General features: G+C 43.7%; 1 protein-coding gene across 1 annotated transcript; it reads left to right on the forward strand.

Annotated features, from left to right (window-relative positions):
• The first annotated feature begins 16,675 nt into the window (after positions 1-16,675).
• On the forward strand, positions 16,676-50,847 carry LOC112221015 (ankyrin repeat domain-containing protein 50). Its single transcript, XM_024383057.2, has 5 exons — positions 16,676-16,910; positions 17,871-18,918; positions 31,262-31,497; positions 45,932-49,473; positions 49,977-50,847. Exons 2-4 carry the CDS (start codon positions 18,416-18,418, stop codon positions 49,468-49,470), a joined length of 4,278 nt encoding a protein of 1,425 aa, XP_024238825.2. The 5' UTR covers positions 16,676-16,910; positions 17,871-18,415; the 3' UTR covers positions 49,471-49,473; positions 49,977-50,847.
• The last annotated feature ends 93,332 nt before the right edge of the window (positions 50,848-144,179 follow it).

The raw sequence follows: 144,179 nt of genomic DNA on the forward strand, positions 1-144,179 counted from the left end.
GGAGCCAAATACAGGACCATTCTGGAAGAAAACCTGATGGAGTCTGCAAAAGACCTGAGACTGGGATGGAGATTTGTCTTCCAACAAGACAATGATCCAAAACACAAAGCAAAATCTACAATGGAATGGTTCAAAAATAAACATATCCAGGTGTTAGAATGGCCAAGTCAAAGTCCAGACCTGAATCCAATCGAGAATCTGTGGAAAGAACTGAAAACTGCTGTTCACAAATGCTCTCCATCCAACCTCACTGAGCTCGAGCTGTTTTGCAAGGAGGAATGGGAAAAAATTTCAGTCTCTCGATGTGCAAAACTGATAGAGACATACCCCAAGCGACTTACAGCTGTAATCGCAGCAAAAGGTGGCGCTACAAAGTATTAACTTAAGGGGGCTGAATAATTTTGTTAAAAAAGTTTGAAATATCCAATAAATGTCGTTCCACTTCATGATTGTGTCCCACTTGTTGTTGATTCTTCACAAAAAAATACAGTTTTATATCTTTATGTTCGAAGCCTGAAATGGTCAAAAGGTCGCAAAGTTCAAGGGGGCCGAATACTTTCGCAAGGCACTGTAAATATATGAGTTTTGAAGTGGGACACAGATAACATTAATGCAAACCTTTTTAGAAAACAAAATCTTCATATGAGAATTATGGTGGCTCGATACTCTCGGCACGCTTGCAACACAGGGGACAGTCTCAGGTGCAGTCTGGCCTATTGTACTACCAGCGGGCGAGTGTGTTTACATAAAGACAACTGATTTCAGTGATGCCTCCAAGACACCTCGGGGTCACTCACTGCTTTGTTTGTTGTGACAGCAGTAGCCTGTGCGCAGTGTGTGTGAGTGTGTGTGTGTGTGTGTGTGTGTGTGTGTGTGTGTGTGTGTGTGTGTGTGTGTGTGTGTGTGTGTGTGTGTGTGTGTGTGTGTGTGTGTGTGTGTGTGTGTGTGTGCACGTGTTAAATTATATGTCTGTTATCTGCAGACGTGAGGCTTTTTAATGTATCTATTTTTTCCAAACTTTCTCTTAAATTTGCCAAAGAGCAAGTCCTCTCACTGGTCAATGGAACATGTCTCAGAATGACTTATCTGTCAATCAGTCTACTCTCCCACCCCAAATGCCTAACATTCTCAGACAAACTCACTTCTGCTAATGTTCAAATGGTCTCATAATCCACCATGGGTAGCCTGACTAATGGCTGCCTGTGGTGAATAAACATCAGCATGTCATCTGGACTTTATAAATAACGCATTTTCTCAAAACATGGATTGGTAAAAAAAAATTATAACCATAACATTGATGAGGTAGAGTGCTAGATATGCTTCTTATCATCCAGGGTGTTTTCTCATATCAGTAGGCGTACTGTAAAGTAAACAAAAAGTGGCAACAGACAAAATAAATGTGAAGGAAAAAGATTTCTAACCTCGACGGGAGCACCCAGGCAACCCTGAGGCTACTATCAACGCTTTGCTACGGAGTTGCAAAGAAAAAGCCATATCTCAGACTGGCCAATAAAAATAAAAGATTAAGATGGGCAAAAGAACACAGACACTGGACAGAGGAACTCTGCCTAGAAGGCCAGCATCCCAGAGTCACGTTGAGACTGGTGTTTTGCGAGTATTATTTCATGAAGCTGCCAGTTGAGGACTTGTGATGTGTCTGTTTCTCAAACTAGACCTTCTAATGTACTTGTCCTCTTGCTCAGTTGTTCTCCGGGGCCTCCCACTCCTCTTTCTATTCTGGTTAGAGACAGTTTGCGCTGTTCTGGGAAGGGAGTAGGACACAGCATTGTACGAGATTTTCAGTTTCTTGGCCATTTCTCGCATGGAATAGCCTTCATTTCTCAGAACAAGAATAGACTGACGAGTTTCAGAAGAAATGTCTTTGTTTCTGGCCATTTTGAGCCTGTAATCGAACCCACAAGTGTTGATGCTCCAGATACTCAACTAGTCTAAAGAAGGCCAGTTTTAGTGCTTCCTGTATCAGCACAACAGTTTTCAGCTGTGCTAACATAATTGCAAAAGGGTTTTCTAATGATCAATTAGCCTTTTAAAATGCTAAACTTGGATTAGCTAAAACAGCGTGCCATTGGAACACAGGAGTGATGGTTGCTGATAATGGTTCTCTGTACATCTATGTAGATATTCCATTAAAAATCATCAATTTCCAGCTACAATATGAATTTACAACATTAACTATGTCTACACTATATTTCTGATAAATTTGATGCTATTTGAATGGACAAAAAAGTACCTTTTCTTTCAAAATCAAGGACATGTTTAAGTGACCCCAAACTTTTGAATGGTACTGTATACAGTGCCTTGCGAAAGTATTCGGCCCCCTTGAACTTTGCGACCTTTTGCCACATTTCAGGCTTCAAACATAAAGATATAAAACTGTATTTTTTTGTGAAGAATCAACAACAAGTGGGACACAATCATGAAGTTGAACGACATTTATTGGATATTTCAATTTTTTTAACAAATCAAAAACTGAAAAATTGGGCGTGCAAAATTATTCATCCCCTTTACTTTCAGTGCAGCAAACTCTCTCCAGAAGTTCAGTGAGGATCTCTGAATGATCCAATGTTGACCTAAATGACAAATGATGATAAATACAATCCACCTGTGTGTAATCAAGTCTCCGTATAAATGCACCTGCACTGTGATAGTCTCAGAGGTCCGTTAAAAGCGCAGAGAGCATCATGAAGAACAAGGAACACACCAGGCAGGTCCGTGATACTTTTGTGAAGAAGTTTAAAGCCGGATTTGGATACAAAAAGATTTCCCAAGCTTTAAACATCCCAAGGAGCACTGTGCAAGCGATAATATTGAAATGGAAGGAGTATCAGACCACTGCAAATCTACCAAGACCTGGCCGTCCCTCTAAAATTTCAGCTCATACAAGGAGAAGACTGATCAGAGATGCAGCCAAGAGGCCCATGATCACTCTGGATGAACTGCAGAGATCTACAGCTGAGGTGGGAGACTCTGTCCATAGGACAACAATCAGTCGTATATTGCACAAATCTGGCCTTTATGGAAGAGTGGCAAGAAGAAAGACATTTCTTAAAGATATCCATAAAAAGTGTTGTTTAAAGTTTGCCACAAGCCACCTGGGAGACACACCAAACATGTGGAAGAAGGTGCTCTGGTCAGATGAAACCAAAATTGAACTTTTTGGCAACAATGCAAAACGTTATGTTTGGCGTAAAAGGAACACAGCTTATCACCCTGAACACACCATCCCCACTGTCAAACATGGTGGTGGCAGCATCATGGTTTGGGCCTGCTTTTCTTCAGCAGGGACAGGGAAGATGGTTAAAATTGATGGGAAGATGGATGGAGCCAAATACAGGACCATTCTGGAAGAAAACCTGATGGAGTCTGCAAAAGACCTGAGACTGGGACGGAGATTTGTCTTCCAACAAGACAATGATCCAAAACATAAAGCAAAATCTACAATGGAATGGTTCAAAAATAAACATATCCAGGTGTTAGAATGGCCAAGTCAAAGTCCAGACCTGAATCCAATCGAGAATCTGTGGAAAGAACTGAAAACTGCTGTTCACAAATGCTCTCCATCCAACCTCACTGAGCTCGAGCTGTTTTGCAAGGAGGAATGGGAAAAAATTTCAGTCTCTCGATGTGCAAAACTGACAGAGACATACCCCAAGCGACTTACAGCTGTAATCGCAGCAAAAGGTGGCGCTACAAAGTATTAACTTAAGGGGCTGAATAATTTTGCATGCCCAATTTTTCAGTTTTTGATTTGTTAAAAAGTTTGAAATATCCAATAAATGTCGTTCCACTTCATGATTGTGTCCCACTTGTTGTTGATTCTTCACAAAAAAAATACAGTTTTATATCTTTATGTTTGAAGCCTGAAATGTGGCAAAAGGTCGCAAAGTTCAAGGGGGCCGAATACTTTCGCAAGGCACTGTACATATTATGTATGTATGTATGTATGTATGTATGTATGTATGTATGTATGTATGTATGTATGTATGTATGTATGTATGTATGTATGTATGTATGTATGTATGTATATATAAATATATATATTACCAGGACTTGTACTCTGAGCATGCGCTGACCAACTGGCAAGTGTCTTCAATGACATTTTCAACCTCTCCCTGTCTGAGTCTGTAATACCTACATGTTTCAAGCAGACCACCATAGTCCCTGAGCCCAAGAACACTAAGGTAACCTGCCTTATTGACCACCGACCGGTAGCACTCACATCTGTAGCCATGAAATCCTTTGAAAGGCTGGTCATGGCTCACATCAACACCATTATCCCAGAAACTCTAGACCCACTCCAATTTGCATACCGCACCAACAGATCCACTGTCACACCCTGACCATAGTTTGATTTGTATGTTTTGTATGTTTCGTTTGGTCAGGGTGTGATCTGAGTGGGCATTCTATGTTGTGTGTCTAGTTTGTCTGTTTCTGTGTTTGGCCTGATATGATTCTCAACCAGAGGCAGGTGTTAGTCATTGTCTCTGATTGGGAACCATATTTAGGTAGCCTGTTTGGTGTTGGGGTTTGTGGGTGATTGTTCCTGTCTTTGTGTTTGTTACACCAGATAGGGCTGTTTTTGTTTTTTTCACATTTTCTTGTTTTTTTGTATATTGTTCTATTTTCATCTTTATTAAAGATGTATCACAATAACCACGCTGTGTTTTGGTCCGCCTCTCCTTCAACAGAAGAAGCCCGTTACAGAATCACCCACCACAACAGGACCAAGAGGCGTGGTGACAGGCAGCGGCTGCAGGAGCAGCGCGAAGAGTACTGGACATGGGAGGATGAGTTGGATGGTAAAGGACCCTGGGCACAGCCTGGAGAATATCGCCGCTCCAAAGAAGAGCTGGAGGCGGGGAAGGCGGAGAGGCGCTGGTATGAGGAGGCAGCGCGGCGGCGTGGATGGAAGCCCGAGAGTCAGCCCCAAAAATGTCTTGGAGGGGGGCACACAGGAAGTGTGGCGAAGCCAGGTAGGAGACCTGCGCCAACTTCCTGTGCTTACCGGGGGGCTAGAGAGACCGGGCAGGCACCGTGTTATGCTGTGAAGCGCACGGTGTCCCCAGTGCGGGTGCATAGCCCGGTGCGGTACATACCAGCTCCGCGTATCGGCCGGGCTAGAGTGGGCATCGAGCCAAGTGCCATGAAGCCAGCTTACATGGCACCAGCCTTGCACATGGTGTCCCCGGTTCGCCTGCATAGCCCAGTGCGGGCTATTCCACCTCGCCGCACTGGCAGGGCGACCGGGAGCATTCAACCAGGTAAGGTTGGGCAGGCTCGGTGCTCAAGAGCTCCAATGCGCCTGCATGATCCGGTCTATCCAGTACCACCTCCACGCACCAGCCCTCCGGTGGCAGCCCCCCGCACCAGGCTGTCTCTCCGTATCATCCCTACAGGTGCTTCCGCCTGTCCAGTGCTGCCGGAGCCTTCCTCCTCTCCAGCGCTGCCGGAGTCTCCCGCCTGTCCAGCGCTGCCGGAGCCTCCCTCCTCGCCAGCGCTGCCGGAGTCTCCCGCCTGTCCAGCGCTGCCAGAGCTGCCAGTCTGCAAGGAGCTGCCAGTCTGCATGGAGCAGCCAGAGCTGCCAGTCTGCATGGAGCGGCCAGAGCTGCCAGTCTGCATGGAGCAGCCAGAGCTGCCAGTCTGCATGGAGCGGCCAGAGCCGCCAGTCAGCATGGAGCGGCCAGAGCCGCCAGTCAGCATGGAGCGGCCAGAGCCGCCAGTCAGCATGGAGCGGCCAGAGCCGCCAGTCAGCATGGAGTGGCCAGAGCCGCCAGTCAGCATGGAGCGGCCAGAGCCGCCAGTCAGCATGGAGCGGCCAGAGCCGCCAGTCAGCATGGAGCGGCCAGAGCCGCCAGTCAGCATGGAGCGGCCAGAGCCGCCAGTCAGCATGGAGAGGCCAGAGCCGGCAGTCAGCATGGAGCGGCCAGAGCCGCCAGTCAGCATGGAGCGGCCAGAGCCGCCAGTCAGCATGGAGAGGCCAGAGCCGCCAGTCAGCATGGAGTAGCCAGAGCCGCCAGTCAGCCAGGATCTGCCAGAGTCGTCAGCCAGTACGGAGCTACCCCTCTGTCCCGAGCTGCCCCTCTGTCCCGAGCTGCCCCTCTGTCCCGAGCTGCCCCTCAGTCCAGTGGGGTCATTTAGAAGGGTCGCCGTGGTTAGGAGGCCACGGAAGCGGACAATGTGGTGGACTAAGACTATGGTGAAGTGGGGGCCACGTCCAGCACCAGAGCCGCCACCGCAGACAGATGCCCACCCAGACCCTCCCCAATAGGTTCAGGTTTTGCGGCCGGAGTCCGCACCTTGGGGGGGGGGGCATTCTATGTTGTGTGTCTTGTTTGTCTGTTTCTGTGTTTGGCCTGATATGGTTCTCAATCAGAGGCAGGTGTTAGTCATTGTCTCTGATTGGGAACCATATTTAGGTAGCCTGTTTGGTGTTGGGGTTTGTGGGTGAATGTTCCTGTCTTTGTGTTTGTTACACCAGATAGGGCTGTTTTTGCTTTTTTCACGTTGTCTTGTTTTTTGTATATTGTTCTATTTTCATCTTTATTAAAGATGTATTACAATAACCATGCTGCGTTTTGGTCCGCCTCTCCTTCAACAGAAGAATCCCGTTACATCCACAGATTACACAATCTCTATTGCACTCCACATTGCCCTTTCACAACTGGACAAAAGGAAATCCTATGTGAGAATGCTATTCATTTACTACAGCTCAGCATTCAACACCATAATGCCCTCGAAGCTCATCACTAAGCTAAGGACCGTGGACTAACACCTCCCTCTGCAACTGGATCCTGGACTTCCTGAAGTGCCATCCCCAGGTGGCAAGAGTAGGTACCAACACATCCGCCACGATGATCCTCAACACGGTACCCCTCAGGGGTGTGTGCTCAGTCCCCTCCTGTACTCCTTGTTCACTCATGACTGCATGGCCAGGCACGACTCCAACACCATTATTAAGTTAGCTGATGACACAACAGTGGTAGGTCTAATCACGACAACGATGAGACAGCCTGTAGGGGGGAGGTCAGAGATCTGACCATGTGGTGCAAGGACAACAACCTCTCCCTCAACGTGATCAAGACAAAGGAGATGATTGTGGACTACAGGAAAAGGAGGACCGAGCACACCCCCATTCTCATTGACGGGGCTGTAGTGGAGCAGGTTGAGAGCTTCAAGATCCTTGGCATCCACATCACCAACAATCAAACATGGTCCTATTCCCCCTCAGGAAACTAAAAAGATTTGGCATGGGTCCTCAGATCCTCAAAAGGTTTTACAGATGCACTATCGACAGCATCCTGACAGGTTGCATCACTGCCTGGTATGGCAACTGCTCTGCCTCCGACCGCAAGGCACTACAGAGGGTAGTGCGTACGGCCCAGTACATCACTGCGGCCAAGATTCCTGCCATCCAGGACCTCTATATACCAGCCGGTGTCAGAGGAAGGCCCTAAAATTGTCAAAGACTCCAGCCGCCCTAGTTATAGACTGTTCTCTCTGCTACCGCACGGCAAGCGGTACCGGAGCGCCAAGTCTAGGTCCAAGAGGCTTCTAAACAGCTTGTACCCTCAAGCCATAAGACTCCTGAACAGCTAATCAAATGGCTACCCAGAGTATTTTTATTGCCCCAATTACTTCGACACCGGTGCCCCCGCACATTGACTCTGTACCGGTACCCACTGTATATAGCCCCGCTATTATTATTTACTGCTGTCCTCTATATTTGGTATTTTTATCTCATACTTTTTTTTTTGGGGGGTATTTTCTTAAAACTGCATTGTTGGTTAAGGGCTTGTAATTAAGCATTTCACTGTAAGGTGTTGTATTTGACACATGTGACAAACACCATTTGATTTGATTTGATTTTGATAAACACTACCGTTCAAAAGTTTGGGGCCACTTAGATATTTGATCCTGGAGGAAATTATATTATCTTGACTATATTTCCTATTCATTTTTGCAACTCATTTCAGGTATGTTTTCATGGAAAACAATGACATTTCTAAATGAAAGGGTAGCAAGAATATACATATCCTTGCTTCAGATCCTGAGCTACAGGCAGTTCCATTTCGGTATGTCGTTTTAGGCAACAACAAAAAAATTTAAAAAAGGGTCAGATCCTTAAGAGGTCACCCTCTTTTCACCCTGTTTTCCCTTTTAACGAGCAGGAGAAAATGTTTGAATAGTCTTGCAAGCCTGGCATCACATCCCTCATAGACCCCCATTGGTGAGATTTACAAGCCATATGTTCTCTTTCTTCCACCTATGCAGCACAGCCATACGACTGGCTTCCATATATTTCCGGACAGCCTCTTCAGATGGCCCAGAGAACAACATATATCTAGGATCTCACTTCCTCTGACAATACCAAGCCTGCCTTCCATTTAGTCATGTTATGTTCCATTGCTTTGAGACCTCCCTAGTCCTTGTCCTCCTCCCCCACTCAAAATGGACTGTTCGTATAACTGAGGAGGATCAGTTCTGCATTAAGTCTAAAATAAATAATATTAACACATAACAGAAGCGTGTTTTACATGGTGAATATTGTTTCGTTCAAGTACATAAAATCCAAATGTACATTATTCCGGTGCAAGAAAAACGTCTGAATCCACACGTTCACTCTAACAAATGGAGACGGTTTAACAACATGACATGGCTATCTGGACGTGAAGCGAGCAAACGTGCTCTCGTCCATTTGTCAACAGACTGTTCTTGACTCCAGTGTACAGAGTAGAGTGGTATTGTGCCAGGGACAGATGGGTAGCCTACATTGTGAATGCAGTTCGCATCTGCTGAGATACAGTATATTGTCATGAATGCGTGCCATTGTATGTTCGGGGTAAGTGTAGAAAGAAAATAAATGAATGGCCTAAGCTCTATGCCAACAACTACTGTTTATATGCAACAGTGCATTCAGAATATTCAAGATTGCCAGCTGTGTTTCTTTAGCTTTATCGATGACAGAGAACCATAAAAGGCCTGTGAGGGAGATGATAATGTTGGTATTCCCTGAACAGATGGCATTCTTGCCAAACACACAATTTCCAGCCGCACCTGGTAAGACTTCAGACAGAGCCCAGTTTAGGCAGTAATTGCATAGTGGGTAAGGGAAAGGAAATGCCACCCTGTGAATGGCTACCTTAAGAGAGTCTGACAGTGTACTCTCCTCAGCAATACTGAAACCACAGTGAAGTTATGCTGAAACATGGTTAACGAGAGAGAGAAGTATTAGGCATTGTGTATTTCTGAAAACACCGACAACACTAGCGCAGAGTCTTGGAATCGTAGATGGTAGAATTATGCTATTCATTAAGGTAGTGCTTCACAATATAAATAAACATGTTAAAAACCGTTAGTGTACTGTAAGTAATATAAGACAAATCTAGAATAAGTATTTTTGTAGTTGAAGTGCCATAATCACAACATTGAAAATGTGAATCTAAACATTTCCCATATTGTCCACAGTATGAGTTTAATGACTTCATTTGCTATGCTCAACTGACCAAGTGCTGAAGTTTGACTCCAAATGGAAGGCAATGGTTGTTAAACTATCAGATTAGTCATAGATTCTGGAAAACATATTAATACTTCTGGAATTGAGGCAACCTTTGACCCTTTGGCCTGCACACACTTGGTATCTCTCAAGTCACCATGGCACAGATATCCCTGATGGTATCTCTCAAGTCACCATGGCACAGATATCCCTGATGGCATCTCCCCAGTCACCATGGCACAGATATCCCTGATGGTATCTCTCAAGTCACCATGGCACAGATATCCCTGATGGCATCTCCCCAGTCACCATGGCACAGATATCCCTGATGGCATCTCTCCAATCACCATGATACAGATATCCCTGAAGGCATCTCTCCAATCACCATGATACAGATATCCCCGACAGCATCTCTCCAATCACCATGATACAGATATCCCTGATGGCATCTCTCCAATCACCATGAAACAGATATCCCTGATGGCATCTCTCTAATCACCATGATACAGATATGCCTGATGGCATCTCTCCAATCACCATGATACAGATATCCCTGATGGCATCTCTCCAATCACCATGATACGGCATCTCTCCAATCACCATGATACAGATATCCCTGATGGCATCTCTCCAATCACCATGATACAGATATCCCTGATGGCATCTCTCCAATCACCATGATACAGATATGCCTGATGGCATCTCTCCAATCACCATGATACAGATATCCCTGATGGCATCTCTCCAATCACCATGATACGGCATCTCTCCAATCACCATGATACAGATATCCCCGACGGCATCTCTCTAATCACCATGATACAGATATCCCTGATGGCATCTCTCCAATCACCATGATACAGATATGCCTGATGGCATCTCTCCAATCACCATGATACAGATATCCCCGACGGCATCTCTCCAATCACCATGATACAGATATCCCCGACGGCATCTCTCCAATCACCATGATACAGATATCCCTGATGGCATCTCTCCAATCACCATGATACAGATATCCCAGACGGCATCTCTCCAATCACCATGATACAGATATCCCTGATGGCATCTCTCCAATCACCATGATACAGATATCCCTGATGGCATCTCTCCAGTCACCATGGCACAGATATCCCTGATGGCATCTCTCCAGTCACCATGATACAGATATCCCTGATGGCATCTCTCCAATCACCATGATACAGATATCCCTGATGGCATCTCTCCAATCACCATGATACAGATATCCCTGACGGCATCTCTCCAATCACCATGATACAGATATCCCCGACGGCATCTCTCCAATCACCATGATACAGATATCCCTGATGGCATCTCTCCAATCACCATGATACAGATATCCCTGACGGCATCTCTCCAATCACCATGATACAGATTTCCCTGATGGCATCTCTCCAATCACCATGATACAGATATCCCTGATGGCATCTCTCCAATCACCATGATACAGATATCCCTGACGGCATCTCTCCAATCACCATGATACAGATATCCCTGATGGCATCTCTCCAATCACCATGATACAGATATCCCTGATGGCATCATCTCCAATCACCATGATACAGATATCCCTGATGGCATCTCTCCAATCACCATGATACAGATATCCCCGACGGCATCTCTCCAATCACCATGATACAGATATCCCCGACGGCATCTCTCCAATCACCATGATACAGATATCCCTGATGGCATCTCTCCAATCACCATGATACAGATATCCCTGATGGCATCTCTCCAGTCATCACTGACCTTGAAAGTCACTCAAGCTAATTAGACAAATGCAATAGACTTTAAAACTAATGTCGCCTGTCTTCACACATTTACTAATTTTCTTTCTTATAATGAAGGTCCTTTACAGTGTCCTTGTCCTTTTTAAAAGGCATTGAAAACTAGGAAATAGGAAAACTAAGAATTAGGCAGCAAAGAAAGAGGCACCTAAAGATAGAAAAACTAAGAAATAGGAAAGTAAAAAAACAGGCAGCGAAGAAATAGGCAGTTACAAATAGGCAGCTAGAAATAGGAATGCTAAAAAATAGGAAAACGAATAAATAGGCAGATAAAAAAATAGGCAGCAAAGAAATAGGCAGCTAAAAGATAAGAAAGCTAAAATATAGGCAGTTAAGAAATAGGCAGTTAAGAAATAGGAAAGCAAAACAATAGGCAGCTAAGAAATAGGCAGCTAAGAAATAGGGCAGATAAAAAAAATAGGCAACTAAGAAATAGGCAGTTAAGAAATAGGCAGCTATGAAATAGGCAGCTAAATAGGCAGTTTTGCAGTGTAGCAAAACAACAGACAGCCATGTCACCTCCAGGCCAGTTGGAGGTCACTGCAAGGGGAAGGAAGTGGGACTGTCCGGACGGAAGAGCAGCTAAGGTATCAATGCACCAATCTACCTCTTATCGTCAAATAACTTCTGCAGTTCTAAGAGTTGTACTAAAATTACGTATTATATCTGGGTATGTCTGGGGTACCGATACCCAAATACTTGCCTCAATGTCCTCAGTACTGCTGGTTTTAATTTCTCCTATATCATGAATGGGACAGAAAGTCTACTCTCAATCCCTGAGTAGTGGGAAAGGATGCAAACCAGCAGCGCTGCAGACAGTGTGGCCCAAATGATTGTTACATAAATTAACATAATGCATTTCTAATTACTAGTAATACATTATTACTTACTGGTTAGTTTTTTGGCCAACATAGGTCTCCACCCGCACCTTTTTGGCCTCTATTCAGATCCATTTTACAACTAGACTGTTTTACATATTCTCACCACTACTTAAACGACTTCCAGTCCTTTGGGAAATATGAGGAACCAGACTGGTGTCACATACCATGCAAACAATGGTAACATGGTGTGGTGGAGGACCAAGAGTTTATGCTCTTGGTATGAGGTCATCACTCCGCACCCAGAATGCACAAGGTCATCACTCCACACCGACACGCCGTGCTCTTTACTTGTGAACATACTTTGTCTCAAGTGACTCGCTAGCAAAGACAGTGGATAAACGAAGAGTTCACTCAGGACGTTTTCCTTTTTTTATGGTCAGTTCTGGTCTACGTAAGTGGGTGTCTCCCATAGATACCAATGCAATAGCAGCTGGGTCTAGTCTACTTAGATTATTGACTTTCATTGAACCAGAAAAAAACAGTGAGTGTGGCGTCTCGCTTCCTCTTCCTTCTCTGTCAGTAGTGCGCCATGATGAGTCATTGCACAACATATTTCTCCTCCACGGGCGCTCGTATCTCATCGTTTTGATAAGAGGGAAAGTAGGAAATAAAGAGAAGAGTGAAACTTGTAGCCTTGGATGAGCCAGTTACGTAAGCGAAACGCTGAGAGACAAAGCTGTTCTTTTTTCAAAGGAGTCCTTCAGAGACACATAGACACAGACATCTAATACTCTCATGAGTATCCACCGCAGTCTGGGGGCTTATCACAAGTTCTTTGATTCCACCAAGACTTCATCAATTATTTAAGTCTGTATTGTTTTACAATGTTCACGATTCAATGTCCATGTCCTAGATTTCTGAAGACTACATGTTATTGTTTCATGTTTTATATTGTTATTTTAGAATTAATAATTCAGTACTCAAGAGGTTATGAATTTACAATGAGAATTTGGGTATGGAATTTGGGAACAGTGCTGCAATAGAATCTCAATAAAAAGTGGTTTTGCTTGTTATGAGGGTGCCTTCCCATGTTGACTCATACAACACCAGCTCTAAACTCAATGATATAGCCTGTGTGAATACCATAACTTATGTCTCATAGGGAAATAGTAAGAATGATGGCAGACTGCATAAACTTGTAACAGTCCTTTTAAAACCACATTTCATTAAAAGCATCCATTAAAAGTGTTACCTCAGAGAATGAATCTACTATACATTGTCCACTCTGGGATGCATTACATTTAATGCCCCCCTTAAATACTTTAAAATGTATCCTTTGTTGAAGTGCTCACTGATCTGTATGTGGATGGTTAGTGTAGTTTCCATTCTCTTTCTTCAACCAATCAAATCAGATCAGTAATTACTCCAAGTAAGGGACAAAGAGTGGATGCATTTTGTATATAGTAAACATGGCCTTTGCATGACAAATATAGCAATGTTGGGAATTCACAGGATCTTTAGCATTGATAGTGGGAGATGTAGCCTGAAGGCACAGGGAGAGAGAGAGAGAGAGAGAGAGAGAGAGAGAGAGAGAGAGAAAGAGAGAAGACTTCCCCCTTTAGTAATGCATCAATGTTGTGCCAGTTTTCCATCGACAGCCAACACACACTCTCACTCCAGGGATATTAATATTTCAGAGAGTAGTTGTTGTTAGTTCCAGTCTGCTGGACAACATTGTACAAAGAGTGTCAACTTGGCCCCAGAGCTGTGTGAATCTGTCTTATAAAGTGATTGACAGCATTATTCTCCAATCAACAACTTCTTTGGAGTAGGTGGTAGTTATTTATTTTCGGAGGCCAAAAAACTGCAAGGAACAAAAGCTTATTTTCCATGAGAAAACTAAACCCACTCCAGGTAGACAGATGACATATGACATTTACACTATTAGGTGTTGTTATTAATTGCCTGGCTCGGCCATGGTGTGATTTCCGACATCCCGTCAAACCAATTCACGTCATTTGAGATGAATTCACGCAGTAGAAAAACCCAGCAGCAAAACCAAAAGTAGGTCTATTGTATTGCATTTCTCTGTCCTGAAGGCAGCAGACTCATTATGGTCCTCAAAACCCAATGATACGTCTTAACCTCAAACATAGTGGAGCTCAATGGCCTTGAAATTGCCAACTGCCCTCATTGTTTGAGGGGTCTTAGTACTCTGTTGAACCATGACACTTGAGTTTCTCTCAACTTGTTTCTGTGGCCCTGAAGACATTGTGCTATGAAGGATTTTTCTAACTGACAGTGAGAGGAAAGCGTGACATATGAAACATGTTTAGCTCCAATAATGGTCCAACAGCAAGGGAGTATTGTGTCTAACAACAACATTTCAAGCCTTAAGAAGATAAAATATTCGTCAACATACATGCTCGTATCGAAGTATTTTCCATATCTACAATTAGAGAAGATGTTGGGAGGGAGAAGGTCATGTCAGTGTCACCCCAAATGTCAATAGTCTCTAAATATGTCACTTTAATGGGATATTGATATTTAGACTATATGATTGCTAATCTATTACAGAAGGTGATTCATGCTTTGAGTCCAAGATGCAGCAAGCCAAACAATTACTGCTATGCACATTAGTCATGCCCCTAAATTACTTCAATAACTATGCTGTGCCTATACACACACACCTTAAAATAGGTATTTGTTCTTGGAGCATGCTCAAATCAAGGAGCCGCATTGAGTATTATTCACCTGCTGACCTGCTGCTGGGATTTGTGAAGTACACTAAGTGCTATTGCATGTGAAGAAGAAAAAAATAATATGATGCCTCTTATTGTTCATCAATGTTACATTGGCTTCACTGTGGAATATATTGATTTGCATGTATGCTTTTATGAAATACATGTTTGTTTTGGAAAGCGTGCTGTAATGTTTGAGTGGAATAAGCTTGAAGTGGATACACTCAAAATGTTGGATGCACATTGCAGTCCTCTGGGTTTTGTTTGCTGTCTGTAGTGTTGAAATAAATTATACATATTACACATATTTTTTACCCCAGATTGCCATTTTAAAGGTCCCATTCTTTATCCTTAAGTTGCAAGGCAAGAAGGCGCAATATGAAGAGCCAGCAGTAACCCATTAACCTACATTCTCAGGCCCTGAAGAGCTGTGTTTTAGATACCTATATACCAACAACCTTTTTACAGGGCAGTAGAGCATCTGCCAACATTTCAGCAAGAGTACAAAATGGCAAAGACATGGATACTCTCTCTACACTATTTTCCCCAAATAAATAACATGCTGCCAACCTAATACACCAAATGTGTTAAACTGTTGATGTCAAATTGAGGCAGAATATACTGGACATATTTACAAATGAGAATCATTGTTACGGCACACAATGACCCCCCTAACCTGTGTCTTGTTCTGAAATTAACCAGTTGGTATTTAACTGGCACAGAGAGGGAAAATTACAGATTGGCTTGAATGCATTGTTGGATACACCTACTGAGCAGTTTATGCGTGGTATAAACAGCAACATGCAGCTTTACCACAGCTTAAGGGAATGAGCTCGTAACACATCAACTCCAGCTGACATTAGAATCGGGTGCAGTGCACATTAACAACCATTCTCTTCTCACAAGAGTGCCATGCAAATGTTGCCTGTATGAAGTGAGTAGTACGTTGGAGGTGATTGTGTTTTGTTATTTTCGTGTGAACTGCCAGATGAAACATAGATTCATACTTCTCTGTGGGTGGAGACCCTGCATGGCATACTGTATTAGTGAGAGGTAAATGTAGGAGGAGACAGAGAGAGGAGATGAGTGTGTATGTGTGTGTGATTACAGGAGAAAGGCTGGGTTCAATATATAGATTTGCTTATCTCTCTCTGTCGTGTCCACTGGGGGCAGCTCTATAAGCATACCTTCCCCAGAGGGTAAGGGTCAGACAACACTTTTACAAGAAGGAAAGGTGTTTACTTTGAAATTAAAACACTAATTTACTCGGTGTGAACTGCAGGCACAAGCAACACTGTTTTTAATTACAACGTGTTACAACTGCAACACCATTCTTGTCATTCTTTAATCAAATAATCAGTGATCTTAGGCAGTTAGCCTGGTAATTCCTGTATTCTGTTCTGAAAACACCCAAATGATCAACCAGTTGGAAAACAATGTTTTACACCATAGTGCCTTGAATGATTAATGGTACCTCAAAGGTCCATCAGTGATTATAAATCGTCTGGAACATTTTTTACTGTCACTTTTTCCTCTATGCAAAATTGTCGTAATAACATTAGGCCTATATTAGCATTGTTATACATCTATGTAAAGAAAGAAAACGGCTGGTTTTAACGCGAACACTTTTTAAAATTTTTACTAATTATTGTTGTTCTTTAAAATGCAGAAAATGTGCGTTTATTTGGCCGTTATAATGGCGGCTTGGGGAGCCAAAACCCCAATTCCCATCAGACTTTGCGTCCATCCTGCGTGTGTGCTCTGTATGCAAGGAGGGATGGAATTTTGGAGAGCGTTTGGAGGAAGAGAATGGTTTACTGGTTACAGTGCTGTGTTGGATAGCAGGAACCGCCGCTGCTGAAATATAGAATAATGCAAAGACGCGGATGGACGAAGTGGAAGATGGGGCTTGGAAATCTATTAAGCAAATCAAATATTGCTTTTAAAGCATAGCATTTGGTTAGACGATAGATGGTTTTACCACGGACACAGAAACCAAAAGAAAAGGGAGATTCAGCAAGAGGTGAGAAGCCGCAGGCTATACGAGACATTTGAAACTGTAACATTGAAAAACGTTATACACATTTGCTTAAAGTTTAAAAAATAGTTGCATTGTATTTTACAAGATTACGGGCAGCATTCAGTTAATTGACCTATTTGCTCTTAATGGGCATGGCATTATCTTTACATTGTGTATGTTTTTAGATTGACTAAAGGTGTTCGATTGTATTATATTTTAGAAATGGGTGAGGTTTTTTGTCATACAAAAGACGGTGTAGCCTAACCAGTCTTTGGTCCACGTTTCATCGACACCTATGACAGTTTACCCCTAATAGCGGTTGTGTCTACCTATTCGTAGGTTGTTTTTTTTTGCCGTTGCATTTCGGTAATGAGTTTTTTTTAACTACCTCTTGTCATTTCTTTCTAAAATGAGAGCGCTGTAGCAGGCTATAATGGTTACGCGATAAAATGTGTGCCTAGAAAACTGGAGAAAGGTGAATAATAACATTTACCGGACATAATACATGTGTTTTAAAGTGATATACCTATTACTGTTATGCAGAATAGCGCCCACCTGTATGACAGATCTGAATAGAATCCGACACTTTAAGGGGATTGCTTTTAGCCATTATAGGGGATAGGGATAGGGAACATCGATGTAGTAGGAAGAGAAAGGGGGTCCTCTCATTTGGAGTTTTTCCCCGTTCAGGACGGATGTGAATTTTTTGCGACACAGCCACATAGGAAGGAAGAAGGATCAGTGAGTAGGCTAGAGAAACTGAACGAAACCATACCCAGAGTCCAAGTGTGAGGACCATCAGCAATGTCTTGTTAGTTACTGTGTTATAAACAAACTCCCCATTCAGCAAATGCTATGCATTTTCGAAATGGGAGTGAACTGTGTAGTTGTATTGCTAGATAGAAGTTGAACCTCTAATCTGATTTTAAAACATTTTTTTTTACACCAAACTGTTTATTCCAGGAAAGTGACCAGGCGCTCAATGTTTATGGACAGACCAACGCATCTCTGGCAAATGTAATGGAAACAATATCTCTGCCCCAGTTTCTCTTTGAAATGTATCAAGGGAAACAGATAACTGACTTTCAGGGCTAATCAAGCAGTGGTTGAGTTTGAAAGTGGATGCACTCAAAGCACTGTGCCCTGTCATGCACAACACCATGTTAAAGCAACAAACCTGGAATAACACTGGGCATTCAGTCCAGCCAATGAGAAAGCCATGGAAAAAGTTAGTGGAAAATGTACAGTATAAGCCTCAATTGTGACTCTTTTCTTGCCCCATATATTAAGCGACGTCTCAAAAACTGGTTTTCTTGTCCACAACCATTCTGTGTTTTCTCAGAAGGGAGCCTCAGTTTCACTTTGGCTTTATGACAACGCTAAGGACAGCTGCAATCAACTTGGAAAAGCAAAATGGATATTCGAATTTACAGCTGGCCCACTCTGGGTTGAAAATGTGAGGGCAAGGAAAGCCCTATGAGGAATAGTCGGAATAGCAGTATCTCAAAATGGCCCAAACCAGTTTGCTGCAGGGGAAGCGTTTTTACTGCAGGGACTGGGTCTTCCACAAGATCCAGCACTGCATCCGGGAAAAAACGAATGGCCTGAGTGGTGTGATCACCACTCCCAGCAAGCAGTCCTCTGCCTCCGGTACTGGCGCACCCAACCCCAGCGGCAGTTCCGCAGCAGGCTCTGCGAAGGCCACCACCTGGGGGGTGTTGCTGGTGGGGGGGCCTGGGAGTGGGAAGACGGCCCTATGCACAGAGCTTCTGTGGCCCACCTCAGCCCAGGGGGCTCATCGGGGGCTGCAGCAGCAGAATCTGGCCTTCCATTTTTGCCGTGCGGACGACTCGGACACACTCTGCCTTGGCGGCTTCATCCGAGGCCTGGTGGCCCAGATCTGCCAGAGCGGCCTGGTGCCGGATTACAAGGAGAAGGTGCATGAACCAGCGGTGCAGAGCGCCCTGCAGCCCGGGGAGTGTGAGAGAAACCCCACTGAGGCTTTCAAGAGGTAAGTGAAACCTGCTACCCCACCCCCTTCCCTCCTCTCCCTTCCTTGCCTTACCCCACCCCTCCCCTTTTCACTGCTCAAACACTTTCCTTAACCCCAACCTCCTCTCTCCCCCTACCCATTGATGAAGTGTTTGTGTTGTTGTTTTCCCCTTGTGTGGCATGCTGTGGGACTGTCCCCACTAGCCCTTGGTTGAGGAAAGGTCAGTTATTTTAAGTGGCACCAAAGCTCAGGTGGCCAAAGGGAAGAACATATATCTAATACAAGTACAATTGGACATACAGGATAACAAAAACTGTTAGACTGGGGCTAACTGCTATGTGTGTATGTTACTTGTATGACTTATCTACACAACGTGTTAGCCAGTCTATACTATTACACACATGGGATGGGTTAGCCAGTCTATACTATTACACACATGGGATGGGTTAGCCAGTCTATACTATTACACACATGGGATGGGTTATCAGTCTATACTATTACATAGATGGGATGGGTTAGCCAGTCTGTACTATTACACACATGGGATGGGTTAGCCAGTCTATACTATTACATACATGGGATGAATTAGCCAGTCTATACTATTCCATACATGGGATGGGTTAGCCAGTCTATACTATTACACACATGGGATGAATTAGCCAGTCTATACTATTACACACATGGGATGAATTAGCCAGTCTATACTATTACATACATGGGATGAATTAGCCAGTCTATACTATTACACACATGGGATGAATTAGCCAGTCTATACTATTACATAGATGGGATGGGTTAACCAGTCTATACTATTACACACATGGGATGAATTAGCCAGTCTATACTATTACATACATGGGATGGGTTAGCCAGTCTACACTATTCCATAGATGGAATGGGTTAGCCAGTCTATACTATTACATAGATGGGATGGGTTAGCCAGTCTATACTATTACATAGATGGGATGGGTTAGCCAGTATGTACTATTACATAGATGGGATGGGTTAGCCAGTCTATACTATTACATACATGGGATGAATTAGCCAGTCTGTACTATTACACACATGGGATGGGTCAGCCAGTCTATACTATTACACACATGGGATGGAATGCAGTGTTGAACACACATGCCTCATGCCTGGCCATCTGGTGATGCTTATTGCACCATCTCTACATCACACACTGGGAAAGTAGGTCAAACGTTCAGTGAGGTAAATCATTTTTAAATAGTCAACAGACTCATTGATTTCCCTTGGGTTATACACCTTTCCCAACGGAAGTCGAGGAAGTAGCCCTGTGTTAGTTAGTATAGTAATAAGGCACTATTGATGCCTGGGACTTGACTGTGAACTTTGAGATTGAAGACAGGTTAACATGGGGACATGGACAACCTGTGGAAATACAGAGGTCCATTTCTGGTCAGAGTGCTTCTCACAGACCGCATCACCAACTAATCCTGGCCTAAACAAGGGTATTTCTGCACCGCTTGAGGTTTGGTTCAGACTCGGTGGACAACATACAGAATTCTTATCCAATGAAGATCACAGCCTTTTGTTTGGGGAGTAAATATGAACTCTGAAGAATTTCTTATCACCATCTCAGGTGTAAAAGTGTCGTGGATACTGTTGTACACAAATAATCTCACGGCCCCTTGGCAATCTACTAGATGTTGTCAGGTTGCAGAACGTTGGAATGTGGAAGATCTGTAGCCAAGCCAAGATCCTCCGCTTTATTTTTGCGTACTGGCATTTACAATAGGCAAAGCAAGTAATGGAGGAATATGGAAAAAGTTTATTATTCTTCCAAAATGATGGTTACCCTAATTGACTTTAGGGATATCATTTCACAGTGGGTGGAAAACTCATCTCAGGTGAACGTGTTCCAATAACTAGGCTATATTCTCGATCAATAAATTAAAAAGAGTGAGTTCATTTTTTACATTTTTGTCATTTAACTGATGCTCTTATCCAGAGTGACTTACAGGAGCAATTAGGGTTAAGTGTCTTGCTCAAGGGCACGTCGACAGATTTTTCCACCAGTCTTGTTTAGCATTTGGCCCCCACTCAGTTTTTAAACCTTACCAGCATGTGAATACCAGAGAGTTTAACCAAATTCCTCGTCAAAGCCAAACAAGTGTGTATGTTGATCGTAATCATCGGTTGTGTGTCAATGCAATAAACCTGGTTCAGACGTTGGTTGACATCTCCATCCTATGCACTGCCATCCTCTCCATTCACCATTGTGTGCTTTTCTAGTCACCAGAGTAAGCTATATCTTGAATAGGATATCTTGGATAGGAACAACGGCAACATGAAAACCTGGGAGAGAGGGGATCTAACTACAATATGCTTTCCCTCTATTAATGGCCTCTACCATGTTTTGACTAGAGCACTAGCAGTGTAATTAAATGTGGCCTTGTTTGAAACTATCCAACAACAGTCTCTCTCCCCAACATGTCTTTTTTCCCTCGGGACAAAAGAGCACACATAAATAGGTGGAATTAACTCAGTCATGTGGGCACTCTAAAAGCTGAAGGCACTGGGAAATGTGCTGAGAGGGGAGATTACTTTTTTGTTTAGGTGAGAGCTTTTGGGGTTTGTTTGTAAGTCTAATTTTCAAATGGGCGTGCAGTTGTTTGAATAACTGCCAGGCAAATCTGTACGTGGTAGCAAAGGGAGCTTGTAGTAGAGTGTTCATGGCTTGAATCTGAAAACCAGGTTTGAGTTTCTTGTCAGAATTCTGTCTGCGTTCTTGCCTTTATGACCCTTTTGCTTTGAAAGTTGATTGTGGTTTTTCCAAATGTTCTATATGTGCTCCATATAAAAACATTGTTAAATACATAGGCCTACAGCTAGCATAACAAGCTAATGTTCTAAAGCTTTTTACATGCAAGGACTGAAGGCGATGACAAGTTTGTTGCTAGCCTTTACAAATCACATTGACAGCAATATGCTGCTTTTCGTCTACTGTAGTTGGAGCTTCGGATGTTATCAATAACATCAACATTCATAAACTCCATAAATGATGGATAGCGATCTGGATGTATTGAAACTCTGCTGACACTTATGTTCATGGTATATGATTGTCCTAACTTCACAATCCTGTGTCATGATCGTCTGATGCAATTCACCATAACATCGCTGGTATCCTGAAAATGCATCTCAACTCTGAGCTTATTTGCATGCCACAAACAGGTGCAACTATGTATCTGCCTACCATCGAAATACATCATTATGAAGGCACAGTTCTTGTAAAGTTGGATCAGTACCTGTACTCTGTTTTTGTACTTATTGTACTTTGCAGTACTTATTGTACTGTTGCCTAGAAGGTTGGGGACTGCAGAGGGGCAGTCGGGGGGAAAGAAGAGGATGCTAATCGAAGATGAAAGTGCCGCGCGCCCTTCATGTGGTGCACGGCTGCGGAAGACTCACTGCAGATTAGCCACGTTTTAAAGGATGCCACTGTGGCGCGTCAGGCTCAGCCCCAGACAGCCAGAGAGACGGTCTCAGTGGCTGCAGCTATGACTCAGCATTCTGGAGCCAGTCCCTCTGTCCACGTCGCTTTAACTTGGCATACAGGGGCGGTGGGTATGGGAGTGGGTGTTATGACAACAAATAGCCCAAACACGTTCATCGGATCCCCTTTGCATGTTTGCATGACGAACATATTAAATGTTAACTGAGCTGCTGGCTGCACACACATTCGGAAACGGGGAGGGTCGCTAAGTGATGTGAAATGAAAGCCCCGGCAGATTTTTTTTGTGCTATCAGAGGATGTCAATTCGGCAATGCCGTGTGGGATATGCCTACTTCTGTCTCGCGTGACTGGAGTAAATGGGAGGGAAGGAAGTTGCATATGCTTTGTGGCACATGATGTTTTCTTGTGTGTCCTCATCAGGATGAAATACAGGAGACCCTCTCATTGCCCCCACAGGCTGCTTCGTCAGACATTTACCATGCTGTGTGCGTACTGTGTAGCATGTCCCAGAGTCCAATTTTAACAGAAGTATATACATACGGGTAGGAGGTTAAGAAACTAAGATTTAAAGTGGGCTTTTTTGAACAGAAACCGATCTGGTCTCTCTCTCGTCAGCAGGAAGCAGATTGTGCAGTCAACCTTTCCACCTGTTGTTGGTTATGGTGATACTATTTATCAAAGTGAATCTGCCTCTACTATTAAAGCCCTGGATGCCGTTTTATCACTGGAGACAGTTTCATCACTCATCACTGTATTCTTTACCAAAAGATTGTCTGGACCGCTTTGAAGTCACGTAGATCACATCATTACACTCTTTTTATTTACGAAGGCCTGCTCCACAAACTTCCGACTCACCTAACATCACTGTTAAGATTTAAAATGAAAAGTGATCAAACCCGTTCACAGGGTTGATTCACTCTGGAGACTCCTTTGACGTCTAGGGAGTTAGGTAGATCCGTTGCATGTGGAATGATATACAATGCACTTTAAAATGGAAGGAATTGGTGCCTCTAGGGCATTTCAGACGGATCTTAGGGACGTTTTTTACTGAAGAATGTGTCTGTTTTTTTATGATTTTGTTTAGCTTTTTGTGTGTTGTTCTGTATAATAACGTCTAGTTTAGTGTGTATATGAATGTGTAGTTTCACGTGTTTATTGTATTTTGATGTGTATTGTGGTGCTATACAGGGATCATCTGGAAAAGAGACATTGGGTGTCAGCATTGACTCCCTGTCAAAATAAAGGTTTAATCAAATTTTAAAAGACAATTGGTCTGGGAGTTGGCAGGAGGAAATTTCAGATCCCACTGGCATTGTTGAATCACTGGCAGCCTGGCCGGGAATGCACACCTTACCACTTAGAAACGTATATAATTTCAGGGGTTAGTGTAGGGAATAAACCTGTTTGTGATCAATCAACTATCTTAAATAACTTAAAAGCACCACATTTACATACATTTTCTGGTTATGCCAAATTGGACTCATGTTTAGTTTTTTTTGCTTCGTTTTGAAATAGATGAATTCCAAAGCACAAAGTATGTCGTTTTTGTGTAGGTTATTGAATTGTATAGGCTAACCACTCCTGTCTTTACCTTGTATTGCATGAACTGTCTCTAGAGCACTGTTTACGACAGCTCTAGACCTCTCCCTTTCCTAGGATGTCTGCAGAAAATAGATTTTGCAACATCCATCAACTCATTACCAGATTCTCGCTTTTGTCTGTCTGTAAGCCAACTAATTTGCTGTTTTCACCTTGACTCAAGTTACTGCTAACTTGTAGCCACCTAGTTTGCCATTTTCACCTTGAGTCAAGTTACTGCTAAGTTGTAGTAGCCATTTATACATACATTTAGTCTTCCTTCTAGAGAAAAACACTTTGTCTAAAAGCCCACATTCAGTAAACCCAGTCAACCAATCCATGACTCCTTGCTACTGCAGGGAGGAGGGGGGAATCCCATGGAGATATGAATTGTGGGCAGAATAGCTTTATGCCAAAAAAAAAAGATCTTGATAAACTGTGCAGTTTATCAGAAAATGTCAGAAATGGTTTTGTACTTGCAGAGACTTGTGGGTTGTGGAGATGCAGTTGTTTGAGCGTTAGAAATGTTTGGACTTTGTTCTGCAGCACCAGTAGACATGTCTGAGATCCCCATTACTTTATACTCTAAATGCGTTGCTGTACTTTCTTGACTCCTCTTTGACAAAATGCTAGTATTGTTCATTCCAGCATAGTTACCAATTCACCTCTGTATACATACAAGGTGAAAAGTCCTTCATTTGTTTATGAAGCATTCAGCTGAAGTCTCCTAGAGAGCAATAGTAATGGTGTCTTTTTGTAGGCACTAACGGAGGCTAACTCCGCCATGGCTCGTTGGCCAAAGCCTATGGGGGAAATAAAACATTTTTGGAGGGGTAAACGTAGAAACTAAGGTCTGCGGTAAACACAGGCTTAGTAGATCTTATACGTGTTGTTCTATGAGATCATCTTCATTAGCTAATTTTGAAGCATTTATGTAACCAAAACAAGGATCATTCATAAAGCTCATGGTAACTGACTGATATTAACTCATAGAACAACATGTATAAGATCTCCCAAGCCTGTATTTACCAGAGACATTATTTTCTGCATTTAAGTATTTGCTTAATAGATTCCTGTTGGTTTTGTTTTGTAGTCTTTAACCAATGACAAGCTGAGAAAACAAGTACAGTACCAGTCAAAGTTTGGACACACCTATTCATTCAAGGGTTATTCTTTATTTTTTACTATTTTCTACATTGTAAAATTACAGTAAAGACATCAAAACTATGTTATTTAAAAATATATACAGTGGGGCAAAAAATAATTTAGTCAGCCACCAATTGTGCAAGTTCTCCCACTTAAAAAGATGAGAGAGGCCTGTAATTTTCATCATAGGCACACTTCAACTATGACAGACAAAATTAGAAAAAATAAATCCAGATAATCACATTGTAGGAAATTATGGTGGAAAATAAGTATTTGGTCACCTACAAACAAGCAAGATTTCTGGCTCTCACAGACCTGTAACTTCTTATTTAAGAGGCTCCTCTGTCCTCCACTCGTTACCTGTATTAATGGCACCTGTTTGAACTGGTTATCAGTATAAAAGACACCTGTCCACAACCTCAAACAGTCACACTCCAAACTCCATATGGCCAAGACCAAAGAGCTGTCAAAGGACACCAGAAACAAAATTGTAGACCTGCACCAGGCTGGGAAGACTGAATCTGCAATAGGTAAGCAACTTGGTTTGAAGAAATCAACTTTGGGAGCAATTATTAGGAAATGGAAGACATACAAGACCACTGATAATCTCCCTCGATCTGGGGCTCCACGCAAGATCTCACCCCGCGGGGTCAAAATGATCACAAGAACGGTGAGCAAAAATCCCAGAATCACACGGGGGGACCTAGTGAATGACCTGCAGAGAGCTGGGACCAAAGTAACAAAGCCTACCATCAGTAACACACTACGCCGCCAGGGACTCAAATCCTGCAGTGCCAGACGTGTCCCCCTGCTTAAGCCAGTACATGTCCAGGCCCGTCTGAAGTTTGCTAGAGAGCATTTGGATGATCCAGAAGAAGATTGGGAGAATGTCATATGGTCAGATGAAACCAAAATATAACTTTTTGGTAAAAACTCAACTCGTCGTGTTTGGGGGACAAAGAATGCTGAGTTGCATCCAAAGAGCACCATACCTACTGTGAAGCACGGGGGTGGAAACATCATGCTTTGGGGCTGTTTTTCTGCAAAGGGACCAGGACGACTGATCTGTGTAAAGGAAAGAATGAATGGGGCCATGTATCGTGAGATTTTGAGTGAAAACCTCCTTCCATCAGCAAGGGCATTGAAGATGAAACGTGGCTGGGTCTTTCAGCATGACAATGATCCCAAACACTCCGCTCGGGCAACGAATGAGTGGCTTCGTAAGAAGCATTTCAAGGTCCTGGAGTGGCCTAGCCAGTCTCCAGATCTCAACCCCATAGAAAATCTCTGGAGGGAGTTGAAAGTCCGTGTTGCCCAGCAACAGCTCCAAAACATCATTGCTCTAGAGGAGATCTGCATGGAGGAATGGGCCAAAATACCAGCAACAGTGTGTGAAAACCTTGTGAAGACTTACAGAAAATGTTTGACCTCTGTCATTGCCAAAAAAGGGTATATAACAAAGTATTGAGATAAACTTTTGTTATTGACCAAATACTTATTTTCCACCATAATTTGCAAATAAATTCATTAAAAATCCTACAATGTGATTTTCTGGATTTTTTTTCTTCTAATTTTGTCTGTCATAGTTGAAGTGTACCTATGATGAAAATTACAGGCCTCTCATCTTTTTAAGTGGGAGAACTTGCACAAATGGTGGCTGACGAAATACTTTTTTGCCCCACTGTATATGAACTAATCGGTCCAGAGAATGGTCTTCCAGAAACCTTCAGGTTTCTCCAGGTGGTCTCTGACAAAGTTAAAATGGGCCGTTTGGTTATTTTTTGACAGCAGAGGCTTTTTCCTAGAAACCCTCCCATGAATAGCATTTCGGGTTCAGTGTTCTTATTGTTGAAGCACAGTTACCGGAGATGCAGCAAGGGAGGTCTGCAAATCTCTAGATGTTATGTTTGGGTTGGCTTTTACCTGATTTACTATTGTTCTTGAGGCTCTTGGGGATATTTTGGAAGGGTGTCCACTTCTAGCCTGAGTTGCTGTCATTGTAAATGCTCTCCATTTTCCATTTGTAAAAAGTTGCTGAAATCTTTTTGAGATGATTTTATAGCCTTCCCTGGACTGATGTGACCTCAAAACCCAGCCACTCGTCCAACAACATGACATCCCCCAGCAGCTAACAGTATCTAGCTGAAGTTAGACGCAGTGTTTTTAGCTCGCTAATTAAATAGTTACATCAGTGGATAACGTGGCAAATAGGCTAGTTTATGACTGACTTGGGATCATTGCCCTTGCTAGTTGAATTGTAATCACATTAGTTGGTCTTCTTTCCAAAATATTGAGTCATTGAAACGAAATCCCGGATGGCTGGAGGCAGCATACAATGTTCCAGGCCAGCTGTGATTTACAACCTGATAGCAATATTTGTTGAACTACCAAAAAAATGTATTGTGGTGAATTATGAGTCATGCATTGTACTGCATCCATCTATTCTGCAAACAATGCCCAACTCTACGCCATGGAATGCTGAGTCAAATAGAACCTCATTTTAAAACCTCATAAAGTTAGTTTTGTAGCATAAACTGGGAATTGTATATTTTGGGCTGATATGATTGTCTGTTTGTTTCATATCTTCAAAGTAGTTCAAATGCTGTCAGTTCCACTTTATGGTATAAATTAATAATATGCATTTTCCAAATTCGGGGCTGGTTGCTTTTTCTCTGTCTACCCCCCTGATGGGGCATGAGTCAACTGTTGTCATACAGTCTTTTTCTGCTAAGCTCTCCTGACTCTGCAAAGAAGCTGAGCAGGCTAAATGGACTCTCTAAAGGAAGAAATCCAGGTGCTCCCGTTCAAATGGATTCTCCTAATGAAGAGTCGTTTGTTTTCCACTGTGGAATTCTAGTAGCTATTGCTTTTCAATGGGGTCTCTGCAGTGAGTCGTTGACTCACCTGCAGCTCTACTCCATTAATAGAATGGTGTCATGGCCGGACATGTATATTGGACTTGAGCCAGTCTCCCTGCGCCATTGCATGACGGGGGAAATTTCAGGCTCAGCGCTCACTCCATAAAAGCGACTCAGTAAATTTGTAAGACGCGGGCACGGTGCCCAGTGCTGACTGTTGGCCCAGACATCTTCACTAAACATCACAGTGAAATCCACTTTGCACAATGTGGCCGGGCCGTGGAAGATGGGGACCGCAGCGTAACAGATGGCGGGTGCATTAGGCTCGTTTCACGTTCTCTTTCTTTCCAAAATGATAATGGGCTTCAGCTATTGGCATATTTTGAGGATGGAATACAAAAGCCCCAAATAGTTGGTGTTAAGGTCTGAGGGACAGGATGCTTCACAAATACACTCATCATAGGCTGAGGTACTTAGGAAGGTAGTCTGGCACCCATCCCATTGTTGTGTTCATTTCAGGCCCCTGTCCCCTTCCTGCAGGAAAGTCAGTTGTCAACAGTTCTGAAAGCAGTTGATTTTTAGAGAAAGAATGGCTCTTTGTCTCGTAACAAGGCCTGCATTGCTGTCGCTGTGAATTTGTTCGTCTCTGCAGTAGTTTGGAGCACACAAACTCTGCAGATGGACATTCCTCTTGGCTTGTTTCCCTGCCTGTACTGCAGATTCGATGTGGGGCTGCAGTCGTCAGAAAGAGCGATCAGCCATTTTTCTCTGAGATGGTGCGATGTAATGATGGAGCTTGAAGGTTGATGACTGCGCATTACCCTCCCTTTCTTGCACTTGAGAAAATGAGCTGCTGGAAAATAGAGGATTGGAGGGCAGGTTTGGCTGAGAAAGTGTTTGCTGAGCCGTTGGAATTGCATTCTGACTTAAAGTAACATTTAAAACACTCTAATTTGGGGATCAGCAAGGGCATGCATAACTAAGGGCTGTTTTAGCGGTGGTGGGAATTTACAACAGCAAAATAACAATTTGAACACAGGAATCAGGTTGGGGTAGCAGCTCTGTACACAGGCACTAAAGTCTTGCCAGCACAAACATGTGGTTGGAACATAACGGGAACAAATACAGGGCTGACATCATGGCATTTATGCACGCAGTCATACTAGGCATTATCATTCCAGCAAATGGGATCTTCACTTTTCCCTTTGGCTTGCACGCTTATGTTATGTCGATACAGCATTTAAACCCTTTGGGTTTGTGAGTATAGCTGAGTGTTGGTTGTTTTTTGCTGTACATTATTCACAGTGCATCCAGGCTGTTTTAATGGGTGTGTGTGTGTGTGTATAGGCTCAAACACTGACAGGGATTTTTAACGACTCTCAAATAATTTCCCTGACTATTTAAGACAGTTGTCGTCCATGTAAGCATGGCTTGTCTTCATTTGATTCATGTGGACCTGCTCGGTCTGTTTTCAATTGAAATTCAGTTATTTTCTCTCACATTTTCTCTCAGCAGACGGCTAATAAACAATCTAGAGGATTGAGTCTATATGCAGTGTTATACAGCCTATATGCAGTGTTATACAGTCTATATGCAGTGTTATACAGTCTATATGCATTGTAATACAGTCTATATGCAGTGTTATACAGTCTATATGCATTGTAATACAGTCTATATGCAGTGTTATACAGTCTATATACAGTGTTATACAGTCTATATGCAGTGTTGTACAGTCTATATGCATTGTAATACAGTCTATATGCAGTGTTATACAGTCTATATGCATTGTAATACAGTCTATATGCAGTGTTATACAGTTTATATGCAGTGTTATACAGTCTATATGCAGTGTTATACAGTCTATATGCATTGTAATACAGTCTATATGCAGTGTTATACAGTCTATATGCATTGTAATACAGTCTATATGCAGTGTTATACAGTCTATATGCAGTGTTATACAGTCTATATGCAGTGTTGTACAGTCTATATGCATTGTAATACAGTCTATATGCAGTGTTATACCGTCTATATGCAGTGTTATACAGTCTATATGCAGTGTTGTGCAGTCTATATGCATTGTAATACAGTCTATATGCAGTGTTGTACAGTCTATATGCAGTGTTATACAGTCTATATACATTGTAATACAGTCTATATGCAGTGTTATACAGTCTATATGCATTGTAATACAGTCTATATGCAGTGTTATACAGTCTATATGCATTGTAATACAGTCTATATGCAGTGTTATACAGTCTATATGCAGTGTTATACAGTCTATATGCAGTGTTGTACAGTCTATATGCATTGTAATACAGTCTATATGCATTGTTATACAGTCTATATGCATTGTAATACAGTCTATATGCAGTGTTATACAGTCTATATGCAGTGTTATACAGTCTATATGCATTGTAATACAGTCTATATGCAGTGTTATACAGTCTATATGCATTGTAATACAGTCTATATGCAGTGTTATACAGTCTATATGCAGTGTTATGCAGTCTATATGCAGTGTTGTACAGTCTATATGCATTGTAATACAGTCTATATGCAGTGTTATACAGTCTATATGCATTGTAATACAGTCTATATGCAGTGTTATACAGTCTATATGCAGTGTTATACAGTCTATATGCAGTGTTATACAGTCTATATGCAGTGTTAAACAGTCTATATGCAGTGTTATACAGTTTATATGCAGTGTTATACAGTCTATGCAGTCTATATGTGTTATACAGTCTATATGCAGTGTTATACAGTCTATATGCATTGTCTATATGCAGTGTTATACAGTCTATATGCAGTGTTATACAGTCTATATGCAGTGTTATACAGTCTATATGCAGTGTTATACAGTCTATATGCAGTGTTATACAGTCTATATGCAGTGTTGTACAGTCTATATGCATTGTAATACAGTCTATATGCAGTGTTATACAGTCTATATGCAGTGTTATACAGTCTATATGCAGTGTTATACAGTCTATATGCAGTGTTATACCGTCTATATGCAGTGATGTCTGTACTGCAGATTTCAATTCCCTAAAGGGGTTTCAGTTTTAGAGATTGCGTTTGCACTGTGAAGGCAGGTCAAGGGCCTGAAAGTTAAACTGTTGATTGAGAGAAAGTTTCTAAGATACAATCAAACGTTTGATACTGACTGACATTAAATCAATTTTTGATGTAGGTGGACTTTCATCCTCACCTCTCCTCAACAGTATCAACTTGCTGTGGGAAGCGTTAGGTGCACAGAGAGATTTCTAAATATTTCCTCTTCTATTTTGCCCTACAGGTGTGTTCTCCTCCCACTCTTGAGCGCCAAGCCGCCTCAGCAGGCCCTCTTCCTCCTGGTAGACTCTATTGACGAAGGCTGTCAGCTGGGTGAGGGGGAACAGAGGTCTTCAGGTTCAGGCACCCCCAGAACCATCGCTGAGCTTCTGGCCAGCCACCATGAGTTCTTCCCACCCTGGCTCCTCCTCATCTGCTCAGCACGCCGACAGAACAGGGCCATCACCAAACTGTTCACAGGTCTGAGTAAATCTGTTTGGGTACCTTTCGGGTCGGGTTCTCACCAGGTTTTGAAAGACTTTGTTTTTAATTTCTTTTGGGATCCATATGGTGAGGCTTATATACAGCAATTGGTATATGTTGTTTCGTATATTCACGTAATGAGTCATTTTCCACCAAATGCAAAAATGTATCGCAGAACACATTTTAGTTCCCTTTAGACAACACACATGGCCACACAAACAAACAATTAACGGGAATGTGGCATCTTGTACTGACACTAGTCTGCCACTTGTGGCTCCTTGAAGAATAAAACTTCCTCTTAACTGCTTTTGTTTGCATACATTAAGCATATGTTTCTCAGGAGATATATGGATTTCCTTTGGGTTTTCTGTAAGGTAATCATAGTAAAAGCCTTTTCAGTTATATTTAAACTCTTACTGAGCAGGTTATGTTCTTCTGGAGTACAGATTATTCTACTCCGTGTCGTGATAAATGTCAGCCTTTTCGGCAACTATTAAACAAAGCACATGTCATGCTGTGCTTCCAGCCACGTCGGCTCAGCGAATGCTAATTCCGTATAGATTTTAACATCGTGAAATGCTAAAAAGATTAGGTCCTGCCACAGAACGCTTAAATATCACGGTGTCTTGCGAAAACGACTACTGCTCTCTGTGCCATGACAAGCCGAACTAGCGGCCATTATGGAGCTGTCAGAATAACAGCCCACTATTGGGTGATGAGCAGAGAGGCTGGCGTAACATTAATCGAACCAGTAAGAGAGTGTGGGTGTAATACCCGCCGCAGAGCCTGCACTGTTGTGTCCCCTTCAGCTCTCCAAACACAATATGTGGGAGATTCGGATGCCCTCCTGTTGCTGCTTGAAACATCATGTAAAACCCCATTTAAAACAGCCCTGTCTATTCTGTGCTCTATTCAGAAAGTGGTTGCCAAATGCAATTAAGGTTTCTTGCTGAATATAATTCCTATGCTATGCTAGTTTAGGTATTACTGGCTGTGGGCAGAGTTAACGCAGGGAAGCTGGCAGTTTTGAACAAGATGATGTACTGATTCATATTCTGCCACATAACTGCAAATGTTAGTTAATAAGATGGGCAAACAACTCAAGAAATGTCTAGAGAGATTCAATCATATTTACATGCGCTGTATGAAAACACATGTTTGTTTATGAGCACAGTCAAGGACTTTTGGAATCGTGAAAGGATAGGGTTCTGGAAGCCTGCCCCGAGCTCTTCTATGGCACTGTTTTGTTTTCTACGTCCATAACATGAGCAGGAATTTGAGAGAGGATTCTTAAATCAATATTTTGACCCTTGTGTGGACCAGCCATGCCAATTCCGATGGACATAAAATAGATATGAAATTGAAATGTAAGCGTTGCATCGAGATAATCAAACGTAATAGTTGCTGGAAGGTCTGCAGAGGCATTCAGTTCCCATTACACCAGTGACCTGGACCCCCTGCCTAACAGTATTGATCTAACCGAACACAGCGGCCAATGAATCATAGCTCTGTCATGTCTCCTGTTCCGTACTGTCCTTAGCCCACAGGACACACAGATGCATTGCACACATTGATGAGTGGAAGGCTTTGTCGGATTTGCATACTATTTTAAACGTTTCCGTTATTCCATTCATCATGAGTGGATAGGTATCAGACATTTGTGATTGCCCCCAACCGTAGATCCGAATTTGTGGATTTCATGAGACATCAATTGTTGGGGATGGAATTACTGCTGGTATATGCCACCAATGTAAATCCCTGATGATGATCCTCATCAGGAAGTTGCTTCCTGATAATTAATAGTGATATTAATGATTACTGGTATTTTTACTTACAGTTGTTTTGATATGGTTTTATTGAGAGGAAGATTCACCATGGAGCAATCCGATAAACAGCAGTTATCTCTTGTGTTTTCTGTTTGACTCCCGTCCTCTCGATCCCTTTAGTTGTCACTATGATAAGGGCCAAGCCCATGTCATAGCCTACTGTCACTTTAAACACCCGACGGAATAATGAAAACAGCGAGATACGTTTTACCTGTCTGTTGCAGATGGAAAATGAACATGTCAAACATGTGTTTTGAAATGCTGCTAGCTGTTGTAACAGTCACAGGATCAAAAGTCTACACACCCGATAAAGTAGCTTGTGCTTCTGAGTAATAGGTTTAGCATTCACAGAAAGCAAAACTCGAAGAGTTTCTTGACGTGGTCAAGCAATTCATTTTGGTTTAGTCTGTGTTCATTGTTCTGTGTTTTCCACACCATCAGCAACCGTTCAGCTCTGCAGTCTCCCACACACATGCACGCTTACTTGATCGTCCATTAGACACACCCACTTATTTTAACCGCTGTGCGAATACTCACAATTCCCGTAGAGCTTGATGAAAATAGACCACAAGACTTAGAGTATCAAATTGAGTCGAAGCGTACACTAAAAATAGTCCTCTGTATTGTTTACGAGGCCAGTGTGTGTTGGCAGAGTTCTGCCAGAGTGCAGCGTCACGCTCTCTGTAAAGCGACCGCATGCGCCTATTGAAAATAGCACTTCTGTCCTGAGCGGAGGAGGTGTTTGTAGCCCAATACACGCTGTTTTGTGGTTGTGGGAACTTTGTGGTCACATGAATATAGTGAAGATTGAGTTTGGAGAAAGACTTCTGACCAAAAGGTCATTGGGTAGGCCACCATTCAGCTCAAATGGTCCTGGAGAATATTTTGGATGGTATCCCTAAAAATGTTGCCATGGAAATTGACTCATTGTATCTCAAAATATATATTTCTCTCTCTCTCTCTCTCTCTCTCTCTCTCTCACTCTCTCTCTCTCTCTCTCTCTCTCTCTCTCTCTCTCTCTCTCTCTCTCAGATTTGTCTTGAAGGTTAACATGATCAGGATTTAAGCTGAAAGAGCTTCTTCCCGGACTGTCTGATTACCTTACTATGTTTGCCGTGCACTCTTTGTAAACAGCGGACAGTGAAACATTGCAGTCTTGACTGAAAATGACTGACTAATCATGTGAAAACTCATTCGGAATGCATGATGAAGCCCTGTCTTGTTTCCCTGTCAGAGTACAGTAGAACTGTAGTGATTGATACCATCTGTCCAATAAAGTTTTCAGTGGAGTATTGGCTGACACACACAGTATGGTGTTCTCTTTTAGGCCATGTATAGCAACAGGATTTTAAGACGGGCATATTTCAGTTTTTCACCCAGGAATGGTGGCTGGAAGCCTAAACCATTCCAGGGGACATTCTTCTGCCCTCCATAGGGAAATAATGGTTCACTTGTTCATTACTTTATCGAGACAACATTTATCCATTGGGCTATTGAGCACAAATCACTCCCATAACTAATGTCTACCACATACATACCTGTTACTCCCCCCATGCTTGTGTGTCACCATTTATGCTGCGTCCGTTCTCTGAAACGGTGGTTTTATCAGCAGCTTTTGTTTCCTTCTCACGTCTCTTCAGAGAGAGACTGTAGTCCACCCTAGTGAGGAGCTGTAGTCCACCCTAGTGAGGAGCTGTAGTCCACCCTAGTGAGGAGCTGTAGTCCACCCTAGCGAGGAGCTGTAGTCCACCCTAGCGAGGAGCTGTAGTCCACCCTAGCGAGGAGCTGTAGTCCACCCTAGCGAGGAGCTGTAGTCCACCCTAGTGAGGAGCTGTAGTCCACCCTAGTGAGGAGCTGTAGTCCACCCTAGTGAGGAGCTGTTGTCCACCCTAGTGAGGAGCTGTAGTCCACCCTAGTGAGGATCTGTAGTCCACCCTAGTGAGGAACTGTAGTCCACCCTAGTGAGGAGCTGTAGTCCACCCTAGTGAGGAGCTGTTGTCCACCCTAGTGAGGAGCTGTAGTCCACCCTAGTGAGGAGCTGTAGTCCACCCTAGTGAGGAGCTGTAGTCCACCCTAGTGAGGAGCTGTAGTCCACCCTAGTGAGGAGCTGTAGTCTACCCTAGTGAGGAGCTGTAGTCCACCCTAGTGAGGAGCTGTAGTCCACCCTAGTGAGGAGCTGTAGTCCACCCTAGTGAGGAGCTGTAGTCCACCCTAGTGAGGAGCTGTAGTCCACCCTAGTGAGGAGCTGTAGTCTACCCTAGTGAGGAGCTGTAGTCCACCCTAGTGAGGAGCTGTAGTCCACCCTAGTGAGGAGCTGTAGTCCACCCTAGTGAGGAGCTGTAGTCCACCCTAGTGAGGAGCTGTAGTCCACCCTAGTGAGGAGCTGTAGTCCACCCTAGTGAGGAGCTGTAGTCCACCCTAGTGAGGAGCTGTTGTCCACCCTAGTGAGGAGCTGTAGTCCACCCTAGTGAGGAGCTGTTGTCCACCCTAGTGAGGAGCTGTAGTCCACCCTAGTGAGGAGCTGTAGTCCACCCTAGTGAGGAGCTGTAGTCCACCCTAGTGAGGAGCTGTAGTCCACCCTAGTGAGGAGCTGTAGTCCACCCTAGTGAGGAGCTGTAGTCCACCCTAGTGAGGAGCTGTTGTCCACCCTAGTGAGGAGCTGTAGTCCACCCTAGTGAGGAGCTGTTGTCCACCCTAGTGAGGAGCTGTAGTCCACCCTAGTGAGGAGCTGTAGTCCACCCTAGTGAGGAGCTGTAGTCCACCCTAGTGAGGAACTGTAGTCCACCCTAGTGAGGAGCTGTAGTCCACCCTAGTGAGGAGCTGTTGTCCACCCTAGTGAGGAGCTGTAGTCCACCCTAGTGAGGAGCTGTAGTCCACCCTAGTGAGGAGCTGTAGTCCACCCTAGTGAGGAGCTGTAGTCCACCCTTAGTGAGGAGCTGTTGTCCACCCTAGTGAGGAGCTGTTGTCCACCCTAGTGAGGAGCTGTAGTCCACCCTAGTGAGGATCTGTAGTCCACCCTAGTGAGGAGCTGTAGTCCACCCTAGTGAGGAGCTGTAGTCCACCCTAGTGAGGAGCTGTAGTCCACCCTAGTGAGGAGCTGTTGTCCACGCTAGTGAGGAGCTGTAGTCCACCCTAGTGAGGAGCTGTAGTCCACCCTAGTGAGGAGCTGGAGTCCACCCTAGTGAGGAGCTGTTGTCCACCCTAGTGAGGAGCTGTTGTCCACCCTAGTGAGGAGCTGTTGTCCACCCTAGTGAGGAGCTGTAGTCCATCCTAGTGAGGAGCTGTAGTCCACCCTAGTGAGGAGCTGTAGTCCACCCTAGCGAGGAGCTGTAGTCCACCCTAGTGAGGAGCTGTAGTCCACCCTAGTGAGGAGCTGTAGTCCACCCTAGTGAGGAGCTGTAGTCTACCCTAGTGAGGAGCTGTAGTCCACCCTAGTGAGGAGCTGTTGTCCACCCTAGTGAGGAGCTGTAGTCCACCCTAGTGAGGAGCTGTTGTCCACCCTAGTGAGGAGCTGTAGTCTACCCTAGTGAGGAGCTGTTGTCCACCCTAGTGAGGAGCTGTTGTCCACCCTAGTGAGGAGCTGTTGTCCACCCTAGTGAGGAGCTGTAGTCTACCCTAGTGAGGAGCTGTAGTCTACCCTAGTGAGGAGCTGTTGTCCACCCTAGTGAGGAGCTGTAGTCTACCCTAGTGAGGAGCTGTTGTCCACCCTAGTGAGGAGCTGTTGTCCACCCTAGTGAGGAGCTGTTGTCCACCCTAGTGAGGAGCTGTAGTCTACCCTAGTGAGGAGCTGTAGTCCACCCTAGTGAGGAGCTGTAGTCCACCCTAGTGAGGAGCTGTAGTCCACCCTAGTGAGGAGCTGTAGTCCACCCTAGTGAGGAGCTGTAGTCCACCCTAGTGAGGAGCTGTTGTCCACCCTAGCGAGGAGCTGTAGTCCACCCTAGTGTGGAGCTGTAGTCCACCCTAGTGAGGAGCTGTAGTCCATCCTAGTGAGGAGCTGTAGTCCACCCTAGTGAGGAGCTGTAGTCCACCCTAGTGAGGAGCTGTTGTCCACCCTAGTGAGGAGCTGTAGTCCACCCTAGTGAGGAGCTGTTGTCCACCCTAGTGAGGAGCTGTAGTCCACCCTAGTGAGGAGCTGTAGTCCACCCTAGTGAGGAGCTGTAGTCCACCCTAGTGAGGAGCTGTAGTCCACCCTAGTGAGGAGCTGTAGTCCACCCTAGTGAGGAGCTGTAGTCCACCCTAGTGAGGAGCTGTTGTCCACCCTAGTGAGGAGCTGTAGTCCACCCTAGTGAGGAGCTGTTGTCCACCCTAGTGAGGAGCTGTAGTCCACCCTAGTGAGGAGCTGTAGTCCACCCTAGTGAGGAGCTTAGTCCACCCTAGTGAGGAACTGTAGTCCACCCTAGTGAGGAGCTGTAGTCCACCCTAGTGAGGAGCTGTTGTCCACCCTAGTGAGGAGCTGTAGTCCACCCTAGTGAGGAGCTGTAGTCCACCCTAGTGAGGAGCTGTAGTCCACCCTAGTGAGGAACTGTAGTCCACCCTTAGTGAGGAGCTGTTGTCCACCCTAGTGAGGAGCTGTTGTCCACCCTAGTGAGGAGCTGTAGTCCACCCTAGTGAGGATCTGTAGTCCACCCTAGTGAGGAGCTGTAGTCCACCCTAGTGAGGAGCTGTAGTCCACCCTAGTGAGGAGCTGTAGTCCACCCTAGTGAGGAGCTGTTGTCCACGCTAGTGAGGAGCTGTAGTCCACCCTAGTGAGGAGCTGTAGTCCACCCTAGTGAGGAGCTGGAGTCCACCCTAGTGAGGAGCTGTTGTCCACCCTAGTGAGGAGCTGTTGTCCACCCTAGTGAGGAGCTGTTGTCCACCCTAGTGAGGAGCTGTAGTCCATCCTAGTGAGGAGCTGTAGTCCACCCTAGTGAGGAGCTGTAGTCCACCCTAGCGAGGAGCTGTAGTCCACCCTAGTGAGGAGCTGTAGTCCACCCTAGTGAGGAGCTGTAGTCCACCCTAGTGAGGAGCTGTAGTCTACCCTAGTGAGGAGCTGTAGTCCACCCTAGTGAGGAGCTGTTGTCCACCCTAGTGAGGAGCTGTAGTCCACCCTAGTGAGGAGCTGTTGTCCACCCTAGTGAGGAGCTGTAGTCTACCCTAGTGAAGAGCTGTTGTCCACCCTAGTGAGGAGCTGTTGTCCACCCTAGTGAGGAGCTGTTGTCCACCCTAGTGAGGAGCTGTAGTCTACCCTAGTGAGGAGCTGTAGTCTACCCTAGTGAGGAGCTGTTGTCCACCCTAGTGAGGAGCTGTAGTCACCCTAGTGAGGAGCTGTTGTCCACCCTAGTGAGGAGCTGTTGTCCACCCTAGTGAGGAGCTGTTGTCCACCCTAGTGAGGAGCTGTAGTCCACCCTAGTGAGGAGCTGTAGTCCACCCTAGTGAGGAGCTGTAGTCCACCCTAGTGAGGAGCTGTAGTCCACCCTAGTGAGGAGCTGTAGTCCACCCTAGTGAGGAGCTGTAGTCCACCCTAGTGAGGAGCTGTTGTCCACCCTAGTGAGGAGCTGTAGTCCACCCTAGTGAGGAGCTGTAGTCCACCCTAGTGAGGAGCTGTAGTCCACCCTAGTGAGGAGCTGTAGTCCACCCTAGTGAGGAGCTGTAGTCCACCCTAGTGAGGAGCTGTTGTCCACCCTAGTGAGGAGCTGTTGTCCACCCTAGTGAGGAGCTGTAGTCCACCCTAGTGAGGAGCTGTGCCTTCTCTGCTCCGGCTCTGAATGGACCATTCTTTGCACCAAAGCCAGGTGACAGGCCTGATTTACCACCACTGACCAGAAATGAAATAGCAGGCCTCTCCTGCCCCCACCATAGCTCTCAGACCAGCCCTTGTCTGCAGACCCAAGCTTGGTTACGAGGGGCCGCAGAGCATAGGGCCCCTCCGAAAGAAAGTCAAAGCACTCAAATGTCTCCATCCTGGGAGTTGTTTTCTTCTTTTTGGTGCAAATGGAGAGGCCTCACTATATTCTGGCCAGCTGACAACACAAATATCGCTGTAAAGCATTGAGGACTGTTTATTTATTCTACACCAGGAGTGGAATGCTCCCCAAAGAGGGATGAAGATGGTGTTTGGATGACCTATCATTGACCAGCAGGCTCCACTGTCATGACATATTGTCATAGATGTAGGAAGCGTGGACGTAGTACGGGTGACGTAAAATCATTAGAAATGGGAGGGATGTCAGTGGAAGTGACCATTCAAATAACTTTGTGCTAGATATGTGGACCACTTATTTGTCAGGAAGGTATTGCTTACAGAATGCATAACCTCAACGGACTAAAATATCCTTAAAATGATAGTATTTGGTTGTTCTATGGTTATCGTCATAGTTGCCGTTAACTTCATAGTTGCTGAGTTGGTGTTTACAGATTGTGCATCAGGTTTGTAGTCCTGTATGCTGGTTAGTCTCTGGGTCTGCATGTTGAGCGCTACTTGGCTGTGCTGAAGACAACCCTAATCCCCCGAATGCTGTATTTACCACGAGCAGTCTGACAGCCAAGTAAATTACAGGTCTTCTGTGTCTGTGTATCTATGAGACCTTTGGTGCTGCACCGCAGAAACATGACTCAAGACATGGTTGAAGAACTCTGTCTCTTTGCCTTCTAGGTGATGGCCTTTTTGGAATGCAGCATGGCCCTGCCAACAATCCCCGGTTTCATAGAACAAGATTAGTATTCTCTTTAGGTTTCTGTATAGGCATGTCGGTTCTCGTTTCGATACAGGGATCTTTAATTAGGTCTTAATTTGATTTGAGGAAAATAAATGCCCTATAATTTCTGGCAAGCCAACGGTTCGCCTTGCAACGGGGGGTAAAGCGTGCTAAAGACAGGGTGGTATGCCAGACTGACTCCGACTCTCATGCCAAGAATAACTTTGCAAGTACCTGGGTTTTACAGCGAGCTCTGTGAACATTCCATGGGCTGAGCGTTAAATCTGGTGCGTGGACATGCTGAACAATATGGTTCCAGACTCCAAGCTGCACACCGATAGCAGATAGAGGTTGATTTGAAGTGACGACAAATAAAACACGATTGGCATCCAAGACTGGACACGTTACTCTGTGCCGCAAATCTGTGCCGAAAATCATAAAGAGTGGGTCAAAAAGGGCGGAAGATAGCCCGGCGGTTAAGAGGATTGGGCCAGTAACCGACAGGTCGCTGGTGCGAATCCCCGAGCCGACTGGGTGAAAAATCTGTTTATATGTGCCCTTGAGCAAGGCACTTAACCCTAAATTGCTCCTGTAAGTCACTCTAGGCAAGAGAGTCTGCGCTAATGACAATAAATTTACAAAATATTTATTAATTAGGTCATTAAGACTTGAACCATGGTAAGATGCAACCAAAACAATACTGTTCTTTTTAGTAACTATTTTTTACTGGTTTAGGTCATGTGGTCAGGATAAATGGCTAGCCCTAGTTGTGAAACATAGTATCACCATCAGTTTAATGCAGGCTTTCAAAATGTCATCTGGAGGAAAAGGCTAGTCATTGGTGCAGCTGTATGCAAAAAAGGAGGCTTCATGTCAATCCAGCTGTAGATATAGTGACCCGTTGTGGGTCAAAGACTGAGCTGAGCATAGCCACCCAGGTGTGCTGCCTTATGAATTCATCTCATACCACTATCCTGTAGTATCTCTGGAATACAACACAGCGTTTCATTGGCTGGATATTTCCCCTAATCAGTCTGCAGGCTCTGCAGTGTTTCACATAAATCATCTTTGATAGATGTATTCCTGCAGCGTGTGATGCGTTTTCATGCAGGTGGCTTGATGGGACCATTAGATTGTAGACTGTAATACTAGGCTGTACTAAATGGCCCGAAGTGTATACCTTTCAGTGTTCCCCAGTCCACTCAGTTACCACAACAGGTCTAACTGGAAGGTCTCCTCTCCTTGTTTTGAAATTCAGGAGAGGACACGTTCGGACAAGACCCATTCAAGCTTCTGCCGCCAGGATTACTCTCTGCAAATGAATTGTTTGAATGTTTATGTAGTTGTTTCCAGTGGCACGTTTAATTCTGCTTCTCATGTCAGGATGCCGCGTAAGGATATAAATGGCACAGAAATCATTGACATAGTTATGTTTCTCCCAACAAATAAACTCGAGTACAGTTACAGTTTTCATTTCTTGCTTATTTTAAATGAATACCAACTTCCATCTATATTTCATTTCTCAATAACAAATAGACTATGGCATCTTTTCCGCAGTTCACTAACATTTATCTAATGTAATCAGTGTTCGAGCGTGCAGCAAACATGTTTCAAAATGAAAAGGCAACTGAAGCTTTTAAGACTTATTTTTCTACAGACGGTTTGAGCAGAGTCTCGTCCCACATACTTGTGTATGGGAGGCTGCCGTTTTCGGTGTTGGAGCCAAGACATCTGCAGCTGTTGGACAGGCGTTTGTCGAGTTGGGGGGGGTTACGGCAGGCTAGAGCAGAGGAGCTAGGGTTTCTGTTTACCTTTTGGATCTTATGACTTAATATGGTGGTTTGCGAAGAATGTGACAAATTTGAGACGCTGGCGGTCAGAACCAGGTCCATGGGTCAGAACCTGTAACCACCCCCCACTCCATACACACACACCCTACCTCATTTGTCATCTGACAACGGTTCCTCATTTTGTATTGGACTGTGTCTCTCGTGGCTACTATCCAGGTCCGTAACGAGCAGCAGCTGGCTCAGAGGCCTGTACTCGGCGCTGCATCCCTGGCCTGATGAATGCGTCAGTTGTTGGTTGGTTAGCTGTCCCTCTCTGTTCAGACCCCTGCCATCCATGCTCGTACTGTTGCAGCCCCCCAGTTACAATTGACTGTGGTCCAGTTGACCTGGAAAAGTTTCAAGGTCTTGGCATCATGTCCTTGCCTGCAGTTAAAAGAAAACACGCTTCTTGAAAGGCCTGTGCAACATGAGTCATGCAGACCTCTGATAGCAGTTAATTGTGTAGCTAGTGACTACATCTGCTACTGCGATGAGCCGAAGTTGTTGCCTCAACTTTCTCTTGTGTTCATCTGTGCCACACGAGGAGAACAATGATATTGTCACGACTGCACAGCAGATTTTCAGGCCATATGAAGTGATGTCTGTGATGACTCAAGTGGGAATTGTAGGTCAGATTCCTCCATTTATAGTCATTTAATGAAAAGACCTCTGGTGTGTTCAGACAGGGGGCCCATGCTTGTTCATTTCTTTCTTTTCCTTTCTCTGGGCCTCTGGAAATGTTTTCAGGGATAATGCTCTATTTCAAGATGGCTGTGGTTAACTTGCTCTCTCTCTTTTCCTCCTCTTGACTTTTCCACATCATCAGTGTTCATAATGTACATATGAACAACCGTGTAGCAACTGGGGGAGGACAGTAGTCTCAGAATTGTAGGAGAGAAGGAGTGCATTCGTTGTTCATCATTGCCTCGAGAGATAAATAACTGCTACAAGTTGCTATGCAGTGTCGTCTGATTCACTGATCCTCTGATGGCGGGTTACATGTGTCTAAATCAAACACCGAGATAACCTTTTAAAAGACAACATGCTGAGGCAAAAGCTCCCGGCTGGCTAAAATGGACTTTTAGGTCATCTGTCGTAGAAATCGTTCAGTCCCCCCTCTTAATGGCCTCTTCCTCCTCTCGGGCGGTGGGTTTCCTGTCTCGGCTGGAGGGATCCCGAATGCTTAGCGGAGAATGAGACTGAGGTGGAGCAGGAGGCCACAGGGCCTGGAAGAGGCAGTGGAAAATACTCTGTTGCTAAAAACATTGACTGACACACAGAGGCTTTGGGTCATTGGGTTCTAAGTAATATTATGGTGATCCTACTGTACTCTGTTATTAGTGACTACATTATGTCGGACAGATTAGCTGCATTGTTTTTTGTCGTTTCTGTTATAGCATGGAATGGTATTATACCACAGATAGCCGTTTGTAATTATTTGGAATGGCATTTTATAATGTAGAACCTAATTAACCCTGACTTGCATGAAACGTTTTATATTCCTCAAGGATCGGTTTATCGCACATGTATGAGTACTGCCAGGTTCATGTGTCGAAAGCTACAATGACAATGATTAGAGGGGTGTGCCTCGTGTACCTACAGGTGTGGTTCCATTGCCTCTGTGTTGGATAAGGTTTCATAGTCTTATTAATGGAGGGCACAATGCCACAGGCTTTGTGATACTTGTGCACAGACAATCAAACCAACCCAGTTTGTAGTATTAATGGCACTGATTGATTCTGAGCATGTTGATTGTGTCTAAACGTTGTCATTAGTCTCTGTCTAGAATCCTCTCAGATACTTACTTTGCAATGTTTGTTTTATTTATTAAGGTACCTTCATTTAATTAACCCGGTTACCCTAACCCAGGCAGCAGGAAACGAGCCCATTTCTTCAGGAAACATTTAGAAGTGGCTTGTTTTTGATGATGTAGGCAATTAGATAAAAGAAAGGAATTTAACACCCGTTTCCCACAGCAGGAGGCTAGTTTAGAATTGAGAAATATGTCAACATTGAACGAGTCTCTTGTTTCCCCAGAAGGCCTAAGACCATGGGAACAGTAAATACATCTATGTGGAAATGCTTCCCTTGCCCTTTGGGTGTGTAGCCTGAGCTAACTGCTTCAACATGAAGGAAGTTTCCCTCTACATGTCTGTTAGCAGTCTGGCATGGAGTTAATTTTCCCTATCTGGGAAAGGATTGCTACTGCACATTAGTGGGGTCATTCATTAAGACCCATGGTGATTTCTTTCTGAAGGTCTGGTCTGTGCATGTAATCTGTTAATGAGTGAAGCAGTAGAGTTGTCGTATGGCCATTGGTGTACTATAAAATGGAAATGTCTCCCAGATGTTACCTACTTTGTGGCCCTTTCTCTCAAATATATTACAGTACAGGTCTCAATGCATGTTTCTGAGGTATGTGAGGAGAGGTCATTTTAATGAATTAGTTGGGCCCTGAGCTTTAAGGATTTTGATGTATATTGTATAAGAGAGTCTTATTTGCATACTTTATTTTCCAAAACTACTTACACTGAACAAAAATATAAATGCAACATGTAAAGTGTTGGTCCCATGTTTCATGAGCTGAAATAGAAGATCCCAGAAAGGTTCCATACGCACAGCAATCGTATTTCTCTCAAATTTTGTGCACAAATTTATTTACATCCTTGTTAGTGAGCATTTCTTCTTTGCCAAGATAATCCATCGACCTGACAGGTGTGGCATATCAAGAAGCTAGTTAAAAAGCATGATCATTACACAGGTCCCTTGTGCTGGGGACAATAAAAGGCCACTCTAAAATGTGAAGTTTTGTCACAATGCCACAGATGTCTCAAGTTTTGAGGGACTGTGCAATTGGCATGCTGACTGCAGGAATGTCCACCAGAGATGTTGCCAGAGAATTGAATGTTACTTTCTCTACCATAAGCCGCCTCCAACATTGTTTTAGAGAATTTGACAGTGCGTCCAACCGGCCTCACAACTGCGCACCACATGAATGGCGTTGTGTGGGAGAGCTGTTTGCTGATGTCAGCATTGTGAACAGAGTGCCCCATGGCGGCGATGAGGTTTTGGTATGGACAGACATAAGCTATGAACACGATGGCAATTTGAATTCACAGAGCTGCCGTGACGAGATCCTGAGGCCCATCGTTGTGCCATTCTTCCACCGCCATCACCTCATGTTTCAGTATGATTTCTGCCAATATCCAGCAACTTTTTACAGCCATTGAAGAGGTCTGGGGCAGCATTCCACAGGCGACAATCAACAGCCTGATCACTCTATGCGAAGGAGATGTGTAGCGCTGCATGAGGCAAATGGTGGTCACACCAGAAACTGACTTGTTTTCTGATCCAAGCCCCTACTTTTTTTAAAGGTATCTGTGGCCAACACAAATACCTTTAAAAATATATATATCTGTATTCCCAGTCATGTGAAATCCATAGATTAGGGGCTAATGAACTTTTGACTGATTTCCTTATGAATTGCAAGTCAGTAAAATCTTTGAAATTGTTGCATGTTGCGTTTTATATTATTGTGCAGTATATTTTACAATATTATTGATGTCTTTGGTTAAATGTATTGGACTGATAATGTATTGTGTTTTCTTAGGATAATCAAAGGCCTTATGCATCAAATACCCCTTTAGAGCGTCAATTACAGCAGCTTTGTTTTCCATAGTCCTTCACAAAAGATCTGCCATATCGATGCTGAACTGATTACTCTGCCAGAGACCAGGGTCATGCTCTCAATTCCTTTGAAAGGTTTTATTTTAACAACATGGCTTTGCCACTAATTAGTCTCTGCTTTAGGAAATGGAAGCTTGATGTAATATAATTTTTCAAAGGTAAAAGATCAATGGGAAAATGGAGTGACTATATTCTGAAGGTCAGACGTCTTTCTGAGAATTTAAGTTCACCATGGGAAAATGTATTACTTATCTTCGTATGAGTGCTGAAATTCAGTGTAAAGACTAATTATACCCGCTCTGTATTACTCTGATACACTGTAACACTGCCATATTAATATTGGAAATGTGTGGGAAGAAGTTGGTGGAAATAAAAGTTTGTGGTAAACTAATAGTTTTTTTCCTCTATTTTCTAGGATTCCGTAAAATCAGCCTGGATGACCTCCGTAAAGCCTACATCGTCAAGGACGTGCAGCAGTACATCCTCCACAGACTCGACCAGGAGGAGGCCCTTCGCCAGCATCTTACCAAGGAGACGGCCGAGATGCTCAACCAGCTGCACATCAAAAGCAGCGGCTGCTTCCTGTACCTGGAACGAGTGCTGGACGGGGTGGTGGAGAACTTCATCATGCTGCGAGAGATCCGTGACATCCCCGGCACCCTCAATGGCCTCTACTTGTGGCTCTGCCAAAGGCTGTTTGTTCGGAAGCAGTTTGCCAAAGTCCAGCCCATCCTCAACGTGATCCTCGCCACCTGCAGGCCGCTTACTGTCAAGGAGCTTTACTATGCTGTCTGGACCAAAAACATGGCCCTCACCATGGAGGACTTTCAGAAGAAGTTGGACATCCTCTCCAAGTTGTTGATCGATGGCCTCAGAAGTACTAAGATCCTCTTTCACTACAGTTTTGCCGAGTGGCTCCTGGATGTTAAGCATTGTACCCAAAAGTACTTGTGTAATGAAGCAGAGGGACATAGAATGATGGCAATGAGTTACACTTGCAGGGCCAAGCAGCTCAAACCGCTGGAGGTGCAGGAGTTTGCCCTGCATCTGATCAAATCCAACCTGCAGATAGAGCCTTTCAACCTGGCTCTTTGGATGGTGTGGAATGGCACACCGACTAAAGACTCTCTTTCCACCTCTATACCTAAAGAACAGGAGGTGCTGCAGCTTCTGGTCAAAGCTGGGGCTCATGTCAACAACGAGGACGACCATGCCTCTTGCATAGTGCAGCAGGCACTGGAGAGAGAGGATTCCATTCGGACATTGCTAGACAATGGGGCCTCTGTGAACCAATGTGATTCCAGTGGCAGAACTTTGCTGGCCAATGCTGCGTACAGTGGAAACCTGGATGTGGTGAACTTTCTCATATCCAGAAGAGCCAACATGGAGCTGGTGGACAGCCATGGACAAACGGCACTTACTCTTGCTGCAAGACAAGGGCATACTAAGGTGGTCAACTGCCTCATTGGCTGTGAGGCAAACATCAATCACACAGACCACGATGGGTGGACCGCCCTTAGGTCTGCAGCCTGGGGTGGGCATTCGGAGGTGGTGTCTGCTCTCCTCTACGCCGGTGCCAAAGTTGACTGTGCTGATGCCGACAGCAGAACCGCCTTGAGAGCTGCAGCTTGGGGAGGCCATGAAGACATCGTGCTGAACCTCCTCCAACACGGGGCAGAAGTCAACAAAGCAGACAATGAAGGAAGGACGGCTCTCATTGCAGCGGCATACATGGGGCACAGAGAAATCGTAGAGCACCTATTGGAACACGGGGCAGAGGTGAACCATGAAGATGTGGACGGAAGGACAGCCCTCTCAGTTGCTGCTCTCTGTGTGCCTGCCAGTAAAGGTCATGCCTCTGTCGTAAGCCTCCTCATTGACAGGGGTGCAGAGGTGGACCACTGCGACAAAGACTGCATGACCCCCCTCCTTGTGGCTGCCTATGAAGGACATGTGGACGTAGTTGATCTGCTGCTGGAAGGTGGAGCCGACGTGGATCACACTGACAACAATGGCCGAACGCCTCTTCTTGCAGCAGCATCCATGGGCCATGCCTCTGTTGTCAATACCCTGCTTTTCTGGGGTGCAGCTGTTGACAGCATCGACAGTGAAGGAAGGACTGTTCTGAGCATAGCGTCCGCTCAAGGGAATGTAGAGGTGGTACGAACTCTGCTGGACAGAGGGCTAGATGAAAATCACAGAGATGACTCAGGCTGGACCCCACTGCACATGGCCTCATTCGAGGGTCACCGGCAAGTATGCGATGCCCTCATTGAGCAAGGTGCCCGATGCACAGAGGTGGATAACGATGGTCGAATACCCCTGATATTGTCTGCGCAAGAGGGCCACTATGACTCTGTCCACATTCTTCTGGACAACAAGTCTTGCATCGACCAGAGAGGTTACGATGGGAGGAATTCTCTCAGGGCAGCTGCACTGGAAGGCCACAGGGATATTGTTGAACTGTTGCTGAGTCATGGTGCTGATATAGATTATAAAGACGCAGACGGACGCCCAACATTATACATATTGGCACTTGAGAATCAGCTAGCAATGGCGGAGTACTTCCTGGAAAATGGGGCAAATGTGGAAGTCAGCGACACAGAGGGAAGGACAGCCCTCCACGTGTCCTGCTGGCAAGGGCATGTAGAAATGGTCAGGATGCTGATCAACTATCATGCCGACGTGAACTCTTGTGACAACGAGAAGCGATCGGCCCTCCAGTCAGCAGCTTGGCAAGGCCATGCAAACGTTGTGCAGTTCTTGATTGACAATGGCACTCACGTGGACAATACATGTAATCAGGGGGCAACAGCGCTTGGCATTGCTGCCCAAGAGGGGCACAGAGATGTAGTGCAGATCCTTCTGGAGCATGGCGCTGACCCCAACCACGCAGACCAGTTTGGACGCACAGCCATGCGTGTTGCTGCAAAAGGGGGGCATTCAATGATCATCAAACTTCTTGAGAAGTATGGGGCCTCGAGTCTTAATGGCTGTAGTCCTTCGCCAGTACACACTATGGAACAGAAAATCCCACTCTCTGTGTCTGGGAAAATGCACTCCCTCACAATAAAATCCAACAGCTCTGGCAGCACGGGAGCTGGAGATATGCAGTCATCTGGACGTGGTTTACAGAACGGTCCTGTCCATGCCTTCAGCTCCCCTTCGGAATCTCCTGACTCTACCGTGGACAGACAGAAGTTGTCTCTCTCAAATAATTCCCTCAAAAGTTCGAAGAACTCCTCACTGAGAACCACCTCGTCCACTGCGACTGCACAGACTGTGCCCATAGATAGTTTCCATGGAATGACCTTCACAGAGCAAATCCAGCAACACTCTCTGCCTCGCAGTCGGAGCCGACAATCCATCGTCTCACCTTCCTCCACCACCAAGTCCATTGGACATCAGCAGGGGTCTCCGAGTGAATTTGACTGGCCTCAGGTTAAGCCAGGTCTCAAGTCGACCAAAGGGAGTAAGACCGAAAATACCACATCCAACAGCAAAGGGGGGTCTGGAGACAAGAAAAGGCTCAAGAGCATTGGCTCAACCCAGGGTCAGGTGTTAGAATATGAGATGACCCAGTTTGATAAGAGGATTGCGCTCAACAAGTCTGTAGTGAGCATTGCGGTGAAAGATCCTCATTGTAAGATCATGGTTGGTGGCTCCACCCAGCCAGAAGTGGGAATGACCCAAGAGCAGTTATTCATCCAACAGCAGAGCATTGCAGAGAAGAAGCGAAATGGCATTATGACCAACCCCAACTACCATCTTCAGGGCAATCAGGTTTTCCTCGGGAGGGTTTCTGTCCATAGGACTGTACAGAATAGAGGGCACCAGGACGTTCTGGAGAACTACCCCATAGGGGAGACTGAATTAAGCCTTAAACAAGTCTTGAAACTGCAGATAGAAGGATCTGACCCTGGGTTTAACTACAAAAAGGAGACTCCATTATAGCTGGTAAGGGTTTAAACTAATCTGATGTCATGCTTTTTTCCTAAGCATTAACCACCAACTCAAGAGTTCTTCTGGTGTTCAACAGTTGTTTTATTAATGATTTAATAAGTAGATGATCAATTCAGACGGGCTTTATTTTCAGTATGGTTTCAAATGGTTTCATTACATCTTGAAGATAGAAGATCTAGTTAACAACATGCAGGGATGGGATGAAGGCTGAAGATCAGAATCCCTGTGTACTAGTATACATGTCTGTATATTACTTGTATGATTGATTGCCACGTTGTTGATACAGTATGTTGTTATTAAAATACAATCTAATGACTCACTCACCACTACTGGAAACACTGTATGGAAATGTCCTGTCAATATTCTATTATCATTCGTAGAACTTAAACAAACTTGAACATGACTGATGCATTTCAAAGAATGTCCTTTTCTGGCCAAGAAGACTACGATGTTTTCCAACTCAGCACTAACCCAAATCATTTTCATTGCCGTTTCAGATGTCTTGAATGCCATATCGTCATGCAGACATCGGAGGGAATGTGCCAAAGCAACTATGTTCATCCGCATAAGAACTGATTGAATTGTTTTCCACTCTCAAGTGGAACACCTCAGAAAACCTAAGGGAAGAATGTTGATCGCTGCACAAGGCTTACATGAACTGATACTTCAATGTGCCTACATCTGTTACAGTCTTCTCAGTGTAATCATGCACACTATCATTTAATTTAATGTATTGATATTTATGCAGTGTATGCACTTCTTAAAAAGAGAATGACAAACATGCATTTGTTCAGTCTCCCGTTTATGCTCATGTGGTTCAAACTAATTGTTCAAAAGGATCATATATCTATTTTGTGTGTGTTGTTTTGTCCTGGAATCATACACACCAACAGCCATTTACCACTGAGTTCATTGTCACATCTGATCAGAGGGACATCAAGATAACCGGATGACATGTTGCACGCGTCTGTCTTTCTGAAAACCCCAAATAATCGGTGTTAACTTTGTTCAGTGTGCTAAGCATATACTATATATAAAAAGGTATGTGGACACCCCTTCAAATTAGTGGATTCTGCTATTTCAGACACACCTGTTGCTGAGGGGTATAAAATCGAGCACGCAGAAATGCAATCTCCATAGACAAACATTGTCAGTAGAATGGCCTTACTGAAGAGCACAGTGACTTTCAACATGGCACAGTCATATGATGCCACCTTTCCAACAAGTCAGTTCGTCTGGGTTAAGTGGATGCCAGGAGAGCGCTACCTGCCCCAATACAGTGTCAACTATAGTTTGGTGGAGGAGGAATAATGGTCTGTGGCTGTTTTTCATGGGGTGGCAGGTAGCCTAGTGGTTAGAGTGTTGGACTTGTAACCGAAAGGTTGCTAGATCAAATCCCAGAGCTGACAAGGTAAAAATCTGTTGTTCTGCCCCTGAACAAGGCAGTTAACCGAGGCTGTCATTGAAGAACTTGACTGGCCTGCACAGAGCCCTGACCTCAGCACCTTTGGGATGAATTGGAATACTGCCTAAATGCCTGGCCTCACTAATGCTCTTGTGGCTGAATGGAAGCAAGTCCCACAGCAATGTTCCAACATCTAGTGGAAAGAATTCCCAGAAGAGGGGGAGGCTGTTATAGCGGCTAAAGGGAGGACCAACTCCATATTAATGCCTATGATTTTGGAATTAAATGTTTGACGAGCAGGTGTCCACATACTTCTGATCATGTAGACTATGCTGTGTGTAATATGATAATAGTTAAGGCAATTTGCTGTACAAGTATAATCAAGCATATTTATTTAGGAAAAAGCCACTTTCATTTGTATTGTAAGCTCTATCATGGTGCTGTGTTCAAAAAAATTCCTGCAGTTATTTTGGACTCCATTTTGGCTTAATTATATTTTCTTTGCTATGTGTATGTAGTACTGCAGATACAGTACCTAAGGGGGAGAGTTCGTTGAAAACATTAAACCAATGTGATTTCATTTTGTCCCTGTGGGACTTTGAATTTGTTTTTGTGTGCATTTAAATTGATTAAAATAACCGTTAGTATACTGCCGACTACAGAGTTTGGTGCTGAATGCAAATGTCTCAAGCTTAAGCCGGGGTGAATGCATTCGTTGACAGAATTCTATATATAACCCGCAATGCAAGAAACTAAATTCAAGCTTTCTTTCCCCTATTGTAGTGTGGCTCTGTTTTGATAATTGCAGTATATTTTGGGGCAAGACACAAAAAAGGCTTAAGGTTCACTTGTCACGACTTCACCTAGTAGTAGACTTCAATAATATGATGTTTTCTAGGCATTGTTTGAAATGTATGTCTATCATGCCAAAGTTGAAACAGCTTTTTTTCTTCTCCGCCCGAGCGGCTGCAGATCAGTTGCCCCAGCTCTGGCTCACCTGGCAAGGGAGGGTCCTGAGGATGGTGCTTTCGGATTGGAAACATGTGTTTCTAATGGACTATGTGTGAGCATTGGCGTGTCATATTTTTTTGCAGGGCTTTTCACAATGTTCACAATGAGCAATTTTGTGCCAAGAGAGAGAGAAAAAAATGGACCGCTGTCGCATGCACAAACACATACGGTATAAAGCCCAAGTCACAGCCCTCCGCTCTCCAGTACAGCATGAAGGTGTGCTACAGTATGAAGGTACAAAGGAAACATTTTAGGATCAATTCTGGACGAGTATTCAAACTTGTTTCGCCATCTATCAAACTGTCATTACTTGTCTTGCCTGTGTTGTCTGTAATGTTATTTTGAATTGACCCTAAACAATTCGATTGTAAATAGCTTACCATGTACATTGAACTTTTCATTCAAAAAGCGTATTTCCTGTACTCTATTAAGCCGAATTTTCTGATGTATATTAAAGTGCTTAATAAACATATTTGCTTTACTGCTGGAAGTTAGACTCTCTATTGTTCCATTATTGTAATTGAATTATCGCCACATTCTCAATGAATCCTTTTAACCACTGTACCAGACTCTTAACAGAGATGCATACTATGCCATGTCTGTTCCCTATTAGATAACCTTACGTGTCGAAGGCCATTACATGCATCCCTGAGCATTGAGCAACCGGTTCTTCTCTTGTCAAATAATTGCCTGGTTTGGCATTGTTGCCTGCCTTAATGCGTTGAATCTCGTGAGGCCTACATATACACACAGATTGACTTGATTACTGTATCCTCTCGAGAAGTATGTCACATTCTGGGATAGTCATTTCCCAATGAGCCTTGTGTCAATTGTGTTATCTATATATAATACATGGCTTTCTACTGTTTACTTCAGCAACGACAGCTGTATGACGCAACATACAAAGGTAATCTGTTGATTCATTGGATAATGTCTTTTACTGACAAATTGACACTGAAATGTATCCAACTCACATTTTTCAACGAGTCTCCATAGTGGATATCTGACTCAAATTAAAGATTGTTTTGCAACCATAATTATTTACAGCCAACTTATCCGAGCATAGATTAAGTCAAATAAAAGCCTGAGTCAGTAGCCCCCAGTGGGGTGGACATTTGGTCATAATGCAGAAGGTAGATAAAGAATAGGGTCTGATTTTCCTGTTATTAAAGCTATATAACCACAGGCTACACTGTCAATCTTTCCCCACCATGCAGTTGATGGCGGAGGGCCGAACCAGGACATTGCATGCATCGCAGCACTTGGATCAAACTGAAGTGGAACAGAGGGCTGTGCCAAGCTCCATCACAGTTCTGGTTCACTCAGTTCACCACATAGGAAGAGATACATGAGGGGTCTGATCACAGGGATGGTATCGTATGTTACACGGGCGATTAAATGTTGAATCTACTTCCAAATAAATAAAGTGTTGATATTATGTTTGATTTTGAAGCAGATTGAAGCAAACATTTGTAATCAAAACAGTTATTAGCAGTTTATTTTTTATAAGTCTGCGATCATAATGGTTATTTCTCTTTTCTGTTGTCATGATTTTGACAGTAAGTCACTTCGATCGTTGCACCCTTTTCATCCAGGCATTGACTGAACAGGAACATGGTGTTATTGTGTGGTTTCGAATATACAAATCTACTATAGGTTTAGTTGTTGTGGGTTGGGGGGTGGAGTTGTGCCTTCGATGCAATTTTCAGGCTATTCTGTAATACAGAAATGAGCCCATCAAAACAAAGAGACTAATCTTGCTCTAAGGACTTCAGAGCTTCCAACCACAAACAAGGGTGACATGGTCTTTGATATCTCCACCCTGCCAGTAATAAAGAAGTTCTGTTGTAGGTCCTCACATATAGAATGTGTTAAGGGGATTCAACCAGGGTGTTAATGAGCAAATCAGCTGGTGATGACATCATCAGGAGTGTCCATGGTTGATTCTTTCTCTTGGACTCTGCCAGTGTCCACATCTGTTTCTCCTCCTTGTGGATTCTCACAATACAACCTCTGAACAGAGCCCAATTGTTTTCCGTAGACCAATTTCAAGTAATATTGCATTCAAATTACTTGGTAAATGGACGTATCTGGCATGTTTTGATGCCAGTCTGTTCACGAGTGATCTTTAGACATGTGATGGGACAATATGCTGCTGTGGTGTTTCAAAACAAACACATTTAGTGGATGAGCTGGATTGGAGTAAGGAAGTATACTGTACATCCTGTCAGCAAAGACAGTGTAGGAGCTGGTGAGGAGCAGTAAAGTAGGGGCCATGGAGAAATCTCTCAATGGGAAATATAAGTCCACTCATTCATTTATTTTACGACAAAAGTGCCGTGAGGCATAACACTTTATCCGTCTGGTTCGCAAATTGAAATCGCCAGATGTTTCCATTGCTAGGGTTTTCTTAATAATCATAAATATTTAGAATTTTGCTGAACGTTCCTGCAATGAGATAATAATTTACTGGAGGAAAATGATTTGCGTATGCTGGATGGAGATTTATTATGTTGCAGATGGAGGTGGCAAATGAACTTCAGAGTAGCATTAAATACATGCCCTGCTGCATATCTCATTACCTGGGGAGCTGGCGCTGAATTATACGTTGGGGAAAGGGAACGTTTCTCTTCATATGAGGCAATGTTTTAAGGGAAAGGACATGACTGAACAGAGAGTAAAAGAAGACGTTAAACGACCATTTGTTAAGACTGAAATCATAAAAGCAATGTGGAAAGTAGACTTGTGTTCTGAGATGATACCCTTCAGAGGAATGAATGAATTGGCCCTCATGAGTAACAGAGCACAAAATAAACTGTTTCTAAGCGATACTTTTCTAAGTCTTTTTAGTTTTTTCCACTTGCTGAAGTGACCAAAGGCAGCATCAAACCAAATATTGATATGCAGTGATAAAAGCATGCCTTGTTCAATAAAGGTAACTATCTAAATGACTCTATTTTGAAAGCAGGTGCCTCAAGGCAGATAATGCTAATATTTTACATAAAATAATAACAGTATATGCATATTCCGTATGCCTTTGTTGCTAAGGTTACCTAATCCCTATGATCTATCAAGAAAAGTGGATAAAAAGCCTTAAAGGACTCTCCAAAGAAAATCTGTTCTCTTTGATGCTCAAAGCGATGGCCCAGTATGTACACAGGTGTCCTAGTTTCACTGTAGTCTGAATACCCCTCATGACTGAACATTCATATCTGGCATTTCTTCACAATAGTTTTAGAATATGTGTTGTCACTGAGGAGACATTTCTTTTGAAAGGCTGGTATGTGAATCGCCCATATACTGTACCTTTGTACCGCACAGACGTAATTTCTCATTACAGATGAAGCCAAGGGAAATAAACATCAGTTCATTACAGCCTAACCATCCCAGTGGCCAAGACAGAGGACTACATTAAACTGCTGTTTGCAGCATTTGATGCTGTAGCTTGTGATATCTTCTCTTTTTCATGTCTGTGGGACACAAGGGAACTGGAATCTTGCAGAGACAGCTGGGAATAATCATCAACAGATTTGCCTTCCCCCTTTCAGCTATAAACATTGTGCACAACGGAATGAGATTGAATCTCTATCAAATAGACCATTCGCTATCAAACCGCGAAATTGAGGAATACGAGAGCGCGCGCATTTATGCATATTGATAAGCTACATGAACAGCTTATTGCGTTTGAGCTATTATAGTAGGGAGTTGGTGAATTTTAGCAGTGGCGACTTTCTTCAGCAAATAATCCTCCCTGACTGTTGCTTGGTTCAGCTCAGGACACCAGTGCTCTTCTCTTCTCTGCTCTGCTTTCCACTGCGTCGAGCGAATACAAATATTAGGTGTCGAAGGGCCCTGGGACAAATGGCGAATTGTGGAGAAGAAACAAAAAACTGTTACTGTGTATGAGGGAACTGAGAATGAGTATGGAAGGAGCCTGGAAATCAACATAGTGAAATGACAAGCAAGGCTAGATGTGAGTGCCAGACGATAGCATGAACTCCAGAGGGCGTTGTTGAATATTGTTGAATACAGTGTGGAGAAAGGGTTTGAAGACACCGGGGGAACACGAGATGGTTAGCTGCTGGACACCAATAAGAGTTACTTTAACCAAACAACTATGGCCATGACTCCAGGGCTAAGGCAAACGGGATAACTCGTGGGCAGCCTGACATGTTGCCTTATCGACTGATCACTCCGTCAAAACCTGCCGCTCTATCCGGCCATGCGTTAACTACCATCGAAATCATTGACCGACCCTTTGTGTGGTCGAGTGACCCTCAAAGTTAGCCGCAATTCAGCACAATCAGTGCATGACCTTCCGACTCAGTACTCCCCAGATGCGCATTCTCACTGGCTCCATGGCCCTTCACGTACCCCTGAACCCCTATTCCAGGTCAGTACCTTTGACTCCTCGTAAAGGGGCCCCTTTCTGCTGCTCTGGCCAGTCAAGCAGCACATAGAGTCTGAACTCATTAACCACAGAAGCTGGGATGTGGAAGAGGTAAGGGCTCTCAAGTGGTCTGTCATTTATTTGACCTACTGACTATGTGCCACAAATACCATTTGAATATTTGCAGTGCACATAAATACATTTATTACATTTTTTATTTAACTAGGTAAGTCAGTAATGAACTAATTATTATTTACAATGGCGGCCTACACCGGCCAAACCTGGACAACGCTGGGCCAATTGTCCGCAGCCCTATGAGACTCTCAAAATCACGGCCGGTTGTGATACAGCCTGAATTCGAACCAGGGTGTCTGTAGTGACGACTCTAGCACTGAGATGCATTCCTTAGACCGCTGCGCCACTTGGGAGCCCAAACATATAGCCTTGGGTTGTAGTTACTATAACCTAGAAAGCGCCTCTCTGGCTAGGTCTGTGTACTTTTCTTGATAGCCATGTGAAACAATTTATTTTCGGCCCTTGGGTCATGTCTGAAACTTCTTTAAAAACATATAATTTCACACTGGAATGAGTAACTGAGACAAATATGTCGGGTATGACGTGTCAAGCATCTGCTATTGTGGGCTACATGGAGTTTAGAAGGGATATCAAATCGAAGTTTATTGGTCGCGTACACAGATTTGCAGATGGTATGGCAGGTGCAGTGAAATGTGGTTCTAGTTCCAACAGTGCAGTAATAATACCTGGCAATACAAAACAATACACACAAATCCAAAAAGTAAAAAGATAGAAATTAACACACACCCACCCACCGAGTGCACAAAACATTAGGAACACTATCCTAATATTGAGTTGCAGAACAGCCTCAATTCGTCATGCATCAACTCTACAAGGTGTCCAAAGTGTTCCACAGGGATGCTGGTCCATGTTGACTCCAATGCTTCCCACAATTGTGTTAAGTTGTCTGGATGTCCTTTGGGTGGTGGACCATTCTTGAGTGTGAAAAACCCAGCAACATTGCAGTTCTTGAGACACTCAAGAACTGCAACATCTGGCACCTACTACCATACCCCTTTCAAAGGCACATAAATATTTTGTCTTGCCCATTCACCCTCTGAATGGCACATATACACAATCCATGTCTCAGTTGTCTCAAGGCTTAAAAATCTTTCTTTAACCTGTCTCCTCCCATTCATCTATACTTATTGAAGAGGATTTAACAGGTGACATCAATAAGGGAGTTTAGCTTTCACATGGTCAGTCTATGTCATGGAAAATGCAGGTGTTCCTAATGTTTTATAACACTGTGTGTGTTTGTGTGTGTGTGTGTGTGTGTATATAGATATATTTGTACTATTTTCTACATTGTAGAATAATAGTGAAGACATCAAACCTAGGAAATAACACATGGAATCATATAGTAACCGAAAAAGTGTGAAACAGATCAAAATATAGTTTTCTGTTTGCGATTCTTCAAAGTATCACTTTTTGCCTTGATGACAGCCTTGCACATTCATGGCATTCTCTCAACCAGCTTCACGAAATAGTCACCTGGAATACATTTCAATTAACAGGTGTGCCTTGTTAAAAGTTATTTTTTTTCCTTCTTAATGCGTTTGAGCCAATCAGTTGTGTTGTGACAAGGTAGGGGTGGTATATAGAACATAGCCCTATTTGCTAAAATACCAAGTCCATGGCAAGAACAGCTCAAATAAGCAAAGAGAAACGACAGTCCATTATTACTTTAAGACATGAAGGTCAGTCAATACAGAACATTTAAATCGTATCTGGGAGCGAGGCGTCGTGTCTGTTATGTGGCTGGATTTCCATTTATAAGCCATGGTTATCTGGAGTCCTTGCCACATACATCTCGTGTCTGAGCCGTTTAATTTCGACTCCACTTTGTCTCTGTACTGTCATTTTGTCTCTGATTGCCTTATTGAGGTCATAGCTGGTCTGTTTGTACGTGTCTATGTTCCCAGTCACCTTGCCATGTTAAATGTGGTGGTTCGCACATTCAGTTCTGCATGAATGCTGTCATCTATCCACAGCTTTTGGTTTGGATAAGTTCTAATCATCACAGTGGGAACAACATTCTCTATGCACTTCCTGATGAACCCAGTCACCGAGTCGGTGTATACGTCATATTATTCTCAGAGGCGACCCGGAACATTTCCCAATCCGCGTGATCAAAACAATCTTGAATCATAGATTCCAATTGGTCAGACCAACATTGAACAGTCCTTACCATGGGTGCTTCCTGTTTAAGTTTCTGTTTATAGCTGGGGAGGAGCAGAATGGAGGCGTGATCCGATTTGCCGAAAGGGAGGTCGGGGGATGGCATTGTAGCCGTACCGGAAGGGAGAGTAGTATTGATCCAGGGTACATGATGCGTGTGTAGCTCAGTTGATGTGTTGATAGAATTTTGGTAGCGTTTTCCTCAGATTTCCTGAGAACCGTCAAGGTGTCTGCTTGGGAGTGGGGGATATACATGACTGTGATGATGACTGAAAAGTATCTTTGGGGTAATGTGTTCGGAATTTGATGGTGAGGTATTCCAGACCGGGAGAACAAAATGACTTGATTTCCTGTATGTTGCCACAATCACACAATGAGTTGTTAATCATGAAAAAAAACTCTGCCTTTCTTCCCCGGAGAGTTCTTTCTTCCTGTCCGTGCGATGGATAGAGAACTCCGCTGGCTGATGGACGGGGACAATATATCCAGAGAGCCATGATTCTGTAAAACAGTCCCTGATGGCACTCTAGAAGGAGATCCTCGCCCTGAGCTTGTCTACTTTATTGTCCAGGGACTGAACCTTAGAGAGTAATATACTCTGAAGCAGTCGATGGTATGCACTCCGCCTGAGTCTGACTATGGCCCCACTTCTTACTTTTCTCCGGGCGTCAGTGTTTTGATGCTGTCCCCGGGATGAATAGAGTTGCCTCATGAAGTTCAAACAAAGGATCCAGGTCAGGGAAGATGAATTTCTGGCAGTGACCTCTATTCTAATGTCCAAAGGTTATTTTTTGTCTGTGTGTAACACTATAAGAAACGTTCTGAGCAAATAATGTACGAAATGACACACACACAAAAATGAAACACTACAAAGTTGGCTAGGAGCTAGAAATAGGGTGACCGTGTCTGCAGGTGCCATCTTGTCCTCACACACACGATGAAGAATTAATGTCGTTACAGCCAAAACTCACAGGAGCGTTGAAATTCCATTAATGTACTGTGGTGTTTGAGGGGGTGAAACAGTGCAGGTCCAATGCTCCTTCACTTTGACAAAATGTACAATCCATCATGCAAATGGAGAGACTCAAGAGGTGAATTTTAGTTAGTAGTCCATAAAGAAGTCCTCTTCTTCATCTTCTTCTTCTACATTTATTCTTTGCACTGGACAAAAGGCAAATGTATATGCTTTGTCCTCTGGAGTTACGATTACCCATGGTTACAAAGGTGATTTATATACACCAGCCATTTCACTACAAACCAGTTATCTTCTAAAGAAATGGGACAATTACGGAGGCTTGAACCTAATGCATTGCAGGACCTACATAATGATGGATTGTCTCTGAGTTCAAAGGATGTGTAGGCTCTACATGACCAAGTTTCAAGTTTTAATGTCACATACAGCAGAATATGTCCAGCTGAATTCATTACCTTGCCTTATACGAGAATCACTCAAAGCCCAAGACCTAGGCTGCAACAGATTAACATATAAATGGAACTACAGGCAAGCTCTTGCCCCTCATTTCCTATCTGTTTATTTAGACTTTCTGTGAGGTCAGTGGGATTTCAATGAGAGATGGGTGTCTTGTGAAATGGATTTACCACACAAGAGGAGACAACGTGGGTGGAAATGTTTTCTTCCCTTTTCCATCCCATAATGCATCCACTTTGTCAAGGTATCTTTGACACAAGTTCTCCACTACATAAAGCTTTTTGTGTGACAAAAAGCCTAGGTACATAGTACATTCAATTAATGGCCTCTCTGTTTGGTATGTTGAATGGGTATTTCACATAGAAAGTATTGCATAAGCGGCAATAGTTACATAACACCACTCCAGTGAAGAATAATAATTCGAAAGCCACACTAATTATGGAGTGTTGCAAAGACAGCTTCTGAGCACCACAAACCGGAGAGCGTTCCTCAATCATTCTCTGCTAAGGGTTTTCTCCCAGCTTTATTTCAGCCCTCAAACATGCACTAAATTAAACTAAACCAACACATGTAGCACTGTAATTGCATGTTACGCTAGCTTTGTTATTTTGGGAGGTGCAGCTAGTTTTTATGCATGTGTGTGGGTTTGCTGTGTTTACCGCATTTGACAGAAATGATATATGTACAATAACACAATATTTCTGTCTTGTAATATGGTATTTGCGAGTGATGGAGGGATGATTTCATAAAATTGCCAGTTTTCAGAGAGGGTTGATTTGAAGAAGGGCATTTGATTGTCATAACTGCAGAATGTGTTCAACAGGTTTGACTACATTGTTAATAACTACCTTGAATATGTGCTGTACTGCATAAGAGACAAACACATAACAAAAGTGGGCTTTTATGAAAGCATGTGTTAACAGCACGCTTTATTGCATTGAAACAGGGAACAGAACAGGAAGAGAGAGAAACCTGTGTGCAGGCCAGCGTTGAATGGCTGAGTCATTGGTAGATGCTGCCACCCTCAGAGTGCAGACCACCCCCTCACATGCCCATTAGGGTGATAAGCCGTTCTCACTCATCAACGCCCCTGCAACAAATTACTGCTCAGGCACACAGAAAGTGACTGAACGGTGAAAGAAAGGGAATTTTTAATGAGGCACGGGTCAATTCTCAATCTACTTGTGTACCTTGGTTTTGTTCTTCTTTGGCTCATCATTTCGACTTTGGCCTCCAAAGATGTCTTCTGTTTTTCAAGATGTTGCTCATTAAATCTAAGCCGTTGGCCTTTTGGTGGAAATATGCATATTTAGACAGTTTCTTCCAAACTGTGTTTGGATGACCCAAGGTGTGCAGAGCTGTTTTCTTAACATCGATTTACTGAACAGCAACCGCATTAAGATGGGTGTATTGTGTATATATTAAAGTCGGTAGGTGGCAATGGTCTTTCTTCATGAAACCACAAATTTAGTATCATATAGTATCATTGTTGATGACTAATTTCAAAACGTGTAGAGAGAGACTGGATCGACGCACTCAGGGTGTTAAGTAGACATATGCATGTGATCGACAGTAAATAGTGCTCACTAACCTTGATTTTTTTCTGTTGTAGGAAATAAGTATATACACCCTGCTATGTAACCTTGGACCGGAATGTCACCCAACATCCTCTTCATAAATACACATGTACAGATGAATGAGTTGTACTGTGTATCTCAGGGTCAGCTTTACAAGCTGTCAATTACACTTAGAATGACGTCAGCTCCAGTAAATCTGATTCAATATTTTTTTTATAGAAACATGCTACTCGGCTTCCTGTAATCATACTAATGTTTAATTAACATGCACTTGACATAGAAAAAACAAGCTCCATTAAATTAAATGTAACGCAACTTTTTCCCTATGTTTGGTCATGACACATTTCACCTGCCTGACCTGACACAACAAGAAGTGGAAACCGCCAACGGCAGGAGGAAATGAGATGACTCTAACAATGAGCCAAACATCCCACAGCCTTGGTGTCCACAATGAAATTCAATTCAGCGTGTCATGGCCTTGTTCTGCTCAGGAAGCTATTATAAGATGGCTGCCTTGGAGCCTTTTCAGACTGGCACATCTTTGTACAGACACACCATCGAATGTCAAATATTCTATGAACTTTTGTCGTCTATTTGAATCGTCATCCAGTTATATAAGCTTGGCGGAGTTCTTTAGAGTTAAGAGTAGAAGATTATTAAGAAGTTGTACTGTTAAGGTGAAGTGTGTACACTTAGCCTACGCATTCACACTTTTCCAATTAACCGACGTAGGAAACCAAGATGGAACCAAATCAAAATCAAATCAAATCAAATTTTATTTGTCACATACACATGGTTAGCAGATGTTAATGCGAGTGTAGCGAAATGCTTGTGCTTCTAGTTCCGACAATGCAGTAATAACCAACAAGTAATCTAACTAACAATTCCAAAACTACTGTCTTATACACAGTGTAAGGGGATAAAGAATATGTACATAAGGATATATGAATGAGTGATGGTACAGAGCAGCATAGGCAAGATACAGTAGATGGTATCTAGTACAGTATATACATATGAGATGAGTATGTAAACAAAGTGGCATAGTTAAAGTGGCTAGTGATACATGTATTACATAAGGATACAGTCGATGATATAGAGTACAGTATGTACGTATGCATATGAGATGAATAATGTAGGGTAAGTAAACATTATATAAGGTAGCATTGTTTAAAGTGGCTAGTGATATATTTACATCATTTCCCATCAATTCCCATTATTAAAGTGGCTGGAGTTGAGTCAGTGTCAGTGTGTTGGCAGCAGCCACTCAATGTTAGTGGTGGCTGTTTAACAGTCTGATGGCCTTGAGATAGAAGCTGTTTTTCAGTCTCTCGGTCCCAGCTTTGATGCACCTGTACTGACCTCGCCTTCTGGATGATAGTGGGGTGAACAGGCAGTGGCTCGGGTGGTTGATGTCCTTGATGATCTTTATGGCCTTCCTGTAACATCGGGTGGTGTAGGTGTCCTGGAGGGCAGGTAGTTTGCCCCGGTGATGCGTTGTGCAGACCTCACTACCCTCTGGAGAGCCTTACGGTTGAGGGCGGAGCAGTTGCCGTACCAGGCGGTGATACAGCCCGCCAGGATGCTCTCGATTGTGCATCTGTAGAAGTTTGTGAGTGCTTTTGGTGACAAGCCGAATTTCTTCAGCCTCCTGAGGTTGAAGAGGCGCTGCTGCGCCTTCTTCACGATGCTGTCTGTGTGAGTGGACCAATTCAGTTTGTCTGTGATGTGTATGCCGAGGAACTTAAAACTTGCTACCCTCTCCACTACTGTTCCATCGATGTGGATAGTGTGGTGTTCCCTCTGCTGTTTCCTGAAGTCCACAATCATCTCCTTAGTTTTGTTGACGTTGAGTGTGAGGTTATTTTCCTGACACCACACTCCGAGGGCCCTCACCTCCTCCCTGTAGGCCGTCTCGTCGTTGTTGGTAATCAAGCCTACCACTGTTGTGTCGTCCGCAAACTTGATGATTGAGTTCGAGGCGTGTGTGGCCACGCAGTCGTGGGTGAACAGGGAGTACAGGAGAGGGCTCAGAACGCACCCTTGTGGGGCCCCAGTGTTGAGGATCAGCGGGGAGGAGATGTTGTTGCCTACCCTCACCACCAGGAGGCGGGCCGTCAGGAAGTCCAGTACCCAGTTGCACAGGGCGGGGTCGAGACCCAGGGTCTCGAGCTTGATGACGAGCTTGGAGGGTACTATGGTGTTGAATGCCGAGCTGTAGTCAATGAACAGCATTCTCACATAGGTATTCCTCTTGTCCAGATGGGTTAGGGCAGTGTGCAGTGTGGTTGAGATTGCATCGTCTGTGGACCTATTTGGGCGGTAAGCAAATTGGAGTGGGTCTAGGGTGTCAGGTAGGGTGGAGGTGATATGGTCCTTGACTAGTCTCTCAAAGCACTTCATGATGACGGATGTGAGTGCTACGGGGCGGTAGTCGTTTAGCTCAGTTACCTTAGCTTTCTTGGGAACAGGAACAATGGTGGCCCTCTTGAAGCATGTGGGAACAGCAGACTGGTATAGGGATTGATTGAATATGTCCGTAAACACACCGGCCAGCTGGTCTGCGCATGCTCTGAGGGCGCGGCTGGGGATGCCGTCTGGGCCTGCAGCCTTGCGAGGGTTTGCGAGAACCTCCGATTCTTTTAAACTCCTGAGTCATTGATTTGTAAAATTTCTCAATAGAGCATTCTTAATTTGTATGCAGACATCAAACATTCAGTAACCTTTTTTCTTTCAGCAGGGAGATCAAAATGAATGGAGTGGATGCAGTTTGCGATAGCCTTTAATTGGAGGAATATCAATAAACGGAGTGATTCAAGGCCTGCAATCAATTTGTAATCCGAAAGAGTTCTAGAGCATGCAGGACCAATTTGTAATCCGAAAGAGTTCTAGAGCATGCAGGACCAATTTGTAATCCGAAAGAGTTCTAGAGCATGCAGGACCAATTTGTAATCCGAAAGAGTTCTAGAGCATGCAGGACCAATTTGTAATCCGAAAGAGTTCTAGAGCATGCAGGACCAATTTGTAATCCGAAAGAGTTCTAGAGCATGCAGGACCAATTTGTAATCCGAAAGAGTTCTAGAGCATGCAGGACCAATTTGTAATCCGAAAGAGTTCTAGAGCATGCAGGACCAATTTGTAATCCGAAAGAAACTATCCAATAAATGTGATCGCAATTACACAGTGTAACTGGCAAAAATAATATGACTGCTACATGTTGATGAGGATCATAACCATCATACTGTAGTATACCGGTACGCGTTATCTAGTGCTGAACGATTTTAACCAACTTAGGTTCAGTTATTTGAATTCCACTTCTTTCTGGGGTTTTTTCTGTGAGCTCAATGTGCACATTGGGCAGTTTCTCATGAGATGATTTTACCCCCATCACTGTAAAAGTAATCAATCTCTCTCAGTGGCTTTAAACGTTCTCTAAAAAAGGCTTTTTAGAGATAAATCAGATCAAGCCCGGACTATGCGATGTAGGCCTGTTGTTTTCAACAGGCCGATATTCGACATAGTTTAGAGCCGAAAACATGTTAATGAACTGCAATGACCATAATCCATTGCTTGCCTACTTGTCCAATCTGTGTTTCTTTTAAGACTGCTATTTAAAAGGGACAGAAGAATGCTCGATGAGAGGGATAGAGAGCAGTTGCTGCACGAGTTATCTCTACCTGAAAATACATGATCCAAATGATTGATAGTTGGTATTCAGCTGTCATAAAAGTATGCCTTACTTTGAACTACTAAAATAGTGATTTTGTCAGACAGCATAGGAAGCAGCTCTATAGAGATGAGATGGTGACTTTGAATTAAATAATAAAGTCATCAAATAAAGCAAATGTAATATACACAACTGAAACATATTACTAAAGTAAAGTAATGTGAATAAATGATGGTTAATTAGTGATAAGCAGTAATGGGCAGTCACTGCCATCATGGGACTTGTATTAATTGTTTTATTCTGTGTTACAGCATTCAGCCCACAAAATGCATAGTGCATTTAATCCTTTAAAAAAATATTTGAAACTGAAATCTGTGATTATTTTCTAACAGTCAAACTAAAACCGAACCGACCTCAAAAATCACTAATCGCTCAGCACTAGTATTATCATAACAGCCATAAAGTCTATGAAGACTCATATGTTTAGATTGATACTGATGGTAATTCTAGGGCTATAAACAGATGATTTTACCCCTATCACTGTAAAAGTAATCAATCTCTCTCAGTGGCTTTAAACATTCTCTAAAAAAGGCTTTCCAACCTACCACAATCCATCCCTTCAAGGTGATTACTGCTCTGGATTGACAGGCCTTGACATATGACACTGTATAGATAAGGAATCAATGAGTGCAGGGGAATGGGTCTCAAACTCTCAAAATCCACAGCCCTGTCCACCATATTGGTCTTCTCACCAGTCTCCTCAGATCTGTGATTACTTCAAGAAGGAACAAGGAAAGCAACAGAAGAGCTACAGTGCAGGACAAACATATGCCTTTTCTCAGAACTCGCTGCACTTCTCAGCTGCAACCCATTGATTGTCTAAATCCACGCAATCTGCCAGGGAATTCTCTCTAATTCACCTGTCCATATGGATTATCGTCACATAACTGGGAATTGGGTTCAGCAGTGGTACACACATCACAGGCCGTCCTCGTCCTGTCTTCTGCAATGTTTGTGCAATTACAATTCTCCTGATGATGATTGTTAAGTAATTTAGCAGACCTCTTATTGAGGGGCAGCTAACAATGCATGAAATGAATGAGAATGTGGCGCCTGACATCTGCCAGGGGATTACATGTGGGCCCTTTCCTGTGTGCAAACAATGACACCAGATTCTGGTCATTGCTATGGTGAAGAATAGCGCTGCTACCTGCGACTGTTACGAATGCATATTATGCATAGGATGGTTCATTCAGATGATTCTGCAGCTAGATAGGCTCTAGGCCATGTTGTTTAGCATGATAGTCAGATTAAAGGCAGTAGCATAACTGCTATGCCTGTGCAAGCTATAGCTCTTTAATATATTTCTACATCTTTAAATCGATGAAACAATCCTTTTGACTTCACACTATTCATATCGGTATTGCATGTGAAAGACTTAAGCCCTCGCTATGTAAACAACCTTAGCAAAGACGCTGGATATCATTGAAGGATAGCATCCAAACCCCCCTTCCATAACAGTGAAGACCAAGGCCCAATACCCAGTGTGAGAGTGGCAGTAACTCATCAGGGGGTGTCTCCTTCCTCTCTCTGATCATCACAGAGGACTAATGGAGTGGAAGGGTCCACAGGTGCAGCCAAATAGGGGTGTGCCGTCACAATGGTGCCCTCTGATCAATTACGGCTGGCTGCTGCTCGGCAACCATACATATTTCATGACCGTCAATGGGTGTTGGCACTTGGCAGCCTACCCTCTCCTGTCCCTCACCCAAACCCAGCCCAAGCCTTTTCTTTCATGGACAGATGAAAGGGAGGCTTGACTTGTTGGCGCTGCGCGTCAATTAGCTACCATTATGGAGGGAGTTACCACAGCAAGGTGCCAGCTGGTGCTAGCTAGTTCTTCCCTAGGCTATGGGGGTTCTCTTGCTAGCTATCTTCTTGGTCTTGTCTTTGTGAGTCTGTGTGTGTAGGGTGTAGGGCATGTATATGTTGAGTGTATGTGCATTAACATGCTATGGGCCTGTGCTAACATTTCGATCAATGGGATATCTAACAAGCTTCACTAACATTGTATGGTTACGATGGATGTGCTAAATTATTTTTTCTGTTTTTCGCAACTAAAGGAAGTTCTTGTTTTCCCACTTTGAATAGGATTATGATAAATAAGATGAACGTTTACAATCCGTATCTATGAATACGATGATTGGCAGCTGTGCTATACTCCTTTCATATCAACATATCAATGTTACAATATCCAAAAATATTATTTATTTTCTCTCCATGTCAAAGTGAATGTTGGAGAATAGACGCACACAATTCCATGCATTGAGTAGCACACTGCCCACTTTCTTTGTCCCTAAATCACTTTACTGTACCTCAGTGTCAGGAAACAATTAACTCAATGAACGCTCCAATCGCTCTGTTGTGATTGGTCCAAGTTTCCATGGTGGAGGTCAGTCTATTTCCATTTTGAGCCTGGAAACAGAGGATCCTCCATTGAAGAAACACAAGCCTTTTTTTCTTCTTGTGCCTCATGGGAATTATGTCTGATTCACTGCAGAAGTCTTTTTGGTTCAAGGGGTGCATTGACACTGCAATTATGGTGGTGGTGGTGGTGGGGGGGGTGCTGGAGGCACTTGGATGGAAGCCTATTTGAAAATGCTCTGTGGTGATATTCCGGCTCCGCCCAGTCTCTCTTTTCTTTTGAAGGGATGCTAGACATCTATTTCTGGGGTTAGATACAGAACAGTGATAGCAAATGGTTTGCTGAGACACACAGAGCAAAAATGATTTCAAGAAAGTCAACATGTGGATATGTCATGACTCTTAAAGTGTAATATCATGGCAGCTTAACTCTATTCTACATCTGTAACTTGAAAAGGACAAAACTGGTTGATTCAAAAATATATAATATATATATATATATATAATATAATTTAAAAAATGTTGATTGACATCCAGCCTATATTGGGCCGATGGGTCGTTCCATGTCATTTCAGCAAGCCAATTGGAAATGAAGCGCGAAAATGCTAATATGTGTACTATTGAATTACATTGGGTTTGTGCCACAAATGCTAAACATTTGAAACAGTGGATGGCTTCTGACCAGTTCTTTGGATTCCTTACTCATTGTTAGAAAAAGGTTTGGTCCAAATTGGATGTTAGGTACTATAATTATTGAATATTATATGAACCCTATAAATAAAAATGGCCAATTTGGGGGTATTCAATTAGCTTCATTTATCAGAGATCAAATTATAATTCAACAAAATAATGTTTCCCGGAATGCTCACCGTATCTGTTCCGAACTACAGAAACGATTTCAGAACAATTTGAGATGGTTGGTGTTGAAATCTTCTGCTTTTTGAGACAGAACAACCCCAATACGAAATCTACTTTTGAAGCACATGTTGTGCCCTAGAAACAAATATGCAACACTGTGAAGACATTAGTTTATTAAAAAAACTAAAATGTTGATAAGAATACCTGTTATTGAAATTACAAAGTAATTTGTAGAATATTAGGTTTCTAACATTGTGCAAAAGCACTATTTTCCTATTGAGATGCATTATATTGAAAGTTGTACACAGTTTCTTTAAAAATGTCAGATCAGTGTGAATGACATGCAAGAGATCCATCTGTTCTTAAGGGAGTCTGGTGCATGAAATCTGTAAATGTCAACCTCCTGAACAGAATGTAAAGGTCATAATATAGGCCTATACAGTCATATAATTTTAACTTGGATCACTTTTGTCGCTGAGAATTTTCAAACTTGTAGTATATTTAAGGTTTAAAAGGCTTCTAAAATGTTTAATTCCACTTTAAAATATCAGACTTGATTTGCCTTAACGAAAGATGTATCAACCCCTACAAAAATTGTCCATTAATTATAATCCACATTACCCGATGCTGCAGAATTATTTTCCTGCTGTAGCAAACTGGCTCAAATTAAGATCCCACATCTGTATCCTCCTCTGTTCTCTAACATACACTATATACAGTGCATTCGGGAAGTATTCAGACCCTTGACCTTTTCCACATTTTATTACGTTACAGCCTTATTCTAAAATGGATTAAATGAAATAAAAATCCTCATCAATCTACCACACACAATACCCCATAATGACAAAACAAAAAAAGGCTTTTTTTTGCAAATGTATTAAAATAAAAAACAGAAATGACTTATTTACATTCAGACCCTTTGCTATGAGACTTGAAATTGAGCTCAGGTACACCCTGTTTCAATTGATCATCCTTGATGTTTCTACAACTTCATTAGAGTCCACCTGTGGTATATTCAATTGATTGGACATGATATGGAAAGGCAAACACCTGTCTATAAAAGGTCCCACAGTTGAAAGTGCATATCCGAGCAAAAACCAAGCCATGAGGTCGAAGGAATTGTCTGTAGAGCTTTGTGTTGAGGCATAGATCTGGAGAAGGGTACCAAAAAATGTCTGCAGAATTGAAGGTCTCCAAGAACACATTGGCCTCCATCATTCTTAAATGGAAGAAGTTTGGAACCACCAAGACTCTTCCTAGTGCTGGCCGTCTGGCCAAACTGAGCAATCGGGGATGGAGGGCCTTGGTCAGGGAGGTGAGCAAGAACCCGATGGTCACACTGACAGAGCTGTAGAGTTCCTCTGTGGAGATGGGAGAACCTTCCAGAAGAACAACGATCTCTGCAGTACTCCACCAATCAGGCCTTTATGGTAGAGTGGCCAGACGGAAGCCACTCCTCAGTAAAAGGCACATGACCGCCTGCTTGGAGTTTGCCAAAAGGCACCTAAAGACTCTCAGACCATGAGAAAGACAATTCTCTGGTCTGATGAAACCAACTCTTTGGACTGAATGCAAAGCGTCACTTCTGGAGGAAACCTGGCACCATGCCTACATTGAAGCATAGTTGTGGCAGCATTATGTTTTTCAGCAGCAGGGACTGGGAGACTAGTCAGTATCGGGGGAAAGATAAACAGAGAAAAGTACAGAGAGATCCTTGATGAAAACCTGCTCCGGAGCGTTCAGGACCTCAGACTGGGGCGAAGGTTGACATTCCAACAGGACAATGACCCTAACCACACAGCCAAGACAACGCAGGAGTGGCTTCGGGACAAGTCTCTGAATGTCCTTGAGTGGCCCAGCCAGAGCTCAGACTTGAACCCGATCAAACATCTCTGGAGAGACCTGAAAATAACTGCAGCGACACTCCCCATCCAACCTGATAGCACTTAAGAGGATCTGCAGAGAAGAAATGGGAGAAACTCCCCAAACAAGCTAAGCTTGTAGCGCTATATCCAAGATGACTCGAGGCTGTAATCGCAGCCAAAGTTGCTTCAACAAAGTACTGAGTAAATGTGATATCAGTTTTATAATTTTTTTAATACATTTGCTAAAATTTCTAAAATCTGTTTTTGCTTTGTCATAAAAGGGGTATTGTGTGTAAATTGATGAATAAAAAATACAAATTAATCCATTCCAAATGCACTCTATGCATAAGAATGTGGACACCCCTTCAAATTTGTGGATTTGGCCATTTCAGCCACACCCGTTGCCGACAGCTGTATACAATTGAACACACAGTTCTCCATAAACAAACATTGGCAGTAGAATGGCTTTACTGAAGAGCTCAGTGACTTTCAACATGGCACAATCACAGGATGCCACCTTTCCAACAAGTCAGTTCTTTACATTTCTGCGCTGCTAGAGCTACCCCGGTCAACTGATAAGTGCTGTTATTGTGAAGTGGAAACATCTAGGCGCAACAACGGCTCAGCCGCGAAGAGGTAGGCCACAAAAGCTCTCAGAACGGGACTGCTGAGTAGAACGTAAAAATCATCTGTTCTTGGTTGCAACACTCACTACCTAGACCATTCCATGACTGAACATCCGCACACAATTCTAAGCTCACCATGCTCAATGCCAAGTGTCGGCTGGAGTGGTGTAAAGCTTGCCACCATTGGTCACTGGAGCAGTGGAAACGCGTTTTCTGGAGTGATGAATCACGCTTCACCATCTGGCAGTCCGTCGGACAAACCTGGGTTTGGCGGATGCCAGGAGAACGATACCTACCCCAATGCATAGTGCCAACTGTAAAGTTTGGTGGAGTCTGGGGCTGTTTTTCATGGTTCGGGCTAGGCCACTTAGTTCCAGTGAAGGGAAATCTTAACGCTAAAGCATATTCTAGACGATTCTGTGCTTCCAACTTTGTGGCAACAGTTTGGGGAAAGCCCTTTCCTGTTTCAGCATGACAATACCCCCTTTAACAAAGCGAGGTCCTTACAGAAATGGTTTGTAAAGATCGGTGTGGAACAACTTGACTGGCCTGCACAGAGCCCTGACCTCAACCCCATCAAAGACCTTTGGGATGAATTGGAACGCCAACTGCGAGCCAGGCCTAATTGCCCAACATCAATGCCCAACCTCACTAATGCTCGTGGCTGAATGGAATCAAGTCCCCGCAGCAATGTTTCAACATCTAGTGGAAATCCTTCCCAGAAGAGGGGAGGCTGTTATAGCAGCAAAGGGGGGACCAACCCCATATTATTTTAGATTTTGGAACGAGATGCCCAACGAGCACGTGTCCACATACTTTTGGTCACGTAGTAAATATTGATAGCGTTTTATTTCGCATATAGTATATTACTGTAATGTTATGCCGAAAGAGGGATGAATATAAAGTATACAATAGGCTTCTGAAGATGCAATCATCAACTGATTTATACTGAGACCAAGCCAACAACAACACAAGGGGTGTCCAGGACTGGAGAAACTACGAAGACTCAATTAACTTATGAATGCAGCTACATACTATTCGCTGTGTTTTGAGACACTGGGGTAATTGAAATCAAATTATATTAGCTACATGCGCCGAATTCAACAGGTGTAGACCATACAGTGAAATACTAACTTACAAGCCTCTAACCAACAGCGCAGCTTCAGGAAATACGGATAAGAATAAGAGACAAAAGACAAAAGTAACAAGAAATTAAATTAAAGAGCAGCAGTAAAAAAAATATATATATACAGTGGGGCAAAAAAGTATTTAGTCAGCCACCAATTGTGCAAGTTCTCCCACTTAAAAAGATGAGAGAGGCCTGTAATTTTCATCATAAGTACACTTCAACTATGACAGAAAAAATGAGAAAAAAAATCCAGAAAATCACATTGCATGATTTTTAATGAATTTATTTGCAAATTATGGTGGAAAATAAGTATTTGGTCAACTACAAACAAGCAAGATTTCTGGCTCTCACCGACCTGTAACTTCTTCTTTAAGAGGCTCCTCTGTCCTCCACTCATTACCTGTATTAATGGCACCTGTTTGAACTTGTTATCAGTATAAAAGACACCTCTCCACAACCTCAAACAGTCACACTCCAAACTCCACTATGGCCAAGACCAAAGAGCTGTCAAAGGACACCAGAAACAAAATTGTAGACCTGCACCAGGCTGGGAAGACTGAATCTGCAATAGGTAAGCAGCTTGGTTTGAAGAAATCAACTGTGGGAGCAATTATTAGGAAATGGAAGACATACAAGACCACTGATAATCTCCCTCGATCCCTCGATCTGGGGCTCCACGCAAGATCTCACCCTGTGGGGTCAAAATGATCACAAGAACGGTGAGCAAAAATCCCAGAACCACACGGGAGGACCTAGTGAATGACCTGCAGAGAGCTGGGACCAAAGTAACAAAGCCTACAATCAGTAACACACTACGCCGCCAGGGACTCAAATCCTGCAGTGCCAGACGTGTCCCCCTGCTTAAGCCAGTACATGTCCAGACCCGTCTGGTCAGATGAAACCAAAATATAACTTTTTGGTTAAAATAAATAAATAAATAAAAAATAATCTTGTCGTGTTTGGAGGACAAAGAATGCTGAGTTGCATCCAAAGAACACCATATCTACTGTGAAGCATGGGGGTGGAAACATCATGCTTTGGGGCTGTTTTTCTGCAAAGGGACCAGGACGACTGATCCGTGTAAAGGAAAGAATGAATGGGGCCATGTATCGTGAGATTTTGAGTGAAAACCTCCTTCCATCAGCAAGGGCATTGAAGATGAAACGTGGCTGGGTCTTTCAGCATGACAATGATCCCAAACACACCGCCCGGGCAACGAAGGAGTGGCTTCGTAAGAAGCATTTCAAGGTCCTGGAGTGGCCTAACAGGGGTTGCCGGTACAGAGTCAATGTGCTGGGGCATCAGTTAGTTGAGGTAGTATGTATATATAGGTAAAGATAATTAAAGTGACTATGCATTGATTACAAAAGGGCGGCAGTGGTGTGGAGAGTGGAGGGCGGGGGACAATGCAAATAGTATGGGTAGTCATTTGACTAGATGTTCAGAAGTCTTATGGCTTGGGGTAGAAGCTGTTTAGAAGCCTCTTGGACCTAGACTTGGAGCTCCGGTACTGCTTGCCGTGGTGTAGCAGAGAGAACAGGGCGGCAGGTAGCCTAATGGTTAGTACGTTAGACTAGTAACCGACAGGTTGCAAGATTGAATCAGGCCTACCACTATTGTGTCATCGGGAAATTTGATGATGGTGATGGTGTTGGAGTCGTGCAGTCATGATTGAACAGTACAGGAGGGGACTGAGCACGCACCCCTGAGGGGCCCCTTTGTTCAGGATCAGCGTGGCAGGTGTGTTGTTACCTACCCTTACCACCTGGAAGTCCAGGATCCAGTTGCAGAGGGAGGTGTTTAGTCCCAGGGTCCTTAGTTTACTGATGAGCTTTGAGGGCACTATGGTGTTGAACGCTGAGCTGCAGTCAATGAATAGCATTCTCACATAGCTGTTCCTTTTGTCCATGTGGGAAAGGGCAGTGTGGAGTGCAATAGAGACTGCATCATCTGTGGATCTGTTGGGGCGGTATGCAAATTGGAGTGGGTCTGGGGTTTCTGGGATGATGGTGTTGATGATTATAAATTACCATTTATAGTTGGCCAAAGGTTCAGTGAAAAATAGTTACTACAGGTGTCAGAAGTTCTTATCTTAGAAACAGTAGATATCGATGTATATTACAGTATATAACACCATTAAGTTACCGCGTTGTCAAGCTACAGTATGATTCGTTAATGGCTGCTAATGCTTGCTACAGGACTTGATCATTAGCTTGGAAAAATAAATAGAGGGATCTAATACTGTATATTTCAGACAAAAATCTATGACATTTTTTACCTAAATGACACCCTATTCCCTTTATGACAGGCCCATAGAGCACCGTAGGGCTCTGGTCAAAAGAAGTGCACTATATTTGGGAATAGGGTGGCCTTTGAGACTCATCCTTTGTTGAAGACGACAGCCAGCTTGGTTTGGGCAATGAGAGGAAGTCTTCATCAAATCAAGAGAGGGAGGATTTGGGATAGTTTTCATGTGAGGTAATGAGGAAGCCTGATGTGTTCAAGGATCCTTGATTAAGTGCTATATTTAAAAGTAATTTCTCAGAAGGACATTGTCATAATACTGTTCAAGCAATACAGCTGTATCTTCCTCGTTATCATTGGAATTCGGGGTTTATTCACTGGGTTGTTTCCCTCAGGAATAATCTACTGTGTGTGAATCAGTTTTAGAAATATGCTTTATAAAATAAAAGGTTGTTGTTTAGCCACTGCTGTGGTAAGGAATGCAGAAAATGCCTGAAACAGTTGATGGGAAAATGACTGTGTTAATCTAGTTTTAACAGAACATGTAAACTCACTAACAGCTGGCACACTGGGCACCCTCCACTGACTGGCCTCCACACATGTAGCTGTGAGTGAGTGAGTTAGTGAGTGTTTTAGGAGTTAGGGTTAAGTTTAAGGGTTAGGGAAAAGGAGATTTTGAATTTTGAAAATAAATTGTACGTATGCTCTGTAGGATTGTGGACTTGTATACCTAATCACTAGAAGCAATTGTTTTTCCACAACCATTGGCCACCTACGCCTTCTCCTTATCCCAATGCGGTTAAAGATCTAATCCAAAACAATAACAATTCTAAAATCCGATTTACAAGAGGAGCTGCATTACAGTAATATTAAGAACCCTTTCACACATACCATTAGCTCACTGTACTGCTGTTATACTGCTGTTATACTCAAAGGAACAGTCCCGCTAGGAATACTGTAGAGCAGTGTTTCCCAAACCAATCCTCAGGGACCTCCAGCCGTTTCACATTTTGTTCGATTCCAGCACCAGCACACCTGATGACGTAGATGATCCAGCACCAGCACATCTGATGATGTAAATGATCCAGCACCAGCACACCTGATGATGTAAATGATCCAGCACCAGCACACCTGATGATGTAAATGAACCAGCACCAGCACATCTGATGATGTAAATGAACCAGCACCAGCACATCTGATGATGTAAATGATCCAGCACCAGCACATCTGATGATGTAAATGAACCAGCACCAGCACATCTGATGATGTAATTGCTCCAGGTTATAAAAGGTACAATAATGGGTATGGTGGCTTCTATCCATTTCCATTAGGCAACAGAGATGCTGTTGTTCTTAGTTGGCGGAATAACTTGGTTGGTCTTTTGGCCACTTTAGTATATCATTATCTGTCAGGCAATGTGCCTCAGGGAACCGACTGAAAGTTCTAATCTCCTGAAAGTCTTACTTAGTCACTTAGTTGTGTTGCAGTGAAATTTCCCTACTGTGCCGCTAACGCCGGGACTGAGAGTGAATTTGCTGCGGGCGTCTCTTTAATGCAGCCTTATCGTGGGGAAGAAATGCTGCTTGTTGAGACCAGAGTTAGGGCCAGAGGAAATTAGAGAGAGAGAGAGACAAAGAAAGAGAGAGAAAGACACAGAACAGTGAGGGAGAGAGAGTGAAAGATAGAGGAGGTAGACAGAGATAGAGGCAGAGTTTGAAGTATTTACAAAGATAGAAAGAAAGAGACTCAAGAGGGGAAAAAATGAGAATGAGCAGTAGCACTGCACTGCTGGAGCAGAGGATCAGGGCTCCACAGCCCTTGCAGGCGATCACAGTGTCCCTGAGGAGAATGATTTACAGACCCAGTCACAGGCTCAGGCCCAGCAGTAGATTAGACAGACTCTGCACACAGTCAAACCATCAATACTGTGTAGGACAAAGGAGTGACCCGTTACCACTTGAGCGACTGGGGACACCTCCTCTGGAATTGATGACTTGTGTTACACATTTATTTCTCGAGGCCACAGTGCAATGTGAAAGCAAAATGATGTGCCAGTCAGAAGAATACTAAACAGCATAACTTAGCATCATTGAGATAACCCTTCACTACTGGCCATGGAAATGGATACTGGATACTGGTTTTTCATATTTGATGTATTTTTATGACGATTGTTACTCAAGTAGAAATGTATCAACGTTAGTAATATATTGACAACCTGTTTTGCATTATACCCGAGTCTCTCTAGCTTGAATCGTCTATCTGCAGCCTTTGAATTCTGCCTTGTCATGTGTGTAAACAAAATGATATGTTTTCTGAACAAAATGTTAACAGAACCTAGAGACATAATTGGAAATACACAATATACACCATACTGGAGACCGCAACACAAGGATGACTCATTCTGTTGTTGTGCTTGATTCCCTGTGTGCCATTCAACTGACAGTAAGTAGTCATAACCAAGCTACGTTTGTAACATGTTTGGGAACAGTCCTCCAAAGACCAAATAACCAATAAAAGACCACATCATTATGTTATGGAGGACAAATTCAATACCAGTCAAATCAATATTGCTGTCAACACAGCTTACTCACCGCTAACTTTAAAATGAAGTGGCAAAAAAAACAGCTGAGCAAGGGGAACATCTAGTCTCTTTAGGATACAGGTTCGAATAACGCAGGTGGGCAACAGGAATATAGCGTTTTAATAGTTTTCTGAAAAGGAACAGGTAGAAGTTCATACAGTATATAGTTTCACATGAATTCAGTCTCCATAATGATGCAGGAGTAGAAATACAGTGCATTCAGAAAGTAAAAAAAAAAAAAATTAAGACCACTTGACTTTTTCCACAATTTGTTACGTTACAGCCTCATTCTAAAATTGATTAAATTGTTTTTTTCCCCCCTCATCAAATCTACACACAATACCCCATAAAGACAAAGCAAAAACCGGTTTTCAGACTTTTGCAAATATCACATTTACAGAAGTACTCAGACTCTTTACGGCAGGTAGCCTAAGGGTGAGAACGTTGGGCCAGTAACCGAAAGGTTGCTAGATCGAATCCCCAAGCTGACAAGGTAAAAATCTGTTATTCTGCCCTTGAACAAGGCCTAGTTAAATAAAATAAAATATATTTTTTTAAATGACTGAGTACTTTGTAGAAGCACCTTTGGCAACGATTACAGAATCTTCTTGGTTATGAAGCTACAAGCTTGGCACACCTGTATTTGGGGCGTTTCTCCCATTCTTCTCTGCAGATCCTCTCAAGCTCTGTCAAGTTGGATGGGGAGCATCGCTGCGCAGTTATTTTCATGTCTCTCAGAGATGTTCGATCGGGCACAAGTCCGGACTCTGGCTGTGCCACTCAAGGACATTCAGACACTTGTCCCGAAGCCACACCTGTGTTGTCTTGGCTGTGTGCTTAGGGTCGTTGTCCTGTTGGAAGGTGAATCTTCACCCCAGTCTGAGGTCCTGAGCACCCTGGAGCAGGTTTTTATCAAGGATCTCTCTGTGCGTTTCTCCGTTCATCTTTGCCTAGATCCTGACTAGTCTCCCAGTCCTGGCAACTGAAAAACATCCCCACAGCATGATGGTGCCAGGTTTCCTCCAGACGTGACGCTTGGCATTCAGGCCAAATAGTTCAATATTGGTTTCATCAGACCACAGAATCTTCTTCCTCATGGTCTTTATGTGCCTTTTTGGCAAACTCCATGCGGGCTGTCATGTGCCCTTTACTGAGGAGTGGCTTCTGTCTGGCCACTCTACCACAATGGCCTGATTGGTGGAGTGCTGCAGAGATGGTTGTCCTTCTGGAAGGTTCTCCCATCTCCACAGAGGAACTCTACAGCTCTGTCAGAGTGACCATTGGGTTCTTGGTCACCTCCCTGACCAAGGCCCTTCTCCCTCGATTGCTCAGTTTGGCCAGGCGGCCAGCTCTAGGAAGAGTCTTGTTGGTTCCAAATTTCTTCCATTTAAGAATGATGGAGGCCACTGTGTTCTGGGGACAATCAATGCTGCATAAATGTTTGGTAACCTTCCCCAGATCTGTGCCTCGACACAATCCTGTCTCGGAGCTCTACAGACAATTCCTTCGACCTCATGGCTTTGTTTTTCTCTGACATACATTGTCAACTGTGGGACCTTATATAGACAGGTGTGTGCCTTTCCAAACCATGTCCAATAAATTGAATTGAAACATCTCAAGGATGATCAATGGAAACAGGATGCACCTGAGCTCAATTTCGAGTCTCATTGCAAAGGGTCTGAATACTTTTGTAAATAAGCTTTTTCAGTTTTTTATTTGTAATAAATCTGCAAACATTTCTAAAAAATGTGTGGGGTGGGGCGTTTGGAGGGGTAACTCTAGAGACGTGGCCCTGGGTAAACCTGTCAATTTCGCTGAGCAGCGATTACAATCTATATTACAAACTGTGAATCACCCACAGGCCTTAACACCGAATCCAGCTCATTTGGGACAATAGATAAACAGGTTCTGTAGCAGCTTAGTGCGAACTGACAAGGCCATGTGTTGACTGATTGCCATGCTATAGTTCAGGCAAAGACTATTTCATGTGATCAATCGAGGACTTTGATTTACGTCTCACTTGAGCTACCATCTGCATAAATGGAATGGCGTCACTGCGAACCCACTTGGACTGAACTAACTGACATACATCATTGTGATACATTGTGTTTACATTGTAGCTCTAGAGAGGACAAATAACGCTAGTCCATTGTTGCAGAGTAGGCACTAATAGTAGCAGTGTCATTGTTGAATCTGTTCATTCATCAAGCTGATGTCTGTGTTCAAGCTGTTCTGAGTGACAGCAGCCATTAGCTCAGCATGCTACATGCCATTTGACGATAAAAGACAATTATCCAATGCCTATAAAGGGCTATTGAAAGGCAATTTGTAGACGGCTAAGATCATCTATGATCTAAATCCCTTTGACTGGCCTATTAATATCTCATCACCGGCCTAATGATATGTTTACAGTCATTTAACTCTTATTAGCATAAGACCTCAGCTTGATGAGGTTGATACATTTTCCTTTACTGATGTTGTCTTTGTACCTACAGATGGCAAATGCTCCTACAGGAGAGTACAATAAAGTCGCTACCCATATAACTCCGAGCACTCAAATCCCTCCACCTCGTTTCACACCTTTTGTGTTACAAGCCCCCGGCGCCGCTGGCAACAGGAACTATTCATTACAGAGGAATGAATCGGCATGGCGAGAGCACTCTCAACCCCATTGACACATTTTTCCCTATATGTAATTGCATTTCCTTTCCCCTGTTTCATTTCACAAAATGCCATGCGCTCCGATATAAGCTCAGGGTGACATTATTTTGCAGTTAATTTTCCCTTCTCTTTTCCTCTGTTGCCTGGTACTGCTTGGACGGACATTTCACACTAATTCCGTTACAGCTCGGAGGTTCAAATCTTCATTCTGTTTTCCAAAGCTCTATTGTCTTCTATTAAAATATTTGTCTCAATATATTGGTCCATAAGTTTGCATGACCTAGTGTCTTTGGTTTTTCCCTTGCTCATTGTTTGAACAAATCAAATCAAATGTATTTATATTGTCCTTCTTACATCAGCTGATATATCAAAGTGCTGTACAGAAACCCAGCCTAAACCCCCAAACAGCAAGCAATGCAGGTGTAGAAGTACGGTGGCTAGGAAAAACTCCCTAGAAAGGCCAAAACCTAGGAAGAAACCTAGAAAGGAACCAGGCTATGAGGGGTGGCCAGTCCTCTTCTGGCTGTGCCGGGTGGAGATTATAACAGAACATGGCCAAGATGTTCAAATGTTCATAAATGACCAGCATGGTCAAATAATAATAATCACAGTAGTTGTCAAGGGTGCAACAAGTCAGCACCTCAGGAGTAAATGTCAGTTGGCTTCTCATAGCCGATCATTAAGAGTATCTCTACCACTTCTGCTGTCTCTAGAGAGTTGAAAACAGCAGGTCTGGGACAGGTAGCACGTCCGGTGAACAGGTCAGTGTTCCATAGCCGCAGGCAGAACAGTTGAAACTGGAGCAGCAGCACGGCCAGATGGACTGGGGAAAAGAAGGAGTCATTATGCCAGGTAGTCCTGAGGAATGGTGCTAGGGCTCAGGTCCTCAAGAGAGAGAAAGAAAGACAGAAAGAGAGAATTAGAGAGAGCATACTTAAATTCACACAGGACACCGGATAAGACAGGAGAAGTACTCCAGATATAACAGACTGACCCTAGCCCCCGACACAAACTACTGCAGCATAAATACTGGAGGCTGAGACAAGAAGGGTCAGGAGACACTGTGGCCCCATCCGATGATACCGGACAGGGCCAAACAGGCAGGATATAACCCCACCCTCTTTGTCAAAGCACAGTGCCCACACCATTAAAAGGATATCTTCAACCACCAACTTACCATCCTGAGACAAGGCCGAGTATAGCCCACAAAGATCTCCGCCACGGCACAACCCAAGGGGGGGCGCCAACCCAGACAGGAAGATCACATCAGTAACTCAACCTACTCAAGTGACGCACCCCTCCTAGGGACAGCATGGAAGAGCACCAGTAAGCCAGTGACTCAGCCCCTGTAATTGGGTTAGAGGCAGAGAATCCCAGTGGAGAGAGGGGAACCGGCCAGGCAGAGGCAGCAAGGGCGGTTCGTTGCTCCAGAGCCTTTCCGTTCACCTTCATATGGGCCAGACTACACTCAATCATATGACCCACTGAAGAGATGAGTCTTCATTAAAGACTTAAAGGTTGAGACCGAGTCTGCGTCTCTCACATGGGTAGGCAGACCATTCTATAAAAATGGAGCTCTATAGGAGAAAGCCCTGCCTCCAGCTGTTTGTTTAGAAATTCTAGGGACAATTAGGAGGCCTGTGTCTTGTGACCGTAGCGTAAGTGTAGGTATGTACGGCAGGACCCAATTGGAAAGATCGGTAGGAGCAAGCCCATGTAATGCTTTGTAGGTTAGCAGTAAAACCTTGAAATCAGCCCTTGCCTTGACAGGAAGCCAGTGTAGGGAGGCTAGCACTGGGGTAATATGATCACATTTTTTGGTTCTAGTCAGGATTCTAGCAGCCGTATTTAGCACTAACTTAAGTTTATTTAGTGCTTTATCCTGGTAGCCGGAAAGTAGAGCATTGCAGTAGTCTAACCTAGAGATAACAAAAGCATGGATTAATTTTTCTGCATCATTTTTGGAGAGAAATTCTCAGATTTTTGCAATTTTACGTAGATGGAAAAAAGGTGTCCTTGAAACAGTCTTGATATGTTCGTAAAAAAGAGAGATCAGGGTCCAGAGTAACGCCGAGGTCCTTCACAGTTTTATTTGAGACGACTGTATAACCATCAAGATTTATTGTCAGATTCAACAGAAGATCTCTTTGTTTGTTGGGACCTAGAACAAGCATCTCTGTTTTGTCCGAGTTTAAAAGTAGAACGTTTTCAGCCATCCACTTCCTTATATCTGAAACACAGGCTTCTAGCGAGGGCAATTTTGGGGCTTCACCATGTTTCATTGAAATGTTCAATTGAGCAAAGCCCAAGCATGCTGTTCATTGAATAAAGAGTATTAAATAAAACCAGTGTAGGTGGTTTTGAATACGCCAGTATTGCTTACAATAGCATTGAAAGTTGTTAAAACAAATTGATCTGTAGTTCTCGCTTGACCTAAGGCAATAGTTTGGTAAAAACATTTCCTTGGTTGGTTTATAAACATCACAGATTGCTTCACAGTGTTTGCGTCTGCACAAGGGAAAACCTAATAAACTTGGGGAAGTTTGCAATTATGCTAAGACTGTTCTTCTCTTTTTGTCTGAAACTGGCACTAATGCCACCAATAAGGCCTGTATCCAGACAGTAGAACACAGATAACCTAAAGGTAACCATTTAACATCCATTTGATTTCATTATGCTTATTGGGTCAGCAGCAATAGCTGGTCATACATACTGTACATTTAAAGCGGTTTTGTTTGTGTTGTTGTGGGGGAATTCTGCATCAAATAACCATACTGACATTCTCTGGCTAGACTGATTCTAGTTAATGAGGCACAAAGACACCCACACTGACAGACATACAGCTAAGAGGAAGTTTGGCGTAAATCTCCATGAAAAGCATTCCATTCCAGACAGTGCGGAGCTGTGGATAAGGCCTCTGACTGGAATCTGTGTGTGTGGGGGGTTCACTGTGTATGTTCCTCCTGGCAAGGGGGCATAGTGGGCGAGGCTACTGCTGCTGAAGCTTTAAATGTGGTGCTCTGCCTGGATGCCATGCTCCTGGGGACAGGCAGCTGCCATGTAATTGGATGTAAGACAGTCGGAATAAATGAATAATTGAATCCCATTGTGGCAGGGAGCCGTCATGTGGCTGCGGCGGTTGACATGGTAATGGGTGTGACAACAAAGGGAGGAAGGTTGAGGAGGAAGTCTCTGTGTTTCCGTGAACCAAACAGAAGGCTAGAGATGAAAGAAGCGATGTGTCTCTCCAATAAGTGATTCTGAAGGAATGTTACTTAACCCGTCTTCATATGTAAATAGAAATATTACAGATGTCAAGTCTGTAGTGTATTCAGAGTTCTTGTTATTACGTACAAAAGTCCCTCTCTAAAAACCAACATTCTCTTAGCCTAAACCCTGCAATGCATCATACAAAATGAATATGAACTGAAAATAAAATTTGTAGGCTATGCTAGGCCTGTCACCAGTTGATGTTCCTTTTGACAATGCTCTGATAGGAAAAACCCATCATCATTCAAAGGATTGTCACAATGTCGCACCCTTACTACCTAGGTCGGCCCCCGTCATTTGCTGACAAAGGCAGGCATAAAGACCTTGCAGACGGCCAATGTGGTCTTTGACTCTTCCTGTCCATTATCACATGGCACTGGTCCAATCCACAAGGCAATGTGGAGCCCTCCACCGAAGGAAGACTTTGTTTATGAGGCTGGTGAAGCATAAACACTATCACCTGAATATGTACGGCACGACCAGGAAGATATGGAATTACAGTGAAGCAATCACAGCCAATAGCGGCAGCGTGATTATATCTCTATTTCTCAACAAGCTAACAAGTGGATAAAAAGTGCAGTGAGGGTATCCTATTCCCCCATTTAGCAAAGTATTGGGGGAAATGGGCCATTCACACGAGAGAGAGCAATAAATCCTGGGAAAGTCAGCCAATACATTTCTATTGGGATTTAGATTAAGGTACCCAAATTGGATTACATGAATTTATGAGGGAGACGCAATATATGTCAGGGTTGCATCACCAGGGTTTCTACACGAGTTCATATAAGTGGACTAAATGTCAGGTCTTTAACTTCAATAATCCTGATATGTTATCAAGTTTACCTTCATATGCAAACAACTTTGTCAAACTATTGAAACAATCAACCTCAATCCATTTCCCTTAGACACTTCAACAGGGATGGACAAGGACAAACAAATCGTAACGGGCACTTCTATGTAAGAACTACTTAATTATAAATTGGTGCTAAATACTAATTGACCTTCAGTGTTCATATTGACACAGCTGAGCCTTTGTTCTGATCATGTGGTTAAAGTCCCTCAGATTATATTCATGGTATTACGGAGCAATGAAACATTCATGCTGAATCCCCAACGAAACTAGATGTTGTTTCTGCCGGCCAATTGTGTTGGAATTGGAAACATTAGATAATGCCTACTGATGGTTTGAGGTTATTTCATCTTTGAACTCTCCCTGCAATTCTGCCGGAGCATACCAATGCAGCTCATTAACATATTCAGTTATTTAGAACACATCAAACGTAAACCAACTCCAGTTAGCCCTCTGAGTCCGGACGAATCCCCATCTCCAGTCCCGAAGCGCCCAGATTGCCTTTTTCTTTAGAAGTGACACCCTGGTCAAGTATCACGTCCTTTATATATCTCGATATGACTGTCAAACGGTCCGCAACCAGGACATGTTTCCTTCACACCCTTTCATGCAGCATCAGCGAGAGACAGGAGATGGGTGTCCCTTTGTGCTTTGCTAGGCACACACTAGCGGAGGATACTAATGAACGCTGACACCAGTAATACTGGTATAGCCATGGGCCTGCTCTAGCATGGCAGAGAGAGGCTGGAGACCAGTTATTAGACCCCCTAGAGCTTCTCCCTCAGTGAAGAGCCATTTCAGTGACGGATATTAGCGGGTGTTGAGACAAAGAAGGGAACGTGGCATGATGGCAAATGTAGTGAAATGAATATGATTATGGCAGGCGTTTCACTATGACCAAGACACTGTCAGTGTGAAAGGGATATCAAGCCTCAGGGAGCAGTTCATCTTTCAATAAATATTTGAATGAAGCAATGTGTTGAATATATAGTGAACAGATATGGGCTCTAGTTCAGTCACACAGAAACTGGAAAATGCCTGAATTAAAAGGTGTAACCATCGTATGTCTTTGGAAGAATAACATACAACCTTAACTTTTGCTTGCAGATGTATTTTCTGATGATCAGGTGAGTCATTCTAGAGTATTGCCCTAAAAGGGCAGGGAGTTGGTGACCACACACACTGCTGAGCAAGGCACCCAGCACTATGAGTGGATCAGTTTCTCTTCTCAGTCAATTCGTCCTTCAAGGAATATATAGCAGCAGTGCATCAGGGTTTGTCTTTAGTCTAGAGGAAGTGCATTATGGTCTTGGGAATTTGGGCCAAAATTCAGAGAGGCATCAATAGATTAGACCCTGTGTCAAGGAACAGGTTTCCGTCTTCAATCCCCGAAAAAGGTGATTTTTGTGAGACAAAATAAAAACTCCTCATGACCCATTAATTATTTTTATATAGGAGTGTAAATTTGTATCACAGGGTAAATTCAATACAAAAGATTGTCTGCTTCGGGAATAAGAAAACAAACTCAAAACGCATCCTCAAGACTAAGCAAAACATCCCTGTCACCATCACCCACAGATCCAATTAACATAATATTAAACAAACATTCCAAAACCAGTACGTTGAGGAATCCAAAATCGCATAAAACAGAGATACAAGTTGGTACTCTATACTTACAAATTCCATCAAAGAAATCCAATTATGACTTTTCCCCTCTATTCCGTGAGCCATTTTGTAAGATGGTCAGTGGTGTGAGCGTGGTGAGATTTCCAAGTTGGACACAACGACAGGTGTCTGCTGTGAAATGGCAGGTCGGCTCATGCTCAGCGCCCCCCGACGGAGGTCACAGAGAGAGTGCGACAGCAGCACCTCACCTCGCGAGGCGTCATCAGTCTGGTCACCAACAGACACAATAAATCCTGCACCATGATGGCAGTGCTAAAAGAAGCGTTCAGGAAGAAACTCTAGATAACCGAAAGGTTAAACCGCCATTCATATGAAAATGTACAAATTAAGCATTGTAACCAACCACAAATTCTATAACAGTACATCCTGTCAACGTTTTTTTTGGTCTTAAGCCTACGGATCTAAATCTTTATAATTTCTCGCTCTACAGATAACGTTGTTTTAGTAATGTCAACATATCATCTTTGCTATTTGCATAGATTACTTGCAGGCTGGTGATCCCCTGAGCTGGACTGAATGTATTATGTACGCGTAAGTACATTTTAATAGCAGGATTAATGCAGAGCCAGGGTTTTGTAAAGGATCCTCGAAAGCCTCTTATGGGTCAAATAACAATTTGATGGCCACTGGCTGACCTAGTGTTGGTATGGAAGAGGTTTCTCCCCAAGAAAAATGTCCACATACACACAATGTTGCCACAACAGCAATTAATTTGTCATTCAGCAAATGCATGTATCCAAAGCGATTTACAGTAGCAGGGGCATACATTTTCATACTGGTCCCCCATGGGAATCAAACCCACAACCCTGACGTTGCAAGCACCATGCTCTTCCAACTGAGCCACACGGGACCTGAGTAAACAACAAACTCCTTAAACTTCTCACGCCAGAGCTTAACTTATCGCCACATTATCATTGGTGCTTGCAAAAAATAAGGTCAGTATATTGCCCTGTAATCTCAAACAATGTGCCACATCGCTCTTAGCTTAATGGCTTTCACCTGGTGGACAAAGTGCCAGTAAAGAGGACTGGGTTCATACCCTGAGCAATAGCCATTAGGAAGACATAGAAGACAGGAGAGTAAAGGAAAATACTTAACAGTGGCTTTGGGAACACCTTTGTCCTCGGGAGCATAGTAAAAGCCAAAGTACAAGGTAGAATGATAAACGCCCAGCCACGAAAGTGTATACCTCAAATCTTGACACATAACAACTTCATTTGAGAAATGGTTACATTGCTGATGTCAGGAGTGAGACTGTATTGTATAATTATGGTTATTATAGTTGGGAGGTCAAAGGGTGTGGCTCGGAGGTTGATTTGGTCTATGATTGGAGTGTAGGGTCTGGGGAGACTGCGTACTTGTTCATGGGGTTGCAGCATTTTCTCAATGACGTCAGTCATGACAGTGATTTCTTGGAGTCACTGAGCATGGTCGCTGAGTCCAGACATTAGCCTTAAACCATATGTGCTCATGACAATGTTCTGTATCAATGACACCCTATAAAATTCCATCATTTGAAACGATGCGGAGTCCGCTCAGTTGTTGCCGATAAAATGGCGTATTTACTGCCAGCTCAGGTTGCAAATGCTGTCCAGATTCAAATGCTGTCCTGATCCAAATGTTGTCCAGATACACAGCCTGGATACCAGATTCCCTCTCCTCTATTGCAAACTATTCAAGATGGTGGTTGGTAATGACGCCCAATTATGGATTGGCCTCACATAAGTGGGCAATTTTCAAAGTGAATTGCTAGGAAGACAGTGTTTTACGATTTCATGAAGCAGATTTTCTGTTTGCACTTTCTATGAACGAGGGATTTAGCTCAACAATATTCCATTAGAAGACTAAGTAGGCCGACTCGTCAATGTAAGTGTCTTCCCAAACGGTCTATACATTTGCATACATGCCTAGCAGAAAGGTTTTCAGCGATTGCTTTAGATTACGACATAGGATGTAGAAACAAAATGTTGTCATATTTTAAATTGTTTTCTAGGCTTAAGTCTCATCAGTTTATTAAAAGGGCTACATTAACTTTCTTTTTAAACTTTTCACAGAGGTGAGCATTACCCCAAGTTGAAGTCCAACAAATATCAGTCTACAAATGTTCGGCTACTAGAGAAAGCAACAGATTTTCGGTATTAGACATAGAGTTACAACTTCCTCAAACGGAGCAATGACATAACCATGATTGTTGTGGCTTGTCAACAGGATGCAATATGGCCCTCAGAAATGAAGCTGTTGAGTCAAAGCTCACATGACTGGTTAGAAAGGTTCAGGGTGCTCTGACTGAGTGGGAGCTAAAGCTGAAAGGTCGCCCTGATCCTGCACGTAGCACAGCCTTTTGTTGATGCACTGCAGGTCACTCAGCTCCTCAGAGATGTCAATGTTCCTGATGTCATATGACATATCCCTTCACATCAGAGCTGGCAGACTGGAGCAGAGCACTGCTGTGGCCTCATTTTCTTTCATGACCTTTTTAAATTTATTTGATGCATCTCTCTTGTTTATTTGCTGTCTAAATTATTGTTTAGTTTGGAAACATCTAGCATTACCTTCGTGAGCATTAAAATAGCCGCAATTGAGGCAGAATTGCACTTTCTAATTGTCACGGCAAAGATTGTCCCTCAGCAAATTCTTTATGGTTATCCCAATCATACTAGAGACAAATTCCTCTTTCCCTGACCAACAGTATGTCATTTCACAGTTTGGCAGGAGAAGCTGCAGTCCTCCCCTAGCTCAGTGACAGACCTATTTTGAGGAGGAGAATGAGATGATGCCTGCTGGCAGGCAAGATGCCCAGTCGTTTCAGATTCTCCATCACAAGCAACTCTGCACAACTCAGGAGGTACACCACATGCTGGTCAAGACATCAAACTGCAACTGAACACTTGAGGTTGTAGAAGTTGCACATGCCATGAAAATAATGGAGAATCACTGTCTCAGAAGAAGGGATTTTATGAGACACTGTGGCTTATGTGGAACTACACATACATTTCTACCATTAATATGACCGTTGGCAACACATGCGTGTAGGACGCAATCACATATTATATTCAATCAAACCTCATGTGCCATGTTAATAAATGAGTTATAAGGCTGCATGAGATTTCATGATGAAGACAAAGGGTCTAGCGAGCAACATGATAAATATTAAAAGGGAATTCTAGGTCAAAGACTTAGAGGTCAAAAAGGCCAACAAATATTTTTATAAATTATAAATGATTTGAATTAACAGATTGATTGAATTATTAGCACATAAAAATACAATCTTCTATTGTGGCCAGAAATAGAGAATATATGAAAAGATATAGATCCTTATGTAGCATGGGGCTGTATGACTGTGATTTGGTACAAATCAAGTACAGACTTATTATTGAAAGGCAAATGGCGCCCTCCAGAGCCAGTGTCTGCCAAATAAGTAAAGGGCCACCCGAATCAAACACCAAGAGAAAAGGTTAAGTGATGCCATGCCCCACCATGGACATTCAAATATTCTGATTGCATAGGTGGTGCACTAAAGAAATTGACTTTTAAGATGTACATGAAAACATTTTCAGAGAACAAATTGTGAAAACGGGAAGAAAATAGCTACTAGCCAATAAAAAAAGCAACTTTATACTTTTAGATAGGAAAAACAATTTATGGAACACTATCAGTTAATTGTATTTTGTGTTATATGTGCCACCTGATTAATCCTTTATTGCCTGTAGACTTTTAGCAGTATGTGCCAAAGCCACGGTGTAATCTTAACACGGGCAGCTTCAACAATGTTCTGAATTAGCATTGATGCCTTAACAAGGTTTGGCACAGTGGCAGGTGGGACGCCTCCTCGTGTCACAATCTACTAGATAAACGGCCATGTAATCAGAGTGTGCTTTCTCACTAATTAACACCATTGTTCGCTGGCAGAACCAGTCCCATTACGCCTCAGAATTGGTCTATTCATTTTCTCTCTACTCACTTCTCTGTAACCTTCCGTTTACCAAGCTGCAGTTCTACCACTCTCGCTCAGAATGCTGGAGCTGTAACCTATCCTGAAGGTAATACATCTTCTCTCCTCTCCCAGGGTCTTTGTTGGAAGCAGGGTTAGGGCTGTTGGGTGACCTTATCGCCTTATCACCGCAACACTGGCGGTCATGAGTCACGAAGGCAGTCAAATTGCACTTGACCATGTAGTCACTGTGATTAGGCTTCTCCAAGCTGTGTTGCTGCTGCTAGTCATTAGTAGCCTACCAAACTTGCTAACTGCCTGGTACTCAGCACTCTATTGTCCCTCTAATCACTCTGACATGAAATCAAAAATCAAATCAAATGTTATTGGGCAAATACACATGTTTAGCAGATGTTATTGCGGGTGTAGTGAAATGCTTGTGTTCCTAGCTCCAACAGTGCAGTAATATCTAAAAACGATTTACAACAATACACACAAATCTAAAAGTAAAAGAATGGAATTAAGGAATGGAATTAAATATTAGATTGAGCTATGTCAGAGTGGCTTTCACTAAAATACATATGAGATTAGTAAAGCAGTATGTAAACATGATTTAAACATGATTAAAATGACTAGTTTTCCATTATTAAAGTGGCCAGCTCTATTTATACAGGGCAGCAGACTCTAAAGTGCAGGGTTGCGTAACCGGGTGGAAGCCGGCTAGTGATGGCTATTTAACAATCTGATGGCCTTGAGATAGAAGCTGTTTTCAGTCTCTCGGTCCCAGCTTTGATGCACCTGTACTGACCTCGCCTTCTGGATGATTGCGAGGTGAACAGACCTTAGCTCGGGTGGTTGATGTCCTTGATGATCTTTTTTGGCCTTCCTGTGACATCGGGAGCTATAGGTGTCCTGGAAGGCAGGTAGTTAGCCCCTGGTGATGCGTTGTTTTCCCCCACACTGGGTGGGGGAACCATTTCATTTTTGGGTGGACCATTTCAGATCATCAGTGATGTGGATGCCGAGGAACTTAAAGCTTACCACCTTCTCCACTGCGGTCCCTTCGATGTGGATGGGTGCTTGCTCCCTCTGCTGTTTCCTGAAGTCCACAATCAGCTCCTTTGTTTTGTTGACATTGAGTGAGAGGTTATTTTCCTGACACCACTCTCCCAGGGCTCTCACCTCCTCCCTGTAGGCTGTCTCATCATTGTTGGTAATCAGGTCTACTACTGTTGTGTTGTCTGCAAACTTAATTGAGTTGGAGGGGTGCGTGGGCATACAGTCATGGGTGAACAGGGAGTACAGGAGGGGGCTGAGCACGCACCGTTGTGGGGCCCCTGTTTTGAGGATCAGCGAAGTGGAGGTGTTGTTTCATAGCTTCAACACCTGGGGGAGGCCCATCAGGAAGTCCAGGACCCAGTTGCACAGGGCGGGGTTCAGATCCAGGGCCCTGAGTTTAATGATGAGCTTGGAGAGTTCTAAGGTGTTGAATGCTGAGCTTTAGTCAATGAATAGCATTCTTACATAGGTATTCCTCTTGTCCAGATGGGATAGGGCAGTACGATGGCGATTGCATCATATGTGGATCTATTGGAGCAGTAAGCAAATTGAAGTGGGTCTAGGTTGTCCAGTAAAGTAGAGGTGATATGATCCTTAACTAGCCTCTCAAAGCACTTCATGTTGACAGAAGTGAATGCTACGGACGATAGTCATTTAGTTCAGTTACCTTTGTTTCTTGGGTACAGGAACAATAGTGGACATCTTCAAGCAAGTGGGGACTGCAGACTGGGATAGAGAGAGATTGAATATGTCCCAGCCAGCTGGTTTGCGCATGCTCTGAGGACACGGCTAGGGATGTCGTCTGGGCTGGCAGCCTTGCGAGGGTTAACACGCTTAAACATCAATGCAAATGTAATTAAAAATCTAATCAAACACTTCATGAGAGCCCAAGAGCTCATGTTAGGCAACATTTCTATAGGCTGTGCAATTGTGCAAGAAAACAGAGTCATGGCCTCTATTAAAAAGAGGAGGATCCCATCAGAGTTCTATAGGCTAGGCCTACTATATTTATTTCTCAACTTTCCTAATATTAAGCACATTGCTTATATTTACAACAGGAGTATAGCCTACCTGGCTGGCATGAAAATGAATCATGGGACAAGTGTCCTCCATTTGCTATTTAAGTGCATGGATGACATGTCTTTTTGCCCGCTGCCCCTGTTTTGAGACAGGTGCATGATAATGGTCCATTCTAAATCAAAACCAATTTAACACATATATTATTTAGTATATGTAAAGACAAGATTAAAATCAGGAATAGTTTGATGGGTGACAATATTAGCCTGTCACATCAGTTGTGAATGATGCCCGTCATAAGAAATCATGCCTTTTTGTGTGACTTTTTCTAATCATAGTCGCACATCTCATGTAGCCTAGCCCATAGGCCTATATGTTTTAATAAGGTTTGTATCACAACTAAAGTGGCCAAAGAACTTCTTCAAGTTAAACACATTAATCCGCTTTACAAGGGATGTAGAACTGGCATACATACAGTGCCTTGCGAAAGTATTCGGCCCTCTTGAACTTTGTGACATTTCAGGCTTCAAACATAAAGATATAAAACTGTATTTTTTGTGAAGAATCAACAACAAGTGGGACACAATCATGAAGTGGAACGACATTTATTGGATATTTCAAACTTTTTTAACAAATCAAAAACTGAAAAATATGGCGGATATCTTTTGGCCTGCTTTGTTGTCTGAAAGTTGTACTCAGATTATTGCATGGTTTTCTTTTTCTGTAAAGCTTTTTTGAAATCTGACACAGCAGTTGCATTAAGGGGAAGTGTATCTATATTTCCAGGTCTAACAATTGTATTTTCATCAACATTTATAATGAGTTTTTCTGTAAAATGATGTGGCTCTCTGCAATATCACCGGATGTTTGTGGAACTAGTGAACATAACGTGCCAATGTATACTGAGATTTTTTAAATATAAATATGCACTTTATCAAACAAAACATACATGTATTGTGTAACAAGTAGTCCTATGAGTGTCATCTGATGAAGATCATCAAAGGTTAGTGATTAATTCTATCTCTATTTCTGCTTTTTGTGACTCCTCTCTTTGGCTGGAAAAATGGCTGTGTTTTTCTGTGGCTTGGCTCTGATTTAACATAATCGTTTGTGGTGCTTTCGTTGTAAAGCCTATTTGAAATCGGACACTTTGGTGGGATTAACAACAAGATTACCTTTACAACGGTATAAGATACATGTATGTTTGAGGAATTTAAATTATGAGATTTCTGTTGTTTGAATTTGGCGCTCTGCACTTTCACTGGCTGTTGTCATATCAATCCCGTTAACAGGATTGCAGCCCTAAGAGGTTTTAACCAACAAATTAAAATATATATTTGAGATTCTTCAAAGTAGCCACCATTTGCCTTGATGCCAGCTTGCACACTCTTAGCATTCTCTCAACCAGCATCATGAGGAATGCTTTTCGAACAGTCTCAAAGGAGTTCCCACATATGCTGAGCACTTGTTGTCTGCTTTTCCTTCACTCTGCGGTCTAACTCATCCCAAACCATCTCATTTGGGTTGAGGTTGGGGGATTGTGGTGGCCAGATCATCTGATGCAGCACTCCGTCACTCTCCTTCTTAGTCAAATAGCCCTTACACAGCCCGGAGGTGTGTTGGGTCATTGTCCTATTGAAAAACAAATCATAGTCCCACTAAGTGCAAACCAGATGGGATGGTGAATTGCTGCAAAATTCTGTGGTAGCCATGCTGGTTAAGTGTGCCTTAAATTTGAAATAAATCACTGACATCACTGAAATCACTGACACCTCCTCCTCCATGCAACACAGTGGGAACCACACACGCGGAGATCATCTATTCACCTACTCTGTGTCTCACAAAGATACAGCGGTTGGAACCAAAAAGGTACTGTAACTCTGGGTCTTCCTTTCCTGTGGCGGTCCTCATGAGAGCCAGTTTCATCATAGTGCTTGATGGTTTTTGAGACTGCACTTGAAGAGTCTTTAAAAGTTCTTGACATTTTCCAGATTGACTGTCCTTCATGTCTTAAAGTAATGATGCACTGTCGTTTCTCTTTGCTTATTTGAGCTGTTCATGACATAATATGGACTTGGTCTTTTACCAAATAGGTATATCTTCTGTATATCACCCCTACCTTGTCACAACACAACTGACTGGCTCAAACGCATTAAGAAGGAAAGAAATTCCACAAATGAACTTTTAACAAGGCACACCTGTTAATTGAAATGCATTCCAGGTGACTGCCTCATGAAGCTGGTTGAGAGAGTGCCAAGAGTGTGCAAACCTGTCATCAAGGCAAAGGGGTGGATACTTTGAAGAATCTCAAATATATTTTGATGTGTTTAACACTTTTTTGGTTACTACATGATTCCATATGTGTTATTTCATAGCTTTGATGTGGAATGTAGAAAATAGTTGTTTTTTAAACCCTTCAAGGAGTTGGTGTGTCCAAACTTGACTGGTACTGTAGATGTTCCAAATGTCTGCATCAGTGGCTTGTAGGCAATGAAAAGAGATGCTAAATGTGTTTATGTTAGCCGTGAGTCTGACAGTTATTTGCTTGATAATCCCTGGCTGACACAATTTTGTGACCGCAACAGCCCTAAGCAGAGTTCAGTGTCACTTCATGTACACCTCCTAAATCAGCCGTTATTTCCTGTGAATATACATTTCTTTAACATGAATTCACCACACCACCAGAGTTAAAACAATGTAACCTTGGAATGACAATTTGGCGAGGATTGAGAAAGGAACATTTTGGAGATAGCCAACACAAATAAGTCCCTGAGTCGTAGTGCAGGGATGGTATGCCAGTGGAATGGATAGACATGTGAAGGTTGAAGGTGTATAGACAACATTGGTGCATTCCTAGTATTCCTACACATATTTCTCTGCTCTTTCTGAGGGACAAGACAGTGTTGAATTACACGCTCTTCATAGTAGAATTTAAAATCTACACGTCGGAAAATATTAATAAATGAGCTCCATTCAGATCGGTATACCAATTTTTTTACCATCATAGCATCAACTTGATAACAAGGTCAATATTCTACATACTTACATTTGAGTAACTAACACAGAGAGATGTGCATTAAAACTTGGCCAAACTTACGGTAGGACTCAGAAAGCTATGCCGGCCCTGAATCAGCCAAGTTATGTGCTTAATAGCATACCAAGGTGATGAGGTTTTCAGCTAGCCTAGTGTCCAGACTTTTAGCCATATTGCTAGCAAGCTATGGTATGTTAGCTTAGGCCACCATGTGGTCTGACACCCTCTCACTCCCATAAATAGACTTCATGTTTAAGTAATTCACAACTTCTTGCATAGATTCTAATGCATTTGCACCTTGGTAGTATAGTAACTGTGACGATGTGGCTGTGAGCTATCTTATTGCCATGTCGGGACATTCCCCTCCATTTCTCCCCACACACAGGACCTGATTGTTTAGTAGCCTACAAACATGTATTGATAACCTGACTATGCTTTGGCTAATCCCATCAAATGTCATGCTTTGTATTACATATGAACACACCACAGTCTCTTTATCATATATTTTATTATTATATATATTTTTTTACAAATGTTTAGCATTGTAACCTTTGTTGGCTATCGCCAACGTATTCTATTGAGGCTACTTGCCAGTTGCCTCCGCTGTGAACTGGCTTGCATGGCTCCAATGTAAGCGTACATTATGGGCACCTTTCTAATATTGAGCTGCACCCACAGTTTACCCTCAGAACAGCCTCAATTCGTCAGGGCATGGACTCTACAAGGTTTTTAAAGAGTTCCACAGGGATGCTGGCCCATGTTGACTCCAATGCTTCCCACAGTTGTGTCAAGTTGGCTGGATGCCCTTGGGTGGTGGATCATTCTTGATACACACAGGAAACTTTTGAGCAAGAAAAACCCAGCAGCATTTCAGTTCTTAACACAGACTGGTGTGCCTGGCACCTGTTACCAAACCCCACTCGAAGGCACTTAAATATTTTACCTTGCCCATTCACCTGCTGAAAGGCACACATGTACAGTCCATTTCTCAATTGTCTCAAGGCTTAAAAATCCTTCTTTAAACTGTCTCCTCCCCTTCAGCTACACTGATTTGAAGTGGATTTAGCAAGTGACATCAATAAGGATCATAGCTTTCACCTGGTCAGTCTAGGTCATGGAAAGAGCAGGTCTCCTTAATGTTTAGTACACTCAGCATATATTTTGATTAACTGGATCCAGAGGTTACCATCAACAACTGCACTGTTAAAATAAAGGGCAGAGGATTTGAGGTTCTGAGCGTGTGTTTCTTTACCTCTACTTTAAGCATACATTTCTCACTGTCAATCGTAAATGATAATTCTTCAAGTTTTACCGGTGAAACGTCCATGCAGCAGCTGGATGCCAACCATTTGATCTCAATCAGTTTCATGGGGACATGCGTTTAGATCTTGAGTCACTGTACGTTGTTGTTTCCAAGTAGCCGACACTGTTGGTTAAAATGATGTACATTGAGCAAATTTTAGAGCAGATGGTGTTACATTAGAAAATGACAGTGGTTTCCTTACCTTATAAGCAGTCTACGGAAGATTATGACAACAATCAATGCTTTGGTTTAGATTCCCCGGCACTGTTTCCACATGCAAATCTTTTAGCATTTGTGGCACAAATCCCATTCAAGTCATGGAACCGATTTTGGCATTATTCATGCATCATGTTCAAACACCATTAGCCTGTTCTCTGAGCAGTCGCCAAACAAGTAGAGCAAAGCAGACATAAAGTAGAGAATGCCACAACATGCATAGAAGCTTCAGACCTTTGACTGATGGAAAGAGGGTTCCAGAGAAGTTGGATCTGCAGCCACTCCGTAAATAAATAGGCTACCACACACATTTTTGCATCGGATCCTCTGACTCCATCTCAACTGTTGCGGTCAAACTAACTAAATGGGCTTCCGGGTATGTCTCAACATTTACGACTAGTGTTAAGTTCAAGCTAAAGTTCGCATGTAAAACTGAGATCCTCATAAGGTGAAACAAACAGTACCACTGGTTGCCCCAGGCACATTCGTTATTGTTTTTTAAAAGTTTTTGAAACATAGAACAGCAAAGTATGTACTATCACGTGTGCAATGATGTCCCAGGGGGAAAAAAAACAGTGCTCATTTTTTGAAGTAGTCTTTGTTGTAATATCGCAAATGGACTTTGGAAGTAGTGGGACAAAATAACAATTCTTCCATCCATCTTCGATCAAGTTACTTTCCGTGGCTCAATAACCTATTCAAACTGAATTAGTAGACCTTAGACTCATCATAATTTATAAACAACCTTGGGTAAGATAAATCCATTGGTAATTTCCATGTAAAAGGACCCATGAACACAAACATGAAGTTCATTGGAGCATGTAAAATTGTGTGTCAAATGAAAACCAAGAGTCTATATGTTTGACAAATGAAGGCATATATACACAGTGCATTCGGAAAGTATTCAGACCCCTTCAGTTTTCTACCTACACACAATACCGCATAATGACTAAGCGAAAACAGGTTTAGAAATTCTTGCAAATGTATTCAAAATAAAAAAAACAGAAATAACTCATTTACATAAGTATTCAGACATTTTGCTCTGAGACTCGAAATTGAGCTCTGGTGCATCCTGTTTGCATTGATCATCCCTGAGATGTTTCTACAACTGTATTCAATTGATTGGACATGATTTGGAAAGGCACACATCTGTCTATATAACACCTAAATTGGAACACAGTGGCTGTACAGTAGCATGCTATACATGATGTCAGAGCTCCGGGGCTCTGTGCTTCACAGCGCTGTATGGGTTTTGACTGACAGCCGTTCTGAATTTGAGCACCGCGCTCACAGTAAATTATGAGGATTATGTATTTCGAAAGATGAAACGTGGAGGGCTATAATAAATACGGCTTTGATGTCATGCAAGCTAAAAAAAAATGCGCTTCACATTTCCATATCATAAAACTAATGTAATATACAGTATAAACGTTGATGATCACCATGTTTGCTTGTACAGTTACAAGATGACAAGGCATCATTGTAACGATTTTCCTCCTCTTCTGACGAGGAGTATGAAGGATCGGACCAATGCGCAGCGTGATAAGTGTTCATGTTATTTTTTATTTCAACTGAACACAAAACAAAATAACAAGAGAATGAACGAAAACGAAACAGTCCTGTCAGGTGCAGAAACAGAAAACAACTACCCACAAAACCCATGTGGGCAAGAGCTACCTAAGTATGGTTCTCAATCAGAGACAACGACAGACAGTTGTCCCTGATTGAGAACCATACCTGGCCAAAAACAAAGAAATACAAAAACATAGAAAAAAGAACATAGAACGCCCACCCTTGTCACACCCTGACCTAACCAAAATTGAGAATAAAAAGCCTCTCTATGGCCAGGGCGTGACAATCATACCCTGGGTTATTCTGAATAGAATGAACCCATGTTTGTTGCATTGAAAAGAAAGGTTTCCACTGATGGCAATCATGAGTCCATTTTATGCACACCAAAATTACAATCTGCTTCTCTGAATTGCTTAGTGAAAGTCTAACACTAAGCTTGTATTTTATAATTTAGCTTGTCGTGTTGGCAATAAAACAAGCTTTCAAATTATGCCGACCTAACCCAGTTTGCAATTTCTAAATGGACTATTTTTTGGATTGTGTAAACAGTAATTTTGTAAAAGTGGGGCATGCAGGGTTGTATTCCAAACAAAACAACTACAATTGTGCTTGCTCTAGTTCCTCAACAGCACAGACACAAATCACCTTATAGTTGAAGACTCAAGTCATAAAAGTACATTAAAATGGCTTAGTGTGTGTCCACTTGGAGACACCAGTTAGTCCTCTCACGCAAACCCTTGTCAGGGGTTAAGAAACATTGCCTTGTGCCGTGAAATTATGTTACCAAAAACCCACATGTCAAAACAAAATTCAATCTAATTTTATTTGTCATATGCGCCGAAAACATCAGGTGTCGACCTTACCATGATATGCTTACTTACAAGCCCTTAACCAAAACGCAGTTCAATAAATATAGTTGATGAAATATTTCCTAAATAACCTAAAGTCAAAATTTAAAAAATAAATAAAAATCAAAGAAAAAGTAACAAGAAATGTAAATAACAATAGTAAGTCTACCGTTACCCAGTCAATGTGCAGGGTGTAACAGTTTTCTTTAGGTGAAGTAGAGGCGGACCAAAATGCAGCGTGGTTGTTATTCATTGTACTTTAATAAAGAAACTGTACACGAATAAACTAACAAAACAACAAATGTGCGAAAACCTAAAACAGTCCTATCTGGTGCAAAACACAGAGACAGGAACAATCACCCACAAACACACAGTGAAACCCAGGCTACCTAAATATGGTTCCCAATCAGAGACAATGACTAACACCTGCCTCTGATTGAGAACCATATCAGGCCAGACATAGAAATAGACAAACAAGACATCCAACATAGAATGCCCACTCTGATCACACCCTGACCAACCAAAACATAGAAACATACAAAGCAAACTATGGTCAGGGTGTGACACAGGGGTACAGGATAGTCGAGGTAATTTGTAAAGTGACTATGCATAGATAATAAACAGCAAGAAGCAGCAATGTAAAAACTAGGGGGGGGGGTTATTGTAGATAGTATGGGTGGCCATTTGATTAGTTGTTCATCAGTCTTATGGCTTGGGGGTAGAAGCTGTTAACAACTTCTTAGGGCTGCAATCCTGTTAACGGGATCGATATGACAACAGCCAGTGAAAGTGCAGGGCGCCAAATTCAAAACAACAGAAATCTCATAATTAAAATTCCTCAAACATACATGTATCTTATACCATTTTAAAAATAATCTTGTTGTTAAAATAATAAGGGACATAACAATGGACATTCGATAGTATTCATTATTTATGTCCAAGTAGCTACTTTTGTTAGGGCGTTTAGTACACAAATCGAAACGCTCGTGCAGGTCCAGCCAAACTTCGGACGAAAACTTGAAAAAGTTATATTACAGGTCGTAAAAACATTTCAAACTAAGTATAGAATCAATCATTAGGATGTTTTTATCATAAATCTTCAATAACGTTCCAACCGGAGAATTCCATTGTCTGTAGAAAAGCCATGGAACGCAGGTCGCTATCATGTGAAATGCTCATGACCAGGACCTGGCTCTCTGCCAGACCACTGACTCAAAGAGCTCTCATCTGGCCCCACATCACTGTCACGCCCTGACCTTAGAGAGCTTTTTATGTCTCTATTTTGGTTTGGTCAGGGTGTGATTTGGATGGGCATTCTATATTCTTTTTTCTATGTTTTTGTATTTCTTTGATTTGGCCGGAAATGGTTCTCAATCAGGGACAGCTGTCTATCGTTGTCTCTGATTGCGAACCATACTTAGGTAGCTTTTAACCACATGGTTTTTGTGGGTAGTTATTTTCTGTTTAGTGTTTTGTACCTGACAGGACCGTTTCGGTTATTCTCTTTGATATTTTGTTATAGTGTTCCATTTCAATAAAAAGCATGAACACTTACCACGCTGCACTTTGGTCCGATTCCTCCTCTTCTTCAGAAGACGACACCCGTTACAATCACAGTAGGAGCCTCATTTAAGTTTCTAAAGACAGTTGACATCTAGTGGAATCCTTAGGAAGTGCAACATAAGCAATATCCCACTGTGTATTCAATAGGGGCAGTGTTGAAAATCGACCAACCTCAGATTTCCCACTTCCTGTTTGGATTTCTTTTCAGGTTTTTGCCTGCCATATGAGTTCTGTTATACTCACAGACATCATTCAAACAGTTTTAGAAACAGAGTGTTTTCTATCCAATACTAATAATACTTTGCATATATTAGTAACTGGGACTGAGGAGCAGGCTGTTTACTCTCTGCACCTCTGGGCACCTTTCATCTAAGCTACTGCCCCTGCAGCCATAAGAAGTTTTAAGGAGCCTTTTGGTCCTAGACTTGGCGCTCCGGTACCACTTGCTGTGATTTAGCAAAAGCAGAGATAACATTCTACGACTTGGGTGACTGGAGTCTTTGACAATCTTTTGGGCCTTCCTCTGACAGCGTCTAGTATATAGGTCCTGGATGTCAGGAAGCTTGGCCCCAGTGATGTACTGGGCAGTAGGCACTACCATCTGTAACACTTTACGGTCAGATGCAGAGCAGTTGCCATATTAGGCGGTGATGCAACCAGTCAGGATGCTCTCGATGGTGCAGCAGTATAACTTTTTGAGTTTATGGGGACACATGCCAAATCTTTTCAATCTCCTAAGGGGGGAAAAGGTGTTGTCGTACCCTCTTCACAACTGTCTTGGTGTGTTTGGAACATGATAGTTTGTTGGTGATGCGGACACCAAGGAACTTGAAACTCTCGACCCGCTTCACTTCAGTCCTGACGATTTTAATGGGGGCCTGTTCGGATTTCCTTTTCCTATAGTCCACGATCAACTCCTTTTTCTTGCTCACATTGAGAGCGAGGTCGTTGTCCTGGCACCACACTGCCAGTTCTCTGACGACCTCCCTATAGACTGTCTCATCATTTTTGGTGATCAGGCCTACTACTGTTGTGTTGTCAGCAAACGTTATGATGGTGTAGGAGTCATGCTTGGCCATACAGTTGTGGGTGAACAGGGAGTACAGGAGTGGACTAAGCACGCACCATATTGAGGATCAGTGTGGCAGTATCACAGACTCGGCCAGGGTGAGGTTGAAAATGTCAGTGAAAACACTTGCCAGTTGGTCCGCGCACGCATACACGTCCTGCTAAACCATCTGGCCCTGCGGCTTTGGGAATGTTGATCTTGCTCACATCGGCTACAGAGAGTGCTATCACACAGTTGTTCAGAACAGCTGGTGCTGTCATACATGCTTCAGTGTTGCTTGCCTCGAAGTGAGCATAAAAGGCATTTAGCTCGTCTGGTAGGCTCGCATCACTGGGCAGCTCGCGGCTGGGTTTCCTTTTGTAGTCTGTAATAGTTTTCAAGCCCTGCCACATCCGACGAGCATCAGAGCCGGTGTAGTAGGATTCAATCTTAGTCCTGCACTGACACTTTGCCTGTTTGATGGTTTGTCTGAGGGCGTAGCTGGATTTCTTACAAGTGTCCGGGTTAGTGTCCCACTCCTTGAAAGCGCAGCTCTAGCCTTTAGCTCGGTGCAGATGTTGCCTGTGATCCATGGCTTCTGATTGAGAAATGTACATACGGTCGCTGTGGGGACAACTTGTCGATGCACTTATTGATGAAGCCAGTGACTGAGGTAGTATACTCCTCAATGCCATTGGATAAATCCCAGAACGTATTCCAGAGTGTGCTACCAAAGCAGTCCTGTAGCGTAGCATCCACAATATCTGACCACTGGTACTCCCTGCTTTAGTTTCTGCTTGTAAGCAGGAATCAGGAAGATCAGGAAAATGATGGTCAGATTTGTAAAATGGAGGGCGAGGGAACTCTTTGTATGCATCTCTGTGTGTGTGGTGTAAAGGTGGTCTAGAGTGTTTTTCCCTCTGGTTGCACATGTGACATGCTGGTAGAAATGAGGTAAAACGAATTTAAGTTTTCCTGCATTAAAGTCCACTGGGAGCGTATTTTTGGATCAGCATTTTCTTGTTTGCTTCTGGCCTTATACAGATCGTTGAGTGCCGTCTTAGTGCCAGCATCGATTTGCCGTGGTAAATAAATGGCTACGAATGATATAAACGAGATCTTGGTAGATAGTGTGGTCTACAGCTTATCATGAGATATTCTACCTCAGGCAAGAAATACCTCAACACTTCTTTAATATTAGATATCTCGCACCAGCAGTTTACAAATAGACACACAGCCCCGCCCCTTGTCTTACCAGACGAAGCTGCTCTGTCCTGCCGAAACACGGAGAAGCCAGCCAGCTCTATATTATCAGCGTCGTCGTTCAGCCAGTCTCTAAGACGTTTTCTAATTGCACTGTAATGTTTTGTGCTGTGCTGTAGTCTACTGAGTTCTACTTTGATGTCCAAACTTGGGAAACAGAAGTCTATGATTGGTTCAGATTTCTCCCGGACCAACCAAATTTGGTCATCTTGGGGGGTAGAGCATTAAAATAATAGCCAGTGTGTAAAATAATAGCCTGCAAAGGAAAGTCTGCAAAGGAAGATGTTGCATATTTTTACCTTTGTGTACCTACGGTATTTAGGAAACATCACCATGTAGAGAATGACATTCATATCCATAGTTATGCATTTCTGTACAGTACAGATCAGGGACCCATGATAAAATTCCGTTGCCGGGTGTAAATCCACTGCCGACATCGTTGAATCTTAATTTTGAGCAGATATTTCAGAGTTTTTGGAAAATGTAGACACAAAAAGGAGGTAGACACACAGGTAGATTTGACCGAAATTCAGTTACCTTACTTTGCATCTGCACAGTTCTTCCAGTAAATGTGTTTTTGCTAGAGTGGAATCTTTCCATTCTTGAGTGAACATTTCCTTACTTTCTAATTTCAACAGAGGGATAATTTAGTAGGTTGGGTTGTGGGCTGGGTTGAAGAGTTGAGATACAACATTAAAGGGGGTAGGGTGGTGCCAGATATTGGGCCAGTCTGTTCCTACTCCTAAACTAGGTTGATAGGCCATTAGACCTGCAAGTGCTGTGTCTGCTTATGTCCACTAGAGGTCACAGGAGTACTTTGATGCCTGGCCTTGACTGGATTACATATTTGGTTCAAACTTTGCTTCCTGTTCTGTGGTTTGAACAGCTTTCCCTCAAACATCTACAGTAGTTAGTCAATAAACACTAAAAAGAGTGGGGTTGAAATAGAGGTGGGGACACAGAGGCGAGAGCAACGACAATGACACATTGACACATGATCAGTGGCGACCCATCAATTAGGGCAGGTGGGAGAGAGCCTGTTTAGCCGCATGTTATTTTGGCATATCAGTTTGCAAACAAACAAAAAAATAAATGTATACATGTATACTGGTCACTTAGAAATGTCCTTGTTTTTGAAAGAAAAGCTATTTTTTTGTTCATTAAAATAACATCAAATGGATCAGAAATACAGTGTAGACTTGGTTAATGTTGTAAACGACTATTGTAGCAACCATCACTCCTGTGTTACAAGGGCACTGTCACGCCTTGGTCTTAGTATTTTGTGTTTTCTTTAATTATTTGGTCAGGCCAGGGTGTGACATGGGTTATTGTGGTGTGTTTTTGTCTTAGGGGTTTTGTGGGGTGTCTACATAGTCTATGGCTGCCTGAGGCGGTTCTCAATCAGAGTCAGGTGATTATCGTTGTCTCTGATTGGGAGCCATATTTAGGCAGCCATATTCTGTGAGTGTTTTCGTGGGTGATTGTTCCTGTCTTATTGTTTTGTATTTCACCAGATAGGCTGTTTCGGTTTTCATTATTTCATTTCGTTAGTTTTGTAGTTTCTGCATGTATAGGTTTTCCTTCATTAAAATATATCATGAATCATCATCACGCTGCATTTTGGTCTGATCCTTGTTCTACCTCTTCGTCAGAGGAGGAGATAGAAGAGAGCCGTTGCAGGCACGTTGTGTTAGCTAATCCAAGTTTATCATATGGAAAATAAAATGTATCATTAGAAAACCCTGTTGAAATGATGTTAGCACAGTTGAAAACTGTTGTCCTGATTAAAGGAGCAGTAAAACAGGCATTTTTTAGATTAGTTGAGTATCTGGAGCATCAGCATTTGTGGGTTCGATTACAGGCTCAAAATGGCCAGAAACAAAGACCTTTCTTCTGAACTCGTCAGTCTATGCTTGTTCTGAGAAATGAAGGCTATTCCATGGAAATTATCAAGAAACTGAAGATCTCGTACAACACTGTGTAGGCCAGCATCCCAGAGTCGCCTCTTCACTGTTGATGTTGAGACGGGTGTTTTGCTGGTACTGTTTAATGAAGCTGCCAGTTGAGGACTTGTGAGGCGTCTGTTTCTCAAACTAGACACTAATGTAATTGTCTTCTTGCTCAGTTGTGCACCGGGGCCTCCCACTTCTCTTTCTATTCTGGTTAGAGACACAAATGCTGATGCTCCAGATACTCAACTAATCTATAGAAGGCCAGTTTTATTGCTTCTTTAATCAGAACAACAGCTTTCAGCTGTGCTAACATAATTGCAAAAGGGGTTTTCTAATGATACATTTTATTTTCCATATGATAAACTTGGATTAGCTAACACAACGTGCCTGCAACGGCTCTCTTCTATCTCCTCCTCTGACGAAGAGGTAGAACAAGGATCAGACCAAAATACTCATATAATGTATCGGTGCTCATCAGCCATTTCACAACAAGTTTGAAATTGCAAATTCAACAATGAATCAGTGGCTAACTGCAAGCATAGCAAAACAATCACTAGCCTGCTATTCAGTGGAGTGGGTGTGTGGTCCAAGTATGGGTTTAAGGTTCTCTTTTCCAAGTTTAAAAGGATAAACATTAAACATTGGCTATGCTGTCACTCCCTCATGACTTCCGGTCCGATCTGAAGAGCGCTGATGTCATCTTGATTTGACCTTGTTTTTTCTTGTTGTCTTGAAAGCACCATACATCCAGAAAATGGAAGACTTTGGTGACAAAGTTTGATGACAAAATTTGCCAACAAAGGACAACCGCGCCACTTTCCTGTTAATTTGGGGTAGGGGGCAGTATTGGGAATTTTGGATGAAAAGCGTGCCCAAATTAAGCTGCCTGCTACTCAGCCATAAAAGCTAGAACTTGCATATAATTAGTAGATTTGGATAGAAAACACTCTGAAGTTTCTAAAACTGTTTGAATGATGTCTGTGAGTATAACAGAACTTCCACTAGATGTCAACAGTCTTTAGAAACGTGTTTGATGCTTCTACTCTAAAGGAGGGGCTCATAAGAGCTCTTTGAGTGAGTGGTCTGGCAGAGTGCCACAGGCTCAGTCTCGCACGCTCACGTGAAAGGTAGCTACGTTCGACGTCATTTCTGAAGACAAAGGAATTGTCCAGTTGGAACATTATTGAAGATTAATGTTAAAAACATCCTAAAGATTGATTCATACATCGTTTGACATGTTTCTACGAACTGTAACTGAGCTTTTTTGACTTTTCGTCTGAAACTACTGAATGCGCTTTATGAATGTGGATTACTGGACTGAACGCGCTAACAAAAGGAGCTATTTTGACATAAATGATGGACATTATCGAACAAAACAAACATTTATTGTGGAACTGGGATTCCTGGGAGTGCATTCTGATATGCTCTACTCAGATTATAGCATGGTGTGCTTTAAAAAAAAAAATCTGACACAGCGGTTCCATTAAGGAGAAGTGGATCTAAAATTCCATACATAACACTGTTTATTATGAGCATTTCTGTAAAATTGATGTGGCTCTCTGCCACCGGATGTTTTTGGAACTACTGAACGTAACGCGCCAATGTAAACTCGGATTTTTGGATATAAATATGAACTTTACTGAACAAAACATACATGTATCGTGTAACATGAAGTCCTATGAGTGTCATCTGATGAAGATCATCAAAGGTTAGTGATTAATTTTATCTATAGTTCTGATTTTTGTGACTCCTCTCTTTGGTTGGAAAATGGCTGAATGCTATCAGTGACTAGTTGCTGACCTAACATAATCATATGTTGTGCTTTCGCCGAAAAGCGTTTTTTGAAATCGGACACTGTGGTTGGATTAACGAGATGTTTATCTATAAAAGGAGGGAATTTAATTATGGGATTTTTCTGTTGTTTTGAATTTGGTGCCCTGCATTTTCACTGGCTGTTGAGAGGTGGGATGCTAACGTCCCGAACGGTCCCAGAGAGGTTAAAGTGATCACAGCACAACAAGGTGAGTCCAAATGTCTTGTATGCTGCTGCATAAATGATGTAATATGCCAGGGAGATATGTATACTGTAGCTAAGAAAGTAATACTAAGTGTATGTTGTGTAGAAAGCTGTTAATAGCCCTAATAATTTGGTCCCTTTTCCCCCTCATAATTTAGCCTACTGTTCTGACTTGCTGACAGGCAAAATATATATGCTAAAATGGCCACTGCATATGAATAATACATGATAGAAAAAGGTCTTATGTGAGCTCTCTCTTATGGAACATTAGCAGCCAGTCAATGAGGACTCACAGTTAAACGTTTATACCGGGGCTCCTTCCTCCCACTGTCATCTGAGTGGACCTGGGCTAACACGGTGGCACTAATGCTCTGTGAGAATGTTCCTCAGCCGGGGACGGACACGTTATCGGTTAGCAGCTGGCTCCGGCAGCCTCCCAGGGGTACAGCCTTGATTAATTGAGCTGGCAGATTTATGGCGGCATGGTAGCCGGTGGGGGGATGCCCTTGGTTCGCTCCCAGACGTAATTACAGGTTTCCCACTGCGTGGGGTGTCATGCACGGCAGGCCCGCATTCACCCGTCAGTCAAAACTGACTATTAGCCCCTGGGCTTGATGTGCGGTAGTGGGCGGTCACAGGCGAATATCATCAGCCCTTTCCCTGACTCCAACATTCTTTACCTCACAGACAGTGGGTGGCTGCTGCAGCCTTGATCATTAAAGTGACTTTCATGTACAGTGCTATCAGTGTTTGATGGTAAACTTTGTCTTTGTTGAGACTGCAGAGAGCAGATGATGCTTAACGGACTGTAATGTGACTTAAGGATAGACAAGAGAACAGAGAATAGCAGCATGAGGGGAAGCATTGTCAATGTTGTCTTTTTATAGAGTATACAAAACAGAAACCTTTCACGCCTAAAGACCAATGCACCTTTAGTGTAGAGTAAACTGAGTCCTGAACAAGGGGGTAATTCCACAGTAACATAATTATTCTTCGACTCGGTTTGTCACTTTAAAATGTATGGCATATTATTGATTTCAAAGTTTAACTAAACCAACTTTAAGGACTGCTTTTAACAATTTCCACAGAATATTTGACAAAAACGAATTGTGCAGATGCAAACGTTTGTAACATAATTATGGTAAATTCTCCCACAGGTTTTCATGTGAACACTTTTTTCAAAATTCAAAGATGTCTGCAGAAAGAATGGGGTGCCAGCTATGACATCACACCTTGAGTTCGAAAAAAGATATGTGAAGTGGATTTAGTACCCTGTACGTAAATGTATAATTATGGATATGAATGTCAATGTAATGTTTCACAAGTTTGGACAGCACAGAGCAGTACAGTAGAATAGAGTCAGAGTATGTGAGCAGAGCCGGGGCCTTCTCAACCTCTCCAATTCCAATCCAGTAGCGCTCACTTCACGAGCTCAGGGTTTGCATCTGTAATCTACTTGTGTTCTGCTATAGTCCCTTGCTGTAATCTACTTGTGTTCTGCTATAGTCCTTTGCTGTAATCTACTTGTGTTCTGCTATAGTCCCTTGCTGTAATCTACTTGTGTTCTGCTATAGTCCTTTGCTGTAATCTACTTGTGTTCTGCTATAGTCCTTTGCTGTAATCTACTTGTGTTCGTCTATAGCCCCTTGCTGTAATCTACTTGTGTTCTGCTATAGTCCCTTGCTGTAATCTACTTGTGTTCTGCTATAGTCCCTTGCCTGAGTCTACTTGTGTTCTGCTATAGTCCCTTGCTGTAGTCTACTTGTGTGCTGCTATAGCCCCTTGCTCTAGTCTACTTGTGTTCGTCTATAACCCCTTGCTGTAGTCTACTTGTGTTCGTCTATAGTCCCTTGCTGTAATCTAGTTGTGTTCTGCTATAGCCCCTTGCTGTAATCTACTTGTGTTCGTCTATAGCCCCTTGCTGTAGTCTACTTGTGTTCTGCTATAGCCCCTTGCTGTAATCTACTTGTGTTCGTCTATAGCCCCTTGCTGTAATCTACTTGTGTTCTGCTATAGCCCCTTGCTGTAATCTACTTGTGTTCCTATAGCCCCTTGCTGTAGTCTACTTGTGTTCTGTCTATAGCCCCTTGCTGTAATCTACTTGTGTTCGTCTATAGCCCCTTGCTGTAATCTACTTGTGTTCTGCTATAGCCCCTTGCTGTAATCTACTTGTGTTCGTCTATAGCCCCTTGCTGTAATCTACTTGTGTTCTGCTATAGCCCCTTGCTGTAATCTACTTGTGTTCGTCTATAGCCCCTTGCTGTAATCTACTTGTGTTCTGCTATAGCCCCTTGCTGTAATCTACTTGTGTTGTCTATAGCCCCTTGCTGTAATCTACTTGTGTTCTGCTATAGCCCCTTGCTGTAATCTACTTGTGTCTGTCTATAGCCCCTTGCTGTAATCTACTTGTGTTCGTCTATAGCCCCTTGCTGTAGTCTACTTGTGTTCTGCTATAGCCCCTTGCTGTAATCTACTTGTGTTCGTCTATAGCCCCTTGCTGTAATCTACTTGTGTTCGTCTATAGCCCCTTGCTGTAGTCTACTTGTGTTCGTCTATAGCCCCTTGCTGTAATCTACTTGTGTTCTGCTATAGCCCCTTGCTGTAGTCTACTTGTGTTCGTCTATAGCCCCTTGCTGTAGTCTACTTGTGTTTGCCTATAGCCCCTTGCTGTAATCTACTTGTGTTTGTCTATAGCCCCTTGCTGTAGTCTACTTGTGTTCTGCTATAGCCCCTTGCTGTAATCTACTTGTGTTCGTCTATAGCCCCTTGCTGTAATCTACTTGTGTTCGTCTATAGCCCCTTGCTGTAATCTACTTGTGTTCTGCTATAGCCCCTTGCTGTAATCTACTGGTGTTCGTCTATAGCCCCTTGCTGTAATCTACTTGTGTTCGTCTATAGCCCCTTGCTGTAATCTACTTGTGTTCGTCTATAGCCCCTTACTGTAATCTACTTGTGTTCGTCTATAGCCCCTTGCTGTAATCTACTTGTGTTCGTCTATAGCCCCTTACTGTAATCTACTTGTGTTCGTCTATAGCCCCTTGCTGTAGTCTACTTGTGTGCTGCTATAGCCCCATGCTGTAGTCTACTTGTGTGCTGCTATAGTCCCTTGCTGTAGTCTACTTGTGTTCGTCTATAGCCCCTTGCTGTAATCTACTTGTGTTCGTCTATAGTCCCTTGCTGTAATCTACTTGTGTTCGTCTATAGCCCCTTGCTGTAATCTACTTGTGTTCGTCTATAGCCCTTTGCTGTAATCTACTTGTGTTCGTCTATAGCCCCTTGCTGTAGTCTATTTGTGTTCTGCTATAGCCCCTTGCTGTAGTCTACTTGTGTTCGTCTATAGCCCCTTGCTGTAATCTAATTGTGTTCTGCTATAGCCCCTTGCTGTAATCTACTTGTGTTTGTCTATAGCCCCTTGCTGTAGTCTATTTGTGTTCTGCTATAGCCCCTTGCTGTATTCTACTTGTGTTCGTCTATAGCCCCTTGTTGTAATCTACTTGTGTTCGTCTATAGTCCCTTGCTGTAATCTACTTGTGTTCCGCTATAGCCCCTTGCTGTAATCTACTTGTGTTCGTCTATAGCCCCTTGCTGTAATCTACTTGTGTTCATCTATAGTCCCTTGCTGTAATCTACTTGTGTTCGTCTATAGCCCCTTGCTGTAATCTACTTGTGTTCGTCTATAGCCCCTTGCTGTAATCTACTTGTGTTCGTCTATAGCCCCTTGATGTAGTCTACTTGTGTTCGTCTATAGCCCTTGCTGTAATCTACTTGTGTTCGTCTATAGCCCCTTGCTGTAATCTACTTGTGTTCGTCTACAGCCCCTTGATGTAGTCTACTTGTGTTCGTCTATAGCCCCTTGCTGTAATCTACTTGTGTTCTGCTATAGCCCATTACTGTAATCTACTTGTGTTCGTCTATAGTCCCTTGCTGTAATCTACTATAGCCCCTTGCTGTAATCTACTTGTGTTCGTCTAAAGCCCCTTGCTGTAATCTACTTGTGTTCGTCTATAGCCCCTTGCTGTAGTCTACTTGTGTTCGTCTATAGCCCCTTACTGTAATCTACTTGTGTTCGTCTATAGCCCCTTGCTGTAATCTACTTGTGTTCGTCTATAGCCCCTTGCTGTAATCTACTTGTGTTCGTCTATAGCCCCTTGCTGTAATCTACTTGTGTTCGTCTATAGCCCCTTGCTACAGCTCCTGTCATGGAGTACGCTAAATACTTTCATAAAGAACCTGATAAAACACACAGGTTCCAAATCAATGTGACTTACAATGACGAGGACCAAGAGAGGGCGTGTGGTGATGTGTTGTCCACAACTAAAGAATCATTGTGGAATCTGAAAAGACCTGTATTCCGAAAGCATGATAGTGTACTTACTATGTGCACCTGCTTAAAGAAAGGAACGAGGTGGGTAGATAACTAAGTGTGTCATTGTAGAGCTGGGAGAGGTGACTTTAACTCCTGAGTAGGAGAGAGAGAGGCAGAGAGAGAGAGAGGCAGAGAGAGAGAGGCAGAGAGAGAGAGAGGCAGAGAGAGAGAGGCAGAGAGAGAGAGGCAGAGAGAGAGAGGCAGAGAGAGAGGCAGAGAGAGAGAGAGGCAGAGAGAGAGAGAGAGAGAGAGAGAGAGAGGCAGAGAGAGAGAGGCAGAGAGAGAGAGAGGCAGAGAGAGAGAGAGGCAGAGAGAGAGAGAGGCAGAGAGAGAGAGGCAGAGAGAGAGAGGCAGAGAGAGAGGCAGAGAGAGAGAGAGAGAGAGAGCTAACAGTCTTTGCTTGACCGCCTGAAAACGAAGATAAAGAATTAGGATTTGAATTTCCCACTCTAGGCAAATCCGTTACTGATTTTTATGGTATCTCCGTTATCAATTTGGTGACAGAATAACGAGTTTTAAATCACTTAATAATGCATGAACTAATTTGATATCAGTAAAATCACTATAACTAATTGGTTGGTCTACCATTACTTATTACTTCTGAACTTGTATTACCCTCTGTCCTCATAAAGGAGATACAGTGGGGAGAACAAGTATTTCATACACTGCCGATTTTGCAGGTTTTCCTACTTACAAAGCATGTAGAGGTCTGTAATTTTTATCATAGGTACACTTCAACTGTGAGAGACGTAATCTAAAACAAAAATCCAGAAAATCACATTGTATGATTTTTAAGTAATTAATTTGCATTTTATTGCATGACATAAGTATTTGATCACCTACCAACCAGTAAGAATTCCGTCTCTCACAGACCTGTTAGTTTTTCTTTAAGAAGCCCTCATGTTCTCCACTCATTACCTGTATTAACTGCACCTGTTTGAACTCGTTACCTGTATAAAAGACACCTGTCCACACACTCAATCAAACAGACTCCAGCCTCTCCACAATGGCCAAGACCAGAGAGCTGTGTAAGGACATCAGGGATAAAATTGTAGACGTGCACAAGGATGGGATGGGCTACAGGACAATAGGCAAGCAGCTTGGTGAGATGGCAACAACTGTTGGTGCAATTATTAGAAAATGGAAGAAGTTCAAGATGACGGTCAATCACCCTCGGTTTGGGGCTCCATGCAAGATCTCACCTCGTGGGGCATCAATGATCATGAGGAAGGTGAGGGATCAGCCCAGAACTACACGGCAGGACCTGGTCAATGACCTGAAGAGAGCTGGGACCACAGTTTCAAAGAAAACCATTAGTAACACACTATGCCGTCATGGATTAAAATCCCGCAGCGCACGTAAGGTCCCCCTGCTCAAGCCAGCGCATATCCATGCCTGTCTGACGTTTGCCTATGACCATCTGGATGATCCAGAGGAGGAATTGGAGAAGGTCATGTGGTCTGATGAGACAAAAATAGAGCTTTTTGGTCTAAACTCCACTCACCGTGTTTGGAGGAAGAAGAAGGATGAGTACAACCCCAAGAACACCATCCCAACCATGAAGCATGGAGGTGGGATCATCATTCTTTGGGGATGCTTTTCTGCAAAGGGGACAGGACGACTGCACCGTATTGAGGGGAGGATGGATGGGACCATGTATCGCGAGATCTTGGCCAACAACCTCCTTCCCTCAGTAAGAGCATTGAAGATGGGTTGTGACTGGGTCTTCCAGCATGACAACGACCCGAAACACACAGCCAGGGCTACCAAGGAGTGGCTCCGTAAGAAGCATCTCAAGGTCCTGGAGTGGCCTAGCCAGTCTCCAGACCTGAACCCAATAGAAAATCTTTGGAGGGAGCTGAAAGTCCGTCTTGCCCAGCGACAGCCCCGAAACCTGAAGGATCTGGAGAAGGTCTGTATGGAGGAGTGGGCCAAAATCCCTGCTGCAGTGTGTGCAAACCTGGTCAAGAACTACAGGAAACTTATGATCTCTGTAATTGCAAACAAATGTTTCTGTACCAAATATTAAGTTCTGCTTTTCTGATGTATCAATTACTTATGTCATGCAATAAAATGCAAATTAATTACTTAAAAATCATACATCTGGATTTTTGTTTTAGATTCCGTCTCTCACAGTTGAAGAGTACCTATGATTTAAAAAAATGGCAGACCTCTACATACTTAGTAAGTAGGAAAACCTGCAAAATCGTCAGTGTATCAAATACTTGTTCTCCCCACTGTATGTGGGTGTTTGGTAACAGAAATACAAGGCACAAGGCAATATTTCTTAAACTTCCAGTACAGAAGGTAAACATTTTCTCCAAAACTAAATGTAGGTGTTGATATTAGTTGGCAGGGGTCTTTACGCCAACCTTATTGTGTTCTGATGCATTTCTGATGCCTCAAGTATTTTAAAATGAATATGCTCCAAAGAACCTCACGTTGGTACTCATAGGTCCTTTTTCATGGAAATGACCAAGGGCACCTCAGTTACAAGCCAAGGAAAGTAAAACCCCAAGGGGGTCCTAGATGGTTAGTTATGGACACCATATCAACCGACTCAATTCAAGAGTGGAACTAGGACTGTGTGACTAGTCATCTACATGTGAAGAATATGCCCATAACCACAGGAGCTTTAGCTGGTCTGCCTCCAACTGTAAATCTGCCCCGTAGAAAGAGAGACTTACGATCTAACAGATATATGTCATTAAGTGACTGGGGAGGATAAGTGTGAATTTCAACATTGAATATTTGAGGCAAGTATGTGTTATCATGCTACAGTATTAGAACTGGTTGTTAACATCATTGTATGTTGTTGATACTTGTCTACGGACTGTTTTATTACAGTCGTGGTGCAACACCTGCACACAAATAGATCTTGGCAACACACACAGTTGGGCTCACAAGGCCCTGCCACGGTAGATGGGAAATCGAAGCAGACTGCTCCCTCCCCTTACTGCCAGATTTATGGAGGGTGTTAATTGCCATTTCTGCAGAATGAGCAAAGATAGTAGTACACAGTGAGACAAGATGAAAGCTGCAAAATCCCTGAGTCAAAGCTCTCACAGGGCAGGTTCCCTGGAAGGAGAGGAAGAAAAATTCCTCCGATTTTTGTTGCGATTTTAGAGAGCGGTAACTACTGATGGAGAGGCAGAGAGAGTGTGTGTTGAGAGGTTGAGAGAGAGTGTTGAGAGGCAGAGAGGGAGCGTGTGGAGAGGCAGAGAGAGCGTGTGGAGAGTCAGAGAGAGAGCATATGGAGAGAGAGAGATTGTGGAGAGGCAGAGAGAGAGGGTGTTGAGAGTTTGAGAGAGAGTGTTGAGAGGCAGAGAGAGAGCGTGGAGAGGTAGAGAGAGAGCGTGTTGAGATTAAGAGAGAGAGTGTGTGGAGAGGCAGAAAGGGAACATGTGGAGAGGCAGAAAGGGAACGTGTGGAGAGGAAGAGAGGGAGCGTGTGGAGAGGAAGAGAGAGAGCGTGTGGAGAGACAGAGAGAGAGCGTCTGGAGAGACAGAGAGAGAATGCGGAGAAGCAGTGAGAGAGAATGCGGGGAGGCAGCGAGAGAGAACATGTGGATAGGCAGAGAGAGAGAACATGTGGAGAGGCAGAGAGAGAGAGAATGTGGATAGGCAGAGAGAGAGAACATGTGGAGAGACAGAGAGAGAATGTGGAGAGGCAGAGAGAGAGAACATGTGGATAGGCAGAGAGAGAGAACATGTGGAGAGGCAGAGAGAGAACATGTGGAGAGGCAGAGAGAGAGAGAATGTGGATAGGCAGAGAGAGAGAACATGTGGAGAGGCAGAGAGAGAGAACATGTGGATAGGCAGAGAGAGAGAACATGTGGATAGGCAGAGAGAGAGAACATGTGGATAGGCAGAGAGAGAGAACATGTGGAGAGGCAGAGAGAGAGAACATGTGGATAGGCAGAGAGAGAGAACATGTGGATAGGCAGAGAGAGAGAACATGTGGAGAGGAGGCAGAGAGAGAGAGAATGTGGATAGGCAGAGAGAGAGAACATGTGGAGAGGCAGAGAGAGAGAACATGTGGATAGGCAGAGAGAGAGAACATGTGGATAGGCAGAGAGAGAGAACATGTGGAGAGGCAGAGAGAGAGAGAATGTGGAGAGGCAGAGAGAGAGAGAATGTGGAGAGGCAGAGAGAGAGAGAGGGTGGATAGGCAGAGAGAGAGAACATGTGGAGAGGCAGAGAGAGAGAGAATGTGGAGAGGCAGAGAGAGAGAATGTGGATAGGCAGAGAGAGAGAATGATGGAGAGGCAGAGAGAGAGAACATGTGGATAGGCAGAGAGAGAGAATGTGGAGAGGCAGAGAGAGAGAACATGTGGATAGGCAGAGAGAGAGAACATGGAGAGGCAGAGAGAGAGAGAACATGTGGATAGGCAGAGAGAGAGAACATGTGGATAGGCAGAGAGAGAGAGAATGTGGAGAGGAGAGAGGGTGGATAGGCAGAGAGAGAGAACATGTGGAGAGGCAGAGAGAGAGAGAATGTGGAGAGGCAGAGAGAGAGAGAGGGTGGATAGGCAGAGAGAGAGAACATGTGGAGAGGCAGAGAGAGAGAGAACATGTGGATAGGCAGAGAGAGAGAACATGTGGATAGGCAGAGAGAGAGAGAATGTGGAGAGGCAGAGAGAGAGAGAGGGTGGATAGGCAGAGAGAGAGAACATGTGGAGAGGCAGAGAGAGAGAGAATGTGGAGAGGCAGAGAGAGAGAGAGGGTGGATAGGCAGAGAGAGAGAGCTTGTGGAGAGGCAGAGAGAGAGAACATGTGGATAGGCAGAGAGAGAGAGAATGTGGAGAGGCAGAGAGAGAGAGAATGTGGAGAGGCAGAGAGAGAGAGAATGTGGAGAGGCAGAGAGAGAGAGAATGTGGAGAGGCAGAGAGAGAGAGAGGGTGGATAGGCAGAGAGAGAGAACATGTGGAGAGGCAGAGAGAGAGAGAATGTGGAGAGGCAGAGAGAGAGAGGGTGGATAGGCAGAGAGAGAGCTTGTGGAGAGGCAGAGAGAGAGAACATGTGGATAGGCAGAGAGAGAGAATGTGGAGAGGCAGAGAGAGATAGAGGGTGGATAGGCAGAGAGAGAGAGCTTGTGGAGAGGCAGAGAGAGAGAACATGTGGATAGGCAGAGAGAGAGAGCTTGTGGAGAGGCAGAGAGAGAGAACATGTGGATAGGCAGAGAGAGAGAGAATGTGGAGAGGCAGAGAGAGAGAGGGTGGATAGGCAGAGAGAGAGAGCTTGTGGAGAGGCAGAGAGAGAGAACATGTGGATAGGCAGAGAGAGAGAGAATGTGGAGAGGCAGAGAGAGAGAACATGTGGATAGGCAGAGAGAGAGAGAGCTTGTGGAGAGGCAGAGAGAGAGAACATGTGGAGAGGCAGAGAGAGAGAATGTGGAGAGGCAGAGAGAGAGAGGGTGGATAGGCAGAGAGAGAGAGGGTGGATAGGCAGAGAGAGAGAGAGCTTGTGGAGAGGCAGAGAGAGAGAGCTTGTGGAGAGGCAGCGAGAGAGAACATGTGGATAGGCAGAGAGAGAGAGCTTGTGGAGAGGCAGAGAGAGAGAGAATGTGGAGAGGCAGAGAGAGAGAGAATGTGGAGAGGCAGAGAGAGAGAGAGGGTGGATAGGCAGAGAGAGAGAGCTTGTGGAGAGGGCAGAGAGAGAGAGAATGTGAATAGGCAGAGAGAGAGAGTGTGTGGATAGGCAGAGAGAGAGAGCTTGTGGAGAGGCAGAGAGAGAGAGAATGTGGAGAGGCAGAGAGAGAGAGAGGGTGGATAGGCAGAGAGAGAGAGAATGTGGAGAGGCAGAGAGAGAGAGTGTGTGGATAGGCAGAGAGAGAGAGCTTGTGGAGAGGCAGAGAGAGAGAGAATTTGGAGAGGCAGAGAGAGAGAGGGTGGATAGGCAGAGAGAGAGAGAATGTGGAGAGGCAGAGAGAGAGCATGTGGAGAGGCAGAGAGAGAGAGCTTGTGGAGAGGCAGAGAGAGAGAGCTTGTGGAGAGGCAGAGAGAGAGAGAGAATGTGGAGAGGCAGAGAGAGAGAGAGGGTGGATAGGCAGAGAGAGAGAGTGTGTGGATAGGCAGAGAGAGAGTGTGTGGATAGGCAGAGAGAGAGTGTGTAGATAGGCAGAGAGAGAGTGTGTGGATAGGCAGAGAGAGAGTGAGTGTGTGGATAGGCAGAGAGAGTGCGTGTGGATATGCAGAGAGAGAGAGTGTGGAGAGGCAGAGAGAGAGCGTGTGGATAGGCAGAGAGAGAGAGCGTGTGGATAGGCAGAGAGAGAGCTTGTGGATAGGCAGAGAGAGAGAGTGTGGATAGGCAGAGAGAGAGAGTGTGGATAGGCAGAGAGAGAGAGTGTGTGGATAGGCAGAGAGAGCATGTGGATAGGCAGAGAGAGAGAGTGTGTGGATAGGCAGAGAGAGAGCTTGTGGATAGGCAGAGAGAGAGAATGTGGAGAGGCAGAGAGAGAGTGTGGATAGGCAGAGAGAGAGAGAGAGAGAGAGTGTGGATAGGCAGAGAGAGAGAGTGTGTGGATAGGCAGAGAGAGAGTGTGTGGATAGGCAGAGAGAGAGTGTGTGGATAGGCAGAGAGAGAGAGTGTGTGTGGATAGGCAGAGAGAGAGTGTGTGGATAGGCAGAGAGAGAGTGCGTGTGGATAGGCAGAGAGAGTGCGTGTGGATAGGCAGAGAGAGAGCATGTGGAGAGGCAGAGAGAGAGCATGTGGAGAGGCAGAGAAAGAGTGTGGAGAGGCAGAGAAAGAGAGTGTGGAGAGGCAGCGAGAGATCGTGTGGAGAGGCAGAGAGAGAGAATGCGGAGAGGCAGAGAGAGAGAGTGTGGAGAGGCAGCGAGAGATCGTGTGGAGAGGCAGAGAGAGAGAATGCGGAGAGGCAGAGAGAGAGAGTGTGGAGAGGCAGCGAGAGATCGTGTGGAGAGGCAGAGAGAGAGAATGCGGAGAGGCAGAGAGAGAGAGTGTGGAGAGGCAGCGAGAGATCGTGTGGAGAGGCAGAGAGAGAGAATGCGGAGAGGCAGAGAAAGAGTGTGGAGAGGCAGAGAACGAATGTGGAGAGGCAGAGAAAGATTGTGGATAGGCAGAGAGAGAGTGTGTAGATAGGCAGAGAGAGAGTGTGTGGATAGGCAGAGAGAGAGTGTGTGGATAGGCAGAGAGAGAGTGTGTGGATAGGCAGAGAGAGAGTGCGTGTGGATAGGCAGAGAGAGTGCGTGTGGATAGGCAGAGAGAGAGCATGTGGAGAGGCAGAGAGAGAGCATGTGGATAGGCAGAGAGAGAGAGAATGTGGAGAGGCAGAGAGAGAGTGTGGATAGGCAGAGAGAGAGAGAGAGAGTGTGGATAGGCAGAGAGAGAGAAGTGTGGATAGGCAGAGAGCGAGAGTGTGTGGATAGGCAGAGAGAGAGTGTGGATAGGCAGAGAGAGAGAGTGTGTGGATAGGCAGAGAGAGAGAGTGTGTGTGGATAGGCAGAGAGAGAGTGTGTGGATAGGCAGAGAGAGAGTGCGTGTGGATAGGCAGAGAGAGAGCATGTGGAGAGGCAGAGAGAGAGCATGTGGAGAGGCAGAGAAAGAGTGTGGAGAGGCAGAGAAAGAGTGTGGAGAGGCAGAGAGAGAGCGTGTGGAGAGGCAGAGAAAGAGTGTGGAGAGGCAGAGAAAGAGTGTGGAGAGGCAGAGAAAGAGTGTGGAGAGGCAGAGAAAGAGTGTGGAGAGGCAGAGAGAGAGTGTGGAGAGGCAGAGAAAGAGTGTGGAGAGGCAGAGAGAGAGCGTGTGGAGAGGCAGAGAGAGCATGTGGAGAGGCAGAGAGAGAGTGTGGAGAGGCAGAGAGAGAGCGTGTGGAGAGGCAGAGAGAGCATGTGGAGAGGCAGAGAGAGAGCGTGTGGAGAGGCAGAGAGAGAGTGTGTGGATAGGCAGAGAGAGAGTGTGTGGATAGGCAGAGAGAGAGTGTGTGGAGAGGCAGAGAGAGCGAGCGTGTGGAGAGGCAGAGAGAGCGAGTGTGCGGATAGGCAGAGAGAGTGCGTGTGGATAGGCAGAGAGAGAGAGAGTGTGGAGAGGCAGAGAGAGGTGTGAAGAGGCAGAGAAAGAGTGCGGAGAGACAGAGAGAGATAGTGTGTAGAGGCAGAGAAAGAGTGTGTGGAGAGGCAGATAATGAGTGTGGAGAGGCAGAGAAAGAAGAAAGATTGTGGAGAGGCAGAGAAAGAGTGTGGAGAGGCAGATAAAGAGTGTGGAGAGGCAGAGAGGGAGTGTGTGGAGAGGCAGAGAAAGAGTGTGGAGAGGCAGAGAGAGAGCGTGTGGAGAGGCAGAGAGAGAGCATATGGAGAGGCAGAGAGAGAGCGTGTGGAGAGGCAGAGAGAGAGCATGGAGAGGCAGAGAGAGATGGAGAGGCAGAGAGAGAGCGTGTGGAGAGGCAGAGAGAGAGCGTGTGGAGAGGCAGAGAGAGAGCGTTTGGAGAGGCAGAGAGAAAGCGTGTGGAGAGGCAGAGAGAGCGTGTGGAGAGGCAGAGAGAGCGTGTGGAGAGGCAGAGAGAGAGCATGTGGAGAGGCAGAGAGAGAGCATGTGGAGAGGCAGAGAGAGAGCGTGTGGAGAGGCAGAGAGAGAGCATGTGCAGAGGCAGAGAGAGATTATGTGGAGAGGCAAAGAGAGAGATTATGTGGAGAGGCAAAGAGAGAGATTATGCGGAGAGGCAGAGAAAGAGAGTGTGGAGAGGCAGAGAGAGAGTGTGTGGAGAGGCAGAGAGAGAGAATGCGGAGAGGCAGAGAGAGAGAGTGTGGAGAGGCAGAGAGAGAGAGAGTGTGGAGAGGCAGAGAGAGAGAATGCGGAGAGGCAGAGAGAGAGAGTGTGGAGAGGCAGCGAGAGAGAGTGTGGAGAGGCAGAGAGAGAGTATGCGGAGAGGCAGAGAGAGAGAGTGTGGAGAGGCAGCGAGAGAGAGTGTGGAGAGGCAGAGAGAGAGTATGTGGAGAGGCAGAGAGAGAGAGTGTGGAGAGGCAGCGAGAGAGAATGCGGAGAGGCAGAGAACGAATGTGGAGAGGCAGAGAAAGATTGTGGAGAGGCAGAGAAAGAGTGTGGAGAGGCAGAGAAAGAGTGTGGAGAGGCAGAGAGGGAGCATGCGGAGAGGCAGAGAGAGAGCGTGTGGAGAGGCAGCGAAAGATCGTGTGGAGAGCCAGAGAGAGAGTATGCGGAGAGGCAGAGAGAGAGAGTGTGGAGAGGCAGAGAAAGAGTGTGGAGAGGCAGAGAAAGAGTGTGGAGAGGCAGAGAAAGATTGTGGAGAGGCAGAGAGAGAGCATGCGGAGAGGCAGAGAGAGTGTGTGGAGAGGCAGAGAGAGAGCATGCGGAGAGGCAGAGAGAGAGCATGCGGAGAGGCAGAGAGAGAGCATGTGGAGAGGCAGAGAGAGAGCATGTGGAGAGTCAGAGAGAGAGTGTGGAGAGGCAGAGAGAGAGTGTGGAGAGGCAGAGAGAGCATGCGGAGAGGCAGAGAGAGAGCATGCGGAGAGGCAGAGAGAGAGCATGTGGAGAGGCAGAGAGAGAGAGTGTGGAGAGGCAGAGAGAGAGCATGTGGAGAGGCAGAGAGAGAGTGTGGAGAGGCAGAGAAAGAGTGTGGAGAGGCAAAGAGAGAGATTATGTGGAGAGGCAAAGAGAGATATTATGTGGAGAGGCAGAGAGAGAGCATGCGGAGAGGCAGAGAGAGAGCATGTGGAGAGGCAGAGAGAGAGCATGCGGAGAGGCAGAGAGAGAGCGTGTGGAGAGGCAGAGAGAGAGCATGTGGAGAGGCAGAGAGAGAGCATGCGGAGAGGCAGAGAGAGAGCATGTGGAGAGGCAGCGAGAGATCGTGTGGAGAGGCAGAGAGAGAGTGTGTGGATAGGCAGAGAGAGAGTGCGGAGAAGCAGAGAGAGCGAGTGTGCGGAGAGGCAGAGTGAGAGTGTGGATAGGCAGAGTGAGAGTGTGGATAGGCAGAGTGAGAGTGTGGATAGGCAGAGAGAGAGAGTGCAGAGAAGCAGAGAGAGAGTGTGTGGATAGGCAGAGAGAGAGTGTGGAGAAGCAGAGAGAGAGTGCGGAGATGCAGAGAGAGCGAGTGTGCGGATAGGCAGAGAGAGAGTGTGTGGATAGGCAGAGAGAGAGAGTGCAGAGAAGCAGAGAGCGAGTGTGCGGATAGGCAGAGAGAGTGCGTGTGGATAGGCAGAGAGAGAGAGAGTGTGGAGAGGCAGAGAGAGGTGTGAAGAGGCAGAGAAAGAGTGCGGAGAGACAGAGAGAGATAGTGTGTAGAGGCAGAGAAGGGTTTGTGACACTGGGCACATGTCGATGATACCAGTTGGACCCCACATGAATAAACACTGTTAAGCATTTTAGAAGCACTATGTATGAGTTCTGGTATTTTTTGGCACATGTCATATTTCACCTTTTTTCATTATTGATGTATTGCCAAGGCATAAAAATTCACTCTGCACTGGCAAATTACATTTTCCAGTTTATATTATTTAAAAAATTCTGAGTGAAATTACTTCTACTACTGTAACCACTACTGCTAATGGGGTCAGATATTAGTCAAGGTTATGGTTGGGGTAGAGTGATCTGATTCTAGATCAGTGTTTAAAACTTCAACTTTTTGTTTTCATCCAATCCCAGAGAAGTGTAAGCGAGAGTCAGTAGAGGGCAGTAGAGTGTCAGTGGAATCATTGTTGTTCACACATAATCACTATGTATGTGTTCAGTCACACGTGATCAAAGTTGTTACCACATTACACTCATTGTCCAAAAAAATGTCAAGTGAGAACTTATGTTGAGGCCCTTAACTTTATGCAACTGTTCCACACTTCTCTCATGCAATGTTTAATCTGCATTTGGCGAGAAATGTACAACATTAAAGGCCAACAGCAGCCAAGAGCAGATAAAAACAAATCCAAAGGACTTTTCATTTGACATATTTCATCACTGCACTGCTATATGGCTGGGAAGCAAAAATAACGTGATACAATCACAAAGCACTGTGTTCTGTTCTCTTCACTTGTCAGGAGTATCTTGATTTACAGTTTATTTAATGGGAAATATGGATAATAAATTAGAAAAAGATGAACCGACCATGAGAAGAAAAAAAACACCTTATTCCATTGTTCCTTTCAACTTCGACATCAAAGGACGTTCTAAACAGGAGATGAGTTTTCCTTCCTACAGCTGTGTTGTCGTTTTTATGATTGATATCAAACACACAGAACATAAATCAAATTCAAGCGTCCACAAGCTCTTTCAAGTACCAACAATCTCCGCCACTTTAGAATAACACACAACTGTAGCTGTCAGTCTTCATGCCGAGAGGTGGGAATCTGGAAGTACTACGCAAACACACCAACTCTATAAATAGATCAAAGTACACATAAAGCTCACAGCCACACGCAAGCGTATGCATACATGCACATTTTCATACCCACAGCCACACTAATAGACAACAGGTTCCATGATAGTCCTACTCTTAAATTGGACAAATAGGATTCCTGATTACTTCAAAGGGTTACTGTTAAATGCCCCCTGGAGGTTTGTCTTATAATTACATGCAATAGAAAAAATAAAGGCAAGCAAGAGACACTACCTCATAATATATTCCGGATTCCAGATTGAGCAGCAGCTGCTGAAAAAAAATGAGCTCCTACAAATATTGAAATTTACATGATTTTTAGAGTGAAGTACATTGGAAAAAAACAAAAGAAAACTGCAAGACTTAATTGGAGACAAAACAAGCAACAAACAAAGAAGAAAGATTTTGGAAAAAGTAACTATTTTTCATAAAATTGTACAGTCATCTCAGCTAGCTGAATTGTTTACCAGTTGCTAAGCAGTTGCTAGGGACTCTCCTGGAAGAAGCTATCTAGCTAACAAAGAATATATAGTTAACAGAAGTAAAGAAAGACAAAATAAGGACAGAAGAAAAAGGACATCAAAGTGAAACAGTCCTCTAAAGACACAAGAGACAATAGTACACGAAACAACGCTTCTAATTGTGTTTATATTCTATTTCTATAGTTTCTTCAAGGTTTCCAAGATGGCGTAGCAGTCAGACGTCCTTTGTCCTCGTCTTGTCCCGTGTATACATGTTTTGTCTTTTTGTCTTTTTCTTTGCATATCTTTTTCTATATTTTTTCTAAAAACTCAACTTCAAAACACTCTCCTGCAACCCGCCTCACCAAATGTGGTGCGGATCTTTTTTTTTTCCTTTTCAAAAGTATTATTCACCTCGTATCCGAAATCCACAACAGAAACTAACCAGAAGTTAGCCAGCTCACTAGCTAACGTTAGTATTCAGCTAACCACGGCTAGCGGTCATCAGCTACCCTTTAGCTCGGAAAGCTATTGGCAGTTTTGTACAACGTGGCTTAGACCAGAGAATACCAGACCTATTTTCTCTCCATATCCCCAGATTTCTACAGCAAGCTCTGGACATATACACCTGGATCTTGCAGCTAGCTAACTAGCTATTCGAGTGACTATTGGCTAACTTCGATTCTGGAGCAAACACCAATTATCCCGGAGCTAGCCAGCTGAAGAGTTCCATCAACCACTCCTGGGCTACAATCACCTATCCGGACACGTTTTACTGCCGATGCGGAGCCCCACCGGGCCTTCACGACTGGAATACCGACGTTATCTGCACGAGGGAGTTATTCAACTGGCCCCTCCATCGCGACGTAAGCTGAACGCCCATCTGCTAACGTTAGCTGTCTTGAGCATATCAGCTGCCCTCTGAACAGGTCTATCGAACAATCTTCTTGGGCCACTATAACTATAACTATTTTGACAGTTGGATTGGTCCCCTCTACCACACGGAACCCACTAATCTACTGAAGGAAGCTACAGGGTGGGTAAAAACAGACCTCCATCTTCTGCTAGCTTGCTACCCATTGCTCGGCTAGCTGTCTGAATCGCCGTGACCCCAACCAACCTCGCTACTCACTGGATCCTTATGATCACTCGGCTAAGCATGCCTCTCCTTAATGTCAATATGCCTTGTCCAATGTTGTTCTGGTTAGTGTTTATTGGCTTATTTCACTGTAGAGCCTCTAGCCCTGCTCATTATACCTTATCCAACCCTTCAGTACCACCACCCACACATGCGATGACATGACCTGGTTTCAATGATGTTTCTAGAGACAATATCTCTTTCATCTTCACTCAATGCCTAGGTTTACCTCCACTGTATTCACATCCTACCATACCTTTGTCTGTACATTATACCTTGAATCTATTTTAACTCCCCCAGAAAGCTGCTCCTTTTACTCTCTGTTCCGGACGTCCTAGACGTCCAATTCTCATGGCTTTTAGCCGTACCCTTATCCTTCTCCTCCACTGTTCCACTGGCGATGTAGAGGTGAATCCAGGCCCTGCAGTGCCTAGCTCCACTCCTATTCCCCAGGCGCTCTCTTTTGTTGACTTCTGTAACTGTAAAAGCCTTGGTTTCATGCATGTTAACATTAGAAGCCTCCTCCCTAAGTTTGTTTTATTCACTGCTTTAGCACACTCTGCCAACCCAGATGTCTTAGCCGTGTCTGAATCCTGGCATAGGAAGACCACAAATAACTCTGAAATCTCCATCCCCAACTATATTTTCAGACAAGATAGAATGGCCAAAAGGGGCGGTGTTGCAATCTACTGCAGAGATAGCCTGCAGAGTTCTGTCCTACTATCCAGGTCTGTACCCAAACAATTTGAACTTCTACTTTTAAAAATCCACCTCTCTAAAAACAAGTCTCTCACCGTTGCCGCCTGCTACAGACCACACTCTGCCCCCAGCTGTGCTCTGGATACCATATGTGAACTGATTGCCCCCCATCTATCTTCAGAGCTCATGCTGCTAGGTGACCTAAACTGTGACATGCTTAACAGCCCGGCTATCCTACAATCTAAGCTTGATGCCCCCAATCTCACACAAATTATCAAGGAACCTACCAGGTACAACCCCAAAGCCGTAAACACGGGCACCCTCATAGATATCATCCTAACCAACTTGCCCTCTAAATACACCTCTGCTGTTTTCTACCAAGATCTCAGCGATCACTGCCTCATTGCCTGCATCCGTAATGGGTCAGCGGTCAAGCGACCTCCACTCATCACTATCAAACGCTCCCTGAAACACTTCAGCGAGCAGGCCTTTCTAATCGACCTGGTCTGGGTATCCTGGAAGGATATCGACCTCATCCCGTCAGTAGAGGATGCCTGTTTTTTTTTTAAATGCCTTCCTCACCATCTTAAGTAAGCATGCCCCATTCAAGGGGCAGAAATAGCCCTTGGTTCTCTCCAGACCTGACTGCCATTAACCAACACAAAACATCCTGTGGCGTACTGCATTAGCATCGAACAGCCATCGTGAAATGCAACTTTTTAGGGAAGTTAGAAACCAATATACACAGGCAGTTAGAAAAGCAGAAATTTGCTTCCTGCAACACAAACTCAAAAAAGTTCTGGGACATTGTAAAGTCCATGGAGAATAAGAGCACCTCCTCCCAGCTGCCCACTGCACTGAGGATAGGAAACTCTGTCACCACTGATAAATCCACTAGAATTGAGAATTTCAATAAGCATTTTTCTACGGCTGGCCATGCTTTCCACTTGGCCACCCCTACCCTGGTCAACAGCACTGCACCCCCCACAGCAACCCAAGCCTTCCCCATTTCTCCTTCTCCCAAATCCAGTCAGCTGATGTTCTGAAAGAGCTGCAAAATCTGGACCCCCACAAATCAGCCGGGCTAGACAATCTGGACCCCTTCTTTCTAAAATTATCTGCCAAAATTGTTGCAACTCCTATTACTAGCCTGTTCAATCTCTCTTTCATGTCGTCTGAGATTCCCAAAGATTGGAAAGCAGCTGCGGTCATCCCCCTCTTCAAAGGGGGGGGGACTCTTGATCCAAACTGCTATAGACCTATATTTATCCTACCCTGCCTTTCTAAGGTCTTTGAAAGCCAAGTTAACAAACAGATCAAAGACCATTTCGAATCCCACTGTACCTTCTCCGCTATGCAATCTGGTTTCAGAGCTGGTCAAGGGTGCACCTCAGCCACGCTCAAGGTTCTAAACAATATCTTAACCGCCATTGATAAGAAACAATACTGTGCAGCTGTATTCATTGACCTGGCCAAGGCTTTCGACTCTGTCAATCACTACATCCACATCGGCAGACTCAACAGCCTTGGTTTCTCAAATGATTGCCTCTCCTGGTTCACCAACTACTTCTCCGACAGAGTTCAGTGTGTCAAATCAGAGGGCCTGTTGTCCGGACCTCTGGCAGTCTCTATGGGTGTGCCAAAGGGTTCAATTCTTGGGCTGACTCTCTTCTCTCTATATATCAATGATGTCGCTCTTGCTGCTGGTGGGTCTCTGATCCACCTCTACGCAGACGACACCATTCTGTATACTTCTGGCCCTTCTTTGGACACTGTGTTAACAACCCTCCAGACAAGCTTCAATGCCATACAACTCTCCTTCCGTGGCCTCCAACTGCTCTTAAATACAAGTAAAACTAAATGCATGCTCTTCAACCGTTCGCTGCCTGCACCTGCCCGCCCATCCAGCATCACTACTCTGGACGGTTCTGACTTAGAATATGTGGACAACTACAAATACCTAGGTTTCTGGTTAGACTGTAAACTCTCCTTCCAGACTCACATAAAACATCTCCAATCCAAAGTTAAATCTAGAATTGGCTTCCTTTTTCGCAACAAAGCATCCTTTACTCATGCTGCCAAACATACCCTTGTAAATCTGACCATCTTACCGATCCTCGACTTTGGCGATGTCATTTACAAAATAGCCTCCAACACCCTACTCAACAAATTGGATGCAGTCTATCACAGTCCCATTCGTTTTGTCACCAAAGACCCATATAATACCCACCACTGCGACCTGTACACTCTCGTTGGCTGGCCCTCGCTTCATACTCGACGCCAAACCAACTGGCTCCAGGTCATCTACAAGACCCTGCTAGGTAAAGTCCCACCTTATCTCTGCTCACTGGTCACCATAGCTGCACCAACCCGTAGCACGCGTTCCAGCAGGTATATCTCACATGTCACCCCTAAAGCCAATTACTCCTTTAGCCGCCTCTCCTTCCAGTTCTCTGCTGCCAATGACTGGAACGAACTACAAAAATCTCTGAAACTGGAAACCCTTATCTCCTTCACTAGCTTTAAGCACCAGCTGTTAGAGCAGCTCACAGATCACTGCACCTGTACGTAGCCCATCTATAAAATAGCCCAAACAACTACGTACCTCTTCCCCTACTGTATTTATTTATTTATTTTTCTCCTTTGCACCCCAGTATTTCTACTTTGCACACTCATCTACTGTCAAATCAACCATTCCAGTGTTTTAATTGCTATATTGTATTTACTTCGCCACTATGGCCTATTTATTGCCTTTACCTCCCTTATCTCCCCTCATTTGCTCACATTGTATATAGACTTGTTTTTCTACTGTATTATTGACTGTATGTTTGTTTTACTCCATGTGTAACTCTGTGTTGTTATATGTGTCGAACTGCTTTGCTTTATCTTGGCCAGGTCGCAGTTGTAAATGAGAACTTCTTCTCAACTTGCCCACCTGGTTAAATAAATTTGAAAATAAAAAAATAAATACATTTAAAAAGGAATGATTGAGGTGAGTTATATGTCACTCCAGGAATAGGTATGATGACAATCTGGGTATGAACCTGCATGAACTGACTTCCATGTAATTGAAAATGACCACAACCTGACCATAGGTTCTGACCGTCAGGGATAGCACTCTCCAAAAACATTTCCCATCAAAACGTTACCTTCTGTTTATCACATCTACAGTCCATCTAGAAAAAGACAAGAAAATAATTTCCCTAAGATATCTTCAGGAATCTTTTTTTATTGAAGTTGCAATAGAGTGTCATGTTTTATATAAAGGATCATTCAAATTCTATTGGTTTGTTCATTTCAACCTCGCATTGTGGCGGGTCACAAAGTTCCCTCAGAATTCATGTGACATCTTGAGACTCATGAATCTCAACCATCGCTAGGATAGCAATTGTTTATTTGTGAGCTGCTATCAGTCACTGTGTACTTTTGTGGACATGGAAGGGAAATGATGCTAGCTTTGTGTCTAGAATTACTTGATTGAGGGAGTACATTCTTATCTCAGATTTTCCTGAAGACAGGAAATGACTCGGCGAAGGAAAAAAAGACTAGCATAATCTAATGGACATTCCAGGAACTGCAGATGTTTTTGAATTTTAGGGGCTGCTCAACCCTTTCAGCAAGTCGTCATGACTACGATAAATGTTTACTATCTCTAAAACAAGCGTAATATCTAGTCTCTGTAAACCCTGTGTAGACACTATCGCAAGGCACCTTTTGCCTGCTATGACAATTTGTTGTGGCGCAAGATGCTTTGAATGCCTTGTAAAAAAAAAGTAGAATACACAACAACAACAACAAAAAAGTAGCCAACAGAATATGCATTAAACCACAAAAACACATCACTTCACACTCCTTCGAATTCGGCATTAGCTGAGAGGGCCCTGTTTACAGCATATGTCTTTCTTGGTCCCCTCCGTTGAAAAGATACAAAGCTCCCTCCCAGAAAAACCCTGCCCAGCCAAACAGAGTCTGTTTGTGCCACCTGAAAAGCTAGCCTTTGACCGGCTTTGATTGATAGTGACAGCTCTAATCCACTCAGATCCCAGCAGTCCCATTCTGAATGCGCTGCGGCTGCCCCGCTTCTCTGCACTCTCTTTCAGCCCGATTGTATTTACACGTCTGTATGCATAACAGGCGGGAAATGTCTTGGATACAGACAGGAAGTCCCGGGAAAATGTGATTCGCAGCCCTTTTCATAAAGTGCCACTGAGTAAATTCCTTTGGAGTTCTGTGTTTCCCTCCAAACTGCAAAATCAGGAAGGAGTGTGTTGATTACTCAGGAATGATTATGTAATGCCGGGAATGTCACAGCAGTGTGACATGCAATGAATGTATAACTACTGACAGTGTGTGTGTGGCATGGCCTCATGTTAATTCTGCCTAGATCCACTACTCCAAGTGTAGACAGAACAGCTCCCATGGGCTATATACCTCAAATGCATGTAACCCATTTTAAGACAATCAGGGCATTGAAAAAAATTGACAAAGTACATAAAAGTGCAGAACTCCTACACACAACTCAATCAATCACGAAAGCAATTTAATTCCTGTTTACTCCTACCATCAAAGAAACCTGCCACAGAAAGTTGCTTGTCTCTCAAAGGCAATGCATGGCAGAGTCATAAAAACATCTTGTTTGCCCTAACCACAATTTTCATTCAACCACAATCACAATTATAGCAAATTGTTACATGAGTAGATGCAGCTATGCAGGGGATTTCCTTTCTCCTATGTTCTACAATAATTACAGGATGAGTCAGTGTTGTATTTGTACTGCGCGCTGTTGTAGATTGACTTCAGATAGACCGCTCGGAATTCTAAGAAGGCAGAGAGTTGATTGTTCTGCCAAGTCGCAATCTTATCCTTACAATGACCTAGGCCTATAAGATGTCTGTAACACTATGACCCCACCTGTTTGGGTTACGGTGGTTTCTATCACGCCCATAATGCATGGTGAGACGTGTTATAAGCATTCATAACAACCCATGGCTAAATAACAACTTTTATAAATGCCATCTAAATCAAAATGTTACTTCACATCCGACTAATACAACGGGTGTAGACTTTACCCTAAAATGCTTGCTTTACGAGCCCTTGCCAACAATGTGGAGATAAACATCTTCTTAAATAGATAACATTGGAACACAGAGGAATACAATACACAATAATGGAGCTACTGTATTTACAGGGAGTTCCAGTACCAGATCAATGTGTAGCTATATACAGGGAGTACCAGTACCAGATCAATGTGGAGCTATATACAGGGAGTACCAGTACCAGATCAATGTGGAGCTATATACAGGGAGTACCAGTACCAGATCAATGTGGAGCTATATACAGCGAGTACCAGTACCAGATCAATGTGGAGCTATATACAGGGAGTACCAGTACCAGATCAATGTGGAGCTATATACAGGGAGTACCAGTACCAGATAAATGTGGAGCTATATACAGGGAGTACCAGTACCAGATCAATGTGGAGCTATATACAGGGAGTTCCAGTACCAGATCAATGTGGAGCTATATACAGGGAGTACCAGTACCAGATCACTGTGGAGCTATATACAGGGAGTACCAGTACCAGATCAATGTGGAGCTATATACAGGGAGTACCAGTACCAGATCAATGTGGAGCTATATACAGCGAGTACCAGTACCAGATAAATGTGGAGCTATATACAGCGAGTACCAGTACCAGATCAATGTGGAGCTATATACAGGGAGTACCAGTACCAGATAAATGTGGAGCTATATACAGCGAGTACCAGTACCAGATCAATGTGGAGCTATATACAGGGAGTACCAGTACCAGATAAATGTGGAGCTATATACAGCGAGTACCAGTACCAGATCAATGTGGAGCTATATACAGGGAGTACCAGTACCAGATAAATGTGGAGCTATATACAGCGAGTACCAGTACCAGATCAATGTGCAGAGGTACGAGGTATTTGAGGTAGACAAACAATCTAGAATTAAGACTATTCTACCAACGGGAGATTAAAAACTGTAATATCTTATGTTTCACCCAGACGTGGCTGAACAAACACACGGATAATATAGAGCTGGCTGGCTTGTCCGTGCATCGGCAGGACAGAGCAGCTACGTCTGGTAAGACGAGGGGCGGGGGCATGTGTCTATTTGTCAATAACTGCTGGTGCGCAATGTCTAATATTAAAGAAGTCTTGAGGTATTGGTCACCTGAGGTAGAATACCTCATGAAAAGCTGTTGAGCACACAATCTACTAAGAGAGTTCTCATCTGTATTACTCCTAGCCGTCTTTTTACCACCACAAACCGATAATGTCACTAAGACTGCACTCAAAGAGCTGTATAAGGCCATAAGCATACAGGGAATTGCTCATCCAGAAGCGGCGCACCTAGTGGCCGGGGACTTTAATGCACACAAACTTAAATCCGTTTTACCTAATTTCTACCAGCATGTCACATGTGCAACCAGAGGAAAAAACAAAAAACAAACTCTAGACCACTCTTACTCCACACACAGAGATGCGTACAAAGCATTCCCCCGCCCCAATTTGTCAAATCTGACCATAATGCTATCCTCCTGATTCCTACTTACAAGCAGGAACTAAAGCAGGAAGTACCAGTGACACGTGCAATAAGGAAGTGGTCAGATGATGCGGATGCTACGCTGCAGGACTGTTCTGCTAGCACAGACTGGAAAATGTTCTGTGATTATTCCAAAAACATTCAGGAGTTCTAGTATACCACATCAGTCACCGGCTTCATCAATAAGTGCATCGACGACGTCGTCCCCACAGTGACCGTACATACTGTACATTTCCCAACCAGAAGCCATGGATTACAGGCAACATCCGCACCGAGCTAAAAGCTAGAGCTGCCGCTTTCAAGGAGCGGGACGCAAATCCAGATGCTTCTAAGAATTCCAGGACAAAGATTGAATCCTACTACACCGGCTCTGACGCTTGTCAGATGTGTCAGGGCTTGAAAACTATTTCGCACTACAAAGGGAAACCCAGCTTCGAGCTTTCCAGTGACGCAAGCCTACCAGATGAGCTAAATGCCTTTTATGCTCGCTTCGAGTCAAGCAACACTGAAGCATGCATGGGAGCACCAGCTTTCAGGACAACTGTATGATCACTCTCTCTGTAGCCAATGTGAGCAAGACCTTTAAACAGGTCAACTTTCACAAAGCCACGGGACCAGGAAGATTACCAGGATGTGTACTCAGAGCATGCATGGACCAACTGGCAAGTGTCTTCACTGACATTTTCAATCTCTCCCTGACCGAGTCTGTAATACCTATGTTTCAAACAGACCACCATAGTCCCTGTGCCCAAGACAGCGAAGGTAACCTTTCGAAATGATTACCGCCCCGTAGCACTCACGTCGGTAGCCATGAAGTGCTTTGAAAGGCTGGTAATGGCTCACATCAACACCATCATCCTAGAAACCCTAGACCCACTCCAATTTGCATACCGCCAAAACAGATGCACAGATGATGCAATCTCTATTGCACTCCACACTGCCCTTTCCCACCTGGACCAAATAAACACTAATGTGAGAATGCTATTAATTTACTACAGCTCAGCGTTCAACACCATAGTACCCTCAAAGCTCATCACTAAGTTAAGGACCCTGGGACTAAACACCTCCCTCTGCAACTGGATCCTGGACTTCCTGAAGGGCTGCCCCCAGGTGGTGAGGGTAGGTAGCAACACATCCACCACGCTGATCCTCAACACTGGAGCTCCCCAGGGGTGCCTGCTCAGTCCCCTCCTGTAATCCCTGTTCACCCACGACTGCATGGCCAGGCATGACTCCAAAAGCATCATTAAGTTTTCAGATGACACAAAAGTGGTAGGCCTGATCACCGACAACGACTAGACAGCCTATAGGGAGGAGGCCAGAGACCTGGCTGGGTGGTGCCAGAATAACAACCTATCCCTCAACATAACCAAGACTAAGGAGATGATTGTGGACTACAGGATAATGAGGACCGAGCATGCCCCCATTCTCATCGACAGGGCTGTAGTGGAGCAGCTTGAGAGCTTCAAGTTCCTTGGTGTCCACATCAACAACAAACTAGAATGGTCCAAACACACCAAGACAGTCGTGAAGAGGGCACGACAAAGCCTATTCCCCCTCAGGAAATGAAAAAGATTTGGCATGGGTCCTGAGATCCTCAAAAGGTTCTACAGCTGCAACATCGAGAGCATGGTTGCATCACTGCTTGGTACGGCAATTGCTCAGCCTCTGATCGCAAGGCACTACAAATGGTAGTGCTTATGGCCCAGTACATCACTGGGACTAAGCTGCCTGCCATCCAGGACCTCTACACCAGGCGGTGTCAGAGGAAGGCCGTAAAAAATGTTGAAGACCCCAGCCACACCAGTCATAGACTGTTCTCTCTACTGCCGCATGGCAAGCAATACCGGAGTGCCAAGTCTAGGACAAAAAGGCTTCTCAACAGTTTTTACCAAGCCATAAGACTTCTGAACAGGTAATTTAAGGGCTACCCGGACTATTTGCATTGTGTGCCCCCCCAACCACCCAACCCCTCTTTTACGCTGCTGCTACTCTCTGTTTATCATATATGCATAGTCACTTTAACTATACATTCATGTACATACTACCTCAACTGGGCTGACCAACCAGTGCTCCCGCACATTGGCTAACCAGGCTATCTGTCACCCACCACCCGCCAACCCCTCTTTCACGCTACTGCTACTCTCTGTTCATCATAAATGCAGAGTCACTTTAACCATATCTACATGTACATACTACCTCAATCAGCCTAACTAACCAGTGTCTGTATGTAGCCTCGCTACTTTTATAGCCTCGCTACTTTTATAGCCTGTCTTTTTACTGTTGTTTTATTTCTTTACTTACCTACTGTTCACCTAATACCTTTTTTGCACTATTGGTTAGAGCCTGTAAGTAAGCATTTCACTGTACAGTCTACACCTGTTGTATTCGGCACATGTGACAAATAAACTTTGATTTGATTTGATTTGACAAAATAGTGGTAGGCCTGATCACTGACAATGATGAGACAGCCTATAGAGAGGTCAGAAACCTGTCAATGTGGTGGCAGAACAACAAACTCTCTCTCAATGTGAGAAAGAGAAAGGAGCTGATCGTGAACTATAGGAAAAGGAGGGCTGAACAGGCCCCCATTAACGTTGAAGTGGATCGTGTCGAGAGTTTCAAGTTCATTGGTGTCCACATCACCAACGAACTATCATGGTCAAAACACACCAAGACAGTTGTGGAGAGGGCATGACAATACATTTTCTCCCCTCAGGAGACTGAAAAGATTTAGCATGGGTCCCCAGATCCTCAAAAAGTTATACTGCTGCACCATCGAGAGCATCCTGACTGGTTGCATCACCGCCTGGTATGGAAACTGCTCGGCATCTAACCGTAAAGGCGCTACAGAGGGCAGTGCGTACAGCCCTGTACATCACTGGGGCCAAGCTTCCTGACATCCAAGACCTATATTCTATTCTGTCAGAAGAAGGCCCAAAAAATGGTCAAAGACTCCAGTCAGACTCCCTAGTCATAGACTGTTCTCTCTGCTACCGCACGGCAAGCACTACCGAAGTGTCAAGTCTAGGACCAAATGGCTCCTTAACAGCTTCTACCCCCAAGCCATAAGACTGCTGAACAATTAATCAAATGGCCACCTTGACTATTTACATTGATCCCCCCCTTGTTTTTACACTGCTGCTAATCGCTGTCTATTATGTTTGCATAGTCACTTCACAAATTACCTCAACTAACCTGTACCCCCGCACATTGACTCGGTACCGGTACCCCCTGTACATACCCTCGTTATTTTTATGTACTTTTTTGTGTTACTTTTTGAATATAATTTATGTATTATTTACTAGTTTATGTAGTACATATTTTCTTCACTCTATTTCTTAGAGTGCAAACTGCATTGTTTGTTAAGGGCTTGTAAGTAAGCATTTCACACGTGGGGGGGTGAGCGTGTCCGTATGAGTGAGTGTTTGTGTATAGATTGGGTACCCTTAATAAACTATTTAGCATCTTTGGCTTGGGGGTAGAAGCTGTCTCGGAGCCTGTTGGTCCGAGTGCTGATGCTCCGGTACCATTTACCGGACGGTAGCAGAGTGAACAGTCTATGGCTTGGGTGGCTGAAGTCTTAGCAATTTCTCAGGCCTTCCACTGATACCGCCTGATATAGAGGCCCTGGATGAGAGGGAGCTCTGCCCTAGTGATGTACTGGGCTGTCCGCACCACCCTCTGTAGCACTTTGCGGTTGAGGGCAGTGCATTTGCCATACCAAGCGGTGATGCAGTGGGTCAAGATGCTCTCGATGGTGCAGCTGTAGAATGTTGAGGAGCTGAGGGCCCATGCCAAAAATGTTCTGCCTCCTGAGAGGGAAGAGGTGTTCACGACATCTTTACAGACATATGAGTTTTTATGGCAATGTAGTCTGGAAGTTTTCTCAAAATGAATGGAAATACCCATACATCTGGTGTATTTCTTAGCACCAGTGCCCACAACTTTGATCCCTAGCCTGAAACCAAATGAGGATTATCACAGTAGGAAAAGGTCTGGGTCCTGGGAGACAATCTTTTCAGGCCTGCTATCGATTGCATCATGTGGAGAACCTTAAGGATAGAATGGCTGGGGCCTAGGGAAGGGTGTATATGGCAGACAATGACCAAGTCACACAGCTGTGGCTCTGGCTGGCTACAGGGACAATCTGCTCTGGTGCATCAGGGCACAGATAAAGGACTGTGGAGCTGTGCTGCTAGGGAACAATCTGAGGGTTCAAAGTGGGTTCCTGAAGCCGAACCTTAAACAACGGCTTAAAAATGGGGTTGGAGGGGCGGGGGCGCAGGGATGGGGGAAACTGTCAGACGAATGTCATGGTCATTATCCTCGTGGCTTTGGCCCTGTTTTTTAAGTTGACTTTGGAAATATCTTCGGCACACTAACTTCTTATGGAATCGAAAAAACAGGACAAGTGGAATGTGGTAAGGAAATCGGAGAACGCTATAATTTGAGAAATCCAGATCCCTTTTTTTCCCCCAGCAAGAGAGATACTTCATGAAACATGTGGACAAAGGCTCAGTGGAACAAGTCACCCCTAGTGATTCTTTTGATCAGCAAAACGCTTTTGTGTCCTTGGCTCTTTACACATTCCGGACTCTTTGTGTGAATGATAAAAGTTAGGAACAATTAGTGTCTATGGACAATCCCCTTACACATCATCTCCGCTGATGCTACTGGCACCTTACAATCAGAAACACCTTTATTCACCAAGCACATTTACACATACGCAGTGATATGGTGCTAAACGTAATAAACATTTAGAGGCAGAATACAGACAATGGAGTTTAAACCTCTTAAGGATCTGACCTTTTTTTTCAATTTTCGCCCAAATCTAAGTAGCTCCGGACCTGAAGCAAGGATGTGCATATTCTTGATACCATTTGAAATGAAACATTTTGATGTTTGTGGAAATGTGAAATGAATGTAGGAGAATATATCACATTAGATCTAGTAAAAGATAATACAAAAAAAAAACATTTTTTTTTATTGCCATTTTTTAAATGCAAGATAAAGGCCATTATGTATTTTTCCAGCGCAGGCTCAATTTAGATTTTGGCCACTAGATGGCAGCAGTGTAGGTGCACCGTTTATGCTGATCCAATGAACCATTGCATTTCTGTTCAAAATGTTGTATTAAGACTGCCCATATGTGCCTAATTGGTTTATTAACCTTTCAAGTTCATAACTGTCCACTCTCCTCAAACAATAGCATGGTATTATTTCACTGTAATAGCTACTGTAAATTGGACAGTGCAGTTAGATTAACAATAATTGACTCCTTCTGCCAACCACAGATATGTCTATGTCCTGGGAAATGTTCTTGTTACTTACAACCTTTTGCTAATCGCATTAGCCTACGTTAGCTCAACAGCCTGCAGGGGAACCACCAATCCGTGGGAGGTTAAACAAAGTTTCCATAAAAATATTATATACAACAATGCAAAGTTAGTCTCTTCTGGGGGATCAAATGGGTATAAGGTACATTGGAGGCCTTATAACAGACACCTGTGTCACTTGGTCACTCTAAATAGCACAGTTGGCGATTTGATAGTATTTGGTGTTGACTGCCAACAGGAAACTAACACAAAAAACTAAAGGTCACTCCTTTACAAAAGAGATAAAACATGGCAGTGAAAGTTGATATACAGTTACGTTGATTGATGTTGAACTTGAGTCTGCAGAGGAGAACTCCAGATTATGGCTTCTCCATTTGTTTTTTCTATGCTCTCATTATCGCCCACTCTATCACTTCCCCCCGGGGGACACAATCCATTCAGGAATTGGAGGTAGTCCATGCGATGTGCAAAAAGATAATGAATACTCCCATGTCACAACGCACCGTGCTTACCTGGTTGCAGACAGGTTGGAGGCAGGTGGCTTCTGTGTAAGATAAGACGGGGGGTAGTGTTCTGTGCACGCACAGGAAACAGGGTTACAAATCAGCATATTGTTCCCTATCACTGTGTGAGCCCCTATCCTCAATGGATGGGGCAGCCGCGAATCTGTGTGTGTGTGTGTGTGCGTGTGTGTGTGTGTGTGTGTGTGTGTGTGTGTGTGTGTGTGTGTGTGTGTGTGTGTGTGTGTGTGTGTGTGTGTGTGTGTGTGTGTCACATGTGTGTGTGTGCACATGTGTGTGTGTGCACATGTGTGTGTGTCTAGGAATTCAGTCAGTCAGAGGCACATTTACACCACTTTAACCACATCCTCCTTTCTCAGACGGCTCCTTGGTGGGATGGAGATAACAGTCCAGCATGTTTATTTGATGCCTTCCAACTGACAGTGGAAACAAGGGAAAAACCCACAGGTGCCCCCGAGCTTTCCGTCTGGAAAGACGTCACCTACTGATGTGGGACCCTCGTCAGATCAAATCATTAATGAAGTGTTTTTGTTCATATGGTAAATCTCATGACTTCTTACACTGTACATTGGGATTTATGGTTCAACTTTCAATGTCACGGGCACAAGTACAGTGAAATGCCTTTCTTGCAAACTCAAAACCCAACAATTCAGTAATCAATATCAATGAGGCACTTTAAATGACATAAGGGAGAAAAAAACATGAGAAATAAAAATAAGTTTATCTCTTGGGTGATAAAGATTTAGCAGTTATATTGTACCTGGAAATGATAAAAATGTCAAGAGACAGGACAACATTTCCAGTCAGTTGTATATAATGTGTTTCCTGTTATACACTGAACCAAACATTTAAAATGCAACTGGTAAATTGTTGGTCCCATGTTTCATCTCAAAAACAATTGGCAAAAATGTATTTACATCTCTATTAGTGAAGTGTGGTATATCAATAAGCTGATTAAACAGCATGGTCATTACACAGGTGCACCTTCTGCTGGGGACAATAAAAGGCCACTCTAAAATGGTGTCACGACACAATGCCACAGATGTCTCACATTGAGGGAGCATGCAATGTTGAGGGAAGGACTGGTCCATCTCCTACTCTAACCTGTATGATGAGGGGCTGGTCCTTCCACTACTTTACCCTGCATGATGAGGACTGGTCCATCTCCTAATCTACCCTGCATGTTGAGGACTGATCCATCTCCTATTCTACCCTGCATGATGAGGACTGGTCCATCTCCTATTCTACCCTGCATGATGAGGGTACCGTTATTGCCATAGAACTCTGTTACCCAAAAATGGCTTATTACACAAGTCTAGAACCAACACATAGTTATGGCAGTACCCATTTCGGCTCTAATCTGTATGTTTGTTTCCTGGTACAATGTGGGATATTTAGTACCGAGAGAGCAGCTGGGATGCTGGGTGTGACAGCTGATCCCTTCCAGAATGTGCCATCACTTCCAGATCGGCAGTTCTCTTGTGACCTAAACCAAACTCTGCTTTCATCCAGAGCTGCCTGCAGGGGTTCTACCTCCAGTATAGCTTTTGTGCGTGTCTGCCCCCTAGGCCCTTTTATAGTCTTGCAATATGAGTTTCGGAACAATAGCCACTGGCTATAGAACACTTCAGCCAATCCACTGGCAGTGTGCTGTAGACCTGGTCTGGTTAGAGATTGGAGCAAGTGTCTCGTCTTGTTAGAGATTGGAGCACGTGTCTGGTGTTGTTAGAGATTGGAGCACGTGTCTGGTGTTGTTAGAGATTGGAGCACATGTCTGGTCTTGTTAGAGATTGGAGCGAGTGTCTGGTCTTGTTAGAGTTTAGAGCGAGTGACTGGTCTTGTTAGAGATTGGAGCACGTGTCTGGTCTTGTTAGAGATCAGAGCGAGTGGCTAGATTGGAGCACGTGTCAGATATTGTTTGAAATTGGAGCACGTGACCTACACGGTGATATAAAATTTCATCTCTAAGCATGCTGAAATATACGATATGCGATACCCATTGAATGTTGTCTGTTGCCTTTTTTTCATGTAGTGTCACTGAGGCCATGAGCAACAGCATGATATTCAGAGAGTAATGACAGATAAATAAAGGGTGTTCCTGCCCGTCTCTATGAGCTGTCAGCAAGCTGTACTTATCGGTTTGGCTCCACATTTCACTCTTTATCATTAAGCCTGTTTGAGAACACAAGTGTACAACATTGGCTTACATAAATACACTATCCTGGTGGTAGAGCTGCAACACTGAGGTCAACCAGTTAACCTCATTGTGTGTGTGTGTGTGTGTGTGTGTGTGTGTGTGTGTGTGTGTGTGTGTGTGTGTGTGTGTGTGTGTGTGTGTGTGTGTGTGTGTGTGTGTGTGTGTGTGTGTGTGTGTGTGTGTGTGTGTGTGTGTGTGTGTGTGTGTGTGTGTTAGAGGTTAGGGACAACTGCACAACTCCTTTTTTCAGACCTCTGCTTCCATTAGTAAACTTGTTACATCGCTTCAGGTAACAAATGTAACCGGTAGGAGCCAGTTTTGACGTACCTGACACTTGCCATACTTTGAGGATCTTGAAACTCCAATGAGAACTTTTTACTAGATTGGGGAGCGTAAACATTTTTTCTTTTTTTTTAAGAGTGGAAAAAAACTGCCGGCTGTCAGAGCTGTAAATTGTGATTTTGTTTCACTTGTCCATTTTTATCCGGAATCAAAGCCGATTTGTACCATTCCCAAAACCAGCGTGTTTGGCCCTGCAATGAGGAAAGACAACCATGTTATTTATTTTCGAGCTAGAGCCTAGAGGTTGTACTTAGCTAGGTGATGATAGCGCTTCACATGCCATATTGTGGCTTGAGAGAAACCGGCTGAACTGCAATGCAGTCCAAACAGTCCACAGAGTAATTTATGCCGATGGAACGAGTGTTACTTGTCAGCTTAGTGCGCACCCTTGGTGTTTTATCATCTTGTCACATTAATGAAATATTGTGCATGTTAGGATTGCTCAAATTCCAGCTCAACTTTTAAACTTTACCTAGCCTCAACAAATGATGTAAGCAGTTAAATGGAGCATTGAAGTCATTCAAAGGCCACCACTGGATTGAAAACACAAACATCAATGATAGATCTTGTACAAATAATATGTCCACAGCTCTGTTAGAACTCATAGTGTGCCAGGTGTTTCAATTGTTGGTTCAATTAAAACACATGTTATTTTGATCATCGTACCTGAATTGGGAGCAGGCTCGTGATGAACGAAAACGCAAACACTGGTAAAACAGACAGGAGATACTGTGCACTCGCTACTGTGTCCTATTTGTATTTCTCAACATGGTAAACATAAATATAGAAGCAAACGGGGGGCATCTCATTTCAAAACCTTGATTATGACCTACTCATTTGGGGAATTACATCACAAAAATCCAGTCACACTCTTGCCATAAGGAATGAATGTCTCATTGAAAGCAGCAGAGCCTACAGTTGCCTGGCAGCCTGGTGTCTCCGAGGCCTGAACATGTTCAAGTTGTATCATGCACTGCTCCATTATTCCTCGAGGTAAAGAAGCTTACTGGGGTAGTCTCAGTGGTGCGGCTTGGTGTATGGTTTCTTCCTCAGGGCTTTCATGTTGTCAGTGGTATTTCCTACTGTGTTGAGACAAGGTCTTGGGCAACAAGTCAGATAAAACTGCTTGAAACAATAATATGTGGCGGGGGAATATGTTCGTCTTGTCTTTAAGACAGGATTCTGTTTGTTTTGTGGGTTATTGAATCAAGCCACAGAGAGTGCATGTGTTCTTATTAGGCTCTGCACGTGATAGGTTGAGGGGTTGGTTGTATGTAGAGCAGATAGCTGTGTGAATATAGGTGCTGGGAATCCTGTGAACATTGATATACAGTACAGTGTTGTCCACATGCGTAGTAAAATAGCATTTGAACTCACTAGACTGCGTTGCCATAATGGCTTGCTACACCGTCAACTCAGTACAAGTTCAACCACTAGAACAAAATGTATTGCTGTGACAATGTTCGACTTGCGTTTCATGAAGAATATCTGGTGACGAAAGTAGGTAGAGTGCATATAATGTGTTCCGTTCATGAAACATCAACAAACAACATCCACTGTCTAAGCCTTAGTGAGCCGTGAAAAGGGAGTGGTTATACGAAGAACAGAATGCCAGGTACCAGCATGAAATGTTCAAGTGAACACAAACAATGTAGAAGGTGTCCTGTTCTCGTTTCGATTTCCCTGGTACAAATGCAAATTGACAGTGTTGAAGTGTTTGAATGCCCATGTCGTGTGACCTAAAAGGGTTGCTGTGCAATGTCCAAAATCACACTTTTAACATGAACCTCGAACACATTGTTGAACACATATTAGGGCTTTTTGGTGAGAAGGCAGGCAGAACACAAGGAAATGGTGATTGTTGTACAGTCCTTCCTATGGCCACAGAATTATGCCACTACTATATAGCTTTCTGTTGTGTTCACCCACATTTAGGCTGTGTCTCAAATGACACCCTATTCCCTACATACTGCACTACTTAGTGCACTACATACGGTATAGGGTGCCTTTTGGGATGCGGCCTTAACCTCTTTGCCAGTGCCCTTGTCAATCAGAATAGGTGCGACAAGTAAACCCTCTGCTCCCTAGCTGCCTCTGGCTTTCCCTGGCTCCAGTCCACGGCTGAGTGTCAAAGGGGGGAGAGAGGGAGCTGGTAAGTATCCCCATGTTCTGCAGGACACAATGGGGCTCTGACAGGCCCTTTCTGACGGCCTCATCTGCCTTGTCAGTTGTGATAAGTTGCTCGGATAAAGAAGAACAGAGACACAGCTGCGCATGCTAATAGAATAACTGTGGCGGGATCTCAGGCCAGGGCGGAAGCACACTAGGGTACTCTTTTGGAAATGTGTACACCCCCCTACTCATTAGCAGTGCCAAGGACTTGTGGATTTATTCTAACCTGGCGATTTCCCCTCAATAACTCTGACCAGTGTGGAGAAAAAAATATCTAAAAAGATGTAGTAACATGTCCGGCCATTGAGACAAAACAACTCTGTGAATACAGTGCGGCTTTCACACATTAAAAAAATCCGTCTTCGGTCTGAAGGCATTTGATAGTTTGGCTTCGGCAGGGGTCTCAGAGGTCTCGTCTGCAGCTGCTCTCGCTCTGCTCGTCCATTTTAGAGAAAGAAATGTGTTCAGTGGGGAGGGCCATATGAAACCTGTTTCCCCAGCACAGGGAAAATACCCTGGTTGACTTACAGCCTATATGCCACATAATGGGGACAAGTAATGCATGCAGGCGCCTAAAACGAGTTAGCCCTAAGATTGTGTCAAGGACAATACCTTCTTAGCTACATACCTTAATAGCGTATTGCAATTCTTTGATGGCCACAACATGTCCTACGAGCAAAAATGTAGCAAGCAAAGCCTCTTTTCCCAAACTATTGACACAATCCATGCTCTGTGCCATCTAATTCCCGGATGCCGGATGATCCTATCCCTCAAATCCCCCCAAATCCCATGAACAGTGGTCCCTGAGAGGCCTTGTTTACCCAGAGTTCCCGGCCGTGGCTGTCCCCCGCTTCCCCTCGCACGACACAGTCACGCACTCATCAGTTAATGCGGAACATCTGGCAGGATTAGCAGTGTCAGGCCAATCAGAGCCTAGCTGACAGATCCCAATGAAATGCCATTCTGCAGCTGCGCCCAGCATTCACGTCTCAGTAGACTCCTACCTCTCTTTTTTTTCTAATTAGCCCAGCCGGGTCCAGCGCGATCAGCAGAGAGGAAGCGGATAGAGAGAGGGAAAGAATGAGAGAGAAAGAGGAAGAGATCCCGAACTATGCGCCACCTGCTCCAAACGTTTGTGACTATAAATCTCGGGAGATGAACCATGCAGGCTGGAGAGGCGAGGAGCAGAAGAGAAAGAGAGGGCAAGTGTGAGAGAGCACCCAGCCATTCCAGGCAGGCTGACGGAACTGTGGATGGGAATTGATGATGGGGATCCGAGCGAGAAAGTGTTGTAATATAATTATACATGTCATTTAGCAAACACTTTTCTCCAAAGCGACTTAGTCACACTTGCATACATTTCACGTATGGGTGGTCGCGGGAATCGAACGCTCTACCCTGGTGTCATAAGTACCATGCTCTACCAACTGAGCTATAAAGGACCCTAGCACATTTGTCTCAACACTGCTGGGGCTCATCGTGGGCTTTGCTTGGCCCTGCACAGACAGTTTGCCAGCGTCTGATCCTTGCCAGCGTCTGATCCCCACCAGCTGCTAACCAGACAGAGACCAATCTTTCACTAGCTGCACAGACCCAAGGCCACTCCAAGCAGGATATTTGAAAACATTGTTTTTGTCCACAGAGGTCACGGCCTTGTGTAATTGTATTTCCCAGAATTTGAACGGACATAGCGATAGTACCTGTCTTATGTCTGTTTCTCATAACACCAATTTGTAGCCAATTAAAATAATATATTTTATTTTTGAACATTTTGGTTATTTAGCAGACACTCTTATATGAAGTGACTTACAATAAGTGCCATAATCATGCCGAGAAAGAAAAAAGAAGAAAAAAAGAGTTCCTAGCAACAGGCACAGCGCTAGTAAGGTATGCAGCTAATAAGGTATGCAGCTAGTAAGGTATGCAGCTAGTAAGGTATGCAGCTAGTAAGGTATGCAGCTAGTAAGGTATGCAGCTAGTAAGGTATGCAGCTAGTAAGGTATGCAGCTAATAAGGTATGCAGCTAGTAAGGCATGCAGCTAATAAGGTATGCAGCTAGTAAGGTATGCAGCTGGTAAGGTATGCAGCTAGTAAGGTATGCAGCTAATAAGGTATGCAGCTAGTAAGGTATGCAGCTAGTAAGGTATGCAGCTAGTAAGGTATGCAGCTAGTAAGGTATGCAGCTAATAAGGTATGCAGCTAGTAAGGCATGCAGCTAATAAGGTATGCAGCTAGTAAGGTATGCAGCTGGTAAGGTATGCAGCTAGTAAGGTATGCAGCTAGTAAGGTATGCAGCTGGTAAGGTATGCAGCTAATAAGGTATGCAGCTAGTAAGGCATGCAGCTAATAAGGTATGCAGCTAGTAAGGTATGCAGCTAGTAAGGTATGCAGCTAGTAAGGTATGCAGCTAGTAAGGTATGCAGCTAGTAAGGTATGCATTTAAGATGATAAAAAAAATGATAAAACTGTTCTTTAGTAAATGTGGATATGTTGGTGTTTGACTGAAATATAATTGGAGAAATGAACATGCATGCGGAATGTGGTCTCCTGACAGAGCTAGGGAAAGACTCACAAAGTGCTTTCAGTTCCCAACCACCTCCTCCACAGTCTCTATCAGACACAACCAGATCAACCTCTCAAATGAACCAGATGGTTCCTATTAAACGCGAGTAAGGCTCCATTCCAAAACACTACACTCTTGGAAAAAAAGATTTCCAAAAGGGTTCTACAGCTGTCCCCATAGGAGAATTCGTCTTGGTTCCAAGTTGAACTGTTTTGGGATCCATGTAGAACATTCTGTGGAAAAAAG

This window comes from Oncorhynchus tshawytscha, linkage group LG21 (genome assembly GCF_018296145.1).
Source record: "Oncorhynchus tshawytscha isolate Ot180627B linkage group LG21, Otsh_v2.0, whole genome shotgun sequence".
NCBI lineage: Eukaryota > Metazoa > Chordata > Actinopteri > Salmoniformes > Salmonidae > Oncorhynchus > Oncorhynchus tshawytscha.

Excerpts from the sequence above, each read along its gene's own strand:
- LOC112221015 (XM_024383057.2), top strand. The coding sequence starts at position 18,416 with ATGGCCCAAACCAGTTTGCTGCAGGGGAAGCGTTTTTACTGCAGGGAC. Across the intron at positions 18,919-31,261 it reads CCCACTGAGGCTTTCAAGAG|GTGTGTTCTCCTCCCACTCT; the intron begins GTAAGTGAAACC and ends TTTGCCCTACAG. Across the intron at positions 31,498-45,931 it reads CATCACCAAACTGTTCACAG|GATTCCGTAAAATCAGCCTG; the intron begins GTCTGAGTAAAT and ends TCTATTTTCTAG.